This window comes from Numenius arquata, chromosome W (assembly GCF_964106895.1).
Source record: "Numenius arquata chromosome W, bNumArq3.hap1.1, whole genome shotgun sequence".
Taxonomy (NCBI): domain Eukaryota; kingdom Metazoa; phylum Chordata; class Aves; order Charadriiformes; family Scolopacidae; genus Numenius; species Numenius arquata.
In genome coordinates, this window is record NC_133615.1 from 8,182,747 (window position 1) to 8,326,925 (window position 144,179).

General features: G+C 42.3%; 1 protein-coding gene and 2 non-coding genes across 3 annotated transcripts; 2 read left to right on the forward strand and 1 right to left on the reverse strand.

The window, feature by feature from the left end:
• Positions 1-11,401: 11,401 nt before the first annotated feature.
• Positions 11,402-84,531, forward strand: LOC141476549 (zinc finger RNA-binding protein-like). The gene is made up of 20 exons (XM_074165230.1): positions 11,402-11,585; positions 11,863-11,947; positions 31,694-31,976; positions 34,377-34,515; positions 47,933-48,151; positions 49,443-49,690; positions 50,666-50,857; positions 58,554-58,842; positions 59,800-59,993; positions 65,633-65,752; positions 66,732-66,877; positions 67,276-67,438; positions 69,099-69,304; positions 69,550-69,700; positions 71,153-71,294; positions 76,271-76,368; positions 77,187-77,282; positions 81,055-81,166; positions 81,277-81,374; positions 82,080-84,531. Exons 1-20 carry the CDS (start codon positions 11,549-11,551, stop codon positions 82,257-82,259), a joined length of 3,198 nt encoding a protein of 1,065 aa, XP_074021331.1. The 5' UTR covers positions 11,402-11,548; the 3' UTR covers positions 82,260-84,531.
• On the forward strand, positions 29,002-29,138 carry LOC141476823 (small nucleolar RNA SNORA66). The gene has a single exon (XR_012463682.1). It is a non-coding gene; the product is annotated as a small nucleolar RNA SNORA66 (small nucleolar RNA).
• On the reverse strand, positions 52,084-52,220 carry LOC141476824 (small nucleolar RNA SNORA66). Its single transcript, XR_012463683.1, has one exon. It is a non-coding gene; the product is annotated as a small nucleolar RNA SNORA66 (small nucleolar RNA).
• Positions 84,532-144,179: the final 59,648 nt, after the last annotated feature.

A 144,179-nucleotide genomic window follows, 5' to 3' on the forward strand; every position in this document is an offset into this window, starting at 1 on the left:
ATTACTGTAGATACAAGTAATCACTCAAAAATTTGTTTTTGTAACTTTACTGAAGTTATGGGATATTTCAGTTATTCAGCTTCTGTTACGTGTTATCAGTTTGTCGTGGTTTCGGCTGAATTTACCAAAACCGGATCGGCAGATGGCCCTTCCCCCCCCTTCTCCCCCCTAAAAGAGGAGAGAGGAGGAGAAAGAGATAAGGAGATTCAGAAGTTTAGAATGAACTAAACTACTTTAATGAAGAATTAATATTAAAATAAAAATAAAGAAGAAAATAATGAAATAGATACAATATATACAAAACCGTATCAAGCTCCCAGGATGACAGTCACATCACCGGCAGGCACTGGGGAAGTCCCAGACTGGACTCAGTGACGAATGGGAACTGGATTCCAGCTCTGGAGTCAGGAATACACGGATCGGGATCAAAGGCAGATGAACAGACAGAGTCCTCTCTGGACGTCGGCCATCGCAGGAAGGGGCTGACCCTTTGATCCCTCAGCCTTTATACTGAGCATGGGGCAGATGGGATGGAATACCCCAGTTGGTCAGGTTTGGGTCACCTGTCCTGTCCACTCCTCCCCACTGATGTGACCCCTCTATGTTTTTTCCGTTTCCGACCCTCTAAGGGGCAAATAACGAAATTGGCTGCCCTTGGTTGTTATAGCAATAAGTATAAGCAAGGGCCTCCCTGCACACCATTCCTTGGCATGGAGCACAAACATTGGGCTGATCATTCTGAGAACGAGCAGTTTTCTCCACAATATGCCGTTAATTTCAGAGAGTTAGAGGAGGCCTAGCTAGGATGTAAAGTTACAGAACAGAAAATTGGTTCGGTTCTACCTCAAACCGGGACATTCCACCCCTTATTCCATACCATTTGCATCACGCTTAGATTACAACTACTATCATCTATAAAATCTATACATACATACATATATAGATAGATATATGTAAATCACTCAGTTATAATTTATCTCTATATACAAAAGCTTAAGTCCATTTCACAGCAGATCAGGTTCTCAGGGTAGGAAAGACAGTGTGAAATTCATTGTGGTTCGTGTCCATGAGTAACATGTCCATCTCGGAGAAGTTTTACTAGACACCACTTGATCAATCCGGCTAGGTTTCATCCTGAAAAACACTTATAGAACACTGTTAGTATTATAAACAACTAACATCATACTCGGAATTAAGTATTCTCACCCAGGGTCAAATTCCCTTGAGGTACACATTGAACTTCTCCATTCTTCAGCATCACCCACCAAGTACATCCAGGTCCTTGAGCAAAAACAGTCCCACGAATGGGTTTGCCTTTGCCCGAGGCAGGAAAAACCCATACAATTTTCCCTAGCATATTCCTTTCATGCACCACAGGGACTTTATCCCCTTCTACAATATGTAAAAGGTCTGATTGAGCAGGACCACCTCGATTGATGGATCCCCTGGTATTAACTAACCAAGTAGCTTGCGCTAAGTGCTTGTCCCAATTTTTAAAGGATCCACCACCCATCGCTTTTAGGGTAGTTTTTAACAATCCATTGTATCGTTCAATTTTTCCAGAAGCTGGTGCATGATAGGGAATATGATATATCCACTCAATACCATGTTCTTTTGCCCAGCTACTTATAAGATTGTTTTTGAAATGAGTTCCATTGTCAGACTCAATTCTTTCTGGAGTGCCATGTCGCCACAAGACTTGCTTTTCAAGGCCCAGGATGGTATTCCGGGCAGTGGCATGGGGCATGGCATAGGTTTCCAACCATCCGGTGCTTCCTTCCACCATTGTAAGCACGTAACGCTTACCCTGGCGGGTTTGAGGGAGTGTGATATAGTCGATTTGCCAAGCCTCCCCATACTTGTATTTCAACCACCGACCTCCATGCCACAAAGGTTTTAACCTTTTAGCTTGCTTGATTTCGGCGCATGTTTCACAGTCGTGGATAACCTGCGCAATAGCGTCCATGGTTAAATCCACCCCTCGGTCACGAGCCCATTTGTACGTTGCATCCCTTCCTTGATGACCTGAAGTGTCATGGGCCCATCGAGCTAAGAACAATTCACCTTTATGTTCCCAGTCTAAATCTGTCTGGAAAATCTTAGCTGCTCGGTCTACTTGCTGATTGTTTCGATGTTCCTCAGTGGCTCAACTCATAGGTACGTGGGCATCTACATGGCGTACTTTCACGACTAGTTTCTCTAGCCGGTCAGCAATATCTTGCCATAATTCAGCAGCCCAAACGGGTTTACCCTTGCGCTGCCAGTTGCTCTGCTTCCATTGTTTTAACCATCCCCACAGAGCATTTGCCACCATCCATGAGTCAGTATAAAGATAGAGTATTGGCCACTTTTCTCGCTCAGCAATGTCTAGGGCCAGCTGGATAGCTTTTACCTCTGCAAATTGACTTGATTCACCTTCTCCTTCAGTAGCTTCTGCAACTCGTCGTGTAGGACTCCATACAGCAGCTTTCCATCTTCGATGCTTTCCTACAATACGACAAGATCCATCAGTGAACAAAACATACTGTTTCTCATTATCTGAGAGTTCATTATATGGCGGGGCTTCCTCAGCACGTGTTACCACCTCCTCTGGTGGCATTGTGAAATCTCCGCCTTCGGGCCAGTTTGTGATCACTTCTACAATTCCTGGACGATTTGGATTTCCTATTCGAGCTCGCTGTGTGATTAAGGCAACCCACTTACTCCAGGTAGCATCGGTGGCATGATGAGTAGAAGGAACTTTACCTTTGAACATCCAACCCAACACTGGCAATCGGGGCGCCAGGAGGAGCTGTACTTCAGTACCAATTACTTCTGAAGCAGCTCTAACTCCTTCATACGCTGCCAAGATTTCTTTCTCAGTTGGAGTATAGTTGGCCTCGGAGCCTTTATAGCCTCGACTCCAAAATCCCAGGGGTCGACCTCGAGTCTCCCCTGGTCCTTTCTGCCATAGGCTCCAGGTAGGGCCATTATCTCCAGCTGCAGTGTACAGCACATTTTTAATGTCCTGTCCTCTTCGGACTGGTCCAAGTGCTACTGCACGCACAATCTCCTGTTTAATTTGTTCAAAGGCTTGTCGTTGCTCAGGACCCCACACAAACTCATTTTTCTTTCGAGTCAGTTCATAGAGAGGTGTCACAATCTGACTATAACCTGGAATATGCATTCTCCAGAATCCCACAACGCCTAAGAAGGCTTGTGTTTCCTTTTTGTTAGTAGGTGGGGACATAGATGTTATTTTGTTAATCACCTCCATTGGGATCTGGCAACGACCATCTTGCCATTTAATTCCCAAGAATTGGATGTCTCGTGCAGGTCCCTTGACCTTACCTCTTTTCACAGCAAAACCTGCTTTCAGAAGAATCTCAATTACTTTCTTACCTTTCTTGAAAACTTCTTTTGCTGTATTACCCCACACAATGATGTCATCAATGTATTGCAGGTGTTCTGGAGCTCCACCCTTCTCCAGTGCAGTCTGGATCAGTCCATGGCAAATAGTAGGGCTGCGTTTCCACCCCTAGGGCAGTCGATTCCAGGTGTACTGGACACCCCTCCAGGTGAAAGCAAACTGTGGCCTGCACTCTGCTGCTAAAGGAATAGAGAAAAAGGCATTAGCAATGTCCATTGTAGCATCCCACTTGGCTGCCTTCGACTCCAGTTCATATTGCAGTTCTAGCATGTCTGGCACAGCAGCACTCAGTGGGGGTGTGACTTCATTCAGGCCACGATAGTCTGCTGTTAGCCGCCAGTCACCATCAGACTTGCGCACTGGCCATATCGGGCTGTTAAAGGGTGAGCGAGTCTTGCTGATCACTCCTTGGGTCTCCAGCCGACGAATCAGGTTCTGAATGGGAATCAAAGAATCACGGTTAGTGCGATACTGTCGTCGATGCACCGTGGAAGTAGCAAGTGGTACCTGCTGTTCTTCAACCTTCAGCAATCCTACCACAGAAGGGTCATCTGAAAGGCCAGGTAAGGTAGACAGCTGTGTAACACCCTCAGTCTCTACAGCTGCTATACCAAAAGCCCACCCATACCCTTTCGGGTCTTTGAAATACCCTCTCTTGAGGTAGTCTATGCCAAGGATGCACGGAGCATCTGGGCCAGTCACAATAGGATGCTTTTCCCAATTATTCTTATTCAAGCTCACTTCAGCCTCCAGTACAGTCAGTTCTTGAGATCCTCCTGTCACTCCTGCAATAGTGACTGATTCTGTCCCTCTATGATTCGATGGCATTAGGGTACACTGTGCACCAGTGTCCACCAGGGCTCTATACTTTCGTGGCTCTAATGTGCCAGGCCATCGAATCCACACAGTCCAATAAACTCGGTTATCCCTCTCCTCCTCCTGGCTGGAGGCAGGGCAACCCTAATGCTGAGGACAGCATCTCCAATTGCAAGGTGAGTTCCTGTCTGGACAGGGGCAGTGCATATTCTGAACTGGAGCAGCCATATTCATGTAACCATCCTTTCTTCTGTTTGCTTTACCTTGCAACTCAAGCACTCGTGACTGTAGGGCTGAAGTAGGCTTTTTATCCCATCTCCTCATGTCCTCTCCATTATTGCAGAGGCAAAGCCACAGGAAACCTCGGAACGAGTCCTGTTTCCCTTTGGTTGGTCTCATAGGAGGGCGTTTTTTCTTAATGGCTGCAACTCTGGTCTTAACTGCAGCTTGGGTCTGAGCAGGCACCTCAGTCTGAGCTGCAACTTGGGTCTGAGCAGGAGCTTGAGCCTGAGCTGCAACTTGAGCCTGAGCTGGAGAAGAGTAAGATTCTCTCCCAATCTCAGCAAGTTTTTCAAGCAGTTTGTGAAAAATTGTCTCGTTTTGCTCAACTATTGCCTTGGTCATTTTCTCTATTGTCTCATTCTGTGTCTTAGCTATATTCTCCATTGTTTCAGTTTGTGTCTTATTCATATTCTCTATGGCCTCATTCTGTGTCTTATTCTGTTCAGCCATCTTCTCAGTTTGTTCAGCCACTTTCTTAGTCAGGTTTTCTATTGCTGCAACACCGATGGGACGAGAGAGACTATCTTCATACTGTCGCACCCTATCAGCGACCTCATTTACAGTTGGGGTATCAGTATCAGATGCTCCCCAGACCATTGTTGACAAAGCGTGGGAATACACTGATGGTGCACTCTGCACAAACTTTTTCAACAAAGGTCGTTGACACGGCATCTCATCAGGATTTATAGTCACTTGCCAATCACCATAAATCACTTCTCGAACAGCCAGTTCTCTCAGGTATTTAATACCTTTCTCCATGCTGGTCCGTTGCCTTGGACGGCTTTGGATATCATCCTTAAAGGGATATCTGCTCTTTACAGCTGATAACAGTCGCCTCCAGAGACTGAGAACCTCTGCCTTATTCCCAATCGCTTTATCAATACCTCCCTCTTTGGCCAGATTTCCCAGCTGGCTGGCTTCTCTACCATCTAAGTCTATGGAATTAGCTCCACTGTCCCAGCATCGGAGCAACCAAGAGAGAAGTGGCTCCCCATCATGACGAGTAAAATCCTTCCTCAGATTTCGCAAATCCTTTAAGGACAAAGAGTTAATAATTACATCTACATCTGAGGCATCATCCTGTATCGAGGCTGGCTGAGAAGGACCCTCTCCCCTATCTACCTGAGAAGGGGCTGTTGACTGTGTTGTAAGAGGGTGCTTTCCTTTATCTACACCAGACGGACCCTGTCCTGCATCTTCATCAGAGGAACCCTCTCCCTTGCTCTCTGGCTTGGGCATGTCCTTGTCGTAAGGGGCAGGGGACCGAGCCGACCTCTTTTTCTGCTTCCTGGTCACCGGAGCAACTTGTGCCGGTTCTGCTGGCGCTGGGGGAGCGGCAGGGCTCGGGTTGGGAGCTGGAGCAGTGACAGCGCTGGCTGTCGGGGCCGGAGCGGCCGGTGCAGCTGCGGGCGGGGGAGGGGCTGGCGACGGAGATGCGGGGGGTGCGGGCGGCGGAGCCACTTTTACCGCCGGCTGCGGAGTGACCGGGGCCGGGCCGGGCCGGGGCGCGGCTTGTGCCGAAGCCGGTGCCGGAGCCGGTGGGGGGGCGACCGCTGCCGCTGGGGCCGGTGTCGGCGGGGCCAGGGGCGTGGCTTTCGCCGGGGCCGGAGCCTTGGCTTGTGCCGGTGGCTGTGGGGGAGCAGCCGATGCCGTTGGCACCGGTGTCGGCGTGGCCTTGGCCGGTGCCGCTGGCTTGGGCCGGGGCCGGGGCCGGGGCTGGTTCTGTTTGTGTCTGAGTAGCAATAGTGCATGTCACACAATGCTCACTTCTGCACTGACATTTCATAGCAAATACTGCCTGCATTACATTCAGTGAAATCGACAGCACTATTACAATTAAGTGACCGTAACAATAATCACAATCGTTCTCCAAAGAGCCCACAGGTTTCTCATCCCCTAATTCCGTTGGTATCACTTTGGGATAATCACTAAGAGGCAAGGTAAACTTTCCCCAGCGAAAATCCAAAGTGTGATTAGCAACAGAATCCATCACATGATGCCCAAGATATGCAGGTACCATAGCAATCCAACTGACCACATTATACATCTGGAGGCACATCCACACGAATACAGCACGCTTGACCCACCGCATCCAAACACAAAAAACAAATAAACCTTTCGATATATTCGGCCAGTTTAACACCACTGTGTCAATGAACTTCATACAAAGCTCTCTAAAAATACCATATACAATATTCTGTAGGTACGACATGATGTAAGCTGTCGGTTCTCCCTGAGCAAGCTGGAATTCAAACTATTCAGGCAATCTTATTAAATCACAGTCGTCGTGCCCCACGTTGGGCACCAATAAATCTGTCGTGGTTTCGGCTGAATTTACCAAAACCGGACCGACAGATGGCCCTTCCCCCCCCCCCTTCCCCCCCCTAAAAGAGGAGAGAGGAGGAGAAAGAGATAAGGAGATTCAGAAGTTTAGAATGAACTAAACTACTTTAATGAAGAATTAATATTAAAATAAAAATAAAGAAGAAAATAATGAAATAGATACAATATATACAAAACCCTATCAAGCTCCCAGGATGACAGTCACGTCACCGGCAGGCACTGGGGAAGTCCCAGACTGGACTCAGTGACGAATGGGAACTGGATTCCAGCTCTGGAGTCAGGAACACACGGATCGGGATCAAAGGCAGATGAACAGACAGAGTCCTCTCTGGACGTCGGCCATCGCAGGAAGGGCTGACCCTTTGATCCCTCAGCCTTTATACTGAGCATGGGGCAGATGGGATGGAATACCCCAGTTGGTCAGGTTTGGGTCACCTGTCCTGTCCACTCCTCCCCACCGATGTGACCCCTTTACGTTTTTTCCGTTTCCGACCCTCTAAAGGGGCAAATAACGAAATTGGCTGCCCTTGGTTGTTATAGCAATAAGGATAAGCAAGGGCCTCCCTGCACACCATCCCTTGGCATGGAGCACAAACATTGGGCTGATCACTCTGAGAACGAGCAGTTTTCTCCACAATATGCCGTTAATTTCAGAGAGTTAGAGGAGGCCTAGCTAGGATGTAAAGTTACAGAACAGAAAATTGGTTCGGTTCTACCTCAAACCGGGACACAGTTGTTACAATCTAATTATACATTGATTCAAGATTTATTGCCTACCCCCATCGGAATTAATCTTACATTGCTGAAGTAACTACTATGACAGGATGACCTGTGTCGACTGCTGGAATGCATCTGAAACAATGGACACAAAATTCTAATCACCATTCATCATGAAACAGAAGAGATACACAGTGTCTTGGAAAGAGTGAAGAAGGATGGAGAACACCACTGGTCGGAAACTCTTCTTGGATGGTCACCGACAGCAACTGGAGTGTTTAGTTATATGCTTCACTCAGTTGTGATTTTACTAACTAACATTAATATGTCTATTGCTTATAATCATATTGTATATAAAGGTTTGGTACATGATAAAACAAATAACCCAACTCTAACCACCCAAAACATACAAGCTAATACATAGCCAATAGCAATACTTCACTATCTACTTACCGTGGACCTGTAAGCACATAAATTATCAATATACTGTTTATGGCACAGAGGCAAGAGGTGACCATACCACCACTCTGTGAGAAAAAGATCAATTGACTGTAGTCACTGGGTGGATTGTGATGGTGTGCTTCCTCCCTGCCCCCGAACCTGACCTTGATCTCCCATAACCCTGCCCAAGTGATAACCATCTGTGGTGATCATAATGGGTGCATCTATTCATGATGGCTGCATCTGGCTCAACATGGTTTCAGGGAGACAGATAACAACACAATAGCCAAGGGCTAACTTGAGCAATGCGCCCACCTAACCGCCTACTGTGGTCAATAGGCAAATATGACTATAAGTCAATCATCTTACTCCCATAAATAATGAACACCTCAAAAGCCTTTGGAGCTCTCCTGAACGGCAGTGGGTTGCACACCAGGACCTCCCCTTGGGTAGGGACACCTCTCAAGGTTACTTCTCAAGATGCAAAGATTCCTTGCTGCAACAGATTCTTGGTAAGTGATTAAAAGCATGCTAAACTGAAATCTTAGCTAAGTGATATAAAGGATTGATTGCACATATATAATCCTTTAGACATAAACCACTGACCAAGTCTGGGACTAGGATTGGATCCAGCTGCACCCAGACTCCTCTCTGAGAAGGAGTTTAGAAAGCAAGGGGGTCCTTTCTGAGCCTCGTGAATCAAAGACAGGGTCTCCCTGAACAGTTTTGTCTGACCCTGTCCTCCATGCAGTAAATAACCAAGTGTACTTTGCCATTGAATCTTGTTAAATCACTGTTGCATTTACTGACAAACTTTGTTAAATCATTGTTTTATATCAAAAAATGTATCACTGCTTCTCTCTTACAAGTGAAGTGCATTACTCCTTCCACGACAGGATAAGAAGGAATAAGAGGTACAGTACCATTTAGTTCCTATGCAAAGCTAATAATAATGACCAATAAATTATGTTTAGTGAATTGGCAAGGATGTTTAGCATCTTAAGTTGCTATACTTCATATGCAGCTGTGTGTTAGGTTTGACCTTGGCTGGCCACCAGATGCCCACCAAGCTGCTCTACCACTCCCCCTCCTCAGCTGGACACAGGAGAGAAAATATGACAAAAGGCTTGTGGGTTGAAATGAGGACAGGGAAATCACTAAGCAATTACTGTCATGGGCAAAACAGACTCAACTTGGGGAAATTAATTTAGTTTATTACCAAATAACAATAGAGTTGGGTAATAAGAAATAAGAACAAATCTAAAAATGCCTTCCCCCCAACCCTCCCTTCTTCCTGGGCTCAACTTCACTCCCGATTTCTCTACATTCCCCCCCAAGTGGTGCAGGGGGATGGGGAATGGGGGATGCGGTCAGTTCATTTTCTCTCCTGCTCCTTCCTCCTCATGCTCTTCCCCTGCTCCAGCGTGGGGTCCCACCTACAGGAGGCGTTCCTCCACGAACTGCTCCAACGTGAGTCCTTCCCAAGGGCTGCAGTTCTTCACGAACTGCTTCAGCATAGGCTCTCCACAGGATCACAGGTCCTTCAGGCACATTCTCCTGCTCCAGCATGGGGTCCTCCATGGGCTACAGGTGGATATCTGCTCTACCGTGGATCTCCATGGGCTGCAGGGGGACAACCTGCTTCACTTGTCTTCACCACGGACTGCATGGGAATCTCTGCTTGGGCTCCTGGAGCTCCTCCTCCCCCTCCTTCACTGACCTTGGTGTCCGCAGAGCTGTTTCTCTCACATAGTCTCACTCCTCTCTCCCCCAGCTGTTGTTGTGCAGCAGTTTTTTCCCCTTCTTAACTATGTTATCACAGAGGCTCTACAACCGTCACTGATTGGCTCAGCCTTGGCTAGGGGTGGGTCTGTCTTGGAGCCAGCTGCACTGGCTCTGTTGGACATGGGGGAAGCTTCTGGCTTCTGCCCCCCCCCCCCCCCCCCCCCCAAACCTTGCCACATAAACCCAATATAAGCTGCAATAATGTAAGCTTTAGATGATAAATGACTTTCCAATCTCATTTATTCTATGAAAAAAAATATCTTTGTTGAAGTCTTACTGCCTAAGATGATTGCTGGTACTGTGGGATAAGGGAAACCCATGCTTTTGTGAGGACTGTGGGAGATCCTAAGCAGGGATGTTTTGAACAGGTATGGCTTATGGAAAACAAATACTTTTAAAATGATCACTTTTTAATTAATCCAGAAGTGAGTGTTTTATGAGTCTTGATTAGTTTAGACAATTAGAAAAGTGCACATCATAGTGAAGACAAAGTACACATGCAAGATGTTTAAGTATGTGCAAGTATTTAAGGATTTAAGTTTTTCTTTGTTCAGAGCTTTGAGAAGCATCTGCTGCTCAGAGGGAAAGTGGAACAGGGTTACAGGGAACAGATGCAAATTCAGTCACTTTGAACGGGAGCACTTACTGCACTGACTGTAATATACTGCCCAACAGTTTTTAGGAGCAATCTGATGGACTACTGGTTCTTAAAAACTTCAGATAAATGGGCCCTGTATGGGTGAGGCTTTACCTCACATGTACAATAAGAACATGGGAACTATTGCACAATTTATTTGTGTATGTGTCAGCTGTGGCGCCTTGGGGGCAGGTCAGACAATGTGTACATGGCTTTAGCTGGATGACAGCTATGTTGCTCTTCTCATATGTGGTTGTGGTGGTGCACCCCGGAACCCAGGTGATTCTAAAACTTGTTGCAAGGTTAGACAAGTCCTAGGTCTTGCTGTGAACTCTGCACATGTGTGCTAGCTGCAGGTCTGCCTTCTAGCTCCGTGACTTTGCAAGAGTGCTAACTAGGTACCTGTTGCATATAGAATCATATGTCAGTCTTCAGCTGAAAATGTGCTTGCATGGGAAAACTGGTAAATACTGACACCTGCAGTACATGCGTGGGGACAAACACCAGTATGTGGCAAGGGCAGTGGTGACCTGTTTCACCTAGCTTTCTGTTACTTGAGCTACCTACTGCATTGTGTTGTGCCTTTGCAGGCAAGAATGAGAAACCGACCCCATCTTTGCAATATGAGACCACAGGTACAGGTGCAGTGCGACTGTAGGTGCAGAACACGGTATAATGAAGAGAGGAAGGAGGCAAGCGGGCGGTACGTGCAGCGCTCCTCTAAAAGCAGCTCTCCCTCGCGCCTGGGCCTCATGGAGGGAGACTACAGCTCCCAAAAGCCTTTGCACATCCCGCGCATGCGTACATGAGGATTCGCGCCTCAAGCGTGGCGGCGGTTCCTGCAGCATTAAGCGCGCTCTTTTGCGGGTGGGGGGGGAGGGAACGTAGTCATGGGTCGGACTACAACTCCCAGCGGCCCCTCATAAATCTCGTGTGTGCGCACGGCTCTGGCCTGACTGCACTCTGCCGTTGTCGTCGTAGGGGTGTGTGTGTGTGTGTGTGTGTGTGTGTGGGGGGGGGGGGGGGGGGGGAGAGGAAGGGAGCGAGCGCGGTAGCGAGGAGGGGGTTAGAGTTGAGAGTTTAGCCGCCGCTGCCGTTGTTGTTGCCTGTTTGGACTCATGATTCCTATATGCCCGGTAGTTTCGTTCACCTATGGTAAGTAATGGCGCTCGGTGTTTATGTGTGTCCGTGTGCGTGGGTGGGCGTCGGTGAGGGGAAGGGGGAGGCGGCCCGCGCGTAGGGTGGGGGAACGGGGAGGGGGATCCTGAGGCGCTGTGTCTGACCTGGCGCTCGCGCGCTTTTTCTGTCTCTTTTCTGTCTGTCCCCTTCTCTTCCTTCCCCTCCCCCCACTTCGCCTCCTCCTCCTGCCGGGCCTCCTGTCATGGCCCCGACTGCCGCCGCCGCCTCTGCCTCATGGTTATCGTCGCCGCAGTACCCAGCCGGCTGGGAGAAGATGCCAAAATGGCCACCGGCAACTACTTTGGTTTCACCCATAGCGGGGCTGCTGCCCAGTATAGGTAACCGCCGCGACCCCTCCCTGCCCCTCTCGCTATTCGGTCCCGGAGCCACCTCTCTCCTTTTTGCCTCTGGTCCCGTGTCCCTGACCGGGATCTCTCCGCCCCCTCGGGGGTGAGTTCTCGGGACTGGCTCCCATCCCCCGCCCCGCGTGGGGAATCTCTTCTGCACCCTGCTCCTCCGGCATGGTTGTGCTTGGGATCCTTCCGTTTGTCTGCCCCGCCCGCGGGTGTGTTTTCTTACCCTCCTGGTAAAGGCCTCCCTTTATTCCCAGTCGTGTGAGGGTGGGGAGGTGGAGCCGGGCACCACGGAGGAGGAGGAGAATCAGCGGCAGCATCAGGTCCTTAAATTAAAATGGCCACTTGCGTTCAACAACATCAGCGAGTTACTGTCTGCCGCCCCCGGGCCCTTCTTCAACTTCAGGGAAGATGGGCTTTGTTTCCCAAGTTTTTGCCTCCCCCCTATGTCAGTGTGGGAGGATGGAATCCTTTTTAACATAGGTTAAAATTACACTGACCCAACCTATGGGAGACTGCATAGTAAGGGAAGAGCTGAAGCACCAGAAAACACAGGGGACTGTCTCGTTCCCCTGAAGCAATGCTATAATTACTGTCACTCAGAAAGTAGATAAGGTATTTTTGGGGTCAGGCACCTTTTGAAAAGGTTTCCTACTTAAATATCTAAGACCAAGAGCAGGTCTTAAAGTGGAACTCAGGGGTCTGTAACTGTACATCTTGTATAGACATACTGCCTTAAATCTTTGTATCTTTGTACTCGTGCATTCAAATTCTGTATCAGTGTTAGTAATTGGTAGCACCTATTATCTCACTCTTTCTGAAATCAAATTACTTGATTTGGCAAAAAACACATCCAGTCAGGAACATCTTAACATTTTTTTGCTTTTATTGAAGTAGTACCTTGAAGTCCACGTTTAAATCTACATTCTTCACTTCATAAATCTGTAATAAAGAACTTCTTGACTCTGAAGTTTTGGTTAATGGGAAAAACAGAATAATAAAGCAAATATATGAGGGGTTATTAACAAATGAATGCAGATGTGTGCTACTGTTAACTAGCTAATCAAAATGGCATACCTGAGAGTTTTATGAATATACAGTTTTATGGGGGTCTTGGAATGACTCCCAATCTATTCTTTACTGAAAATGGACATAAAGTACATTAATTTTCATTTTCTCCAATGTATAATAGTTAAAGGAGAGGATTAAACTTAGTTTAGAATTGGCCGAGTATAATCCTTGTATATTTTATATTGGTATCGGGATTAATATTGGTTCTTTAGTGTTATTGTTAATTCTTTAGTCTTATCCTATTAAATCTATTTATATTTCAACCCTTGTGTTTCTTCGTGTTCCCCAATTCCCCTTTCTGGTGGGGAGGTATCATTGGGTGATAGAATAATTGTCTAAACGACAATAAATTGTTATGGGTTTTCTCAAACCATAATGATGGGGTATGAAGGAGTTTCGAAATAGCATAGAGGAATTTTTTTGTGTGAGTAAATAAACATATTTTTTTAAGTGAATAATAAACTGAGATTCATATAACTGCACTTTTGAAGTGGAGGTTAATTTTTTTTAAATTATTATTCCTTTTATTGTGTAGCTGAGGTCGTCTATAGGCTGAAGAACCTGAAATACTCATTTGAAATTTCCTTTTGAATTGCAATATACAAACGTATAATTGGAATAAAGTTAAAGTTCAAAACTGTTTTCATAGTTAATCCAAAATGCGTTCTTGAGAAAATGGAAAAAATGATTGAAAGAAGCTTTTTCCTTTGCTATCACAAGCACAAGATATTATACCATTTGTGTATCAGTAAAAGACTCTGTATCTTATAAATGATTTGTATATTTGCCACATCTGAAAGCATGCTGACACAGCAATCGGTGTTAAAGCAGTCCTTTCATAAGAATGAATTTAATATTTTGAGCAGAACGCGGGAGTCACTTAAATGTCTAAAAGGGAGCTTACCTTCATGAAGCAGGTTTGGCAGGTCCTTAGTAGCTTGTTTACGGAGTTCTACAAAATGTATGTTCCACTCCAATATATTTGAGAAAGAGATGATGGTGGCAGGGGAAGATAATAAAAGATTTAATATTGCAACAAATCCTCTAAGATTGTTAACAGTATTCAAAGTAACAGTTTATAGAATAACAAAATTCCTGTGTCATTAGAAACTAGGATAATAGAGAATACAAACAGATGTTTATCTGTGCAGTTAATATATAGATGAGTCTCATAAATCTGCCAAAAAAAAAAAAAAAATTCTGACCACAGAACTAATCCACAGATTTTAAAGAAGTTGCTCAAAATAGCAAGTTGCTTTAGGAGGGCAAATCAGACACTTGAAACCGAAGACATTAGTTTTTTGATATGCCATTTAGAAGTCGTAGTGCTGTAGTTTTTATAGTAAGAGAAACTTTCATAATAATCACGTTACTAGATAAGTTTTTTGGAGGTTATATCTTGACAAAATGGCTGTCAGAAATTCTGGTGCACTGGGAGAACTTCAGGCTGCAACTTTAAAGGAATCTCAGTCAGTGCTCCCTAATGATGATATATGTAGGATCCTGTTGATTTCAGCACTTAATTCAGCAAAGTGCAAAAAAGCTGTGCAATTCTCTTTAGGATAAAAGCCTTTCTTGGAATGTCTCAAAGTATGAAACTTAAATCTTCATCTGGAGACAGGCAGAAGAAAAACTTTGTATCAGAAAGAAGAGTCTAGATAGTTTCTGATAATAAATGATTTCAAAGCAGAAAAATCTGCTATATTAAATATTTGAAGCATGCTTGTAGTAAAGGTTTTCTGTATTTAATTCTAGACTTGTTGTAGACCAGTATAAACCTTGTTGGAATTCCAGTTTCTCAAAATGACAATATTCTAATTAGCATTAATCGTAGTGAAGGGAAAATGTATTAGAACTATTGGGTTCAGGGAAATAGCTTCTTAAAATTTTTTCTCTTCTTTCATCCCTTTCATGATTATGCAGGCCCACTGTATCTCCTGTGACCACAGTAGATTTTTCCTATATAATCTTATAATAATCAAAACACACACCATATGTTAATATAGGTGTGTCTCCATTCATGACTAAAAAGTCTGCACCACTTGTTTCTCAAATGTCTCCACAAAGGGTTTATGTGGTTTATCCTGCCAAAAACATTGAGCGCTACTTTTTTACACTATTTGAAATTCATGGTAAACAACATAAAGCACCTACTGTTGCTTGCACATGTTGTACAATATTTTAACGTTATAAAGGTTGCCTGAAAGCAATGTTAAAAATGTTTAAAAAAACAAAACGCAAACCAAAATGCAGTTTCACAGTCTGCATTACTACTTTAAAGACTATACTCCCTAAGAAATATATTTCTCTAGCTTTTTTTATATGCTGTTTACTCAGAGTACCTACTTTTGATTAGTCTTTAAATGTAAGAACACGCAATCAGTCAGCTGACATCTGGTGGATTTTCAGATAGAAGCATTAGCATTTCTACTAACCTTATACTGGAGTCTGTGCCGCCTCCCTTTTAAGTGCATCTCCTTGGCATTAGGATCATTAAAACTGCATTCACAAAGTTTACAGTGAAAGCGGATCACCTTTCCTTCATCATTTCTTACCTGGAAAATAAAGTTTAACACGTTTGGCTTTTTTTTTTTTTAAAAAAAACCCAACCAAAGCAAGCTGATGTAAAAATTAATCTAATTCAGTGACACTGGATAACGTCTACCCATCTCAAAACACGCTAAAAAGTTCACACGGTAACTGAAAGCAAAATAGAACTTTCAATTATGACAAACACACCATTGTGTTTGGTAATGAACAAAGAACAAAGTTCTTCCATTACAAAGAGTACACAGCTTTAAACTCTAGCGTGGACATATTGATTGAATAATTACAAACCTGCAAATGATGAAAAATTTACATCAGACTTCATCCACACATCTCATGCCACCCACATGAAGAATGACCCATTGAGCTCAAAAGAAACATGCACAATACAAAAATGTAAACATATGCACAAGCCTTTGCAGGTTCAATGCCTGGTCACTCTTATCTTCAAGGAGGACCCAGGGAATTACAGGCCAGTCAGCCTCACCTTGACCCCTGGGAAGGTGACGGAGCAGCTAATCCTGGAAATCATTTCCAGGCACATTAAGGACAAGAAAATCATCATCAATAGGCAGCATGGCTTCACCAAGGGGAAGTCCTGCTTGATCAACTTGATAAACTTCTGCGGTGAAATGACCAGTCTGGTAGATGAGGGGAGAGCAGTTGATATTGTCTACCTGAACTTCAGTAAGGCCTCTGACACAGTCTCACTGTAATATCCTCATAGAAAAGCTGTTGATGTGTGGGCTGGATAAGCATACAGTGAGGTGGATTGAAAGCTCATTCCTCATCCTTCACATGAAGGATAAATTAAAATTTGTCCAAGGAATATAGTCTTAACATTAAATACTGATATTTGAAGCAGTTATAAAGGCCAGATGTTAGATCTTGGATTTGGGAAATTCATGAGTAGTGTGTGCAGGAGTTGATAACGTATTTACTGTTGTAACCGTGTAAGCAGTATAGTTCCCTGAATTGACTAGATAAGAAAGGGAATAGATGTCTGGTTTTATTAGTTCATAAATACTAGTTTTCATAAAGCACACTTGAAATCTTAACTTGTTTCATATTTAATCAAAGGCAGCAAAAGAGCTAAGTGCCCTTTATAAACCTGTAAATAATGGATTAGAAGCATTCTTGTTCCTTTCAGTGTTGTCACTGAACAAAATTTCCTGCTGCCCTGCTCAAAATTCTTTGTGTGCACTACCCAGTAATAACATAATCACCTAATGAGAGAAGCATCAGATTATGGAAATTTCTCTGAATATTGCAATACCTTTGTACTTTCTGCTAGTGGTGGTATTGGGGCCTAAGCTTATAAACCTGCATGCAATGCAAAACTCATCTGTTACTTATTTAAGTAATTGTATTAATCCATCTATTTAGGAACCTGAAATAAATGTGGAATTTGGTGATACTAGTCCTTTTTACTTTGTGTGTGTGCGCGTGTGTGTGCGCGCGTGTGTGTGCGTGCTCTGTAGGCCACCTGAACCACTGTGTGTATATTCAGTTTGAAATGAACAACTGAATATCGGCTTGTCTTTCATATGTTAAAAAAAAAGTTAAAAAATAAAAATTAGCATTCTTGATTCAGTGCTGGAGAAGAGACGTAGTTATGTTTTTATTTTAAAGTTGGCTGACTGAAATGTGGGGATGGTGATAGAGAGATAGGGACATTAAGAAATGTTTGGACAGAGAAGTGTGCAAATGTGGTGGTCTCATTTAATTAACCTTGTGTTAAGATTTTGGTTTCTGTTAAGATAAACACTCTTTGAGTGTCTGAGTTTTCATCTTAGTGATGTTCATACTGTGTCCCTTCTCTAATGAGACAGGTCACAGATGGGGAGATTCTTGGGTAGTTAGGAGTGATTTGTTAACTTTGAATTGCTATCCAGTAGCATGAATATTACTGTTGTGGTTTGGGCCTTCACAGATAAAGGCAATTGTAGCAGTTAGGGTCCAGAACCAATCACAGTGTCTGTGCGTTTAGGTTAAGGATGCAGTCATATGGAAGTGAACTACTGCAATTATACCTAGGTTGGAATTCAAGTGCAGTCCATGATGTTACAGGATATTCGAGACTAGTGTGAAACAGCAAAGGAAGGTGAAATGCTGTGGATGGATAAGTTGGTTATTGAGAATTGTTTGGGGGTGGAGTGTTTTTTCACATTTGCTAGTACTTCTAATTAGCTTTACTTTTGTCTTCAGTGCCTGCCCCAGTTATCTCTTCAACTAGATACTGTTTTCAAAAGTATTCAGTCTTTCAGAGATGTTAGGGCTGTAATCCACACAGACCTACTAGCCCAAGCTTAAAGTATCACTAAACATAATACAGACTTGTACTGGTGTACTCCCGCCATACAGCGAGACCTGGACAGGCTGGAGAGTTGGGCAGAGAGGAACCTGATGAAATTCAACAAGGGCAAGTGTAGGGTGCTGCACCTGGGGAGGAATAACCCCGTGCACCAGTACAGGTTGGGGGCTGACCTGCTGGAGAGCAGCTCTGAGAAGAAAGACCTGGGAGTCCTGGTGGACAACAGGATGACCATGAGCCAGCAATGTGCCCTTGTGGCCAGGAAGGCCAATGGCATCCTGGGGTGCATCAGGAAGAGTGTGGCCAGCAGGTGGAGGGAGGTTATCCTTCCCCTCTACCCTGCCCTGGTGAGGCCCCATCTGGAGTACTGTGTCTGATTCTGGGCTCCCCAGTGCAAGAAGGACAGGCAACTGCTGGAGAGGGTACAGCAGAGGGCTACAAAGATGATTAGGGGCCTGAAGCATCTCTCTTGCGAGGAAAGGCTGAGGGACTTGGGTCTTTTTAGTCTGGAGAAGAGAAGACTGAGGGGGGATCTGATCAACGCCTATGCAACAAAGCTGGTGAGGGGTCTGGAGAGCAAGTCTTATGAGGAGAGGCTGAGGGAGCTGGGGTTATTCAGCCTAGAGAAGAGGAGGCTGAGGGCAGACCTTATCGCTCTCTACAACTACCTGAAAGGAGGTTGTAGAGAGGTGGGGGTCGGTCTCTTCTCCCAAGACACAGGCGATAGGACAAGAGGAAATGGCCTCAAGTTGCGCCAGGGGAGGTTCAGATTGGACATCAGGAAAAATTTTTACACTGAAAGGGTTATTAAGCATTGGAATGGGCTGCCCAGGGAAGCGGTTGAGGCACCATCCCTGGAGGTATTCAAAAGACCGGTTGACATAGTGCTTAGTGACATGGTTTAGTGATGTGCTTTTTTGGTTTTTTTCAGTTAGGTTGATGGTTGGACTAGATGATCTTAAAGGTCCCTTCCAACCTAGACAATTCTATGATTCTATGATTCTATGAAATACTTAAAGGGTGGGTGTCAAGAGGATGGGGCCAGTCTTTTTTCAGTGGTGCCCAGTGACAGGAGAAGAGGTAACGGGCACAAACTTGTACATAAGAAGTTCCATCTAAACATGAGGAGGAACTTCTTTACTTTGAGGGTGGCAGAGCCCTGGAACAGGCTGCCCAGAGAGGTGGTGGAGTCTCCGTCTCTGGAGACATTCAAAACCCACCTGGACACGTTCCTGTGCAACCTGCTCTAGGTGGACCTGCTTTGGCAGGGGGGTTGGACTAGATGATCTCCAGAGGTCCCTTCCAACCCCATATCATTCTGTGATTCTGTGGTGGACAACAGGAAGATAGGGACAGTACTGAGTAGGACTTAAGGCTTATTCTGAAGTGAAAATGCGCTACTAGACTTAAACTTATGTTATGAAAAACATTTATTCATCTTAAAGTATCGTGTTATACGCACCCCATTCTAAAATGCATGGGGAATGGAAGTAATCATAGTTGTTTTATAGGATGGATGTACATATATCATAGTGTAAAAACTCCAAATGCTTTCTTTCTGTGAATTTTATGCCCATGCTATCTTGAGTTGTGTCACATCTTAAAGGATACGCGTTTTTAGCAAAAGGGACTTCACTGAATATGACTGAGCTGCATGGTGCTGTTTCTCCTTTGTTCGATCTATGTTAGTGTTAAGTGCTATCTTAAACATGCTGTTCTAGCTTATTTAATGTACACAAGAAGCCTCCAGTAAGTTACTACTGTATATAAAAAAGATTTCAATAGGCTTATTTTAAATCAATGAGGTCTCACTCTCAGAGGAGATATGACAACATTCAAAAGGCAATAAGGGGCTCTGGGTATTTAACATGGGCTGTATGCCAGTATTGCAGTTGACTAATGATGGGGAAACAGAGGAGGTGGTGAGAATTGGGGAGAAAAGGTCCTAATCAGAGGAGCCTTTGTCATTTTTAGGAGGGAAGTCTGCCAACTAGTTTAAATTTGCAACAGGCTCATGTCTTTAGGAACCGAGCACTTGGGGAAACTTTTCTGTTAATGGTATAGTTACGTTCTTTGTAGTTGTAACTTCAAAATGGATTGATGGCTGTAGGCTTAACTCTGGGGTGTTAAATTATGTGTAAAATTTTGTCTGCTACTTAAATGCAACAATGGTAGATTACAGTGTAGTTACATTATTGGTACCTAGAAAAGCAAAATAGTAGCTTAAGGCAGGAAATACAGAATGTTTTAAGAACTGAATACAATTTTCCATACTAGTGAAGTTTCTCTCCTTTTATAGAGAACTTGCCAATTTTAGCATATTTTCTGATTAAGGTCTTCATTAATGATCTGGATGATGGAGCAGAGTGTACCCTCAGCAAGTTTGCTGATGACACAAAACTGGGAGCAGTGGCTGATGTGCCAGAGGGTTGCGCTGCCATCCAGAGAGAGATCTCAACAGGCTGGAGAAATGGGCTGACGGGAACCTCGTCAAGTCCAACAGGGGGAAGTGCAAAATCCTGCACCTGGGGAGGAACAACTACATGCACCAATATATGCTGGGGGCCACCCAGCTGGAAAGCAGCTTGGCAGAAAAGGACCTGGGGGGTCCTGGTGAACACCAAGTTGAACTTGAGCCAACAATGTGCCCTTGCAGCAAAGAAGGCAAATGGCATCCTGGGCTGCATTAGACAAAGTATTGCCAGCAGGTTGAGGGAGCTGATCCTTCCTCTCTAATTCAGCACCGGCGAGGCCACACCTGGAGTCCTGTGTCCAGTTCTGGGCTCCCCAGTGCAAGAGAGACATGGACATACTGGAGAGAGTCCGATGAAAGGCCACAAAGATGATGAAAAGACTGGAGCCTCTCTCCTATGAGGAAAGGCTGAGAGAGCTTGGGACTGTTTAGCCGAGAGATGAGAAGGCTCAGGGGGGATCTTATTAATGTATACAAATACCCAGAGGGAGGGTGCAAAGAGGACAGAGCCAGGCTCTTTTCAGTGGTGCCCAGTGACAGGATCCTTCTGAACATCAGGAAACACTTTTTTTTGGGGGTGGTTTTTTTTTTTTGGTTGATTTTTTTTTTTTACCGTGAGGGTAACTGAGCACTGGCACAGGTTGCCCAGGGAACTTGTGGAGTCTCCCTCCTTGGAGATATTCAAAAGCTGCCTGGACATGATCCTGGGCAACTGGCTCTAGGTGGCCCTGCTTGAGCAGGGGGGTTGGACCAGATGACTTCCAGAGGCCCCTTCCAACCTCAGCCATTCTGTGATTGTTTCATGTTGAATAAATTTTCAGTAAAATAGTTAAAAAATAATCCAAGTTTTCATATCAATACCTCTTCCACATAGTCATGGCCCACTGGCTGGACATCGCTTTGCAAGACAGCAAGAGTCGTAGGAGTCACTGGTTCAGCTGCTGTGTCTGGTTTTACTTCCTGTGTTTGTACTGTAGAAGCAGTTGTTGTTTTAACACTTTCAGCTGATTTCATTTCTTCCAGTTTACTTCCTGTCGTCTGAAGCTTATTACCACCTAGAAATCAAAAAAGTTAAATCGTTAACTTTCATAAAATGAGAATATAATTACACATGATATGCAAACTGAAGGCTTTATTTGCAAGTATCAATGTTCTGGTCAAAGCATTATCAGTCTTTTAAAATTAGTTAAACCTTAAACATATTTTAAATACAATGAAAGGTTTTTTTAAAAAAAAGTTTAACAAAAAAGTTATTTAAACAGTTTTTTAGTTTAGTTTAGCTTAGTTTAGGAAGAAAAACTTTTGCTTTATATAGTTGCAATTTTCATCATTCATTTTCATGCTTTTTCAAAAGAGAGAGGACTAAATGGGAACAACTCAGCAAATATATTTCAATCATCTTTTTTTTTTTGTCAGATTTTTTTTTTGTAAATGGATCCAAAAAAGTACTTCAAAACCTTATAATGTTTTTACTAACAAAGGTAGTATTCTCTCAGTGTTGCAACTGCATAGGTCTTTCCTTCAAGAGCAGGGTAGCTTATTGTTGAACAACTGCTTCCTGTCTCTAAATGTCTGTCATGCTTATTTCAAAAGTTTCCACTGTTAGATTTCCAGTGTTACAAGGATGTTTCAATTGCCCAGTTGTCAACTGCCAACCTACTCCAGGTTGTCTTAACAGCCCAGGCTGTAAACTGAAATTAGGACCAACGGGAATTATAAACTGCAATACTCCAACAGCTACTACATAAGAAACCAAAGGTGGGAGGCTTCTTATGAAGGTGGGAGAAGCCTCCAAGAGAGGTCAGGTGGAGACAACAGGGCAGAAAACACCATAAATTGTGAAGCAAAACTTTTATATACACGCTTATTTTCACCTATCAGTAATCCTCTTAAACACAACAGAGTTACTCATGCATAAAGTTAACTAAATAAATTTGTATTTGTTGCACTAAGATCTTTAAAAAAAATAGAATAGGTTAGGTTTCAAAATAAAGACTGACTTCTGTACTTGCCAACAAAGTTTATTTTCGGTGTAGATATTTTCTTTACAGCTATATTAGCAGTGGTTGAAGATGTTTTGTTGTTGGATGCCATGTTAAGTGGTGCGTTTACTGTGGGAGTAAGAATTTTCACCACAGAGGATGCAACAGAGGAGTTCACAGTGCTGCTGCTAGTTGCTATATTTGAAGCAGAGGCGGTTGGTTTGGAAGCAAATGTGGATGTTGAGGAAGTAGCTTGGGTAACCACATTAGGTTCAGTTGAAGGAATGGGTTTGCCAAGTTTTGTGTGCAGCTTTACTACCTATAAGAATAAAGAGAAATTCATAATATGATCTCACTGGGATAACTATAAAAAATGAACTTGTTATAGGTTATGGAAGCTTTATCAGAAACATCAATATCACTAAAAAAACAAGCCCTAAAAAGTTATTGCTTCTTCACAAAAAGTGATCGGGGGGGGGGAAGGACACGTAAAAGTTCTTGTCATCTGTAACAAGGAAGTAGTTAATAGTTATCTCAGATTGCTTATTTCCATTAGAGATTCAGACATTTACTCCAAAAGCTGTGTAGACTAGAACAGAAAGCCAATAAACTCACAAGCCGGTAAAACTCAAGGAAACATTTTACTCAAACTGTTTCAATGTGACTGTTTTGTTGCCTACCCCTTAGACAAAGGGGGTTTTTGTTTGTTTGGTTTTTTGGGGGTTTTTTTTAAGCACTTAAGGAGGACGCAAGAGGCATATTTCAGAGCTCTTTAGTGTCTCATAGAAAGTCAAGAAGTAATAAGCAGAGGCCTTTTCACAACATGCTTGAGAGAGAATAATACTTCTTTTTGGTACAGCTGACCATCACCTGAAAAAGCAATGCATGTAGTCCGTAAGAGCAAAACATGCAAAATGAAAAGTAAAGACTGGGTTTGAAAGTAGCAGTAAAACCAAAAAACATCAAAACAAATCTGCTAGACATGCTTTTAATGCAAACACATGTACATAATCATGATATGCACACAACTGTATACATACACTTTAGGTTTTTGTTCTTATTTTTTAAGCATGTTCCCCATCAGAATACAGACATATTAATGTCACATAATACTATAAATTTAAGTTCAAGCAACTCTTCAAAATTACTTTTTTTTTTTCAGTAGAATGCACAAGATCCTTCAGTGTACCAAAGAAATGGGGTCCTTTTAGGTTGTCATCAATGTAAAGATGAAATATCAATTAGCGTTAGTTCGCGACTATCTACGAGGAAGAGAAAGCGACGTCCAAATATAAAAGGTAATATATACCATACTCCATATACCTATGGAGTTACTGGGCACAACCCAAAAGTTTAATGGCTCAACTTAATGAAAGAAGAACACTAGGCAAATCTATCTAAATTATATTTTTTGTTCTTGTACTAACAAAAAATATTGGGAAATTGTTTTAAATTTGCTACGAGTTTTATTTATTTTAATAGGAATGATGTTACTGATGCCACTTGTACAGTGTTCTGAGATACAAAAAGAGCTATAAAAGCTGAATATTGATAACGTATCTGTTGCTGACATTAATCTTGGCAGAGTTATGGGCGCAGGTTGCCCAGGGAACTTGTGGAGTCTCCCTCCTTGGAGATATTCAAAAGCTGTCTGGACATGATCCTGGGTAACTGGCTCCAGATGTCCCTGCTTGAGCAGCGAGATTGGACCCCCAAATGACCTCCAGAGGTCCCTTCCAACCTCAGCCATTCTTTGATTCTGTGATTTTGACAGGGAAAATGTTAGTAGCTGGTACTTTTTCAGGCAGACATAACATCTCAAGCTCAGTTCTTTGTCTTGCGTTATCACTGTGAACATGTCTGTTAACTAGACTTGAATAAAATCAATGTTTTGATAATGCAGGAGGCAGTACTGGCATTGAACTGTCCATTGTGTGCAACTGAGTGAAGAGAGGTAGATACGGAGCATATATTTGCATGACTGTTACAGACACTTGCAGTTATGTTGTGATGTACAGTGAGGAAAACATTGCAGAATGTGATTGGATTTCAATCAGGTAGTGAGACTAAATGTGAAGATGAACAAAGCAGTAAGGGTGCTGTTATGGTTTGAGAAAACCCATAACAATTTATTGTTGTTTAGACAATTATTCTATCACCCAATGACCCCTCCCCACCCAGGAAGGGGAATCGGGGAACACAAAGAAACACGAGGGTTGAAATATAAATAGATTTAATAGGATAAGACTAAAGAATTAACAATAACACTAAAGAACCAGTATTGACCCCGATACCAATATAAAATATACAAGGATTATACTCAGCCAATTCTATCAGTAGGAAGCTGTGCACTCCCAGCAGTGGACAACAAATGTCGGACACTGTGAGCGCAACGGCTTTGGGAGGAAGGGAAGGCCTCAGGGGTCCGGCACCGGGGCAAGGGGTTCTCTGGACCGCTGCCATCAAGGGAGAGAGACCTACGCAGCAAACGTTCTAATTTATATTGAATGTGACGTTCATGGTATGAAATACTCCTGTTGGCAGGCCTGGGTCAAGTGCCCAGGCCTCGCTCCTCCTCATCCCTGCACCTGGCAAGGCTCGAAAACACCGAGACCTTGAATCCCACAGAGCCTGGCTGGCTATAAGGTAAATATTTTCACAAATTTAGACACTAGAGTCTTCGAAAAGCGCAGTTTTCCCCAGCATTAGAAGAAAAGTTAGTCCTGTGTCGCTTAACCCAGGACAGGTGTATTGAAAACAAAACATGAGGATATTCACATGAGGATATTCATCTTTGAGTTATTGATAGTATATGGCTAGCTATCTATTAGCAGTCGGTATTTTTTGTTTTTAATGGAATGACACGAGGATGCTTTTAGAAACAAGAGGAATGGAAACTCGAAAATTACTACAGAGAACTTTTTTTTCTTCTTTTCTTTTTTTTTTTTTTTTAGTCCGTGTGTAGTTAAACCACAGAATATGTTACCAGGAAGAGAGGATTGCACATGTGCATGCCTTCAGGTCTAGTGAATTGCATTACAAATGTTCTGTTCACAAAGTTATAATAATAGGAAATAATTGTCATTAAAGTTCTAAAAAGATAAATTCAGTCTTTGAAATTTTATGCCTATAGTGAGTGACAGACTCTAGAAAAACAGAAGTCTCTTCTAAAACACAGCTTACTGTAGCGCAATATTTCATTTCACCATTTTATGCTGTTTATTGTCAAGTGTGTTTAAGAGAAAAAAGCTAATTTGATTATTTTTTTTTTAATTATTATTATTTTGTTTTTACTTTACTCTGCCCAGGTTCCTTTAAAACACCTGAAACTTCATCTGAGCAGTTACTCGGTAGTGCCTCTTCCTAGGTTTAGAAACTGAAGCAGCAGATTATAGTGCTTCTTTCAGTTTTTGGAGAGTTAGGTCATACTTGTTTCAGTCTTCATATCCCTGAAAGAAAAATAGCAAAATTTTATTTTTTTGCTCTTCTGATACTAATAGAGTATTCTATGAAACTTTGAGAAATCTGGCAGTTAGGTCTCAACAAGTATGGTTTCCTTAATGCTAAAATGTCCAAATATTCCTAACAGTTAGAATTCGAGAAATAAGCGCTTAATTAGCATGTGGGGGCTTTTTTGGTTTGTTTTGGGTTTTGTTTTAGTTCAAGTTATTTCACTGAATTTCACTGAATTTTTTTTAGAGTTGGAAGGGACCATATAGATCATCTAGTCCAACTCCCCTGCTGAAGCAGGATTGCTTAGAGAATGCTACTCAGGACTGCATCCAGGCGGGTCTTGAAAATCTCCGGAGAAGGGGACTCCACAACCTCCCTGGGCAGCCTGTTCCAGGGCTCTGGCACCCTCACCGTGAAGAAATTCTTTCTCATATTCGAGTGGAACCTCCTATGTTCCTATGTTGTATTTTAAAAAGTATTTTTAAGGGTAGCTTAAGTGTTGTGCTAAGCTAGCCTGAAAATCACTTCTACATTTGCATGCAAAAAAACCTGCAAGAAATATGTTTTAGAAGTTGTCATTTTTGAGGAAGCTGGTAGTTTGGGTAGAGACGAAATTGGTTTTAGTCCTGATCGCAACTCTACATCAAAATAGCACTCTTCAGAAAATTAAAAAAAAAATTAGCCTCTAGGAAGAGAGTTTTCAGTGTTCATTGCCCTAAACGGAGCTGGAATAGCAGAAGTGTTAATGCGTGTTGGTTGTTAGTACAGAGATGCACTGGAGATAAGCATTTTTATATTCCTTCGTCTTATGTGCACATGATTTACAATTCTTTTTTGTTTTTAAATTAAATCAGTCAGTGTGATCCCTGAAAAGCAAGGCTTATAGGGAATCTTTTATGTGCTTTCCTCTATATACCTTTTACATGCTATATATCTTATATGGAAATAGACTGTGTTTTTCTGAAAGTGTATTCCTCTGACAATAATTGCTACAGATACCTTATTAAGTTTCTTAATGCATGACTTATTACACAAATATCCTAATGTGGAAAATAAAAAAATCTTACAATCTTAAGTCACCTGAAGTTATTACCTGGCAAAATAGATAGCGTTATATCAGTGTTGCATTTTCTTGATATTGTTAATATGCAATAAATAAATAAAGCCTTCTACCTTCAATATTTTTTTTTTGAAAAAAAAAAAAGCCCTCAACGCTTTTTTTTACTAGAAAAGGCTAATAGCTGGAAATGAAAAAGGACAAGAGCAAAGTGTTCTCCAGAAGATAATTTAGTATTTGTTTCTTAAATTCAAATGCTCTTAATTCTCTGTCATTCTTGGGCTGCTAAATCACAGGAAATCCAGACCTTCCATCAGTGTCGCTATATAAAAGTAACTAGCAAGTGAGGATTCTGCTATTTTAGATCTAATTATAATACAAGTTCTCATTTATGTTGGTTGGGGTTTTTTTTTGTGGAAGAATGTTGCTCATTTGCAAATCTATATTAAATAGCTATTTAAATTAGACAAACCTGTGTGGTTTTGGAACTCTGGAGAACAATGTTTTGCTAAGTGGACACCGATATTTCATTAATTGCTATTGATCAGCACTTTCTTCCTCCTAGCCAGCTTCTGACTTTAAATCATTTTAGGTGTGCTGCCACCTTTTTTCACTTTGGAAGCCCATAAAAACCACTGCTACAGTTTCCGTGTTGAAGATCTTTGTGCAGTTCAGAAAAGATTTTTAATTGCTTGTTGAATATTTGGATTTTTGTAAGGGGGAATAAAAATTACTAACAGCAATGTGAAATAATTAATCTAGTTATTTTAATAACTAATGTGGAGTAGTGATGGCTAACACCTTCTTTTTGAAAGCTCGCTGTCAGGGTGTGGACTTTTTGTTGCTGGTGTTTTAATACAACTTAGCCAAATGTAAGTGTTCAGGCTGGGCTGGAAGAGGTCATCTAGAGCAGTTTTGCAATCTTCATTCTTGGAGATGATTGGAACCTGACTGGACACGAAGCCCCGAGAAACCTAATGTAACTTTAAAATTAGCTGTGCTTTGAGCACAGGCTTTGAACAGATGACCTCCAAATCTTTGTTTCAGCCTAAATTATTCTGTGATTTTTAGGCTTCACCTAGTTAGTAAAGCCACTTGGACTGCATATCATTTCATATGAAGAGCGCTAGAATTCCTTGAACTCAAAGATGCTAATAAGGATATTAGAATTTATTTTGGGGGAGAGAAGAATTGTCCTACAAAGAAAACTCGCTAAGTTACCAGGTCAATCAGTTAGCTTCTCTGTTCACTTGTAATTTGGTTCAACTTTTTCCCACTGTGTTGGGGGATCAATCTAAACTGAATTACTTTGTTGTGGTAAAGAACACACGTGGTTTCTTACCATAGCTCAGCTGACATACTGTATTTCATTGGTGCTCTAATAACTTCATCAGGTGCCTAAGTCTTTTGGAATCTTATTTTTTGGGACTAAGTTGAAATACTTGATGTGGTGCAGTATGGAAAATTATTGCTTAAGGTAGAGATTAGTAAAAGAATTGTAGAGAAGGAGCTGGTAGAGGGGGTTAGTAGAATTAGAAGAGTGATTATCAAATAGGAATAATTGCAGTGGAGTACCCTAGGGATTGGTCTTGAGTCTTACTTAGTATTTATATTAGTATGGTGTGTTGTGATATTTGATGCAAGGGAAATAGTGTCAATACACAGGTAACTACAAGAAGCTGTTCTGAGGAAGCTAGACTGGAAAGAAAGTCTGGAGCAGAGTGGGTAGCACAGCTGAAACGTCATCTGAAATGATACATACAGTTCTTGCCATCTGTAGTCAAGAAAGAAGAGTAGATAATACTAGGATAGGTGCAAAGAACAACTGCAAGACAGATCAGTGGAATAGGGAGTCTGGCAAAATAGTCTGGGAGGAGTTAAGTTCATCTCAGCAAATGTGATGAGACACTAATCACCAAACAAGGATTAAAAACTCTTGTAAGTCAAATGAAATTGGCACAAAAATCTTTTGATATAAATTAATTACATGAAAGTGTCTGGTCATCTTAATGTTAAAAGGTTCTCAGTAAGACCATGGGGCGAAAAAGAAACATCATAAATTTAGAAAATTTCTGTAACATAGTATAACATAACTTTTAAAAAGGAAGAAGCAGTCAATTCTAGAATATTTTTCTTGTAGTCTTGCAAACTTGATCACTAGCTCTGCGTGATGTTGCAGAAGCAAGGGGAACAGGTTTGCTAAAGTAAACATGGTCATAGAACTATATTAGCCTTAGAAATCAAATGATTGGGGCTGTTCATTCTATACCATGATAAGGAAGTTTGATAAAAAAGTAGCACAGAAGAAATGAAACTGTCTGTAGCAGAATCTTGTTAATAGTCCTGCTCATAATGATCAGTCTTTTCACAGTAATAAATACTGAAAATTGTCAGGAAGCTTTAATCATATATTCTGAGAACAAAAGCATTTTCTTTGATAAACTGATACTGTTACCTCATAGTGTGTTGTGAACACTGTATTGTATTTTGTAATAGTAACTTAGGCATGGTTTCATGAAACTTGAAGAGCCAAATTAATGCTTCCTGGACAGGTAGGTCCCTGTTCATTCTCTCCCTCCCATTTCCACCCCCACCCCCGCCGCTTCCATATGTATAACTTCTGTGGGTTCTGGCACTCAGCAGACTGTTTTGTGAGCGCCAATGTTTCTAACATTTCTCTCATGTTAGAAAATGAGCCCAGAAAAAAAAAAAGTTCTCATAGTTTTCTGCTAGATTAAGGAATTAAATCAGTGCACTGAATAGCTTGACAAGTAGTAGAACTAGCACTAGGGATAGAATAGGATGGCATAGCCAGGTTTGGTATATGGGGAGAGGGGACAGGATGGAGCAAGACTTTTCCTTGTTGGCACTATTAGACTGTTGATGTGTTCAAGTGCAGTCTGAGTTAAATAGTCTGCTGCCTGTTTTCTCAATTTCATATATTTTTAGTAGATACATATGATAATGTGAATTACCTCAGAAATTTTGAATATTTTACACTTCTGTACTGTTAGATATGTAGATAATGCAGCGTAATTTTATAGGTTGTCATTCACTTTTACCATCATAAAATAGTCATCTTGAATTTTCTGGTGGTGTCTGATTTCTCACCTTAAACTGACAAAACAGAAACTGCCTATATACATCAAGTAGGAGGAATTGTTTCAAGCTGTGGTGGGAGCTACACCAGGGTGGTTCAGGTCTTTTTCCTTCCACTGTTATGCTAAGAAGCTGAAAATAAAATGAAGAATAATTGTGAGTACAGCTCACAACTGAATTAAATTTGGATGGAATGTAAGTGTTCTTTTAAGCAATCAGGAGCCTAAGATGGGAAGAAGGTGGACTCCAAGCATATAAGTCCAATAATAACATTTTCTCTGTGTGTTTCTGCTATAAGAATGTGTTGGGTTTTTTTTAATATATTGAAGTTAATGGGTTCTGCTGTAATTAAAATGACAAAATCAGTTTATCTTAAAAAAATAATAACATTTTTATAAAATAAAGACAAGGGAGTTATGGAAATGTCTTTTGCAAAAATAATAGTATTTATAGTTAAAAGGTGCTTTGTTTCTGGTAGTTATGTCAGAGAGAATATTGCAGTCTTTAGGGAAAAAATGCTGTAACTTCTTTTTCCTTTTGGTTTTGAGCATAACCGTGCTGCAATTCCACTTTGCTACTGAGTATGTTTGCTTTGAGTGAGATATCATTTTTCTGTTTTCTTCTAAAAAATAGGGGATACTACCTCCTTGATAGGCATGGAATTGGTTTTGAATTATCTTTTAATAGTGCTATGGAGATGTGAAACCCTATAGATATTTTTAAATATTATTGAAAAGCAGTGCAGGAAGTGTACTAAAAATTTCAGAATAATCACTCAATCCCCGTTTCATATAATTGTTCTAGATAGTGATATTTTGCCCTGTTCACTTTATTTGTTTAAAAATAAAAATAACTGTTGTAGGCTTTTAATCATAATGCACAGTTATAGTTCAATATAGGACAATAATATTAGTTTCGGTTCACATAATTAAGCCTTTGAAGCCATAATTTTTTATTTCCACTGTTAATATTTACTCATTCTTAGTAAATAGCCACATATTAATGTCCTACCTGCAAATTTAAGAGAAGCAGGTTAGTCTCAGCATGTGCCTGGAAGATTGCCAGAGCTCTGGTAGCAGTCTTCTTGCTTGATCTGACTGTTCTTTTGATGCTTCATGTTGTGAGGCAGTGGACTTCTGTATGAGTGAGTGGAGCTAGCTTTTATAGTTCTAAATTTTTATGGGAAAAGTCCCTTATCAGAGATGTGTATTTAAAGTGTCTGCCTTCTGAGCTAATTTTCTCAGCTGAGTTCTGAGCTAATTTTCACAGAAGTCTTTAAAAACCCATTACTTTAATATGATTTACTGAAAAACATCATGCAAGTGCAGGTCAGTAATGAGCTTTCACAGAAAAGTAGTATTTTTCTTAATTTGACAGGTATGTCAGTTTTATTGAAGAACTACTAAAACACATAAACTTATCGGTCATGAAAAGCTAACAGTGTAAGACTTCTATATTATTTTGAATGAAAGACCTGGGTTCTTTTCAAGCAGTGGAACACCCCCACCCTTGCAAAGAAGAAAGTCATCACCTGCATGATATGTCTATATCCACAGCCTTTTTAATGGGGGTGGAAGAGAGGTAATAAAAGCCATTAAAGTGTATGATAGCTGCTTCAGATCTGTTTGTAGAACAGACAAGTATTAATAAAATCTGGTATTTTTTAAATGTTTAGACATTAGCTTACTATGTTGAATTAATCTAATTATTTACTTACTGTCTTTTTCCAATATAGCCAGCAGCCAGCTTCAGGTGTAGCCTATTCCCATCCAACTACAGTTGCTAGCTACACTGTCCACCAGGCACCAGTCGCTGCGCACACCGTTACTGCAGCCTATGCTCCAGCAGCAGCTACAGTTGCAGTAGCCAGGCCTGCTCCAGTAGCTGTTGCAGCTGCTGCAACAGCTGCTGCTTATGGAGGCTATCCCACAGCGCACACAGCTACAGATTATGGTTATACACAGAGGCAACAAGAAGCACCACCACCACCACCGCCTGTCACTACGCAGAATTACCAGGTGCGTTTTTAAAAAAAAAAAATCACTTATGTGATTTTTAAATGATATGTTAAAAGGAGGAGGCCTGTTTGGATAAGAGAATGGGATGATATTTGTATTTTTTTTTCTTCCATGAATCACAGTTTGAATGCAACTCAAATTACTTAGTAGCTAAAACTGATAGAATGTGAAGTGGCTGCAGTCTCATATGGCGCATATAGAGGATTATCAGCAGTAGTACTGCAGGAGCTAAGATTTAAACATTCGCACAATAAGCAATGAATTGACATTTATGTTCAAATGATTTTGGGAACTACTGCTGAAATACTTGTTTCAGCTAGCCTAAATGTTCAAGTGGCATGCGGTAAACTATGTCATGGAACTGATTTAGATGAAAAAACTGTTCCAATAAAACTTTTCAGCAAGAGATAGAAATAGTTCCCTTGATGGATTCCTGGGTGCCACAGGAGCTCTAGTACCAGATGTAAGAGGATAGAAAATTACCCTAGGAGAGGAACTACCCTTTGGGTAGGTTTTGGGTACCCTTTGTGAGACCACTGCCTAAGCTTGTGCGGCTACAGGCTTCTGCAAAAGGGAGCTGTTGTCTGTTTTCATCTTGCTCTGACCTTTGCTGACACTTCCTTGCATTGAATCTAGCAGTTGTCAACATTTGGGTGGGTCAGTTCAGGATAAGGATTCCACAGAAAACTATCCAACCAAAAAAGAAGCAGCAGGTTTCCACGGGTTTGACAGGCTTCTGCAGGATTTCTTTGGTTCTGCACAGTTGTGATGCCAATGCAAGAGATGGAGGTAGGATCGTGTAGGGCTGTGAGGAGAGATGTGATGGGACTTCAGACTTCTCATTCTTATGCTGGCTTAAACATAATATGAAACAACATCCTGTCAGTGACTTGTATTCCTCTTCAGTTCAGGAATAAAGAAACTTAGCAGTACAAATCAGAGTTTTGCAGTTGGAAGATTTCAGTCTGTAGAGGGACTTATCTAAAATAAGTGTTTATTCCTGTTCAGTTTTTAAGAAAGAGTGAGAAGTTGCAGTTTTTCCTGTCTGTCTAGATTCACACAATGCAAGTGTATATGCATGTCAGTAACCCTAGTCCACTGCTTTCAATCAGACAGCTTAGATGCAGAAAGATGAAGGGTTTTATGTGGCCAGGTAGTTTCCCATTGGAAATGTGAGCTTTATTTGTATTTTTATCTGCTTTTTTGCTACATTAGCATTTGTTAGTCTTCAGTGGATATTTCTAGGCTGGTGTGTTTATGCACAAGAGTTATCAAACTCTTATGACGTGGCTCATAGTTAAAATGTGCATTTACTATGAGACAGCGGACATTGAAATAGTATGTCCCTTGTAACAATTATTTAACTTTTTAGTCCTAAACTTATCAAGACATTATCTAGATTCTAATTAGTATTTTTGTTTGTTGAAAAGGACTCCACTGTTGCTGTATGTTATAAAGTCCTTTGTACGGCTTTTGTAATTTGTAACAAATCGAAATGTAGGAGTCTTTTCAGTAGCATGTTTACTCATAATTACGAGGTCATTAAACTAGTCAGTTACTAGATGCATTCAGACAGAAGAGTCCCCTAAACTAAAGAAAAATAATTCTACTTTACATAGATTGGATGGAAAAGAGATTTTATTGTTATATTTCTTTGAAATAAAAATAAATTGTATACATTAGTACATTTCAGCTAATGTATTTTGTGCCTTGCTGTTGATCAACTCTTCATGCTTTACCATAAATATGATGAGGATGGGAGAAAATACGTATGTGCATATAGTGTCTTCCAAGCCCTCCCCTTCTAAGCTTACTAACCATCTCCTGAGTTCTGGAGGCTTCAAATGGGCTACTTGCCTTGCCCTTATAAGCTAAATATGGTTCTCCAGTGGAATAATCAATACACCAAAAAGTAAAGAAGGCTTTAAAAGTATCACTTTCATACTCCAAAAATATAACCAGGAAAAGTATTGATGATGGGATTTTTAAAGACAGTAAAGGGTCATGTTTGTAAACTTGTGAATTTATTGTGGTTTGTAGAGATATGTGGTGGTTTTTTCCTTCATATTTTACAGGAATGTAATCTGATACAGTCATTATGAAAAACTAGTGAGAATAGTTGCTTTTTGGTAACAAAAATAATTTGTAAGGGAAAGTGATTTAATAGCATGAGGTTAATTCTTATATTAAGTCTGGAAAAGACCATCAGGGTTGTCTTCAGGCCTGAAGTGTCTGTAAACTTAATTTCTTTAATGCATATATTAGTATATAGCATATCTGTAATTTTTTTTTTAATTCTGCTTTAGTAGAAGAAAATTCTTTGACTCTGCAAATGATTTCTATTACTCCAGATATATACTTAAGGAGAAATTTGCTGGTTTTTCTTTTTTGAATTTTTAGGATTCCTATTCTTATGTTCGATCCACTGCCCCAGCTGTAGCTTATGACAGCAAACAATACTATCAACAACCAACAGCGACTGCTGTGGCTGCTGCTGCCCAGCCTCAACCTTCAGCAGCTGAATCATACTACCAGACAGGTGGGTGGCACAATTCAAACTCCTGTCATTATACATAGTCTGTGTACTACTTTAACACCTTAAAAATACGTCTTTGAATATTTCACATTATCTAGATTTTTTTTTTTTTAGTTTTGACTGTCAATGTGTAGAAAAACTTGCTGCACCTAGAACTTGAATATTATTGTGACATTGCCATAAGTAATTATCTTTGAGGTTTGGATTGTTATTAAATATACTCAAAACATACTTCTAGGCAAACTTTTTTGCTGAAGTAGGTTCAAAAAATCAATAGTGGGTTCAGATGATAACTTGGTTAGACTTTTTTTTTAATTCTTTAGTTAATGTATGTAGTTTTTTAATTATTGGTATCATGAATGCTGCAAAGCATAAATCCTATTTACTTTTTTTACTATAATTAGGAATAATAGGAAAGTTTAGATGCACTTTCATAGAATTATAGAATGGTTAGAGTTGGAAGGGACCTTAATGATCATCGAGTTCCAACCCCCCCACCATGGGCAGGGACACCTCCCACTAGACCAGGTTGCTCAAAGCCCCATCCAGCCTGGTCTTGAACACCTCCAGGGATGGGGCAGCCACAACTTCCCTGGGCAACCTGTTCCAGTGCCTCACCACCCTCACAGTAAAGAATTTCTTTCTGGTATCTAATCTAAATCTCCCCTCTTTCAGTTTAAAACCATTACCCCTCGTTCTATTGCTACACTCCCTGACAAAGAGTCCCTCTCCGGCTCTCCTGTAGGCTCCCTTCAGATATTGGAAGGCTGCTATAAGGTCTCCCTGGAGCCTTCTCTTCTCCAGGCTGAACAACCCCAGCTCTCTCAGCCTGTCTTCATAGGAGAGGTGCTCCATCCCTCTGATCATCTTCTTGGCCCTCCGCTGGACCCATTCCAACAGGTCTATGTCCTTCCTGTGCTGAGGACTCCAAAGCTGGACACAGTATTCCAGGTGGGGTCTCACCAGAGCAGAGTAGAGGGGTAGAATCACCTCCCTCGACCTTCTGGCCACACTTCTCTTGATGCAGCCCAGGATATGGTTGGCCTTCTGGGCTGTAAGCGCACACTGCTGGCTCATGTTGAGCTTCTCATCCACCAACACCCCAAAGTCCTTCTCCTCAGGGCTGCCCTCCAGCCATTCTCCGCCCAACCTGTATTTGTGCCTGGGATTGCTGTGACCCAGGTGCAGGACCTTGCACTTGGCTTGGTTGAACTTCATGAGGTTCACACAGGCCCACTTCTCAAGCCTGTCCAGGTCCCTCTGGATGGCATCCCTTCCCTCCAGCGTGTCGACCACACCGCACAGCTTGGTGTCGTCAGCAAACTTGCTGAGGGTGCACTCTATCCCACTGTCCATGTCTCCCACAAAGATGTTGAACAGCACTGGTCCCAGTACTGATCCCTGAGGGATGCCACTCATCACTGGCTTCCACTTGGACATTAAGCCGTTGACCGCAACCCTTTGAGTGCAGCCATCCAGCCAGTTCCTGATCCAACGAGTGGTCCATACATCAAATCCATGTCTCTCCAGTTTAGAGACCAGGATGCCATGCTGGACAGTGTCAAATGCTTTGCCTAAGTCAAGGTAGATGACATCTGTTGCTCTCCCCTTGTCTACTAATGATTTAACCCCATCATAGAAGGCCACCAAATTTGTCAGGCTTGACTTGCCCTTGGTGCAGCCATGTTGGCTGTCACCAATCGCCTCCTTATTTTCCATGTACCTTACCAGAGATTCCAGGAGGATCTGCTCCATGATCTTGCTGGGCACAGAGGTGAGACTGACCGGCCTGTAGTTCCCTGGGTCTTCCTTTTTTCCCTTTTTGAGAATGGGACTATCCCCTTTTCCAGTTCGTGGGAACTTCACCGGACTGCCACGACTTCGAATATAATGAAAAGCGGCTTGGCAACTTCATCCGCTATTGGATTAAGAAGAAGACCAGACAGATCAATGCCTGGCTCCAAAACTGGTGCTACCAGCAGGGCTTTGGGTTCTCTGATCACAGTTTGATTTACAGGACACCAGGCCTGCTCGCAAAGGATGGGAAAATCCTATCTCGAAAGGGGAAAAGGGTACTAGGCCAAGAGTTAGCAAGGCTCATGGACAGGGCTTTAAACTAGAATCGAAGGGGGAAGGGGATAAAACCAGGCCCACTATTAATGAGCCTAGGGGTAAAGGGCCAAGGATGGCAACTACACAAGGGTCTGAGCACGGTCAGGTGGGAATTAGGGCTCATCCCCCCCCAAAAGTGGCAGGACAATTAGCCCAGCTAAAGTGCATCTACACGAATGCACGCAGCATGGGCAACAAACAGGAGGAGCTGGAGGCCATTGTACAGCAAGAAAACTATGATCTAGTTGCCATCACAGAAATGTGGTGGGAAGACTCACACAACTGGAGTGCTGCGATCGATGGCTACCAACTTTTCAGAAGGAATAGGCAAGGAAGGAGAGGTGGTGGGGTGGCCCTCTATGTTAGGGACAGATTTGAATGCCTAGACCTTAACAATGTGAATGACAGTGTTGAGTGTTCATGGGTAAGAATCAAGGGGAAGGCCAAGAAGGCAGACATCATGGTGGGAGTTTGTTATAGACCCCCCCAACCAGGATGTAGAGGCTGATGAAATATTCTATAAGCAGCTGTCAGAGCTCTCACTATCACTCGCCCTTGTTCTCGTGGGGGACTTCAACTTCCCAGATGTCTGCTGGAAATATAACACAGCAGAGAGGGAACAGTCCCGGAGGTTCCTAGAGTGTGTGGAAGACAACTTCTTAACACAGCTGGTGAGGGAGCCAACCAGGGAAAGCGCCCTACTTGACCTGCTGCTTGTTAACAGAGAAGGTCTGTTGGCGGATGTAAAGACTGGAGGTAGTCTTGGGCAGAGTGATCACGAAATGATAGAGTTTTCAATTCTTGGAGACGCAAGGAAGGGAGCCAGCAGAACTGCCACCTTGGACTTCCAAAGGGCAGACTTAGGCCTGTTTACAGAATCACAGAATCTTCACGGTTGGAAGGGACCTTTGAGATCATTGAGTCCAACCATACACAAAAAAAAAACAAACAAAAAAACCACACCAAAACCAAAAAAACAAACAAACAAACAAAACCAAACCACACACCAACACAACACCAAACACAAAACAAAACACCCAACCCAACAATCTTGGGCACTAGAGCATGCCCTGAAGTGCCATGTCTACACGTTTCTTAAATACCTCCAGGGATGGCGACTCCACCACCTCTCTGGGCAGGCTGTTCCAGTGCCTGACCACTCTCTCAGTAAAGTAATTCTTCCTAATACCTAATCTAAACCTCCCCTGCCCCAACTTCAGACCATTTCCTCTGGTCCTGCCATTATTCCCTTGGGAGAAGAGGCCAACACCCACCTCTCTACACCCTCCTTTCAGGTAGTTGTAGAGGGCAATGAGGTCTCCCCTCAGCCTCCTCTTCTCCAAACTAAACATGCCCAGTTCCCTCAGCCTCTCCTCGTATGACTTGTTCTCTAGCCCCCTCACCAGCTTGGTGGCTCTCCTCGGACACGCTCCAGCAGCTCAATGTCCTTCCTGTAGTGAGGGGCCCAGAACTGAACACAGCACTCGAGGTGAGGCCTCACCAGGGCCGAGTACAGAGGCACCATCACTTCCCTCCTCCTGCTGGCCCCGCTATTCCTGATACAGGCCAGGATGCCGTTGGCCTTCTTGGCCACCTGGGCACACTGCTGGCTCATGTTCAGCCGGCTGTCCACCAACACCCCCAGGTCCTTTTCTGCTGGGCAGCTTTCCAGCCACTCTTCCCCGAGCCTGTAGCGTTGCCTGGGGTTGTTGTGACCGAAATGCAGGACCCGGCACTTGGCCTTATTAAACCTCATCCCATTGGCCTTGACCCATTGATCCAACCTGTCCAGGTCCCTCTGTAGAGCCTGCCGACCCTCAAACAGATCAACACTCCCACCTAGCTTGGTGTCATCTGCAAACTTACTGAGGGTGCATGTCGCGACGGAGGGAAGACAGGGCCACTCAATATGAGTGATCAGCAAGCTTCGTTTATTGATTCACACAGTGGCCTTTTATGTTCTAACATAATTAGCTCATACATATTACAAAAGTTAAGCTCATGATTGGTTAGTTGTTAGAAAGATCAACTCCGCCCTTGGTTCCTTCTTTACAGTTACTTTCATCCTCTTTTCCCATGCCTGAGCAGCTGCAACCTCCCTGTTATCATACAACAATTATAGTCAAGGACAAGGTGTCCTTGCCAGCCCAGCAGTTACGGGGGCTGAATCCGATGTTTCTCAAGCTTTTGCTCGGCCAGCTGGATCATGTCTACGTGACCCTTCTCAGCTAGCCATTCTCCCACAATTCCCCCGTTTTTATTTTGAATGGCACAGGCTTGGTTAAACATCCGTAACACAAGGGTTTTCATACAAGACAACACGCAACTCACACAAAGCAATGCTATTAGTACAATGATTAAGATTAGCAATCCTGTCTGTAAAAGGTTTCTCAGCCATCCGGACAGACCCAACCAGTCTCCAAGAGCACCCCTATAAGGCACGTAGTAAATGGGGAGCGGGGTGTTGCTAGGCTTGCACAAAAGCTGGTCGTGTTGAGTGATCGAGCTAAAGTTATCCACACATTTTCTCGTGGGTCAAACATCTCGCTATATGGGATGGCTCTTATGCTTACAACTAAGGCAACTACTATAAAGCTTTCTATACCTAAATTAACCATTTTCTCTGTTTCAACTTCTAAGCAAATAGCATGCACATAATACCTAGGGGTTACAGACCCCACAGACTGTACAATTAATTTCTGTCTTTGCGACCTCGTGGTTCACACTCAGGCGCAGCGGTCTCAGTCCGTTGGTTTACGGTGATTAGTCGGGTCACCTTCAGCGGCGACTTCAGGGTGGTCGATGGCGGGCCTTACCCAACGGCTGGGAACCCAGATGGTACCTTGTCCCCTATGGTCCATCGTAGAAGGGGTGATTTGCGAGCAAGGGTCAATCCTCCTACTCCCGCGACCGTGGCGCTGCTCGCGTAGGTCGGCCATTGAGCCGGCCACTTATGCGTGCTGATTATGGAGATGTCAGCGCCAGTGTCTAGAAGAGCAACAAGTGATATAGTTAGGTTGGCGTATTGCACAGCAACCGGGCGTTGTGGCCTTTGGCGCAAGCCGACAGTTAGTAGGGCCATTTGTCCTGTAGATCCAAAGGCTCCTTGCCCTCGTGGCTGCTCTTGCAGCGGTGGAAGGGCTCCCGCAAGATGTGGTAGGGGAATTAATTGCGCCACCTTGGTGCCTTTAGCGATGAAGAGCGGTGGGAATAACGTGTGGGCCATGATCTGGATCTCACCGTGGTAATCTTTATCAATCAGTCCCACCAACACATTAAGTCCCAGCATGGTGGCCGATGAACGGCCTATAAGTAGTGCTCCGACAGCTTGTCCATTGATACAGATTGGTCCTTGAGTGCTAGTGGTAATCCGGACAGGCTTTGAGTCCAACAGGGTACAATCTACTGCTGTTGCCAGGTCCAAGCCGAGGCTTCCGCTTGTGGCTGGTCTGAGCTGAAGGGATTGAGTGCTGCCGGATATGCAGCCGCTTTTTGTGTCGGCGCGGGGCGGCTTTTCCCGCTGAATCGTCCGTTTCCCGGTTTAGAAGCGCGACATGCAGTCTCATTGTGGTTGTCCGACCGGCAGTTTCTGCACCATACTGAGCCGGCGTTGCAGTTCCGTCTGATGTGTCCAGCAGCGCCGCAACGGTAGCATCGTGGGCGAGATGATTCACTAGCATTTAATCGTTGAACGGAGGCTTGCAAAGGAGCAAGGGCTGCAAGAACTTGACTCTGCGTAGCCTGCGCGTGTTCCTTTAAACTATTCCCTAGTTCCTTTACTGCCTCAACTAACATTGCCTGTGGCCCTACCGGTACCTGAGCCATCCTTTCTAGTCCTTCCTCGATAGTCCATGTCCCTGGCAATGTAGCCAAGATGTTGCGTGTGGCCGGATTACTATTTTGTATGGCACACTGCTTTAGTATAGTGCCTCTGAGATAGTCGGGCACCCCGGCCGCCTGTATGGCGTCTGCTACTCGATCTATAAATAGGCCAAATGGTTCCTCTCTTCCTTGCTTAATACCCATATATGAAGGCACACCTCCAGGTTCCTTAAGACGATCAAAAGCCTGTCTTGCCAATGTCATTGATTCTTTTACTTTATCCGGTCCCATAAGTGCCTGTGCTTCTGGCCGCAGATACGGTCCCACCCCCAATAGCTCATCAAGGGTGACTCCGTGTAACGGATCTCCCGGTTGCCTTACTGTGGCAACTGATTGCTGACAAGCAGCCTGCCAATGCGCATTAAACAACAGCTGCTGGTGTTGTGTCAAAATCAGCTTCATAATACTACGTACATCCCCCGGGAGTAATATATTGGTGCCCCAGATAAAGTCTAGCATTTGCCTTGTGGGCTCTCCTTTGATCCCTGAGTCACTCACCGTGGATCGCAACTGAGTTAATAACTTCCAATCTAGGTTCTGAATTGTGGCAGTTATTCGCCCTTGGTCATTTGGCTGGTAAGTTACCGGGAATGCCTCATGTACAATGCTCGAGGCAAATTCTCTATCTCCGGAGGCCATCGCCTCCTCTGCAATTTGCTGCCACATCCTCTGTCTTTCTGTGGTAATGCTCTGCCCCTCCGTGGAGGGATTATGACTCATTCTTTTCCCTGCATAACTTTCTTCTGACTTCTCTCCCTTTTCTGTTTCCATTGGGGGGGCCGATGGGTCCTCACTATCTCCAGGTGGCTCAGGAGGAGATGGAACAAAGACCGAGTGCTCCCACGCTCCCGCTACCCCTTGAGGGACGACTATAGTGCGAACCGAGGGAGGCAACGGGCAACCCGAGGGAGGGGTAGCTGGCTTTTGTTGCGAGGCAGTTGCACCCGTCCCAGTTGATCCCCCTAACCTTTCAGACGCAGCAGCAGCAGCTCTCTGCTCTGCTTTATGCATCACCAGAGCGTTCGTAACTGCACGCCAAGGCTTCATCAGTTTCTTGGCTAACTTCTCATCACTTATTACTTCATCAAATAATTTATCCCCATATCTCCGCCACTCCTCTTCCTCAAAAACTGTATCGGGATTGGCAAAGAATCCTCTAGCTACCCCATAAGCTAATAACTCTGGTAATTCCTTTTTACAATGTAAACCTTCTATGCTCCGCTTTTCTAAAAAGCATTTGAGCAAATCATACGCCGCTTGTCTATTCATACCTTCGTCAGCGCGCTGTTGCAGCCTTTCAGACTTCGGCGGCGCGTAGCCGGCAGGACACTCTCTATAGGTGCTCCTGGGCGCGGGGACCTTTTCCTTTAATCCCTTTCGCTCTTGGGCGCGGGGACCTTTTCCTTTAATCCCTTTCGCCTCCTGCGCTGCTTACAGGACCAGCACTGAGACTCCGTTGACCGTGGCTCGCAGGTTCAGCCCTCTGTAGGGTCCCTGTTTCGGGCGCCATTTGTCGCGACGGAGGGAAGACAGGGCCACTCAATATGAGTGATCAGCAAGCTTCGTTTATTGATTCACACAGTTGCCTTTTATGTCCTAACATAATTAGCTCATACATATTACAAAAGTTAAGCTCATGATTGGTTAGTTCTTAGAAAGATCAACTCCACCCTTGGTTCCTTCTTTACAGTTACTTTCATCCTCTTTTCCCATGCCTGAGCAGCTGCAACCTCTCTGTTATCATACAACAATTATAGTCAAGGACAAGGTGTCCTTGCCAGCCCAGTAGTTACGGGGGCTGAATCCGATGTTTCTCAAGCTTTTGCTCGGCCAGCTGGATCATGTCTACGTGACCCTTCTCAGCTAGCCATTCTCCCACAGGTGCGCTCAATCCCCTTATACAGATCATCAATAAAGATATTAAACAAGACTGGCCCCAAAACTGAGCCCTGAGGGACACCACTGGTGACCGGCCACCAACTGGATTTCACCCCATTAATCACAACTCTCTGGGCACGGCCATCCAGCCAGTTTTTTACCCAGTGAAGAGTACACTTGTCTATGCCATGATTCGCCAGCTTCTCCAGGAGAACGCTGTGGGGGACGGTGTCAAAGGCCTTACCAAAGTCCAGGTAGACAACATCTACAGCCTTCCCTGCATCGAGAAGGCGGGTCACATGGTCATAGAAAGAGATCAGGTTGGTTAAGCAGGACCTCCCTTTCATAAACACATGCTGGCTGGCCCTGATCCCTCGGCTGCCCTGCACTTGCCGTGAGAGCTCATGCTTAGGAGCATGGTTGAGAGTGTCCCTTGGGAGACAGTCCTGAAGGGCATAGGTGCCCAGGAAGGCTGGTCATACTTCAAGGAGGAACTCTCAAAAGCACAGGAGAAGGCCATCCCCAGGTCCCAAAAAAAAGCCAACAGGGAAGAAGACCAGCCTGGCTAAATAGAGAGATTTGGCTGGACCTCAGGAACAAAAGGAAAGTTTACTATCTCTGGAAAAGGGGGTTGGAACTTATGAGCAATACCAAGACAAAGTGAAGCTATGCAGGGGGAAAATTAGAAGGGCCAAAGCTCAAGCAGAACTGAACTTGGCCACTACGGTTAAAGGTAACAAGAAGAGGTTCTTTCAGTATATCGATAGAAAAAGGAAGGCTAGGGAAAATGTAGGCCCACTGAAGAATGAGGTGGGTGCCTTAGTGGTGGAAGACACAGAGAAGGCAGAGTTACTGAATGCCTTCTTTGCTTTGGTCTTCCCTGCTAAAACTGTCCCTCATGAATCCCAGACCCTGGAGACAAGGGGGAGGGTCTGGAGAGAGGAAGATTTTCCCTCTGTAGAGGAGGACTGGGTTAGAGACCGCTTGGCCAAACTAGACAACCATAAGTCCATGGGCCCTGAAGGGATGCACCTGCAAGTGCTGAGAGAACTGGCAGATGTTATTGCTGGGCCACTCTCCATTATCTTTGAAAGGTCATGGAGAACAGGAGAGGTGCCTGAGGACTGGAGAAAGGCAAACATCACTCGAGTCTTCAAAAAGGGCAAGAAGGAGGACCCAGGGAACTACAGGCCAATTAGTCTCACCGCTGTCCCTGGGAATGTAATGGAGCGACTCGTTCTGGATGTCATCTCAAAACATCTTAAAGAACAGGAAGTTATTGGAAGTGGTCAACACGGATTTACCAAGGGTAAATCATGCTTGACCAATCTGATAGCCTTCTATGATGTTATAACTGGTTGGCTGGATGAGGGGAGAGCAGCAGATGTCATCTACCTTGACTTCAGCAAGGCTTTTGACACAGTCTCCCATAACATCCTCATTAGGAAATTAAGGAAGTGTGGGCTAGACGAGGGGGCAGTGAGGTGGACTGAGAGCTGGCTGTGTGACAGGACTCAGATGGTTGTGATTAATGGAGCAGGGTCAAGTTGGAGGCCTGTAACCTGTGGTGTCCCCCAGGGGTCAATACTCAGCCCAGTCCTGTTCAACATATTCATCAATGACCTGGAGGAGGGGACAGAGTGTATCCTCAGCAAGTTTGCTGATGATACCAAACTGGGAGGGCTGGCCGACACTCCAGAGGGCTGTGCCACCATCCAGCGTGACCTGGACAGGCTGGAGAGCTGGGCAGAGAAGAACCTAATGAGGTTCAACAAGGGCAAGTGTAGGGTCCTGCACCTGGGGAGGAAGAATGCCAGGCACCAATATAGGTTAGGGGTGGATCTTCTGGAAAGCACTTCTGAGGAGAAGGATCTGGGGGTCCTGGTGGATAGCAAACTATCCATGAGCCAGCAATGTGCCCTTGTTGCCAAGAGGGCCAATGGAATACTGGGCTGCATAGGGAAGAGTGTGGCCAGTAGGTCGAGGGAGGTCATTCTCCCTCTCTAATTCAGCACTGGTGAGGCCACAACTGGAATACTGCATCCAGTTCTGGGCTCCCCAGTTCAAGAGAGACAGGGAACTACTGGAGAGAGTCTGGCGTAGGGCGACAAAGATGATTAAGGGATTGGAGCATCTCTCTTATGAGGAATGTCTGAGAGAGCTGGGACTCTTTAGCCTGGAGAACAGAAGGCTGAGGGGAGACCTTATTAATGCTTGTAAGTATCTAAAGGATGGGTTGAAGGAGGATGGAGCCGGACTCTTGTCTTGATTTCGGCCTAATTTACCAAAACCAGACCGACAGATGGCCCTTCCCCCCCCTTCTCCCCCCCCCAAAAGAGGAGAGAGGAGGAGAAAGAGATAAGGAGATTCAGAAGTTTAGAATGAACTAAACTACTTTAATGAAGAATTAATATTAAAATAAAAATAAAGAAGAAAATAATGAAATAGATACAATATATACAAAATGGTATCAAGCTCCCAGGATGAGAGTCATGTCACCGGCAGGCACTGGGGAAGTCCCAGACTGGACTCAGCGACAGATGGGAGCTGGATTCCAGCTCTGGAGTCAGGAACACACGGATTGGGATCAAAGGCAGATGAACAGACAGAGTCTCTGGATGTCAGCCATTGAAGAAAGAGGGGTTGACCCTTTGATCCCTCAGCCTTTATACTGAGCATGGGGCAGATGGGATGGAATACCCCAGTTGGTCAGGTTTGGGTCACCTGTCCTGTCCACTCCTCTCCACTGATGTGACCCCTCTACGTTTTTTCCATTTCTGACCCTCTAAGGGGGCAAATAACAAAATTGGCTGCCCTTGGTTGTTATGGCAATAAGTATAAGCAAGGGCCTCTCTGCACACCGTTGTGCATGGAGCACAAACATTGGGCTGATCATTCTGAGAACGAGCAGTTTTCTCCACAATATGCCGTTAACTTCAGAGAGTTAGAGGAGGCCGAGCTAGGATGTAAAGTTACAGAACAGAAAATTGGTTTGGTTTTACTTCAAACCGGGACAACTCTCTTCAGTGGTTCCCAGTGACAGGACGAGGGGCAACAGGCACAAGCTGGAACATAGGAGGTTCCACTCAAATATGAGGAAGAACTTCTTTCCGGTGAGGGTGACAGAGCCCTGGAACAGGCTGCCCTGGGAGGTTGTGGGGTCCCCTTCTCTGGAGATCTCCAGCAGACCCGCCTGGATGCAGTCCTGAGTAATGTGCTCTAGGCCATCCTGCTTTAGCAGGGGAGTTGGACTAGATGATCTCTAGAGGTCCCTTCCAACTCTGACAATTCCATGATTCCCTCAGGACCCGTGGATGGATTTCATCAGGTCCCATGGACTTATGTACCTTCAGGTTCCTTAGAAGGTCTCGAACCTGGTCTTCTCCTACAGTGGGCGGTTCTTCATTCTCATAGCCCCTGGTTTTGCATGGTCTTTCAACTCTGGAGGTGTGAGGAGAGGGGTTGGCAGTGATGACCAAGGCAAAAAGGTTGTTGAGAACCTCATCCTTCTCCTTGTCTGTTGTTACCAGTTTGCCATTCTTGCTCGTCATGGGGGGCACGCTTTCTTTAACCTTCCTTTTCTGGTTGACATACCTGTAGAAGCCCTTCTTGTTATTCTTAGCATCCCTTGCCAGGTTCATCACCAGCTGTGCCTTGGCCTTCCTGACCTCGTCCCTACATAACCAGGCAGCATCCCTATATTCTTCCCAGGATATCTGATCCTGCCTGAACTGCCTGTGCAGTTCCTTCTTGGCTTTTAGTTTGACCAGCAGGTCATGACTCAGCCATGCTGGTCTCTTCCCTTTCTTGCTTGATTTCTTACACCTGGGGATCAAGAGCTCTTGTGCTCTATGGAAACCTTCCTTAAAGATCTGCTAGCTTTGTTCTGCCCCCTTGTCCCTGAGGACCGTTTCACAGAATCACAGAAGGATAGGGGGTTGGAAGGGACCTCTGGAGATCATCTAGTCCAACCCCCCCTGCCAGAGCAGGTCCACCTAGAGCAGGTTGCACAGGAATGTGTCCAGGTGGGTTTTGAATGTCTCCAGAGACGGAGACTCCACCACCTCTCTGGGCAGCCTGTTCCAGTGCTCTGCCACCCTCAAAGTGGAGAAGTTCCTCCTCATGTTTAGATGGAGCTTCCTATGTTCAAGTTTGTGCACGTTCCCTCTTGTCCTGTCACTGGGAACCACTGAAAAAAGACTGGCCCCTTCCTCTTGACACCCACCCTTTAAGTATTTATAGGCGTTGATCAGATCCCCCCTCAGTCTTCTCTTCTCCAGACTAAAAAGACCCAAGTCCCTCAGCCTTTCCTCGCAAGAGAGATGCTCCAGGCCCCTAATCATCTTTGTAGCCCTCTGCTGTACCCTCTCCAGCAGTTGCCTGTCCTTCTTGAACTGGGGAGCCCAGAATCAGACACAGTACTCCAGATGGGGCCTCACCAGGGCAGAGTAGAGGGGCAGGATAACCTCCCTCCACCTGCTGGCCACACTCTCTTCCTGATGCACCCCAGGATGCCATTGGCCTTCCTGGCCACAAGGGCACATTGCTGACTCATGGTCATCCTGTTGTCCACCAGGACTCCCAGGTCTTTTTCCTCAGAGCTGCTCTCCAGCAGGTCAGCCCCCACCCTGTACTGGTGCACGGGGTTATTCCTCCCCAGGTGCAGCACCCTACACTTGCCCTTGTTGAATTTCATCAGGTTCCTCTCTGCCCAACTCTCCAGCCTGTCCAGGTCTCGCTGTATGGCGGCACAGCCTTCTGGTGTGTCAGCCACCCCTCCCAGTTTGGTATCATCAGCAAACTTGCTGGGGGTACATTCCATCCCTTCATCCAGGTCATTGATGAATATATTGAAGAGGACTGGACCCATTACTGACCCCTGGGGAACACCACTTGTTATGGACCTCCAACTAGATTCTGTGCCCCTAATCATGATCCTCCGAGCTCTGTCTTTCAGCCAGTTTTCAATCCACCTCACTGTCCATTCTTCTAACCCACACTTCCTAAGCTTACCTATGAGGATGCTGTGGGAGACTGTGTCAAAAGCCTTGCTGAAGTCAAGGTAGACAACATCCACCACCCTCCCCTCATCTATGCATCCAGTCATGCCATCGTAGAAGGCTATCAGGTTAGTCAGACATGACTTCCCCTTGGTGAATCCGTGTTGACTACTTCTGATAGGTGCCTTTTCCTCCATATGTTTCCCAGGGAGCGTTTCCCATTTCACTTTGGTTTAGTGTACTCTAGTAAAAAAACATTGAAATAGAAAGTTGTTTAAAATTATGGCAGCACAGTTAAAAGTACAAAAATAAATCTGAGGCTTACTGGTGTGAGCTGTGACACGATTAAACAGTTGCGTTATATATAATAGGTGATGCATAACCATTACAGTCAAAACAAAAAAGGAAAAAAGCCAACCCAACTAAAACAAAAAACTTGTTATGTGTTTATTCCCCAGTATATCATTAAGTATCACTTAATATGGTTTACATTTCATTCAACTAAAACATATCAATGTTTGTACACTTCTGTTTTCTATCCTCATTAGCTCCAAAAGCAGGATATAGCCAAGGGGCAACTCAGTATACCCAAGCCCAGCAAACACGACAAGTGACAGCTATAAAACCTGCAACCCCAAGTCCAGCAACGACTACATTTTCTATATATCCAGTATCCTCTACTGTGCAGCCAGTAGCAGCTGCAGCTACTGTTGTTCCATCCTATACTCAAAGTGCAACGTACAGTACAACAGTGGTTACTTACTCTGGTAAGAATTTTGTATATTATGTTGCTTGTATCTTTGCAATTGTTACAGGAGAGGATTTAAATACTCAGAATTTTAGCAGTTTGTGTTCAATTACACCATAATCTATTGAGAAGTATCAACCAGTTAAATCATAATAATGGCAAAATATTTTGTTGTGTCTTTAAAAGAGATTTGATGTTTGTATGTGCCTATTTTGTTACATGTTAGAATATACAAAGCGTTGGCTTTGCTACGTGCACGGTGTTTTGTGACTTAATGTAAGGTTTAGAGAGAAAAGATGGGGGATAGAAAAAATAAGGAAGTGCATCCACACAAATATAAGCCAGGGAAATTGGGAGCATGCTGCCATCAAACAGCAGGTACAGAGACAGGGAGAGGCAGTCCAATATAAATCTTGTAAGTTTGGATTGTCTTGACCCAAAATGGAAGGAGAATGGATGCAAAAAAAAGAATTTCCTTCAAACATGAGAAATTCAAAAAGTAGTTAAAGATGAAAAGACGGTAATTTATGGCCAGATGGTAATCAACTCTGATATTATAGCTGCCTTGAACTTTTTTTTTGTTTTCTATTTAAAAAGGGATTTTAAGACTTCTTTGAAACAGAGCCTGATCAGAGAATTAAAATAGTTGAACCAGTAGATGTAGGAAGTTTATGGGAAAACTGGCTCAAAGGTATGAAAGCCCAGTTTCCTTGATTTATTCAACTTTGATACTAGAAATCAAGGAACGTGTAGACAGGGTGTGCTGCAGAGGTTTTAGAGGGTGAGCACCTTCTCTGCCCTAAAACAATTTAAATCAGTGAAATAGAATGTAATAGCATTACCCATTCTGTCTTTTATCTTTTTTTTTTTTCCTCTACATAATGTCTTTCCTCCTTTTCATTTTGGAACTTGAACAATAAATCTGGTTCTGGAAGACTGCTTACTTCAAGTGGCCTTTGATAAATCTTTTATTAAAATTCTTGTTACATCATAGTTGGTCTTACCAGATGTACCAGGAAATTTCACATATTCTTTAGGGATGCTTTGATATATCTAACATAACGGTGTGTCTGTAAAGATTTATCTAAAATCAGATATCTTCGTGATACAAGTGGTATGCTATGTATTTGTGTACTGTGAAACATCAAGAAATATTCAGACCGCCTAACAGGATCTCAATAAATCATTTATAATCCTGCCCCCCCAACTGTATTATGCAACATGCTTGGAATTAGTGTATTAATTAGTGTATTATGCAATTGATACATGATGTACAGTGATGTAACATTTATTTTATTTTGGTCTTTGAGGTACCTCTTATTCTGGCTATGAAGCCGCAGTGTATTCAGCTGCATCATCCTATTACCAGCAGCAGCAGCAGCAGCAACAGAAACAGGCGGCGGCAGCAGCTGCTGCTGCTGCAACAGCTGCTTGGACGGGGACCACCTTTACTAAAAAGGCACCATTCCAAAATAAGCAACTGAAACCAAAGCAACCTCCCAAACCACCCCAGATCCACTACTGTGATGTTTGTAAGATCAGCTGTGCTGGACCACAGGTACCTGTATTATGTAATATTCTGCTATACGCTTTAGTCATAATTTTTTCAGCTAAAAAAATGACCTCTTTAAGATTATTTGTTAATTTTTAAATGCCTGATTCTATACTTTTACTAAAGGAATAATTAAATGAAAATGTGTGCTATTATAGAAAAAGGTCCCATGAGAAGACAAAAAGATGCATCCCTTTAGCTTGTACAGAGAAACTTCAGCTGTGCTTTGGACTCTGGAAGTATTCTAAACTTTGAATTTGATCTGCTTTTTTAGCAAAATACTTTTTTCAGAACTTTGTAAGCAAGCCTGAAAATTTGTTCTTCATTGTATTCCAGCATACCAGTTTAGTTTCACAGTGGGTACAAGTGCATAAAAAGTAGATATCAATTCATGTAGAATGTTTGTGTGTGTGTTTGGCAAAACAGTTCTTACTCTTTAGGTAAATTTGTCACTATTTCCCACCATGTCTGCTCTATAGATTGCCAGTGTTGGTATAGGAACAAATAACTTCTGCATTTCATTTTCAGCACAGCTTTATTTATGTGCTACCTTCTTTTGAATTTATTTTTTCACTTCTCTAGATACACTTAATAACTGTGGTCTTGCAGTTTGGGGAAAATTCAAAATCAAGAATAACTCTAATGCAATGCAGGAAACTGCAACTGAGACACAGTTTTCTGATCTTATCAATATTTCCGTGCTAATATCTGTTGACCAGTATTTGACTGAGGAAGTGAGAAGGTAGAGGAGAAAAGACCATATTGTACTACCTAAAAGTGGAATCCTGGTGGTGAAGAAAATTTCTTGGTCTTAGAAGTGGCCTGCTTATGTCTTAGAGCATGTCATATGGAAGAAATGTTCAGTGTAGGAAGTATTTCTCATACAAAGCATCTGTTTTATGCTATGATCTTTATTACATGTATTCACATGAATGATGAATGAGCAGTACAAAGCTTATTGTGTGTGTATTCTTTATTTAGACTTATAAAGAACACTTAGAAGGCCAGAAACACAAAAAGAAAGAAGCAGCATTAAAAGCTTCCCAGAACACCAATAACAGCAGCACTTCTGCTCGTGGAACTCAGAATCAGTTGCGCTGTGAGCTTTGTGATGTGTCTTGTACAGGAGCAGATGCTTATGCTGCCCATATCCGTGGAGCCAAGCATCAGAAAGTAAGAAGTTTCTCTTGTCCTTACTATACAAGTCAGTTGTGTATTTCTTCCCATCATTTTTTCTCATCTTAGAGGGGAGAAAATACACAGAAACAATATAACTGGAATTATTTTGTTTAAAGATGTTTAATTCTGTTTTTTGTTTCAAACTTATCTTTAAGCTCACTATTAGAAGGGCCTTGTTGGGAGAAAGGGACAAAAAATATTGCCACAGAATCAATTAGAGGAGGATGTATTGGGGAAAGTATGTAAATCATAGGAAGAAGGTGTAGAGTAAGATGGCGAAAAGCATCAATGAGGACATACAGTAGCATGTTTGTGCCCCCTAACTCTTTTCAAGATTTTTCTTGACATTATTTGTCTGATGCTGTGAAGCTCTCAGTGCACTTTGAAACAATGTAAGCTGAGTCAGTGCCAAGGGACGGGACTATGTGCATCACTTTTTGGTATTTCTTGCAAAGAAAATTGGCACAGGGGAGCAAGGAACAATGTCCTGTAGTAGACTTTATAATGAGTATGTTTGGAAGAGTTTTGGTAAGCATGCTTTCCCTGCTGTCTGGGTGCACAGGTGGACGTTGTAGAATAAAAACTGTGGGCTGCACTGTGACCCCTGTGACCTGTGTTTTAAATTTGGCCATACGCATAAGTGAAATGGCAGTGTAGAGTGTGTGTTTATATATTACAGATTTTACAGATATTATAGATTTGCAAATGACTAGTGCTAGTTCTACTACTTGTCAAGCTATTCAGTGCACTGATTTAATTCCTTAATCTAGCAGAAAACTATGAGAACTTTTTTTTTTTCTGGGCTCATTTTCTAACATGAGAGAAATGTTAGAAACATTGGCGCTCACAAAACAGTCTGCTGAGTGCCAGAACCCACAGAAGTTATACATATGGAAGCGGCGGGGGTGGGGGTGGAAATGGGAGGGAGAGAATGAACAGGGACCTACCTGTCCAGGAAGCATTAATTTGGCTCTTCAAGTTTCATGAAACCATGCCTAAGTTACTATTACAAAATACAATACAGTGTTCACAACACACTATGAGGTAACAGTATCAGTTTATCAAAGAAAATGCTTTTGTTCTCAGAATATATGATTAAAGCTTCCTGACAATTTTCAGTATTTATTACTGTGAAAAGACTGATCATTATGAGCAGGACTATTAACAAGATTCTGCTACAGACAGTTTCATTTCTTCTGTGCTACTTTTTTATCAAACTTCCTTATCATGGTATAGAATGAACAGCCCCAATCATTTGATTTCTAAGGCTAATATAGTTCTATGACCATGTTTACTTTAGCAAACCTGTTCCCCTTGCTTCTGCAACATCACGCAGAGCTAGTGATCAAGTTTGCAAGACTACAAGAAAAATATTCTAGAATTGACTGCTTCTTCCTTTTTAAAAGTTATGTTATACTATGTTACAGAAATTTTCTAAATTTATGATGTTTCTTTTTCGCCCCATGGTCTTACTGAGAACCTTTTAACATTAAGATGACCAGACACTTTCATGTAATTAATTTATATCAAAAGATTTTTGTGCCAATTTCATTTGACTTACAAGAGTTTTTAATCCTTGTTTGGTGATTAGTGTCTCATCACATTTGCTGAGATGAACTTAACTCCTCCCAGACTATTTTGCCAGACTCCCTATTCCACTGATCTGTCTTGCAGTTGTTCTTTGCACCTATCCTAGTATTATCTACTCTTCTTTCTTGACTACAGATGGCAAGAACTGTATGTATCATTTCAGATGACGTTTCAGCTGTGCTACCCACTCTGCTCCAGACTTTCTTTCCAGTCTAGCTTCCTCAGAACAGCTTCTTGTAGTTACCTGTGTATTGACACTATTTCCCTTGCATCAAATATCACAACACACCATACTAATATAAATACTAAGTAAGACTCAAGACCAATCCCTAGGGTACTCCACTGCAATTATTCCTATTTGATAATCACTCTTCTAATTCTACTAACCCCCTCTACCAGCTCCTTCTCTACAATTCTTTTACTAATCTCTACCTTAAGCAATAATTTTCCATACTGCACCACATCAAGTATTTCAACTTAGTCCCAAAAAATAAGATTCCAAAAGACTTAGGCACCTGATGAAGTTATTAGAGCACCAATGAAATACAGTATGTCAGCTGAGCTATGGTAAGAAACCACGTGTGTTCTTTACCACAACAAAGTAATTCAGTTTAGATTGATCCCCCAACACAGTGGGAAAAAGTTGAACCAAATTACAAGTGAACAGAGAAGCTAACTGATTGACCTGGTAACTTAGCGAGTTTTCTTTGTAGGACAATTCTTCTCTCCCCCAAAATAAATTCTAATATCCTTATTAGCATCTTTGAGTTCAAGGAATTCTAGCGCTCTTCATATGAAATGATATGCAGTCCAAGTGGCTTTACTAACTAGGTGAAGCCTAAAAATCACAGAATAATTTAGGCTGAAACAAAGATTTGGAGGTCATCTGTTCAAAGCCTGTGCTCAAAGCACAGCTAATTTTAAAGTTACATTAGGTTTCTCGGGGCTTCGTGTCCAGTCAGGTTCCAATCATCTCCAAGAATGAAGATTGCAAAACTGCTCTAGATGACCTCTTCCAGCCCAGCCTGAACACTTACATTTGGCTAAGTTGTATTAAAACACCAGCAACAAAAAGTCCACACCCTGACAGCGAGCTTTCAAAAAGAAGGTGTTAGCCATCACTACTCCACATTAGTTATTAAAATAACTAGATTAATTATTTCACATTGCTGTTAGTAATTTTTATTCCCCCTTACAAAAATCCAAATATTCAACAAGCAATTAAAAATCTTTTCTGAACTGCACAAAGATCTTCAACACGGAAACTGTAGCAGTGGTTTTTATGGGCTTCCAAAGTGAAAAAAGGTGGCAGCACACCTAAAATGATTTAAAGTCAGAAGCTGGCTAGGAGGAAGAAAGTGCTGATCAATAGCAATTAATGAAATATCGGTGTCCACTTAGCAAAACATTGTTCTCCAGAGTTCCAAAACCACACAGGTTTGTCTAATTTAAATAGCTATTTAATATAGATTTGCAAATGAGCAACATTCTTCCACAAAAAAAAACCCCAACCAACATAAATGAGAACTTGTATTATAATTAGATCTAAAATAGCAGAATCCTCACTTGCTAGTTACTTTTATATAGCGACACTGATGGAAGGTCTGGATTTCCTGTGATTTAGCAGCCCAAGAATGACAGAGAATTAAGAGCATTTGAATTTAAGAAACAAATACTAAATTATCTTCTGGAGAACACTTTGCTCTTGTCCTTTTTCATTTCCAGCTATTAGCCTTTTCTAGTAAAAAAAAGCGTTGAGGGCTTTTTTTTTTTTCAAAAAAAAAATATTGAAGGTAGAAGGCTTTATTTATTTATTGCATATTAACAATATCAAGAAAATGCAACACTGATATAACGCTATCTATTTTGCCAGGTAATAACTTCAGGTGACTTAAGATTGTAAGATTTTTTTATTTTCCACATTAGGATATTTGTGTAATAAGTCATGCATTAAGAAACTTAATAAGGTATCTGTAGCAATTATTGTCAGAGGAATACACTTTCAGAAAAACACAGTCTATTTCCATATAAGATATATAGCATGTAAAAGGTATATAGAGGAAAGCACATAAAAGATTCCCTATAAGCCTTGCTTTTCAGGGATCACACTGACTGATTTAATTTAAAAACAAAAAAGAATTGTAAATCATGTGCACATAAGACGAAGGAATATAAAAATGCTTATCTCCAGTGCATCTCTGTACTAACAACCAACACGCATTAACACTTCTGCTATTCCAGCTCCGTTTAGGGCAATGAACACTGAAAACTCTCTTCCTAGAGGCTAATTTTTTTTTTAATTTTCTGAAGAGTGCTATTTTGATGTAGAGTTGCGATCAGGACTAAAACCAATTTCGTCTCTACCCAAACTACCAGCTTCCTCAAAAATGACAACTTCTAAAACATATTTCTTGCAGGTTTTTTTGCATGCAAATGTAGAAGTGATTTTCAGGCTAGCTTAGCACAACACTTAAGCTACCCTTAAAAATACTTTTTAAAATACAACATAGGAACATAGGAGGTTCCACTCGAATATGAGAAAGAATTTCTTCACGGTGAGGGTGCCAGAGCCCTGGAACAGGCTGCCCAGGGAGGTTGTGGAGTCCCCTTCTCCGGAGATTTTCAAGACCCGCCTGGATGCAGTCCTGAGTAGCATTCTCTAAGCAATCCTGCTTCAGCAGGGGAGTTGGACTAGATGATCTATATGGTCCCTTCCAACTCTAAAAAAAATTCAGTGAAATTCAGTGAAATAACTTGAACTAAAACAAAACCCAAAACAAACCAAAAAAGCCCCCACATGCTAATTAAGCGCTTATTTCTCGAATTCTAACTGTTAGGAATATTTGGACATTTTAGCATTAAGGAAACCATACTTGTTGAGACCTAACTGCCAGATTTCTCAAAGTTTCATAGAATACTCTATTAGTATCAGAAGAGCAAAAAAATAAAATTTTGCCATTTTTCTTTCAGGGATATGAAGACTGAAACAAGTATGACCTAACTCTCCAAAAACTGAAAGAAGCACTATAATCTGCTGCTTCAGTTTCTAAACCTAGGAAGAGGCACTACCGAGTAACTGCTCAGATGAAGTTTCAGGTGTTTTAAAGGAACCTGGGCAGAGTAAAGTAAAAACAAAATAATAATAATTAAAAAAAAAATAATCAAATTAGCTTTTTTCTCTTAAACACACTTGACAATAAACAGCATAAAATGGTGAAATGAAATATTGCGCTACAGTAAGCTGTGTTTTAGAAGAGACTTCTGTTTTTCTAGAGTCTGTCACTCACTATAGGCATAAAATTTCAAAGACTGAATTTATCTTTTTAGAACTTTAATGACAATTATTTCCTATTATTATAACTTTGTGAACAGAACATTTGTAATGCAATTCACTAGACCTGAAGGCATGCACATGTGCAATCCTCTCTTCCTGGTAACATATTCTGTGGTTTAACTACACACGGACTAAAAAAAAAAAAAAAAGAAAAGAAGAAAAAAAAGTTCTCTGTAGTAATTTTCGAGTTTCCATTCCTCTTGTTTCTAAAAGCATCCTCGTGTCATTCCATTAAAAACAAAAAATACCGACTGCTAATAGATAGCTAGCCATATACTATCAATAACTCAAAGATGAATATCCTCATGTGAATATCCTCATGTTTTGTTTTCAATACACCTGTCCTGGGTTAAGCGACACAGGACTAACTTTTCTTCTAATGCTGGGGAAAACTGCGCTTTTCGAAGACTCTAGTGTCTAAATTTGTGAAAATATTTACCTTATAGCCAGCCAGGCTCTGTGGGATTCAAGGTCTCGGTGTTTTCGAGCCTTGCCAGGTGCAGGGATGAGGAGGAGCGAGGCCTGGGCACTTGACCCAGGCCTGCCAACAGGAGTATTTCATACCATGAACGTCACATTCAATATAAATTAGAACGTTTGCTGCGTAGGTCTCTCTCCCTTGATGGCAGCGGTCCAGAGAACCCCTTGCCCCGGTGCCGGACCCCTGAGGCCTTCCCTTCCTCCCAAAGCCGTTGCGCTCACAGTGTCCGACATTTGTTGTCCACTGCTGGGAGTGCACAGCTTCCTACTGATAGAATTGGCTGAGTATAATCCTTGTATATTTTATATTGGTATCGGGGTCAATACTGGTTCTTTAGTGTTATTGTTAATTCTTTAGTCTTATCCTATTAAATCTATTTATATTTCAACCCTCGTGTTTCTTTGTGTTCCCCGATTCCCCTTCCTGGGTGGGGAGGGGTCATTGGGTGATAGAATAATTGTCTAAACAACAATAAATTGTTATGGGTTTTCTCAAACCATAACAGCACCCTTACTGCTTTGTTCATCTTCACATTTAGTCTCACTACCTGATTGAAATCCAATCACATTCTGCAATGTTTTCCTCACTGTACATCACAACATAACTGCAAGTGTCTGTAACAGTCATGCAAATATATGCTCCGTATCTACCTCTCTTCACTCAGTTGCACACAATGGACAGTTCAATGCCAGTACTGCCTCCTGCATTATCAAAACATTGATTTTATTCAAGTCTAGTTAACAGACATGTTCACAGTGATAACGCAAGACAAAGAACTGAGCTTGAGATGTTATGTCTGCCTGAAAAAGTACCAGCTACTAACATTTTCCCTGTCAAAATCACAGAATCAAAGAATGGCTGAGGTTGGAAGGGACCTCTGGAGGTCATTTGGGGGTCCAATCTCGCTGCTCAAGCAGGGACATCTGGAGCCAGTTACCCAGGATCATGTCCAGACAGCTTTTGAATATCTCCAAGGAGGGAGACTCCACAAGTTCCCTGGGCAACCTGCGCCCATAACTCTGCCAAGATTAATGTCAGCAACAGATACGTTATCAATATTCAGCTTTTATAGCTCTTTTTGTATCTCAGAACACTGTACAAGTGGCATCAGTAACATCATTCCTATTAAAATAAATAAAACTCGTAGCAAATTTAAAACAATTTCCCAATATTTTTTGTTAGTACAAGAACAAAAAATATAATTTAGATAGATTTGCCTAGTGTTCTTCTTTCATTAAGTTGAGCCATTAAACTTTTGGGTTGTGCCCAGTAACTCCATAGGTATATGGAGTATGGTATATATTACCTTTTATATTTGGACGTCGCTTTCTCTTCCTCGTAGATAGTCGCGAACTAACGCTAATTGATATTTCATCTTTACATTGATGACAACCTAAAAGGACCCCATTTCTTTGGTACACTGAAGGATCTTGTGCATTCTACTGAAAAAAAAAAAGTAATTTTGAAGAGTTGCTTGAACTTAAATTTATAGTATTATGTGACATTAATATGTCTGTATTCTGATGGGGAACATGCTTAAAAAATAAGAACAAAAACCTAAAGTGTATGTATACAGTTGTGTGCATATCATGATTATGTACATGTGTTTGCATTAAAAGCATGTCTAGCAGATTTGTTTTGATGTTTTTTGGTTTTACTGCTACTTTCAAACCCAGTCTTTACTTTTCATTTTGCATGTTTTGCTCTTACGGACTACATGCATTGCTTTTTCAGGTGATGGTCAGCTGTACCAAAAAGAAGTATTATTCTCTCTCAAGCATGTTGTGAAAAGGCCTCTGCTTATTACTTCTTGACTTTCTATGAGACACTAAAGAGCTCTGAAATATGCCTCTTGCGTCCTCCTTAAGTGCTTAAAAAAAACCCCCAAAAAACCAAACAAACAAAAACCCCCTTTGTCTAAGGGGTAGGCAACAAAACAGTCACATTGAAACAGTTTGAGTAAAATGTTTCCTTGAGTTTTACCGGCTTGTGAGTTTATTGGCTTTCTGTTCTAGTCTACACAGCTTTTGGAGTAAATGTCTGAATCTCTAATGGAAATAAGCAATCTGAGATAACTATTAACTACTTCCTTGTTACAGATGACAAGAACTTTTACGTGTCCTTCCCCCCCCCCGATCACTTTTTGTGAAGAAGCAATAACTTTTTAGGGCTTGTTTTTTTAGTGATATTGATGTTTCTGATAAAGCTTCCATAACCTATAACAAGTTCATTTTTTATAGTTATCCCAGTGAGATCATATTATGAATTTCTCTTTATTCTTATAGGTAGTAAAGCTGCACACAAAACTTGGCAAACCCATTCCTTCAACTGAACCTAATGTGGTTACCCAAGCTACTTCCTCAACATCCACATTTGCTTCCAAACCAACCGCCTCTGCTTCAAATATAGCAACTAGCAGCAGCACTGTGAACTCCTCTGTTGCATCCTCTGTGGTGAAAATTCTTACTCCCACAGTAAACGCACCACTTAACATGGCATCCAACAACAAAACATCTTCAACCACTGCTAATATAGCTGTAAAGAAAATATCTACACCGAAAATAAACTTTGTTGGCAAGTACAGAAGTCAGTCTTTATTTTGAAACCTAACCTATTCTATTTTTTTTAAAGATCTTAGTGCAACAAATACAAATTTATTTAGTTAACTTTATGCATGAGTAACTCTGTTGTGTTTAAGAGGATTACTGATAGGTGAAAATAAGCGTGTATATAAAAGTTTTGCTTCACAATTTATGGTGTTTTCTGCCCTGTTGTCTCCACCTGACCTCTCTTGGAGGCTTCTCCCACCTTCATAAGAAGCCTCCCACCTTTGGTTTCTTATGTAGTAGCTGTTGGAGTATTGCAGTTTATAATTCCCGTTGGTCCTAATTTCAGTTTACAGCCTGGGCTGTTAAGACAACCTGGAGTAGGTTGGCAGTTGACAACTGGGCAATTGAAACATCCTTGTAACACTGGAAATCTAACAGTGGAAACTTTTGAAATAAGCATGACAGACATTTAGAGACAGGAAGCAGTTGTTCAACAATAAGCTACCCTGCTCTTGAAGGAAAGACCTATGCAGTTGCAACACTGAGAGAATACTACCTTTGTTAGTAAAAACATTATAAGGTTTTGAAGTACTTTTTTGGATCCATTTACAAAAAAAAAATCTGACAAAAAAAAAAAGATGATTGAAATATATTTGCTGAGTTGTTCCCATTTAGTCCTCTCTCTTTTGAAAAAGCATGAAAATGAATGATGAAAATTGCAACTATATAAAGCAAAAGTTTTTCTTCCTAAACTAAGCTAAACTAAACTAAAAAACTGTTTAAATAACTTTTTTGTTAAACTTTTTTTTAAAAAAACCTTTCATTGTATTTAAAATATGTTTAAGGTTTAACTAATTTTAAAAGACTGATAATGCTTTGACCAGAACATTGATACTTGCAAATAAAGCCTTCAGTTTGCATATCATGTGTAATTATATTCTCATTTTATGAAAGTTAACGATTTAACTTTTTTGATTTCTAGGTGGTAATAAGCTTCAGACGACAGGAAGTAAACTGGAAGAAATGAAATCAGCTGAAAGTGTTAAAACAACAACTGCTTCTACAGTACAAACACAGGAAGTAAAACCAGACACAGCAGCTGAACCAGTGACTCCTACGACTCTTGCTGTCTTGCAAAGCGATGTCCAGCCAGTGGGCCATGACTATGTGGAAGAGGTATTGATATGAAAACTTGGATTATTTTTTAACTATTTTACTGAAAATTTATTCAACATGAAACAATCACAGAATGGCTGAGGTTGGAAGGGGCCTCTGGAAGTCATCTGGTCCAACCCCCCTGCTCAAGCAGGGCCACCTAGAGCCAGTTGCCCAGGATCATGTCCAGGCAGCTTTTGAATATCTCCAAGGAGGGAGACTCCACAAGTTCCCTGGGCAACCTGTGCCAGTGCTCAGTTACCCTCACGGTAAAAAAAAAAAATCAACCAAAAAAAAAAAACCACCCCCAAAAAAAAGTGTTTCCTGATGTTCAGAAGGATCCTGTCACTGGGCACCACTGAAAAGAGCCTGGCTCTGTCCTCTTTGCACCCTCCCTCTGGGTATTTGTATACATTAATAAGATCCCCCCTGAGCCTTCTCATCTCTCGGCTAAACAGTCCCAAGCTCTCTCAGCCTTTCCTCATAGGAGAGAGGCTCCAGTCTTTTCATCATCTTTGTGGCCTTTCATCGGACTCTCTCCAGTATGTCCATGTCTCTCTTGCACTGGGGAGCCCAGAACTGGACACAGGACTCCAGGTGTGGCCTCGCCGGTGCTGAATTAGAGAGGAAGGATCAGCTCCCTCAACCTGCTGGCAATACTTTGTCTAATGCAGCCCAGGATGCCATTTGCCTTCTTTGCTGCAAGGGCACATTGTTGGCTCAAGTTCAACTTGGTGTTCACCAGGACCCCCCAGGTCCTTTTCTGCCAAGCTGCTTTCCAGCTGGGTGGCCCCCAGCATATATTGGTGCATGTAGTTGTTCCTCCCCAGGTGCAGGATTTTGCACTTCCCCCTGTTGGACTTGACGAGGTTCCCGTCAGCCCATTTCTCCAGCCTGTTGAGATCTCTCTCTGGATGGCAGCGCAACCCTCTGGCACATCAGCCACTGCTCCCAGTTTTGTGTCATCAGCAAACTTGCTGAGGGTACACTCTGCTCCATCATCCAGATCATTAATGAAGACCTTAATCAGAAAATATGCTAAAATTGGCAAGTTCTCTATAAAAGGAGAGAAACTTCACTAGTATGGAAAATTGTATTCAGTTCTTAAAACATTCTGTATTTCCTGCCTTAAGCTACTATTTTGCTTTTCTAGGTACCAATAATGTAACTACACTGTAATCTACCATTGTTGCATTTAAGTAGCAGACAAAATTTTACACATAATTTAACACCCCAGAGTTAAGCCTACAGCCATCAATCCATTTTGAAGTTACAACTACAAAGAACGTAACTATACCATTAACAGAAAAGTTTCCCCAAGTGCTCGGTTCCTAAAGACATGAGCCTGTTGCAAATTTAAACTAGTTGGCAGACTTCCCTCCTAAAAATGACAAAGGCTCCTCTGATTAGGACCTTTTCTCCCCAATTCTCACCACCTCCTCTGTTTCCCCATCATTAGTCAACTGCAATACTGGCATACAGCCCATGTTAAATACCCAGAGCCCCTTATTGCCTTTTGAATGTTGTCATATCTCCTCTGAGAGTGAGACCTCATTGATTTAAAATAAGCCTATTGAAATCTTTTTTATATACAGTAGTAACTTACTGGAGGCTTCTTGTGTACATTAAATAAGCTAGAACAGCATGTTTAAGATAGCACTTAACACTAACATAGATCGAACAAAGGAGAAACAGCACCATGCAGCTCAGTCATATTCAGTGAAGTCCCTTTTGCTAAAAACGCGTATCCTTTAAGATGTGACACAACTCAAGATAGCATGGGCATAAAATTCACAGAAAGAAAGCATTTGGAGTTTTTACACTATGATATATGTACATCCATCCTATAAAACAACTATGATTACTTCCATTCCCCATGCATTTTAGAATGGGGTGCGTATAACACGATACTTTAAGATGAATAAATGTTTTTCATAACATAAGTTTAAGTCTAGTAGCGCATTTTCACTTCAGAATAAGCCTTAAGTCCTACTCAGTACTGTCCCTATCTTCCTGTTGTCCACCACAGAATCACAGAATGATATGGGGTTGGAAGGGACCTCTGGAGATCATCTAGTCCAACCCCCCTGCCAAAGCAGGTCCACCTAGAGCAGGTTGCACAGGAACGTGTCCAGGTGGGTTTTGAATGTCTCCAGAGACGGAGACTCCACCACCTCTCTGGGCAGCCTGTTCCAGGGCTCTGCCACCCTCAAAATAAAGAAGTTCCTCCTCATGTTTAGATGGAACTTCTTATGTACAAGTTTGTGCCCGTTACCTCTTCTCCTGTCACTGGGCACCACTGAAAAAAGACTGGCCCCATCCTCTTGACACCCACCCTTTAAGTATTTCATAGAATCATAGAATCATAGAATTGTCTAGGTTGGAAGGGACCTTTAAGATCATCTAGTCCAACCATCAACCTAACTGAAAAAAACCAAAAAAGCACATCACTAAACCATGTCACTAAGCACTATGTCAACCGGTCTTTTGAATACCTCCAGGGATGGTGCCTCAACCGCTTCCCTGGGCAGCCCATTCCAATGCTTAATAACCCTTTCAGTGTAAAAATTTTTCCTGATGTCCAATCTGAACCTCCCCTGGCGCAACTTGAGGCCATTTCCTCTTGTCCTATCGCCTGTGTCTTGGGAGAAGAGACCGACCCCCACCTCTCTACAACCTCCTTTCAGGTAGTTGTAGAGAGCGATAAGGTCTGCCCTCAGCCTCCTCTTCTCTAGGCTGAATAACCCCAGCTCCCTCAGCCTCTCCTCATAAGACTTGCTCTCCAGACCCCTCACCAGCTTTGTTGCATAGGCGTTGATCAGATCCCCCCTCAGTCTTCTCTTCTCCAGACTAAAAAGACCCAAGTCCCTCAGCCTTTCCTCGCAAGAGAGATGCTTCAGGCCCCTAATCATCTTTGTAGCCCTCTGCTGTACCCTCTCCAGCAGTTGCCTGTCCTTCTTGCACTGGGGAGCCCAGAATCAGACACAGTACTCCAGATGGGGCCTCACCAGGGCAGGGTAGAGGGGAAGGATAACCTCCCTCCACCTGCTGGCCACACTCTTCCTGATGCACCCAGGATGCCATTGGCCTTCCTGGCCACAAGGGCACATTGCTGGCTCATGGTCATCCTGTTGTCCACCAGGACTCCCAGGTCTTTCTTCTCAGAGCTGCTCTCCAGCAGGTCAGCCCCCAACCTGTACTGGTGCACGGGGTTATTCCTCCCCAGGTGCAGCACCCTACACTTGCCCTTGTTGAATTTCATCAGGTTCCTCTCTGCCCAACTCTCCAGCCTGTCCAGGTCTCGCTGTATGGCGGGAGTACACCAGTACAAGTCTGTATTATGTTTAGTGATACTTTAAGCTTGGGCTAGTAGGTCTGTGTGGATTACAGCCCTAACATCTCTGAAAGACTGAATACTTTTGAAAACAGTATCTAGTTGAAGAGATAACTGGGGCAGGCACTGAAGACAAAAGTAAAGCTAATTAGAAGTACTAGCAAATGTGAAAAAACACTCCACCCCCAAACAATTCTCAATAACCAACTTATCCATCCACAGCATTTCACCTTCCTTTGCTGTTTCACACTAGTCTCGAATATCCTGTAACATCATGGACTGCACTTGAATTCCAACCTAGGTATAATTGCAGTAGTTCACTTCCATATGACTGCATCCTTAACCTAAACGCACAGACACTGTGATTGGTTCTGGACCCTAACTGCTACAATTGCCTTTATCTGTGAAGGCCCAAACCACAACAGTAATATTCATGCTACTGGATAGCAATTCAAAGTTAACAAATCACTCCTAACTACCCAAGAATCTCCCCATCTGTGACCTGTCTCATTAGAGAAGGGACACAGTATGAACATCACTAAGATGAAAACTCAGACACTCAAAGAGTGTTTATCTTAACAGAAACCAAAATCTTAACACAAGGTTAATTAAATGAGACCACCACATTTGCACACTTCTCTGTCCAAACATTTCTTAATGTCCCTATCTCTCTATCACCATCCCCACATTTCAGTCAGCCAACTTTAAAATAAAAACATAACTACGTCTCTTCTCCAGCACTGAATCAAGAATGCTAATTTTTATTTTTTAACTTTTTTTTTAACATATGAAAGACAAGCCGATATTCAGTTGTTCATTTCAAACTGAATATACACACAGTGGTTCAGGTGGCCTACAGAGCACGCACACACACGCGCGCACACACACGCGCACACACACAAAGTAAAAAGGACTAGTATCACCAAATTCCACATTTATTTCAGGTTCCTAAATAGATGGATTAATACAATTACTTAAATAAGTAACAGATGAGTTTTGCATTGCATGCAGGTTTATAAGCTTAGGCCCCAATACCACCACTAGCAGAAAGTACAAAGGTATTGCAATATTCAGAGAAATTTCCATAATCTGATGCTTCTCTCATTAGGTGATTATGTTATTACTGGGTAGTGCACACAAAGAATTTTGAGCAGGGCAGCAGGAAATTTTGTTCAGTGACAACACTGAAAGGAACAAGAATGCTTCTAATCCATTATTTACAGGTTTATAAAGGGCACTTAGCTCTTTTGCTGCCTTTGATTAAATATGAAACAAGTTAAGATTTCAAGTGTGCTTTATGAAAACTAGTATTTATGAACTAATAAAACCAGACATCTATTCCCTTTCTTATCTAGTCAATTCAGGGAACTATACTGCTTACACGGTTACAACAGTAAATACGTTATCAACTCCTGCACACACTACTCATGAATTTCCCAAATCCAAGATCTAACATCTGGCCTTTATAACTGCTTCAAATATCAGTATTTAATGTTAAGACTATATTCCTTGGACAAATTTTAATTTATCCTTCATGTGAAGGATGAGGAATGAGCTTTCAATCCACCTCACTGTATGCTTATCCAGCCCACACATCAACAGCTTTTCTATGAGGATATTACAGTGAGACTGTGTCAGAGGCCTTACTGAAGTTCAGGTAGACAATATCAACTGCTCTCCCCTCATCTACCAGACTGGTCATTTCACCGCAGAAGTTTATCAAGTTGATCAAGCAGGACTTCCCCTTGGTGAAGCCATGCTGCCTATTGATGATGATTTTCTTGTCCTTAATGTGCCTGGAAATGATTTCCAGGATTAGCTGCTCCGTCACCTTCCCAGGGGTCAAGGTGAGGCTGACTGGCCTGTAATTCCCTGGGTCCTCCTTGAAGATAAGAGTGACCAGGCATTGAACCTGCAAAGGCTTGTGCATATGTTTACATTTTTGTATTGTGCATGTTTCTTTTGAGCTCAATGGGTCATTCTTCATGTGGGTGGCATGAGATGTGTGGATGAAGTCTGATGTAAATTTTTCATCATTTGCAGGTTTGTAATTATTCAATCAATATGTCCACGCTAGAGTTTAAAGCTGTGTACTCTTTGTAATGGAAGAACTTTGTTCTTTGTTCATTACCAAACACAATGGTGTGTTTGTCATAATTGAAAGTTCTATTTTGCTTTCAGTTACCGTGTGAACTTTTTAGCGTGTTTTGAGATGGGTAGACGTTATCCAGTGTCACTGAATTAGATTAATTTTTACATCAGCTTGCTTTGGTTGGGTTTTTTTTAAAAAAAAAAAAAGCCAAACGTGTTAAACTTTATTTTCCAGGTAAGAAATGATGAAGGAAAGGTGATCCGCTTTCACTGTAAACTTTGTGAATGCAGTTTTAATGATCCTAATGCCAAGGAGATGCACTTAAAAGGGAGGCGGCACAGACTTCAGTATAAGGTTAGTAGAAATGCTAATGCTTCTATCTGAAAATCCACCAGATGTCAGCTGACTGATTGCGTGTTCTTACATTTAAAGACTAATCAAAAGTAGGTACTCTGAGTAAACAGCATATAAAAAAAGCTAGAGAAATATATTTCTTAGGGAGTATAGTCTTTAAAGTAGTAATGCAGACTGTGAAACTGCATTTTGGTTTGCGTTTTGTTTTTTTAAACATTTTTAACATTGCTTTCAGGCAACCTTTATAACGTTAAAATATTGTACAACATGTGCAAGCAACAGTAGGTGCTTTATGTTGTTTACCATGAATTTCAAATAGTGTAAAAAAGTAGCGCTCAATGTTTTTGGCAGGATAAACCACATAAACCCTTTGTGGAGACATTTGAGAAACAAGTGGTGCAGACTTTTTAGTCATGAATGGAGACACACCTATATTAACATATGGTGTGTGTTTTGATTATTATAAGATTATATAGGAAAAATCTACTGTGGTCACAGGAGATACAGTGGGCCTGCATAATCATGAAAGGGATGAAAGAAGAGAAAAAATTGCCAGAAAAAATGTATTCAGTAACTCATGATTATGGTCCTGTATGAGGGACCCTTCAGGATCAGGGCATCAAGAAGCACACTGTAGTTAATATGAAATGGTTTTTTTCAGGTTATAGAGTAGTCATCCTGCTGCAGAATGAACAGCAAATTACTTAGTATTTCCTTTAACTTTATAATCTTAAATTGCTTTGTTCTCATATAGTTGAAGAGGGAAATCATGCTGTTTGTAATAAGTTGCTATTTCTTTCTTTTAAAATACTGGACAGATTTTTCTTCTTCAGCTATTCGTTCAGTGGAGTTCTATAACTGCATTTTACTCCCCTTGATTTTATCATAGACCAGTAGTGTGTGTTAAACATGTCAGAAGAACTCCGTAACTTTGAGATGACAAGAGGCAAACCAACATTTCATTTTTTTTCTGAACTAGAAAAAAGTTAACCCAGACTTGCAAGTAGAAGTAAAGCCCAGTATTCGAGCAAGAAAAATTCAAGAAGAGAAGATGAGGAAACAGATGCAGAAAGAAGAATATTGGAGAAGACGAGAAGAGGAAGAGCGCTGGAGGATGGAAATGAGGTAATGCTTTCTGTTTTATCAGTGAATGAGACAAAGCTGCAGTCAGATTACCTAAAACTAACTCTGCTTCTGTAGTTACTTATTTTGAATACTTGTTTTGGGAACTCTGTACTGTCTTGTTTTATATTAAGTTGTCGTTATCCCTCTGGGTTTTTTATTTGTTTTTGTTTGTTACTGTTCAATCCCTCTGAGGAATGTAGACTTGCTAGAATTATTTGCTATAAATTCAGGCCCACTTTCAAAATAACCATTCATTTTATTTACCCTCTGGAGTTCACTGGTGTTTGCTCGTGACTACTAGAAATGGGTTAGTGAGTGAGGACATCCAAGAATTTATTTAGAATGGTTGGAAGTATTAACTGCTATATAAAGAGAACACTTTTATTGATGCACTTCAGGCGATATGAAGAGGACATGTACTGGAGGAGAATGGAAGAAGAGCAGCATCACTGGGATGACCGTCGCAGAATACCAGATGGAGGATATCCTCATGGTCCTCCAGGGCCTCTAGGCCTGTTGGGAGTTAGACCAGGAATGCCTCCCCAGCCCCAAGGACCAGCTGTGAGTTTCTTAACTGGAGAGGGAAGGGGGGGAAAACAAATCATGCTTGCCAGGAGGCACAGTTAAAAACTAAATTATTCAGTGCTACTTCAGTTGTCTCCAGTGTTTCTTAATAAGGATTTGGAAAAGTGAAGAAAAAATCATATGCTAATGAAACTGTGTAGATGGACCTGTCTTCCAAAATAAGTCCACTTATATGACAAAAAGATGCCTTGAAGACAACTATTGATTCTTCTCAAATACAAGTCACTCTGGATTTGTGTACTACTTTTATTTTATTTAATTGCATTATACTTTATTTATCTAATTGTGGACAAATGTATGGATAAAAAGTGGTTGGATCATCAGATCCAGATAGTTAGTCATGGGTCGTACTCTACCTGGAGGTCAGTAGCAAGTGCAGTACCACATGGGTTTATCCTGGGATTTTTCTCATTAGCACCTTATCAGTGATCTGAAAGGTGATGGAATGAGTGCACACTCATCAGGTTTGCAGCTGACATGAAGCTATTGGTTTGGGGTGGGGAGAACAGTTGATACCTTTGAGGGCAGAGCTGCCATCCAGAGCAACCTAGGCAGACTGGAGGAATGGACCAACAGGAACATTATAGAATTCTGCAAGGACAACTGCTTAGTGCTGCATTTGGGAAGGTATAACCCCTTGCACTGAGGGGCTGGGGAGTGACAGGCTGAGTAGTGGCCCTGCTGAAAGGGACCTGGGGTTCTTAGCAGATAGCAAGTTGAACATGAGCCAACTGTGTGCCCTGGCAGTAAGGCAGGCCAACAGCATCCTGGGTGATATTAACAGGAGCATAATCAGTAGATAAAGGGAAGTGATCAGCTTTCATTAGACCCAAACTCCAATACTGCATTCAGTTTGGGGCTTTCCAGTAAAAGAAAGATACTGATAAACCATAGCGGGTTCAGTATGGGGCTACTGGGATGCTCAGGGGTCTGGAGTGCGTGCCCTGTGAGGAAAGACTTGAGGGATCTGGGCTTGTTCAGCCTGGAGAAGAGATAGCTTCAGTGGGATCTAATAGCCTTCTAATACTTGTGCATTATAAAGACAATGGAGCCAGGCTCTTTACAGTCGTGAGGGGCCAAGATACAACCAACTTAAGCTGAGACAGAAGAGGTTCAGACTAAATACAGGAATTTTATTTTTTTTTCACACAGACGTTGTGCAGCTTCCATCATTGGCGGTTTTCAAGAACCGACTGGATAAAGCCCTTAGCAACATGATATGGTCTTATAGCTGACCATGGTTTGCACAGGAGGTTGGACTAGAGGACCTCCTGAGGTCCCTTCCTATTTGAATTCTTCTGTGATTCTATGAAAAGCAGTCATGGATACTTTATTTTGCATCAGTATGCAAGTATTTTCCAGTTAACAGAAAGACAATAGATATTTATGTTGGGGAGGTACTTTTGATCCTGGGATTTCATGATTTGTTTATTTTTGATACATTTCATGTTTTTTCAGACATGATTGTGACCAGTGTAAGTTGTTAAGGACACTTCAGTTCATGTTTTGTTACATTTCAATGATTTGAGGTTTGAATATTCTGTTGTTTAGCCACATGTTTGGTTTTTGGTCACATATCTTCTATGAACTTGGAAGCATACCCAAATTTCAGAAATGTGCTTTATCATCTGTTTAGCCTCTACGCCGCCCTGACTCCTCTGATGACCGTTATGTGATGACCAAACATGCAGCTATATATCCAACAGAGGAGGAACTTCAAGCAGTCCAAAAAATTGTTTCTATTACTGAGCGTGCTTTGAAACTTGTTTCTGACAATATGACTGACCATGAAAAAAGCAAGAGCAAAGAGGGAGATGACAAAAAAGATGGCAGTAAAGATAGGTATTTTTTTTCTTATTGTTTTTTAAGAATTTCATCACTTGTTTTTGAAGTCATTTTATGTTTTTCCCTTGCACTGTTATCAGTGCTTCCAGGGTTTCTGTTTTCTTTGGGTTTTGATACAGCATATGTCTCTATGGCCTCAAGAGTATATGGAATACTCCTATTTTATTTCACTTTTATATCTTCAGGATTAGTTTAATGTTTTTTATATTATTCTAAATGCAACTTTTAACTATAATTCACAGAGCTTTGAAAGGAGTTTTACGGGTAGGCGTTTTGGCTAAAGGTTTGCTACTCCGTGGAGACCGAAATGTCAGTCTTGTTTTATTATGTGCTGAGAAGCCTTCAAAGATGTTACTCAGTCGTATTGCTGAAAGTCTTCCCAAACAACTTGCAGTAAGTAGAATTTAGATTTTTGGATCTGAATTTTTGTAAAGATACTGTAAAAATCTATTCTTAAGTCAAATGTCTGCAGGGCTGACTGCTGCATTTCATAGTTCAGGTTCACTTTCTTTTCATTTTCTGAGTGTTTCTGCCTGAATGCAGGGACTATGCTGCATGTTTTGCTTTCTGTATATTGTGTCCATACAAGTATCTAGGTGTTTATGCTAGCGATGTAGTATCAATGATCATTTAATAGATTTCATTTAACTGGGAAATAGAAACAAGCAAAACAAAGACTGTTATCCAGTTACCAGCAGCGATAGAGGTAATTTGTGCAGTGTTACAGGAAGCTTGCGCTGCCTGAAGGTCAAAGTTCTCCATTAATGCCAGTCTTTTTGTACTTATGTCTTGTTTCCAATTTGTATGTGTCAGTGATTTGTAGTCCCACAATTAGTTAACAGTCTTGTGTTTGATTTTGTTTTTTCTTTTTTTGTCACTTTAAAAAAAAAACTACATCCAATCTTAGAGCATTCAGCAGATTTCATATAAACCATTTGCTATATTTCTACAAAAAATGAAAGTACAGAATAAAGTCTTTAGCTCCAGTGCTCTCCACTGGACAAAGCCTGTCTACCATTATTATAGAATGCTTGTCACAGCGTTAGTATTTCAATGCAGTCTGGTATAATGCTCAACAGAATCAGTGGCATGGTAGAAGCATTATCAGGATCAGATTAATTAGAAAATAATCTTGGGTTTGCTCTTGTTTAAAATAACAGAACAAGAAAAAAAATTAAAAACTGCATATCTTGGTCTGGCTTTGTGGAGAAGTCACTTGTCCCTCTAGTATGTGGAAGAAGGTGATAGAGGTACCTACAGCTTCCTTTGGGGGTACTTAGAATTATTAAATCTAGTTGCAAGAAGCAACCTTGTTACTCTTACATTTTTTTCCCTGGTGTTTATCTTGCCCTTTGCTCTCTCATCAGAGAATGTTGTGACAGCCAAGTATAGAATGTGCCTAGCAGTACCCATCCTGTAACTGCGAGCTCAAAGAAGAACCACTGCATCTTTGTGCTTTTTAAAGGCTCCTATGTTCCAATGAGAAACATATCCAGCTGGCATTTTCAGTGGCACTGAGGCTTTTCTTTATCTCAAACACTATCAAGATTCTTGTTATGTAATTTACTTTGTATATTAATTTCCTTTATGGGTAGTTTTTTTCTTTTGCATGCTTGGTGACTGCTGTATATTTTCATTAATGATTTGGAAACAGTATGCAAGTCCATATATATAGATATATATCTTAATTGTGTATACTGCTGTTTCTTTGAATACAGAGATATCTGCTTCATATAATTATATTGTTTATGTCTTTCTATTAAAAAGACTATGTTGAAATCCATTTTCTTCCCCATACTTTTCTTGGCCACATGCTAATAGAAATTTCTCTTTCTTGATATTTAGGTAATAAGTCCTGAGAAATACGATATCAAGTGTGCAGTCTCAGAAGCAGCAATAATTTTAAATTCATGTGTGGAACCCAAAATGCAAGTTACTATCACACTGACATCTCCAGTCATTCGGGAGGAGAACATGAGGGATGGAGGTTGGGAAGTCGTTAAAGATGTTACTTCTTTCTCCTCTGTTATTATATGTTTGTTTATTCTGCTTAGGATGGTGTTAAGGTCCTAGAAGGCAACATGCTGGCACAACTAATGTATTTGATCAAAACCTTGTTTTTCAACAACCAGTCTCGGTAGAGAACAGTTGGTTAAAATAAATGCTTATATGATGAGTTTATTTAATTTTTAAAAATTTGAACTTTATGTCCAACCTCAGCTTTCTGGAAAAGGTACAAACTTGACTCTTTCTTTCCCTCTTATAAAATTATGTGGAAAATGCAGTATTTTATAGTAAGTGGCTATAAACTGGCTTTCTAGAGCAGTCTTGCCCTAAGAGAAAGATTGTATGGTTTTAGAAAAATCACAGGTTTTTGGGTTTAAACTGGATTAGTATTACTGTCACTTACACATTCTAAATAGCAGTGCCACTTAAAAAATGCACTTTTATAATACTTTTGATGGTAACGGTGCTTCTAACTTTAAAAGACGATGCAATTTTTTTCCAGCTCTCTGAGGTTGCTTTTTCGTCTGGAGTGCTTTTTGAGTATATTTAGGCTCCTGGTGTTACAATCAGTCTTCTATCCAACTGGAAAACCCAGACTAGTACAATAAGAAATGGCTTTGTCGTTGAGCTGAAGCAGAAGGTGGACCTTGTAAATCAAATTACATTTCTGAAGTTCACAGTTTCTCTGGTGCCAGCAGTGTTGCTTCAGGGTCTGTTCTGTAACACTTTCAGAGCTCCAAAAGCTTTTAAGCCAACAAGCATGATTAGTGTCTGCATGACATTGGTTCTCTTTGTTTACGGGTCAGATAAAATGAACTTTTGTTTCCTTTTAATCCTGTATTTTCATAGTTGAAAGAGAACATGGCAAGCAGGGTTCTGGTGTTTGACAGTGAACTTATAGATAGGAAATCTGAGGCTATCATAACACTTCTCATGCAGGTTGAAAAAAATTGTATGTGTATATGTATACATGTACTTGTGTATATACGTATTTATATAAGACACAGAGGCTTTTTTTTAATTTCATCTCATCATTATATGTCCTCTAAAATGCTTGAGGTTTTTATATTGCATTAGTAAATGTTCTGTAGCTATGACAAGTGCATTGTAAGCAAGCTGTGTTAACAAAGTCATCCTACATAATCAGAAAGAAAAAATTCAAGATATATTCTCTAGTTTGGATGACTTCTGAAGAGTCTTTAAGAGTGCTTTGTACATGATTTTTAAGCTGTGCATATTATTCCTAGCTATAAAGGCTTTGTACGTGTACTGTCACACCCAACCAATTCTACTTGTTTTTTGACAATCTAAGTGTAACATGACTCTTGGTTTGTCTGTGCTGAATCAGACTTCACATATTATTTAAGTTCATAAAGAATACTTTAACTTAAAAATGTGATTATTAAATTACATTAAATGAAGTTAACCTTAAACACCATGTTTATTTCTTAATGTGCTGTGCAAAAGTGCAATATTGATTACTGCCACAATACTCAATTTCAGTTTTCTGGCCTAAAATTCTATGATGTGGACTAAAAAGAAAATACATTTCAAATTACTATGATCAATCCCTTAATTTATGCCACCTAAAGGAAACAAATCTATTTTTGTCTGACCCACACTTGAGTTAAAATGATCATTGTGAATTTCTTCACTGCTGAATGCAGTGCTGCTTCTAGGCAAGCAAAATCAAGTTAGATTTCTCTTCAAGACACTGAGCAGTATAAAATGGATGTGCAGAAAAGTTCACTTTTGAAACTAGAGCAAATAGAAGACTGAATTGCATCAAAGAAGACCTTATTATGAAGACTGCTGCTTATTTGCTGCAGAGTATGTGTTTGTATTTTTTCTTACTGCAGCTTCTCATGCTCTGTGTCTTACAATGGCTTAAAGTTTTCATTATTTTTTTTTTTTTTTTAGCCTGCTTGGGGAGCTAGTTCAGGTGATAAGGAAGGCTTTACCGGAAGAACCAGTTTGAGTAAAGACAAGACTGAGACTTGCACGTGGAATAGAATCATGTTTGATGTGTAATAATCCCATTACATGATAAAAGGCTAAAAAAAAATATGGTGTGAAATAAAATTGTTAACCGCATAGCTACTGTTCCTTACAGTATTGTGCGTTTGACAGTTTACCAAATCTGATATATTCAAAGTGCCCTGCTGTGGAATCTTTCCTTCAGCAAACAAAGTGTACATACTTGTGAACGCAGATACGTGTGCACGTGTCTTTTTTTATCCTTAGCTAACAGCCCCGGTCCAAAGCCTTCTAGCAGAGGGACTTGATTCCTGTCAGGGGTTGCTGCCAAGATATCGGAAGGATTTTTGACCAAGGTTTTCTAAAGCTCAGTGTCACACCTGCCATGTCACAAAGGAGGGGGTTTGGATGCATAGTCCTAGCATCTACTATTACTTTGTATGGGTTTTTTCTTTTTCTTTTTGTCTTTGTGTCTCTCCCAGAATTAAGCAGTGTTCACACTCGTCTTGAAATAGTTGACTGGATAAAATGTATTTCACATAATAAAGCTTACCAAAATTGATATACCTGTTAACTTTTAATGAAGAGATAGTGTGGTTACAGCATGTCTAACTGAAGATTAACCCCTTATATTTAGGCTAGTAACAAATTAAGTTATATAGGGTAAGAATTTGTGCTTGTGTTTTGTAAATTATTTTCAGGTTTTTGTCTTAGCTTAACAGAGTGGTAGGTTAGGCATCTGAATTTAGTTAAATAGTCTTAAAGGGGTTAATCCTGAAATGTGAAACAGATGCAAAAATCCACAGATTAAGTATTACAAGAGTTTCCTTGATACATTTTTTCAGTCAATATATTCTCAGTGCAATATGTGCCTTGCAACTTTTGACTTAGTCTTTTTAAGTTTCAAGGGTATTCATATGTCTTAGTTGCACATTTTATATTGACATTTCCAGCACTGAGTAAGATTCTCTTCTGTGCACTTAAACTGTAATTCTTTTTGGTAAAATTATTTTCCAAATTGAAGCTTTTCAGAGCTAGAAGTAATTGGAGTTTCAAATTATGTAGTGAATTATTGTGATAAAAGTTTTCACAGTGTCTCCTAATTGCATATTAGTTTTGGAAGAATGTAAAAAATTGACTGATTAGGCTACTAGACCAAAAAGACCCATATTTTTATTTTTTATTTCTCAACTTTACTTCGCCTCTTTTTTTCTGCTGTGGATTTTCTCTAAATGTACTCCTTGTCTTTTATATCCAAGTTGTACTTGTTTCATCAGTTATCTTACCTGGCACCTCTCTTGTATATATTTGGGTGGGGGGGGGTTGTTTTAAAGAAAATACTGCTTTAAATGTCTTCATTTGCTCTGTAAATCCCTTGTTAGTGCAGTTTTTCTTCTTTCCACTTTAACATATAGTCCATAAGTTTGAATATCTGTGTGAGAAGATACCTACGTTCTTCTCAGCTTTGTTCTTATTTTGAAATCCTCTCCCTTTTAGCCCTGTACAGAGCAATGGGGTTGTCCTATTAAAAAAATGCCCAAATCTGGATGTAGTACTTCAGATTAAATTTAATTATTATATTGCGAAGTTGTAGCACCATGTTAATTCATGCCTTTTTAGTCCTCTGTATAGTAAAGTATACTACTATTTATTTTACATTTGTGTATAAATAGGTGGTTTCAGAGCTGTTTCTCTGCAGCATCCCTAGAAGCTTCTCCTTGCTGTTCTCCTTGCTGGCATGTTTTATGGGACTAAATTTTTTTTTTTTATATATATATATATAATTTTATTCTCAGACTTACCTTACCTTACTTATATCTTGCTGGATTAAACTATATTGTTCCATACAGCCAGCTCCTGTGAAATGAGTGCCATTGAGTGAGGGCTTTTTCTTTCCTCTTATCTGGTGTATCACCAGTTATGCTACCAATATACTTCATCACTAGTCACAATAGCCATTTTCATAATTAGTAAAACAAAGAACTTTTAAAGCTGATCATTGCATTATATCCCTACAATTTTTAAGTAACCCAAAGATACCATTTCATATTGTTCAGTGGTTCCAGTTTCATTGGTTGAACCACTTCCAAAAGGGCCTTGTGGTCTTTTCCTTTTTGGTAACAAAGCAATCAAATTGATAATTTACTGAATCCTTTTCTGAACATTTAAATATACAAGATCTACTATATTTTCTTTATCTTTCAGACATTCTGCTTTGTTTTTTAAGCTATTGCTTGCTTTTCTTTTTTTCGCTGAATCTTAAGTAAAGCAGTCCCTTTTCAGGTCCTTCCTTGCATCCTAAATGATATTGGAGCACGTATATCATGGGCTGAGGAATTTATTTACATGAATAAGAGAGAGGATACTAGAAAGTAATGGAACTCTAATACTGAACAGCATTTCACATTCCTTTATTCAGGTTTTTTTAAAGCAAAATTATTTCAATTTTGAATTTAAGGTATGATAAAAATAACATCATTACTAAACACCTAGTGCTTTTTAGACTTTTTTTATTTTTATACTTAGTTTTTCTTTTAAAGAGTAGGTCCCAAATAACACGTGGCTGTTAAAATTTACAAGAAACTAAGTTTGAATGTTTCTACTTGGTTAAAGTGGATTTTTGTGTTCCTTCTGTCTCGTGTTCTCTGTGCCGGTGCCCTGTGTCCAACCATCCTTCCTTCAGTATTTAATTTTGGGGATATGTGTTTTTCCAGTGTTAGCTTAAAGAAGTACTATGCATTGCACAGTCTGCAATGCATTCGAAAATAACTTGAGAGCTAAAGTATATGCTCTTGATCTTCATACTGGGTTGATGCACTAATCCTAATTGAATGGCTTTTATTGAACATTTACATTTGTTGTTCAAGTGTTTAAACTTTAAATGGCATGTGTGACATTGAAGCTACTTTAAGGAAGTGTCTTGCTCACCTGGTCAAACACCCATTCCTCACTGCATTTTGCCAATTCAATCCATTTTAGATGTAACCTCGGGTATGGTGAAAGACCCACCGGACGTCTTGGACAGGCAAAAATGCCTTGACGCTCTGGCTGCTCTACGCCACGCTAAGTGGTTCCAGGTTCGGAACATCATTTTACTTTCTTCTTGTAGCCTTATGAGAGATTAGTTCAGTTGCAATATAATTGTTTAACTGTGTGAAAACACTCAGCATTGTTCATGCTAATAATAATTAATATTTTTCTGGTCCCTAAATTTACATGTAGAAGGTTGAGTATGGAGGAATTGCTTCATGCAGTTATTGCTGATTTGACATGATTTTATTTTTTACTGGTCATTGAGAAGATGATATTGAAAGCTTGACTTGCTTGGGGTGATCATATGTTGTATATCTGTTATATATTCCATAAGGCTGCAGATTAATTTTGCTTTAGATAATGGAATATGTGTTTAAATCTTTGTGCTTAGATTTAAGACTTTTTTTCCTATTTCTTTAAGTGTATCAAGTGTAGGGAATGAAAGGCAAGGAGCAACTGTTTGGTTTAGTGACTTTGCATTCTGGCAAAGGCACAGTAAAGAAACCAAACAGATTCCCTTGACCTTTCAGTCTCTATACCTATTTCTTAGACCTTTATTATATTTATTTCTAATATAGAAAGATTCTGTATTTATTGTTACAAGTGAACATAGGTCAAAGTGTACAGGGGATCAAGAAATATTATTCTTGTATAACCTGTCCACTTTGACTTCTACCACCTTAAATTACTAACTCTCTATAAAATACTGCTGTAAATGGCAGCTCATGAAATAAAGTTGTAGAATGATTTGTTTCAGTCTTGTATCTGAGCTTCCATTGAACAGTGGTGTTTTAGTCTTTCAACAAGTCCTATTTGCTGTAGGTGGTGGGATTAATTAATTTGATTTTGTATTGCTCTCAAGGCTAGAGCTAATGGTCTGCAGTCCTGTGTGGTTATCATACGTATTCTTCGTGACCTCTGTCAACGGGTTCCAACTTGGTCTGATTTTCCAAGCTGGGTGAGTAATGTTCTTTTGAAAGAGTCTTTTTAACGCACATGTTACTGCAAATAAAGCATAGGAAAGCGTTACTACAGTTTTAAAATGTAGACTTTGAAGGAGTAATGTAGGGGTTTGTTTGGATTTTTTTTTGTTTTGGGGTTCCCCCCCCCCAAATGATCCAGATTCCGTCTAAAACTTTAATTTTCTGAGGTTTTGTCATTTGGAGATGGATTTTTTTTTTCAAAATGAATTTTCTTCTTTTTAATGCTTTGTGGGTAGTGTTCTTATTCTAGATTTCAGCATTTTTTCCTTTACTCTGTATAAAAGAATCTTTTTTTTTTTTTTCTAACCACCTACTCTGAATTGCTTGGACTTTACTGAAACTGATTGAAAACAATGTCAGCTGTGCCCAGATAGCTCTGTGATAACAGAAAGGCTACCTGAAAGAATAAATCACAGTAATTCCTGCAAGATGAAACACCACAGTACTAGTCTGTGGATGTTTTACCATTAGCATTTTAATCAGTGTCACTTAGAAACAGATATCTAGGTTGTACCCAGTTATCTCTCTCAATTCTTGCATCCAAGTGTTCTTGGAGCATTCCTTTTACGTTGACTATCTTAAATGATGCTCTCTTCAGGAGTGCAACTTGTGCTCCAAATATTAACAGATGTTCAATCTGTGGACTGGACAAAGTTAGTCTGAAACAAAATCTCTGAAACATATATATGTGGAGGTAAACTCAGCTCTGACTGTTTTGTTTCATAGACCAAATCCTGTTGCAGTATGCTGCTTCCTAATGTAGACTTTCCGGTTTTGGCAGGAAGAGTGCTACCATTGTCAAGACAGTTACAATGGTTGGCAGTATTTCAATGAGAAATGTTTTACAACTGTACTAAGCTTGCAGACAATTTTATTAAATTACTTCTGATAATATTTGTTGTTTCTGGAAAAAATGTGGAGCAATTATTTCTGTTTTTTAAAAATTTAAAGTAAAAAAAAAAAAAAGAGTTCCAGTTTCCATGCTACACTTCATAAAAGATACACTGTACAAATATAGCTTAAAAGAAGCTAAGTAGTAGGCCTTTGATACAGTGTCCCACAGTATCCTCCTGGAGAAACTGGCTGCCCATGGCTTGGATGGGAGTACTCTCTGCTGGGTTAAAAACTGGCTGGAGGGCCGGGCCCAGAGTGTGGTGGTGAATGGAGTTAAATCCAGTTGGCAGCTGGTCACGAGTGGTGTCCCCCAGGGCTTGGTACTGGGGCTGGTTCTTTTTAACATCTTTATCAATGATCTGGATGAGGGGATTGAGTGCACCCTCAGTAAGTTTGCAGATGACACCAAGTTGGGTGGGAGTGTTGACCTACTTGAGGGTAGAAAGGTTTTGCAGAGGGACCTGGACAGGCTGGATCGATGGGCCGAGGCCAATGGGATGAGGTTCAACAAGGCCAAGTGCCGGGTCCTGCACTTGGGTCACACCAACCCCATGCAGCGCTACAGGCTTGGGGCAGAGTGGCTGGAGAGCTGCCTGATGGAAAAGGACCTGGGGGTGTTGGTGGACAGCCGGCTGAACATGAGCCAGCAGTGTGCCCAGGTGGCCAAGAAGGCCAACAGCATCCTGGCCTGTATCAGGAACAGCGTGGTGAGTAGGACTCGGGAGGTGATCATCCCCCTGTGCTCAGCACTGGTGAGGCCCCACCTCGAGTACTATGTCCAGTTTTGGGCCCCTTACCACAAAAAAGGCATTGAGGTGCTGGAGCGGGTCCAGAGAAGGGCAACGAAGCTGGTGAGGGGTCTGGAGAGTAAGCCTTATGAGGAGAGGCTGAGGGAGCTGGGGTTTTTCAGCCTGGAGAAAAGGAGGCTGAGGGGAGACCTTATTGCTCTCTACAACTCCCTGAAAGGAGGTTGTAGAGAGGTGTGTGTTGGTCTCTTCTCCCAAGACACAGGCGATAGGACAAGAGGAAATGGCCTCAAGTTGCGCCAGGGGAGGTTCAGATTGGACATCAGGAAAAATTTTTACACTGAAAGGGTTATTAAGCATTGGAATGGGCTGCCCAGGGAAGCGGTTGAGGCACCATCCCTGGAGGTATTCAAAAGACGGGTTGACATAGTGCTTAGTGACATGGTTTAGTGATGGGTTGTTGTGGGGTTTTTTTGTTAGGTTTTTTTTTATCAGAGTTAGGTTGATGGTTGGACTAGATGATCTTAAAGGTCCCTTCCAACCTAGACAATTCTATGATTCTATGATTCTATACTATGTAAGAGCCCTTGATATCACTATGATACTGAGTTTTCAAAGAATAAACCCTGGAATGCTTTTAGAAAAGCATCCTTAGAACTATTGCAACACACAGCAGGCACACAGATGAAGAACAAGGAATGTTGTTTCTTATTTCTCATAATATCTGTTCTAAGGCACAGCCAGAAGGGAAGAGAGGTATGAAGCAATGTATCAGGCCTAGCTGTGTCTTAGTTCTCTCCAAAAGGACTTCCTGGCTTGCTCCTGGTACCTGATGCATTGCAAGTGACATGAATCAACATTGAAGTCTGTGTAGTCAGTTGTTCTTTTGGCCTGTTGGAAAAGTCTTACTGACAAAAACAATGATGGAATGAAAATGGTGATTTTAAATATATGTGATTTCTGACAGTCACAGATGAAATTTCATAGATCAAAGAAATGTATTTTTCTGGATACAGAAATTCTCCTGACCTGTATGCTAGAAGCCTGTTACAAGCCAAAGAGATGCCAGAGCTTTTCAAAGAGCCTAAATAGTTGTAATAATAGAAAATATTAGGAAGTCTAAACACAGACATTAGTATCAGTCTCTTTATATACCTAAGAATAAAAACTAAATTAGAAGAATTTTGTCAAGTTCCTACAAGTTAGAAGGAACTAATATTCAAGGTTGATTTCTTTTTCCCCCAAACTTGAAATCCAGCCTTTCATGCATATAAACACCAAGGCATCATAATTCCCATTTGCCTTTGATATTGGAGGAGGTATTGAAACATCCATTTAATGCTGAAAAAGCTAAGGAAAGCTATTCTTTACTTTTGCAAATATCTTTTATAGGCTTTTCTGAAAAAAATAGTCTAATAAAAGTAAACAATGGAAATACAGAAAAAAACAATATTTAAAATACAGCTAATCATTTAAACCATTTTAACTAATATCAAATAATGTGTAAATTTTAGAAAACCTGTTTATCATCAAGGTTTTTTTACTCATTTAACATCTGAGTTAGTGTTAGCCTATATCCAGGAAAAAACTTGCTGTGAACTTCAGTTTTGCTAAACTGAAGAACTAGTAACCACTTAAACGTTAAAAGGTCATCAAATTTTGGATGCTTCAAGTTTGTGTATTCTTGTAGAAAAAATAATTTCTCTGTAGCATCCTGTTAATTTCATTAGATGAATCAAATTCATCATTTCATACTGTGGGGCTGACAGATTCTGGTGACCCACCATGTTTCATGCTCTCTCAAAAAATGGCTGGACAAGTTGCCTACATGCATACATTGGCTACTACTGTATAAATTTCTACAAAACTTTTGGATAACTTGTGATGAGATGCAGCATATCAGTACTCAATGTTAATCTTGCAGCAGCTTTTTTTTATTCATTGTTATATCTGATTTTTTTCCATTTTAACTGAAAGTGTTCTGTGATGTGTAAAGTTCTTCAAAATTCCAGTATCAAAAGTTCTGTATTGAACAACAGTAGTAGCTTTTTTGTTTTTGTTTTAATCAATCTTCTAAATTGGCTGTGTTTTCTTATTGTTGGTCTAGGCTATGGAGTTGCTTGTGGAAAAAGCAATTAGCAGCGCTACTGGACCACAGAGTCCTGGGGATGCACTGAGAAGAGTTTTTGAGTGTATATCTTCAGGAATTATCCTTAAAGGTAAGTTGCATTTGATCACTGTCTGTATACTTATGCTTAACTAACGTAAAATCTGTATTCTTGGTTGAAATAAGGTAGAGATTTGCTACTAATTAGCCTAACTGTTGTAGGTGGTCCTGGCCTTCTGGACCCTTGTGAGAAAGATCCTTTTGATACACTTGCTGTAATGACAGATCAGCAGCGAGAGGATATTACTTCAAGTGCACAGGTAAGGAAAAGTATATGTGAAGTGGTAGGTTGTTTTGTTTTGTTTTGTTTTTTAAATGGAGGTATGTGGTGGATATGAATTTTCCTTTCTTAGAATATAGTCTGGTCTTTCAGATGATCAATCTTAAGCTAGGCTATGAAAATGTCACAACAAAGGATGTACAACAGTGTTCATTTTTGCACTAAAATTAACGTATTTTCCTGAAAAGTTTGAAGCACTCCCATCTATATATATCTGTAAAGATGCTCACTCTACAGGAGCATGTTATTAGATTTAAAATTACATTGGCATTTAATATTTTAGAAATAAATCTGTGTAAGTTTAATTTTTGATATTTATTGTATCCACTTACAGTACTGACCATTCATGCTTGTAGCTTAAGAGGTTACTGCCCCTACTTTCTTAATTTGATCCTTTTGCTAAAGATTACTAATGCGTAATTGGACATGTGACAAGCTTTGCCTGCTTCAGTGCAAGTCCAGCAGCTAAAACATATGCATATTATTTTTAAGCTAAGATGATGTACTTTGTACAGAAATAGCACGTGACATATGTTTTATTGTGTTGACTTTGTTGAGGGAAGGAAGAGGGGATAATAAGAGCTAAGGATATACACCACTGATGTTCTTCATTAATTGTTTGACAAAGTACTCAAAATTTACATTTGTTTCTAACAGAAATATCTTCTTTCTACCCTTTTTCTAGTTTGCACTGAGACTCCTTGCATTCCGTCAAATACACAAAGTTTTAGGAATGGATCCATTACCACAGATGAATCAACGCTTCAACATCCATAATAATCGTAAAAGGAGAAGGGACAGTGATGGGGTTGATGGATTTGAAGCAGAGGGAAAAAAAGACAAAAAAGATTATGATAACTTTTAAAAATGTTTGTCATCAGTGCTAAGATCAAAGGTGATAAAAAGTCCATTTGTTGCCTTGCTTTTAAATGGACCTAATGTCTGTTTAAAATATCCAAAACCAACTCAGTAATTAGATTTGGAAGAGAACAACCTAGCTCTTCTGTGAGATTCTGAATATTTTAATGGATGTACTGTGTCAGACAAATTATGGATGGAAAGACTGCAAATGGAAACTGTTGTCATTGGAAAAAACAGTTTGAGGGTTTTTCCTCACTGCATTTTCTTTAAATGTGTTGCTAACTTTAAATTCTTTTTTTTTGGTCTTTTTTTTTATTAATAAGTGCATTGTCTTATCTTGATTGTATTTAATGCAGCATTTGTGCTTCTGTTGCAATGTGTATTTTGACTTCTAATTTAGAAGTTTTTTTGTTTGACATGAGTTGTATAAGTTACTTTGTGTTAGATAGTATAAAACGTTCCCCTCCCAATTAATATTTTACAAAACTTTATTTTATAAAGCAAGACTGCAGGATTATGTTGGGTTTTTTTTCCTAAATTGTGTTACAACACAATTATCCTGCCATTTGAGTGCTCAGAACTAAATGGTTTTGCCAGTCTTGTGGCATTTGTCTCCTTAGTGTGATATAACAGTGTAATTAAGACAAATTTGTGTTAATCTAATCAAGTTTGCTGTTAATTGTGCATTAGCAGTATAAAAGCTAATATATACTGTCTTGCAACAGTTTTAAAGCAGCTGCATAATTGATCAAAGCTTTGCATGATGTTTTTGTTTTTAATAGAAGGGCTTTTAAAACTATCATTTTAGGTTAAAATGCATAGGTCTTTGTATGATTGACTTTGTGACATAGCAAGGCCAAAAAATAACTTTCTGAATTACTTTTCTCAACGCTGCAAGCTGGCATTTCCCATTTAGACAGTTAGTCATTCTTTTCAGTCAACTTTGTTGATATGAGATTAATGCCTCTCAGCCCTTAAAAAAAACATTTGTCATATCAGTGCCTGTGAGGTTATTCCTTACAGCTATTCCAGTATAAACTTTCTGTGATTTTTTTCAATAATTCAAATTTTAAAAATTGGAATATTACTGAAAAAGTGAAGGTTATTGAAGAAGAAGGGGGGGGGGGAACAACCACAACAGAAAATTATTTGATGTGGCCATAGTGTATGCTCATGTCTCTTTCAAAAAGCTAAATATAGCAGTGGTGTAATAAAGTTACATCATACTGTTGGTGTATGCTCTGGTTCATAGGTGTGATTTGTTGTCACAGCACTACAGTGGAATACGCAAATAAAAACTAAAATGTATAAAATGACTAAAATTCATTATACACTGGAAACTGAAGTTTCACTCATTCTGTTCAATGTGTATTATGTTTTGTTGCAAATCCACAAAACGCACATTAACATAGACTAACATTCTGGTAACTACTTTATTGATGGCTGTAGGAGAGTATCACACATTGAAAAGATCATTTGTTATTTCCGGTACAATTTATTTAAAAAAACCTTTTGTTCTATTTTGAGGCCGAATTTATCTTTGACCATTTTGATAAATAGCTCTTGGAGTAGGGTGATGTTTTTGTTTGCAACACCTACTGCTAACAGCCTGGGCCTGTGGAATAAAAATACAATATTTTGTATTGTAGGGGGGTTGGACTAGATGATCTCCAGAGGTCCCTTCCAACCCCATATCATTCTGTGATTCTGTGATTTTAGAAAAATAGAGGGAGTCTTAAAGAAAAAAATTAAGTGTTCTTCAAGTATTAGAGTGCAATTTTAAAAGGAGTGGTTATTAGTGGTTAGAAAATAAAAGGAAAGCTTTTCTCATTGTAAGAAAGATTTCTTATCAATTTCAGCATCAGAAATACAATAATTAACATATGCTTTAAAATTACTTTTAAAAAAGATTAGACTAGTTTCTGTTGTCCAGCCTTGATGCATAGCTCCAAGCATGTGCTTGTTCTTAGTCTTTTTTTTTTTTAAGAGGATATCTTACTGCCATGGTGTCTAGTTAGTAATTACTATTTATTTTGAAAGCTACAGGTGCTATTCATGTGGCTAGTTCAACTCCATGCCAAAGTTTCTTTCCTCATAAAGCAAACTTGTCTATTCAGGCATGTGATCCTAAAATTTAGGATTAAAAAGGTCAAAGATGTATTTTGGATGTCCTGTATTTTTGTTCTACTGGCTTTTAACTCTTAGCCAGTTTCTGGATCTTTTGAACTACTGTATACTTAAAGTGATTCCACATTAAATATGAAGCTGTGACCATGATTTTTGCACTGTGTGGTGAAGAGTGAATTTGCAGTTTGTTTCTGTTTTTCCTGCCCATTTTAATGGGCTATTTTAACTACATAACTTCTGACTCTTGTTAAGCAAAGAAGAATGGAAAAACAAGGTTTTAAAAAGTACAGAGCTAGCTTTGATTTTAAATATTACATTGTGTACTTAGGAAGACAAAACTACGACCAAGTAATTAATTTACAAACAAGTAATCATTTTAATATCTTATGTTTTGATAATGCTAGTGATTTACTAATAAGCAATGTTTGCCTTTTTTATTCAGCAATGCTGTGTGTTAAATCTCAAAGTGCCAGACGCTATAGTCATGATACGCAAAAGAGAAATGTACACAGCAAGAATTTTCCCCTCAGTGCTCACTTTAGAGGGACAATTTGGTAAAATGAGAGCTGTTCTGTTTTGAAACTTTTTCTAACTTTAACTTCTCTGCCTAGTTTTTAAGTATGTCCTGTCTGTGAGTAGTGTGGTTTCACGTGGGTTCCTGTATAGAGGCATTGGTAGAAAAGCAAGTCTGTTGGACACAGTCCATCAACTTCTTGCCCTATTATAAAATTCTGTATGAACTGTTAATCTTATAGAGCTATTGAATGTAATGGGTTCATTTGCTGCTTCTATTTTTAGACCTATTTTAGTACTCAGAAGTGATTTAATACTACTTAAAATTATTGTACCTAGCAACTTTCTGAGAGTTTGAATCAACTTTAAATATTCCTACAACAATTTGTATGCATATTTAACATTCTTGTTGCTTGTTGAATATCTGCTGATGATTAGTCTGTTCAGTATTCATACAATGCCAAATTAATTTCTTTATTAAACAATTAAGACTTGTTTGGACTACCCAAATAGATTTTTATCAGCATAGCACTAGTAATAGAAAAAAAAAAAAGAAATTGAGAGGCATGTTTTGCAATCTGTTTTTTTTCCCCTAACATCATAGGTTTGCAAAGTACAGTGATAGATTCAACCAAAACATCTGTTTTCCTTCTGGTTTTGGGGTTTTGTTTTTTTTTTTCCTCTGAAAGCTGTAAGCCAAAGAGCTTTCCTAGCCAAAAAGGCTAACAAATTAAATTTCTTCTGAGAGATTCTATTACAAATCTTCTCAAGAGTTCTCTTTTTTTTCTGCAGTATGATATTCAGGCTTTTTAAAATGAAACAGACACCTAGTCTTTTGAGGAGGAAAAAAATCCAAGGAGTGTCATCTAAAGTGTTATCACAATGGTTTTGATTTACATCCAAATAAAAATCAGGCTTAATTCTGTTAATATCTGTTAATTTGTATTCTCCCATTATGTTCCATTTTCTCATTTGGATTTATGAAAATGTGCAAATGTGTACATATATTTCTAGTACTGAGAAAAATTATAGTTATTGGACTGCTTTCTGATGTTTTAGAGTTTGCATTTTAAGAAATGCTGCCCTAATAATATGTGGCAAGTGTAAAGTTCCTAACAGGGTAAAGTTCATTGTTTTTCATGGATACCTGGTTGGCAGTTATTGCTGGGGATTTTTATCCTGCACAGTGCACACTTTCCCACTTAATGTAGCCTTAACATATCTGGATTAGCAAGGGTCCTCATTAAGGCTTATCATCTTTAATATTTGTGTTTTCTTAAACTATTTAGCAAAGCCAGGGCCATTAATATCCAGTTCTGGGCTCCCCAGTTCAAGAGGGACAGGGAACTACTGGAAAGAGTCCAGCGAAGGGCAACGAGGATGATTCAAGGATTGGAGCATCTCCCTTATGAGGAAAGGCTGAGAGAGCTGGGACTCTTTAGCCTGGAGAAGAGAAGGCTGAGGGGAGACCTTATCAATGCTTATAAGTATCTAAAGGGTGGGTTGAAGGAGGATGGAGCTGGACTCTTTTCAGTGGTTCCCAGTGAGAGGACGAGGGGCAACGGGCACAAGCTGGAACATAGGAGGTTCCACTCAAATATGAGAAGAAACTTCTTTACGGTGAGGGTGCCAGAGCCCTGGAACAGGCTGCCCAGGGAGGGTGTGGAGTCCCCGTCTCTGGAGATCTTCAAGACCCGCCTGGATGCAGTCCTGAGTAACATGCTCTGACATGCTCTGGGCAATCCTGCTTCAGCAGGGGAGTTGGACTAGATGATCTCTATGGTCCCTTCCAACTCTAAAAAATTCAGTGAAATTCAGTGAAATATTTATTCTGAAGCCAGTGATTCGTTTATTGCAGGATAGATTAAAGCCTATCAGCTTTTAAAGCTTAAATACTTTCACATGTATTTTACATCAATCCTATTTCAGGATGATATCCTAAATTCAAAGAAACATAGAATGGTATCAAGAAACCTCTATGGATTTTTGAAGTTTCCTTTATTTAAAAACCTAAGATTTCAAAATGGAATAGCTGACCAAGAGAAAATAAATCACACTTTCTACAGTAAAAGGTTACTTTATCATTAAAAGGGAGACAAAAAGCCTCTTGTTTCTGCATGAGAATCACAAAGCTTGTTCTTTATGTAAGCTTTTTTCTTTTCTGCATGCTGTATCATGTTTGTATTAATTGTATGCATAGTATTAGGAAGAGTTCTGTCCAGAATATGTAAGACACCCTTATCACAGACTTAACTTCTGGCATACATATAGATTTGTCATTAATTTGCTGGTGAATGTTTTCTTGCTAAGACAGTAAGCTGAGCTGCACTGCTCTCAATGCAAGTGAGAACAATATGGGAGAGATGAAGGTGCCTGTCTGATAGAGCCAGTGCCAGCTGGCTCCAAGACGGACCCACCACTGGCCAAGGCTGAGCCAATCAGTGACGGTGGTAGCGCCTCTGTGATAATATATTTCAGAAGGGGTAAAAACTGCTGTGCAAGAACAGCCAGAAGAGAGAGGAGTGAGACTATGTGAGAGAAACAGCTCTGCAGACACCAAGGTCAGTGAAGAAGGAGGGGGAGGAGGTGCTCCAGGAGCCCAAGCAGAGATTCTCATGCAGTCTGGCAGGAGCCATGACCCTATGGAGAGAGGATCCCACATAGGAGCAGGTGTGCTGGCAGGAGTTGTGACCCCATGGGGGACCCATGCTGGAGCAGTCTGTTCCTGAAGGACTGCACCCTGTGGAAAGGACCCCTGCTGGAGCAGTTCGTGAAGAACTGCAGCCCATGGAAAGGACCCATGTTGGAGAAGTTCATGAAGGACTGCCTCCCATGGGTGAGACCCCACGCTGGAGCAGGGGAAGAGAGTGAGGAGGAAGGAGTGGCAGAAACAATGTGTAATGAACTGTCCGCAACCCCCATTCCCTGTCCCCCTGTGCCACTCAGGGGGAGGAAGTAGAGAAATCAGGAGTGAAGTTGAGCCTGGGAAGAAGGTAGGGGGTAGGGGGGAGGTGTTTTAAGATTTGTTTTTATTTTTCATTAATCTTACTCTGATTTGATTGGTAATGAATTAAATTAATTTCCCTGAGTCAAGTCTGTTTTGCCTGTGACAGTAATTGGTAAGTGCTCCCTGTCCTTTTCTTGATCCACAAGCCTTTTGTCATATTTTCTCTCCCCTGTCCAGCTGAGGAGGGGGAGTGATACAGCAGCTTGGTGGGTATCTGGCAGCCAGCCAAGGTCAACACACCACAGTCCTTTTTGGTGCCTCACTTTGTGCATTTAAGATGGATGTGAAGGTCCTTGAATGCATCCAGAAGAGGGCAACAAAGCTGGAAGGCATATCCTGTGAGGAGCAGGTAAGAACTTTGGGCTTGTCTAGTTTGGAGAAAAGGAGGCTGAGGGGTGACCTCATTGCTCTCTACAGCTTCCTGAGGAGGGGAAGTGGAGAGGGAGGTGCTGAGCTCTTCTCCCTGGGATCCAGTGACAGGATGCATGGGAACGGTTCAAAGCTGCATCAGAGGAAGTTTGGGTTGGACATTAGGAAGCATTTCTTTACTGAGAGGATGTCGGAGTGGGAGATGGACCCGGAGTAACGATGAGTCTCAATATGAGTATGGTCGTTCTCCCTTTATTCAAGTTCTCACAGAGTATATAAAGACAGACAAGCAGAGCACGCGCTAGCGACAGCTATACGATTGGCTTACAGTCTCTGTTCACGCACCTAGAGCGCTCACACAATTAGTGCAGACCTCTTGTCCACGCGCAGCAGATGTTTCTCTATCTCCCGGAGGCAGTACCGCTTATCACTTACTTATCATGTAGCTACTTCTTCATACTTCAGTTTCTCAAGGAGAGTTCACAGCCTCCTCCGGGCTTTCATCCCTATCAAAGACTGGGTTGCTCACTGTAATCAAGTCGTGCCCCTTTTCACTCAGCCATTCCTCCACAATTCCCCCTTCTTGTTTTTGAGCAATCCAGGCTTGGTTTACTACTTTTAACATAGCTCTCTTAATACAACTGAGCACTAAACATAAGCACAGACCTATAATCACAAGGGTTATTATAATGCGCAAGCCTTCAACAAGCAAGCCTACTAACCATTGTGGCATATTCCCAAACAAGTTAGTCAGCCACCCATCTAAAAACCCATGGTTTTGACGAATTTTGTTTGCATGCTCTTTTAACCACTGCAACTGTTTATGAGTTGATTCGCTGTGATCGGACAAATTCATACAGCACATGCCTTCAAAATCCTCACAACCATGACCTTGAGCTAATAGCAAAAAGTCAATTGCCGCTCTATTCTGCAAAATTGCGTGGCGTAAGCTATTTTGATCTCCTAACAGAGTTTCTATTACCTCAGTGGTGACTTTAGCTTGTTTTTCAGCCCAACAAGCTAACCGTCCTATCTCCTTCAAAGCTCTGCCTGCTGCTGCCCCAGGTACAAACAGGGATAAAAACACTCTCTCAGTGGGATTGAGTAAGGTAACGTCATCATTGCAATTTGGTGGGAGACCCGTGACCGCCCGTTTTGTACGTGCGGCGTTTTCTCCCTTGGTCACATTTTTCCACCAGTTTTGATTTGGGGCCAACAACGTTAATTTGCCAAGATAACATGGACCACCTATCGCATTTTTCGGAATTCCCTGCTATGCCCTGTCACCACATATCAAAAACACGTCTGGCGGCAAGGCTTTTGGGGTGCCATTGTTCCAAATTTGCTGTTCCCCTTTCGTTCCAACCCCAAGGGCTCCCAGTCCTTGTTTTGATGTGTCATTTGTGCCACAAAATGCGCCTTTATATCTATAGTCATAGTAGTTTGCTTTCGGAGTGACGTTTGTCCACCCCATCCAATTAAATGATCGATAATAATTTACGCCAGTAAAGGCAGGTCCTCCAAAAAATATGCAGGTTTGAGTCCAGTTCTGGGAGACATTTCCAATTCTCATTGATCCTAACAGTTCTAACTCTTGAGGGTCCCAAGGCAGCGTAACATTCAAGCTATTAAGGAGCGTGGCACTACAATTACTAACGCTCTGGGAATTAGTACAGTTCTGCTTACTATACTTGCTAAAGTCTTCTACCTTAAAACCAGGTACTCCTCAATGTCCTCAAATATGTCCGAAAAGGCTCTGTAGCAGAGGCAAGCGATAGAGAAAAAGCTTGTTGTCCTGTCTTATTCGCCCAGGTAACCCACATGTTTTCCCTAGGTTCAATCTTGTGGAGGGTCATTACCGCCGGGATCAATATCCCCAGGGTCAGGATCTTGAACATCTTGGTTGTCAGGCGGATCATGTCGAGTCAGAGCAGGTTTTACAGCTCGACTGGGCACCCACACTGGACCGCAATCTGTGGAAACACACATATAACCTCGACCATTAAATATAACAGGAACAGGCCCCATCCAAATTCCAGAGACTGGATCTTTATACATCACTTTGAGTTGCGGGAGTATTGTTGTACTATTGAACTTAAGGTTTTGATGGGGAATCATCACTGGCGGTTCCTCTCGATCACCCATGAGACAGAGAAAGTTCAACGTAAAGAGCACACGATGTAGCCTTTGCTGGGCATCTGTCTCTACTCTCTTTTGTTTACCTAGATGGTCCTTCAATACTTGATGAGTGCGTTCCACTAATCCTTGTCCCGTAGGCGAATGTGGGATCCCTGTCGTGTGATCGACCCCCCATCTTAGCAAAAACTTTCTAACCTTTTGACTAACATAAGCAGGCCCATTATCAGTTTTAATGCACTCAGGCACTCCTAATACAGCAAAGCAAGCAAGCGTTTACATACATGATGTGCCTTTTCTCCGGGCAATGCGGTTGCCCAGATCATTTTTGAAAAGGTGTCAATGGTCACATGTACATACTTCAAGCGACCAAACTCTGGGATATGTGTGACATCCATCTGCCATAACTCTAACGCCTTTAATCCTTCTGGGTTCACTCCTAACCCTATTCCTGGGCCATGGCTCCCACATTTCGGGCAGGCTTGGATAATGCCTCGAGCCTCATTTTCTGTTAAATTAAATTGTCTTTTTAGCCCTTTTGCATTTTGGTGAAAATTCTCATGACTCTGCCTAGCTTGTTGAAATTTATCCATAGGGGGCACATGACACGCTGGACTAACCAGGCTGTCAGCAAGTCGATTGCCCTGGCCTAATCCAAGGTCTAGCTGATGACTATGAATATGGATAACACAACAGGCGGCTGTTCTTTGGTCAAGTACAGATCGCAACCGAATAAATAAACTCCCCAGCCTAGGATTAGCTGTCTCTCTAAGGAGAGCATCTTCCAGGCGTGGCACTATTCCAGCCACATATAATGAGTCTGTTACTACATTCAAGGGAGTGCTTAGCCAATTGTTCAAGGCCCATACTACTGCAGTTAGTTCCAATGTTTGAAGGGAATCTCGAGGTTGTCCCTCTATGATATGCTGACACCATTGACCTTTTTCCTGCCAAACACAGGCTGCACGCCGCAAGCGTTTGCCTGCATCTGTATACACAGTGATACCATCTGACAATGGGTCTTTCTGTACCTTGGGTCTTTCTAGCCACTGATTTCTTTTTAGAACTTGCCACAATTTCCCTTGTGGCTGTTGTGAATGCACTCTCCCACTGTAGCCTAACAAGGCTTCTTGCATGGCAGCGTCATTGCGCAGCCACCATTCTAAATCTACAGCGTTAACAGGTATGCTAATATCCTCTGGTTCTTTACCACTGATTTCTATGATTCGTGATCTTCCTTTTCGTATCAATTCACCTACTGCTTCAGTTCGCGTTTGAATGCTCGTTTTTGGTTGTACACTTAAGAACACCCATTCTAAGCCATTGAACACATTCTCTTTTGTTACCTTCCCTTCGCATTTGTCAGTGGCATCACCAAAGAAGGAGAAGGGAGTAGCAAGTTCCCCCTTTTTGTTTTGCCACTGACAAATGACTGCATATGGTGAATCTTTCCCATTACATATTATCAGAGACACTGACAACATTAAAATGCGTCGAGATGACCACGTCGATTGCAGTTTTTGTGCAATTTGTTGTAGTGCTGCTTGCTGCGTCGCCGTCAGAGTAACGCCGTCGGCTGGATGATTGCTTCTCAATAATTCTGTTAAGGGTGCAATGTCGGTATTGGAGATGCCAACACAGTTCCGCACCCATTGAATGTCTCCAAGCAGGGTTTGGACATCAGTCAGTGTGCGCAATTGAGTCGCGAGCTTGGTTTTTTGTGGTCGAATTTTGGAGTCTATGATGGACCATCCGAGATATTTCCAGGGAGCTGTGCGCTGCACCTTTTCGGGTGCGATAACAAGCTCTTTTCTTGATAATACGTCGGTTAATTGCCGCAAAGACTCTTCAGTGAAAGGCTCCTTTTGACAACAGAGAATATCATCCATATAAGGATAGATTATTGTGTTCGGCCATTGGTTCCGAAGTGGTTGTAGTGCCCATGCTACGTAAAGTTGGCATAGCGTGGGTGAATTTTTCATCCCTTGTGGTAAAACAACCCATTCATAGCGGTCTGCAGGTGAAGCTTTATTTACTGCTGGTATAGAAAAGGCAAATCGCTGTGTATCTTGAGGGTGTAAGGGAATGGTAAAGAAACAGTCTTTCAAGTCCACTATCAATATATGCCATCCATCTGGTAACATATTAGGGGAAGGCATTCCAGGTTGTAATGCACCCATAGATTGCATTTGTGCATTAACCTTTCGTAGGTCGTGTAGAAGTCGCCATTTTCCACTCTTTTTTGGGATTACAAAGATGGGCATATTCCATGGGCTAACAGAAGGTTTTATATGGCCAGTTGCAAGTTGCTCGGCAACTAGCTGTCTAGCGATCTGCAGTCGCTCTTCGGTCATGGGCCACTGGTCAACCCACACGGGTTCATTGGAGGTCCAAGTTAACGGCGGGTTGGGCGACTGCTCTCCAGTGCCCATGACTAAAAATGGCTTGTAGTTAAAACTGCTCCAATTTGGCTTAGAACATCACGGCCGATTAAGGCTTCTAATGTCCCAGGTAAGGGTAGCACGTATACCTTGAGACTTACTTGCTGGCCTTCTGGAAATTGCAAATGTATTGGCTGTTTACTGATATAAGGTGTAGACTGTCCTCCAACGCCTACAATGGATGACGTTGGTAGCTCTACTGACCAACTTACAGGCCATATAGCTCGGCTTATAATTGTAACATCGGCTCCGGTATCTAGCATTGCCATAATTCGCTTAGACATGCCATGCTGTGAAATGGTTACACTCATCGTGGGGCGCTGGTCCATTTTTGTGGTAAAACACACCGCAGGCCCAGTGGACCCAAAGCCACGATCACCACGATAGACATCTGATTCTGGTGGATAATCCAATGGATTGTCAATAGCGACTATTTGTGCAATTCTGCTACCTTTTGGAATAAATAAAGGCGGACAAACGGTGTAGGCCATAATGTGGACGCGACCAGTATAATCTGCGTCAATCACTCCAGGCAGTACAATCAGTCCCTTGATTCCTGCTGACGACCGGCCTAGTAACAGTCCTCCAATAGCACTGTTTTGATGAAATAAAGGCCCTACAGCGTTGCTAGGAATTTTCTGGACGTTGGAGTCAATGAGGGTAACATCTATTGTAGTTTCCACGTCGATTCCCATGCTCCCTCGGGTTGCTGGTTGGTGCTGTTGTAGAAAACCTTTGTCTTGTTTTGAGGGTTTATTTGTTTCTGCACGCGGCCTCTCCCCGCGCTCGGCTTCCAGTTTCCCGTACAGACTTTCGTAGCATGAGTATTCTTTTGACACTTGTCGCACCATACAGCACTGCGACAGTTGGTTTTAACATGGCCAGACTCACCACAGCGGAAACAACTTCCACGGAAGGGTTGTCCAGGCGGCCGTACTTGCTTCTGTTGGACAATTGCGGCCAAGGGCTGCACGACTTCTCGGACAGCTCCTTGAACTGCTGCAGCAACTGTGGTGCTTTGTTTTTGAGCTTCAGCCCTTTCTACTCTCAATAACATTTCTTCAACGCCTGCTCCTTTTGGTAGACTGGCTAGAATTTGCTTGGTGGTCTTATTGGCATTGTCAAAAGCCAATACTTTGAACATCTGTTGTTTGCCGCTGTCATCTAAATCGGGGTGATTCATGATTGCTTCCCACAGTCGGTCAACAAAGCTACTATATTTTTCTGTAGTTCCTTGCATCATGGTACCAAATGACGGAATAGTAGATCCTGGGAGGCCGAGAAACGCCTCTAGGGCAAGTTGCGCCGATCGCTGTAATAGGTTTGCTGGAAACGTCAACTGTACTTGCAAGTCACTAAATTTTCCGTGCCCTGCGAACATCTCTGCCGTGACTCCACGGAGGGGGTCTCCCTCCCCTTGTCTTCGAGCTGCTTCATTCATGGCTTGTTGTTGCCAGGAGGACTCCCACAACAAATATTGTGTTGGAGTAAGCAACAGTCTCATCAGGTTACGACAATCATATGGACACATCAGATCAGCAGAAAAAATCCAGCTGACAATTTGTCGGGTAGCCTCAGATTTTACTCCATAAGTTGAGATGGTGGTGCGAGCTTGTTGTAAAATTTTCCAATCATGTGGTTCCCATTTGCCAGTATTGTTTACATGTACGACGGGACACACGAGAGGTGGAGTTCCGCCCAGACTAGCGGCTGCTCCCCACTGTCCTTCTAGTATAGCGTCTCTAATAATGCCATTCCAGCGTGCAGTTCTCGGAGGTGTTGAGGGATTCACTAGCCATGGAGGCATGTTATCATCCTTCCTCGCCACACGTAAATCTAACTCGTCGAGCCGCCTTAACACTGTCTGTAGCAGTTTGTCTGTGGACAGTTTACGACTCTTGTCCGGAGGTGGAGTTGGCGGACCAGACGAGTCACTGGAGGGGGGTAGCGGTGGATACAAGGCAGGCGGAGTTGCTGGAGGCGGTGCTGTGGGCGGAGGGCAACACGCTGCTCCTCCCAAATCGATGAGATCAGTAGACGTTTCAGGCCCCTCCCCTGCTGGAGTTTTCTGAGGAGGCGCTTCCGCATTTGCATTACTTTTCTGTTCTGGTTTCGCATCACTCACTTCCATTTTTCCCGAATTTTGCAAGGGGTTCAGCGGCAAGTCTTTACTTTTCTCAGGAGGGTCAGAGTCCTCATTAGCTCGAATTTCAGCAACAGTTTTACACACAGTCCCGGTCATTCCCTTTACCGCGGGCAGCCCAAAGAACCGCGCAATAGGTCCAGGCTTACTTTCAGGTTTTAAGGCGGCCGCTCCTGGACCTAACATTTGAGCAGCTGCACAGGCTACTTCCCGCTCCGCTTTCATCGCTTCTAAAGTCTCTAGCACAGTATGCCACAACCCACGGACGGCTTTTATCTCCTTCTCCTCTTTTTCATCCCCCTCGATTGTTTTTTGCCACATCGTCCCTCCAAAATCTCGCCATTCCGAAACAGAAAACAGCATAGGTGTGTCAGAAAAATGACCCCATCGCTGTCCTAATTTAATTAACTTTATCAACAGTTTCGCCGGTACTTCATTCCCTCTCTTAGAGAGGATTCCAGCGAGTAGCATGGAACTTATCAACAGTTTCGCTGGTACTTCATTCCCTCTCTTAGAGAGGATTCCAGCGAGTAGCGTGGCCGCAGCTTCTACTTGCATCACTGCGCCTGGGAGGCGAGAGGCCACCTCGCACCGTTGTCTGCTCCCGCCTTTGCGCCCGAGCAGCACTTCTCCCAGCCGTGGTTTCCCACTCCCCTCCTCTAGCTGCTTACCGCAGACTCGGAGAACTCAGTCCCGCTGAGCTATGGATCTCTGGGCATCCTCTGCTACCAGATGTCGGAGTGGGAGACGGACCCGGAGTAACGATGAGTCTCAATATGAGTATGGTCGTTCTCACTTTATTCAAGTTCTCACAGAGTATATAAAGACAGACAAGCAGAGCACGCGCTAGCGACAGCTATACGATTGGCTTACAGTCTCTGTTCACGCGCCTAGAGCGCTCACACAATTAGTGCAGACCTCTTGTCCACGCGCAGCAGATGTTTCTCTATCTCCCGGAGGCAGTACCGCTTATCACTTACTTATCATGTAGCTACTTCTTCATACTTCAGTTTCTCAAGGAGAGTTCACAGCCTCCTCCGGGCTTTCATCCCTATCAAAGACTGGGTTGCTCACTGTAATCAAGTCGTGCCCCTTTTCACTCAGCCATTCCTCCACAAGAGGATGGTCGAACACTTGAACAGGATTCCTAGAGAGGTGGTCGATGCCCCATGCCTGTCTGTGTTAAAGAGGCATTTGGACAATGCCCTAAATAACATGCTTTAACTCTTGGTCAGCCCTGTAGTGGTCAGGCAGTTGGACTAGATGATCATTGTAGGGCCCTTCCAAATGAAATAGTCTAGTTCTGTTCTCTTCTATTCTATTCTATTCTATTCTAGACTCCATCCCAGCCAGACCCAATACACCCTTATGGATACCTCAGTATGCCTCAGGAGATCTAAACCAGCATTGTTTAGGTAACTACCATGTATTTACATGTGTGAAAGAAAAGTGTGGGTATTTTTAACTTTTAAGAATTGCAGCCAGTGTGGTCAAGAGTGTCGCCAATATAAACATGTGAAACTACAGCTACAGGAAGGTGGGATAATCATGAAGGAAGCATTCTGGTGCCAATAAAGGAGTGTGCTTGTCGCAATAGGAGAAGCTCTGCCTATGATAATTAAATGTCATCCCAGTTTCTCCCAGTAACTTCAATAATTTTTTTAGTGTCTCTTTCGTAAGTGATTTGTACCTGTCCAAGGTTTTGAGAATAAGAAGTAGGAGGAATTTGTTTAATGTCTTTCTCTTCCAGTTTTAGTAACTTTTTTTTTTTAAATATACAATGGCTGCCTTGATCAGATTATGTCCTTACCGCTGAAATGGTATAAGAAATCTGCTCAGCCAGCACATGAGGGCTAAGTGTTTCTAATCATTTTCAAAACACATTTATCACTGCTATAAATATTTAACCCATTCAAATGTGTACATGAGTTTCCACTTGTTTCTTATATGGAGTAACCAGCTTTTTGTGGCCATAAGTGTCAACAACAATGCATTTTCATTCCCAAATGTATTGTTTCTGATAATGTATCCTGGTTCAAGTTCATTATAATTTTGGTGCTCTTTTGCAGAACTAAGGGCATGCACATTTTAGCAGGAAAATGGCTCTTCTTCCCAGCCTTTTTTCCTCTGATGGTTGATCACCTCAGTAGCTGAATTTTTCCAGTGAAAAGAAGTAGTCTTTGAGTGAATTATAACTTTATAAAAGAAGAAGGGGAGGGAGGGGGGTGAACCTAAGAAAAATGGTATCAGAAAGAAGAACAGAACTGATTAAATGGGTCAAAATGAAGAAATAAAATGAGGAAGGCTCTTTCTTAAAGAACTACAAATCAAAGCTAAACTAACATGGAAGAAAAGTAGAAAACTTATGTCAAGTAGGAAAACAGTCAACTACAAATTACAAAAATAAATGGCATGGGGAAAATGAAGAGAAAGGCTCTATTTCATGCAAAGACCCAGTGCAGCAACTGCAGTGCTCCACAAAAACATAGAAGAAAAAAGAAGTGCCAGGTGATTTAGGAGGTTGAGACTGAAATGGTTTAGGCCAGCAGAGCTGTGGTGTTCATAAATGTTACATGAAATGTCACTGCAAATAAGCTGGGAGGAAAGGTGAAGCAAAAGATGAAGAGAAGGGACTGACCTTTAAAGTATCTATCCTACTTAACAGACAAAACTGTACATCAAGAGTTCATGCCTTGCTCCATTACATTTGAATGACGAGGGGAATGTTGGAGAGTCTGTGAGCACACATCTCCAAACACTTGGAAATCAAAATGCTGCACATCCAAAAAAAGAGCGTAGTTTTATGCAGAAAATCAACAGGCTCAGCTAGGCTGATATTTGAAATGAATCTGTCTGCTTACAACAGCAGAGTGCTGTGTTGTTAGCAGCAGCTTCCATTTGGAAAGGCACAGTTAATTTTCACATTGCTGTGACAAGCATGAGGTAAAAACAGTGATATTTCAGCTACTCCAGCGTTCCTCTCTATTGCCAAAGGATGCACTTAAAAAACAAAAAAACCCCCAAAATAAATGAACACCACCAAAAAAAAAGCGCCCCTGATGCAGTAAAGTTGCCATGGCAGCAAAATCCAATATAAAATCTCTGCTACTGCATAAAAAGAGGGCAGTGGTTAGAAACACAATTATAATTATTTCATTAATAAATTAGAAGTAAATACTTTTTGGGGTAAAGAAATAAAACATAGGTATAGGAGAAAGGAGAAGAGAAATTAAATTTGTCCGGAGTCACTGCAGGGCTGCAAAGAAGAAATGAGCTATAGAAGTTCTCCCAGATAACCATTCCTGATGAAGGCAACCTGAGAAAGATGTTATAAAGGAAGACTTGAGAAAATGTGTCAGAAGAGTATAGCTGGCAAATCATTGGGAACAGGAAAAGAAAGACATTTCAGATATAATTCTTGTGTGAGGAGAGAGTGTGTATTTTTGCTTTCTTGCATCCATTTCTTACAAAACTTCTTGCAGCTGTGTTGTCTGACTCTCCTGCTGCCAGGGACGATTTCAGTGTAATAGATTCAGGATAAGCATTCCTCATATGGCAGTGGTAGATCATAAACCAGGATTCTGGATGCTTTAACTAATGTCCCCAGCATGTTCTCCAGCATATTCAAAGGCCTAAGATGTGCTAATTTACAAGCTGTGTGACTAATTCAGAGCTTGCATTACAGGAGTAGCCAGGGCTACAGTGTTTCCCAAGGAGCAATGAAGCAGAGTGAGAGAAAACAGACCTGAAAGCCAAGGGCTTGGAACAAAGTTCACACAAGAAACTTCCACCAACCCTCTGCTGTTTTATATATTCTCCCTGAGGAACAGTCCCTCTACAAATGTCACCCATGCATCAGACAATAACAGAAGATTTAAAATAACTTATTTCCCTGGAAAAAGTTCTGGAAGCGCGGGTAGGTTCTGGAGTCCCCAAGACAAACGTTTCCAAATACCCATCCGACATTCAGGTGTGCCAAACTCCCATGCAGGCATCAGCATGAACATGTTTTAATTCTATAAAGTTTGGTCAAGAAACTTTCCAAAGGCCCAGAACTGAAAACCACAACAATTCTGGAGAAAAATGTTCTAGCAAATCAAAGACAGTTGCTAACAGGGGAGAATACATAGTTTTATGAAATTTCTTTAACAAGATTTGCTGCTTCTGGAAAGTTTGCTGCTTCAAAGATTCATTTGTCTTAGCCAAATAAAGCTTTACCTTGCTTAGACAAAGGTCTTTTTTGGAGTCAGGGACAAAAATGGGAAGCTAGAGCCAGCCTCTAGACTCACATTTGTGTTTTACCATTAGTTTCTACTAAAGAGCATGTAGCTTTCCTTAATGGGTGGGTTTGTGCCTGTTTCTTAAATTATCTGAGCTGGAATTTTTAGTTACAGCGACTGTATGGGAACTGGGGATGATAGCATGAGCATTTAGCTGGATGGCTTCTGTCAATACCCCAGATACATGACTGGTGAGTCACACATGCGTTTTTCATTAGGAAATCAAAGCCAAGAATATGTCAAGGGCCTGGTAGGCAAAGTAAAACAAACACGTTTTACTTCAGTCATGTGCTAGATACAATTTTCACTGCTAAAGGAAAGAACAGAAGAGACAAGACATCACTAGCAAAAGCTTCGAGTCTCTATATGTACTTCAAGTCTCTATATGTACAGAGGCTACTTTCTAGGCCTAATACAAATTATTTCTCCCTACAGATACACTGAAACCTGCCTGTCCTGTAATATGTGACTTGGATGCTGGATGGTTCTCACTGGCTTCTCTCCTCCCAGAGCAGGAGTCCTCATGGCCAATAGGAAGAGTCCTACAAGGAACAGCTATTTAGCTAGATGGACCAGATTCCCAGCTAGTGAGGGATAGCTGGAAATCTTCCCCAAGGACTTTCCATCCACATTATGTTTGGAGAAGTTACTTGGGCAGAAAGAATTGGGGCCACCCAGTAACTCCAGCAAGGACCCCTTGGCAGCTTTTCCCACTTTTTTCCAGTTCAGGGACTGGCATCCAAATTGGGAGCTGAATGTTGCTCTTTTCTTTCCTGGGTTCATTCCAAGACAGAAGAGTCAATTCAAGCTTTTTTATGTTGGTAGAAGCATATATCCATTTATCTTTCTTGTTTTGTAGAATCATAGAATAGTTTGAGTTGGAAGGGACCTCTAAAGGTCATCTAGTCCAACCCCCTGCAATGAGCAGGGATATCTTCAACTAGATCAGGTTGCTCAGAGCCCTGTCCAGCCTGACCTTGAATGTTTCCAGGGATGGGTGTTATGGTTTGAGAAAACCCATAACAATTTATTGTCGTTTAGACAATTATTCTATCACCTGATGACCCCTCCCCACCCGGGAAGGGGAATCGGGGAACACAAAGAAACACGAGGGTTGAAATATAAATAGATTTAATAGGATAAGACTAAAGAATTAACAATAACACTAAAGAACCAGTATTGACCCCGATACCAATATAAAATATACAAGGATTATACTCAGCCAATTCTATCAGTAGGAAGCTGTGCACTCCCAGCAGTGTTGGACAAATGTCGGACACTGTGAGCGCAACGGCTTTGGGAGGAAGGGAAGGCCTCAGGGGTCTGGCACCGGGGCAAGGGGTTCTCTGGACCGCTGCCATCAAGGGAGAGAGACCTACGCAGCAAACGTTCTAATTTATCATAGAATCATAGAATCATAGAATGGCTAGAGTTGGAAAGGACCTTAAAGATCATCTAGTTCCAACCCCCCTGCCATGGGCAGGGACACCTCTCACTAGAGCAGGTTGCTCAAAGCCCCATCCAGCCTGGCCTTGAACACTTCCAGGGATGGGGCATCCACAACTTCCCTGGGCAACCTGTTCCAGTGCTTCACCACCCTCACTGTAAAGAATTTCTTCCTTATATCTAATCTAAATCTCTTCTCTTCCAATTTAAAACCATTGCCCCTTGTCCTGTCACCACTCTTCCTGACAAAGAGTCCCTCTTCAGCTCTTCTGTAGGCTCCCTTCAGGTATTGATAGGCTGTTATAAGGTCTCCCCGGAGCCTTCTCTTCTCCAGGAAGAATATATTGAATGTGACGTTCATGGTATGAAATAATCCTGTTGGCAGGCCTGGGTCAAGTGCCCAGGCCTCGCTCCTCCTCGTCCCTGCACCTGGCAAGGCTCGAAAACACCGAGACCTTGAATCCCACAGAGCCTGGCTGGCTATAAGGTAAATATTTTCATGAATTCAGACACTAGTCTTCTAAAAGTGTAGTTTTCCCCAGCATTAGAAGAAAAGTTAGTCCTGTGTCGCTTAACCCAGGACAAGTGGGAGGGACTTTTCTTCCCCAGTCCCTTTCCTGCGGTCCATCCACTTGAGAGGTGTGGGAAGAGAGGTTGCCATTGAAGACTGAAGCAAATAAATTGGTGAGTACCTCAGCCTTCTCTTCGCCCATTGTTACCAGATTGCCAATCTTGCTCATCAGGGAGGGTATGCTTTCTTTGACCTTCCTTTTCTGGCTGACATACCTGTAGAAGCCCTTCTTATTAATCTTTGCATTCCTTGCCAAGTTCAGCTCTAGCTGTGCCTTGGCCTTCCCGACCCCATCCCTACACAACTGGGCAGTGTCCCTATACTCTTTCCAGGATACCTGTCCCTGCTTCCATTGCCTGTGCAGTACTAAAAGCATCATCTTAGAGTAGAACCCTTCTTTTATCTTCTTGTTTTTATAGAATTGTCTTAATTTGCATAAAGCTAGCATATGGCCATGTTGGGGCCATGCAGAACATCTGGAAGATCGATCAAGACTGATTTTGGAGACCTTCTGAGCATGTTGCAGATCAAGCAAAACTTGATCAGAAATAAGACTATATCGCTTTAAGAATAAGATTGTTTCAAGCTGGCCGGACAGAAGAAAAAAAAATCATTGTGTGTGTCTGTGAAGGTCAGGCTGGAAAACCACCTGGAGGAGTGTGTGTAGAGAGATGTGGCTGAAAACAGTCGCATACCGTGAGAATGGGAGTGCTCATCCTGTTTGGCAAAACAGCTCAGAAACTAGCTCTATATATATATATAGCTTTGCGTATGTGAATAAAGTGTGCTTCTGCTTTTGCTGCTGCTTCTGCTTCTGCTTATAGCATACAACTGCATCCTGATCAATCATCGCCGCATGGCCGCACTCAAAGGGTTGTGGTCAATGGCTCAATGTCCAAGTGGCAGCAAGTGATGAGTGGTGTTCCTCAGGGGTCGGTACTGGGACCAGTACTGTTTAATATCTTTGTCGGAGACATGGATGCTCGGATTGAGTGCACCCTCAGCAAGTTTGCCGATGACACCAAGCTGTGTGGCGTGGTTGACACCCTGGAGGGAAGGGATGCCATCCAGAGGGACCTGGACAGGCTTGAGAAGTGGGCCTGTGCAAACCTCATGAAGTTCAACCAAGTCAAGTGCAGGGTCCTGCACCTGGCACATGGCAATCCCAAGCACAAATACAGGCTGGGCAGAGAATGGATTGAGAACAGCCCTGAGGAGAAGGACTTTGGGGTGTTGGTGGATGAGAAGCTCGACATGAGCCATCAGTGCGCACTGGCAGCCCAGAAAGCCAACCGCATCCTGGGCTGCATCAAAAGAAGTGTGGCCAGCAGGTTGAGGGAGGTGATTCTGCCCCTCTACTCTGCTCTGGTGAGACCCCACCTGGAGTACTGTGTCCAGCTCTGGAGTCCTCAGCACAGGAAGGACATGGACCTGTTGGAACGGGTCCAGTGGAGGGCCACAAAAACGATCAGAGGGCTGGAGCACCTCCCCTATGAAGACAGGCTGAGAGAGCTGGGGTTGTTCAGCCTGGAGAAGAGAAGGCTCCAGGGAGACCTTATAGCAGCCTTCCAATATCTGAAGGGAGCCTACAGGAGAGCTGGGGAGGGACTCTTTGTCAGGAAGTGTAGCGATAGAATGAGGGGTAATGGTTTTAAATTGGAAGAGGGGAGATTTAGATTAGGTATTAGGAAGAAATTCTTTACTGTGAGGGTGGTGAGGCACTGGAACAGGTTGCCCAGGGAAGTTGTGGCTGCCCCATCCCTGGAAGTGTTTAAGGCCAGGCTGGATGGGGCTTTGAGCAACCTGGTCTGGTGGGAGGTGTCCCTGCCCATGGCAGGGGGGTTGGAACTCGATGATCTTTAAGGTCCCTTCCAACTCTAATCATTCTGTGTCTGTGATTGTATGATACATGACTTTTAGTAGGAAATTATCTTAACCTGTGTGTGGGAAAGTAACGGAAGATCGGCGAGGAGGACTGTAAACACACTCACGTGACTCGCATGTGGGGTGCTGGAAAACACATCTATCACACTAATTGTTGCTTAGTTCTGTGTGCTCAACAAGTAGGACATCTGCACTTCAATGCACTTAGTAGGCCAGGGATGGACTCAGGGGCACCTTATCAAACATGCTTGAGATTCCTGCCCTGCTGTTGAAGAAGATCAAAGCACAGTAAAAAACTCTGCCTGCCTGAATCCTTGAAATACAGGCGAGAACAGCAAGCGTGAGCTCTCGCTCTCTCACTCCCTTGCTAACAAGGACTCTCTCGCTAATAAGGACTCTCGCTCCATGGTGCCTGTGTCCTCTGCTGGCATGCCTCTGGGTGTTGCTTCAGCGATTCCCTGTTCCACAAGGTACCGAGATTATATTTCTCTTTGCCTTTAATCCATGGTTTTGTGGTTGTTCCTGCATCCTGCCTGTGTTAGCTCGCACACTGTGTAAAGCAGAGATAGCTGCTGTCTGTTAATAGGCAGACCAACTTGCTGACATTTCCCCATGTACACAGTACATTCCTCATTTCCAATTTTTTCTTTGATAGTTAACAGTAATCTGACTTCCAACTTAGTCTTAAGTCATCTACCTTTTTTGCATACTGATTTCAGTTACTTTAATGTGGTCTCATACTGTTTAATATACTAAGGCCTAAACTGAGTTATTTAATTGAACAATACAAATAGGGAGTATTAGACTCAGCATGCATGGCCAATCTCTGTATAATCAGAGTAAATCCAACACTTTTGTGACATCTCCTGCCTCCTGAGCATGTACGGTCATCTGTGATGATCTGGGAAGTGTTAGACTAATTATGCATATACTATAGAAATATCCAGATTTCTACACCTAAGGGCAATTGTTCTGGTAATGCCCAGGCAAGTGTTAAAAAAAGAAAAATCTTCAAATTCTACCCAGGTAGCTTTTCTGGATAGAAAAAGGATCGAGGAACCTTCACAAATGGTAACTTTGTGGGATTTTCTTTCCAGCTGCTACTTCAAAGCCTTTACCTGTGTCACCACTGGAAGTATATTTACTAAAAGCAATCTCCAGACCTGGATCCAGCCATGATGAAAGGTCAAAAGGGGAGCACAGCTGCAGAATCCTGCTGGTGATTTACCACCCTGGAACAGCAGCTCTGTATGCATCTGTGCCTTTGCAGGTCTATGGCAAGGCAAAGCCTCCCTTTATTTTCTTTAAAATGAAGAAACAGGGAGTAGAAATTCAGATGTAGTCACTCAAGTTTGCTCAACACTCAGGAATGGTTTTTAACACTTACTTTGTTACACCTGCTCAACCTACACCAAAGTGCCCATAACACACAGTGACCTGCACCTGTGCCCATCTGAGCACCCTCGGGACTCTCAAAGGCACTGAAGTTTACAAAGTCTAAGGGAAGCGTACGGAAGCAAAGAGGAAATTTGTGTCTCTGTGAATGTGGCCTGTGAATGTGGCTGGGCTCAGCAGTAGACTATCAGATCAGGCTCCTCTCTGAATCTCCTTCCTTGGAGTCCTGAAGAGTTAGGGGAAGGTATTTCTGCCATCACAAGCAATTGAATTAATAGATCTTCGACTTCATATCTTATTTGGCAGGAGAAAAACATTGAGATCCTTTCCAAGAGAGTCTGTGTCTCCTCAGCAGAAGTGTTGTACAACACCAGTTTTAACAACCCAGAGGCAACTAACTCAGGCTGCAGATTGGCTCAGTTCATGAATGGTCCCAGGCTCAGAAAAGCTGAAATGTGGTAAAAGCCTTATTCGGTCATCTTTGCCAACTGCACTCCAGATAGGATAAAGCCTAGGATATCCAGCCTAGGGTAATGTCTTATCCAGGCTACTCATTTCCCAGAGCCAAGGCAACCCTGATGAGGAGTACTGCCACAAAGGGAAATATGAAATACAACTTGTAGTTAAGAGGATCCCTGAAAGAAAACTGATAGGAAACCTGCAAACAGCTCCTTTGTGGCTCCCTGCCATCAGCTGTTCCCAATGAGCCTGGGCACAGCTGAGAATTCAGCCCAAAGAATTACTCAATGGTATGTAAGTTTTTAAACAAACCAATCTTTGTTCACGGGAAGAGCAGTGTTGGTCTGTGAGTTTCCCTCCTGCAGACAGCTTTAGAGGTAAATATTGTGATTATATTTTTAGAAAGAATGCAAAATATCAGGATAAAATGGGAGCAGTAAAATACCATATGTTCTTCACCCAACCACAGACAAAATAGAATTTGACTTTTAAAAGTTTTACTCTTCTGCATTTGCATGACTGTCATTGACACACATCTAAAATTGAACAAAATTAAATTACAGGATTTTATAAGCTCATCTTTATTTTTTTTTATTAAATGGACAGAAAGTCATTGAAAGCATGGAACAAGATTTCCCATTTAGAAGTAACTTAAGAAGACAATTCATGATAATATACCATTCCAAGAAGTTTAATCTGCTGCAGAAATTATTTTTTTAAAAGTCTTCCGTAGTGATGAGAACAATCCCAAATGATACAACACTGAACTGTCTTATTTCCTCACAGGGAGGGGGCAATTCAGAAAAACACTACAGAGTAAAAATGCTGGAGGGAGGGGACACATGAAAATAACAGAAAAGTTTGTATATAAATACATAAATGAGAGGCAGCAGATGTTTATGGGGGAGCATAAAGACAAGGTGGGGAAGGAGGACACTCGGAAAGGCCAACTTCAGCCTGGCCAAGCTGATTTCCCGAGGTGCCCTGAGCACCGGGCAGTCTCTTGAGGCTGTTTCTGAACAAGGACTTTATTTGATTACCCCAATTACCTTCAGAAGGAGCCTATTTACCTCCACTGTCTGTAGAGAGATTAGGAGATTAGGTTGCTGGTCTGAAGTTGGCTTTTGTAAATACGCCTCACAGACACTCAAGATTTTTAGAGAGGGAGAAGACTGCATAGAGGTCTTTCTGGGGAAATGGAAAATGATCAAAGCCCTTGGTGCTGTGTAATCTGTTGGGGCACAGTGTCTTTGGGTTGCAGCTAGCATTTTCAGATGCAAGTGTGCTTTTCTGAGGTAAATTAACTTGCATGTGTGATAGTTTTATTTTTTCCATTCTAGAAAAGATGAAAGCACTGACTGATGAGGTGAGGAACCAAATCCAGCCCTCAAATTCCTGGAAAGGGGCTTCAAATATCTTCTGCGATGGGTTCAGCCCAGCACATTTGGCAACCTGGGGAGTAAACCAGGAGCACTCATTGCTCCCTGCCCTTGTCCTCTTTACCTAAGCATCAGCTATTGTTCCTTACTAGGAACAGACCGTGTGGCCACGTGGATATTTTGCTGATGCAGAATAGCAGCTAAGTTCTGATTTTTTGGAGGTAGGGCTTTTTTGGTGAGATGTTGAAGAATGAATTCCCATGTGCTATGTGGGAATTAAAGCTCCTTTTGTATTTTCCATCAGAGTTAAGACTCTGGCCTGGTGTCAAAACATCGCTTCCTCTTTGATACACATGTCGTGGCTTGGGCCAGACTGACCACTGAAACAAACGACAGATGCTCTCTTTTATTCTCTCCCCTTCAGAGAAGGAAGAGCATCTCCCTCCAGGGAGGGAAGGATGAGAGAGAAAAGAGACTCATGAGTTTAAAAAAGAAACTAAATTATGTTAATGAAATATTAATAAAAAGGAAATAATGAAATTATACAATACATACATCCTGGTTTGGGGTGGAGCAGAGCCAACTTTCTGTTCAGTGAGAGAGGCTCTTGCTTATACTTGTTGCTGTAGCAACCAGGGTCAGCTGACTTGGTTGTTTACCCCATAGAGGGGTCGCACCTGTGGGGAGGAGTGGACAGGACAGGTGACCCAAACTGACCAACAGGGTATTCCATCCCATCTGCCATGCTCAGTGTAAAAGCTGAGGGATCAAAGGGTCAGCTCTTTTTCTTCAATGACTGGTGTTTGAAGTGGATTCTGTTAGAGTGTCTGCCTTTGATCCTGATCTGTGGGTTCCTGAAGGTAGATCTGGAATCTAGTTCCAGACTAGAACTTCCCTAGTGCCTGCTAGTGACACCTCCCTGGGAGCTTGATACAGCTTTGTATATATATACATACTGTATCTATTTCATTATTTCCTTTTTATTTTTGTTATTATTTTATTTAGTTTAGTTTCTTCTTAACTCTTTATCTCTCTCCATCTCCTTGGAGCAATAGGTGGGGGAGAACATCTACTGTCTTGTCATTGGCCAATCCAGCCCAAACCATGGCAATATACAAAACCATATTAAGCTCCTAGGATGATGATCAGGTCACCAGCAGATGCTGGGAAAAGTCCCAGACTGGACTCAGTGAAGGATGGGAACTGGATTCAGGAATGCACAGATTGGGACCAAAGGCAGGAAAATGGGCAGAATCCTCCTTGGATGCTGGCCATTGAAGAAAGAGGGGTGACCTCTTTGATCCCTCAGCTTTTATACTGAGCATGGGGCAGATGGGATGGAATACCCTGTTGGTCAGTTTTGGGTCACCTGTCCTGTCCGCTCCTCCCGGCAGGTGTGACCCTGTGGGAAAGTAACGGAAGATTGGCAAGGAGGATTGTAAATACGCTCAAGTGACTCGCACCTGGGGTGCTGGAAAACATATATATCACACTAATTGTTGTTTAGTCTCATAAGCTTGTGAGCAGAACATCCGCACTTAGATAACGTAAGTCTGTGATGGACTCAGGGACACCTTATCTTGCCGCTTGAGATTCCTGCCCTGTTGTGGAAGAAGATCAAAGCACAAGGGGAAGAACTATGCCTGCTCGAACCCTTGAAATACCAGCTGAAGGAGGGAGTTGGCCCCCCTTCGCTTCTGCACACTCTGGCTAACAGGGACTCTTGCTGGCTCCGCGGTACCTGCATCCCCTGCTTGCATGCTTCCACCCGGGTGTCACTTCGTCGACTCTCCGATTTGTGAGGTATCGAGATTAAACTCGTTCTGTTCCTTTATCTGTGGTTTCTTGGTTGTTCCTGCGTCCTGCCTGCATCGGCTCACACAGACCCCTCTATGCTTTTCCACTTCCGACACTCCAATGGGGCAAATAACGAAATTGGCTGACCTTGGTTGTTATAGCAATAAGTATAAGCAAGAGCCCCTCTGCATACCATTCCTTGGCGTAAATTAGAAATAATTAGGTCTTATTGCTCTGGGAGTGAACAGTGTCTGAAGAATATGCTGTTCATTTCAGAGTTCAGTTAGATGAGGCTTAACTGAAAAGTAAAATTACTGAATAGAAAATTGGTTCTGTTTTGCCTCAAACCAGGACATGCTATGCCACTAAGTAGCTGCTTTTTGCTTTAGTCTGCTGTAAACCTCAGGGCATGCTTGTAAGTAATCCTGCTATTCCCGCTGTAAATTCAGATACTTCAAAAGTTTGATTTTTTTTTTTATAGTGTTATTCTCTTTGTGTATTTTAATACACTAGAGAGCATTGAAGTGCTGTCTCAATTTTCCCCTCACCCTAGATTTACACCAATGTAATCTTGTGGGCTGTGCTTTTGATCTATGCAGCTGAGATCAGATGCAATGTGGAATGATGTGGAAGCAGATATGGAGTGAAACATGAGAGCTCTTCTGCGTGGGATCCCACACCAGAATAGCCTTTATCATGAAACTACTAATGAAACCTAATCTTTGAGTTTTCTATTTTTCAGGCAGAAGGTGATTAAATCCAAAAGTCAGCTCATTCCTTGAGTTTGAGACTGAAGCTAGGGTAATTAATTTATTTCTGAATTAAAACAGTCACTTCATTTTATTTTTATACATGCTGTCTTATGACTCCATGTACCTTTTTTTTCTTTAGTTTTCCTAGGTCTGGGTTTGGAGCAAGGTAAATAAAGTGAAGTATAAAAAAAGAGGGAGGGGTGATATGAAAAGTACTTATTAATATTTGAAGGAGCTATTGATTTTCATGTCCTCTGGTCTATTGAAGTTTGTAAAGTATGTTTTATTTTTGGCAAACTATTTCCATAAAGTCTAAGCTGTATGCAAATTGTCACCTGGGTTACCATTCACAGAATCACAGAATGATATGGGGTTGGAAGGGACCTCTGGAGATCATCTAGTCCAACCCCCCTGCCAAAGCAGGTCCACCTAGAGCAGGTTGCACAGGAACGTGTCCAGGTGGGTTTTGAATGTCTCCAGAGAAGGAGACTCCACCACCTCTCTGGGCAGCCTGTTCCAGGGCTCTGCCACCCTCAAAGTAAAGAAGTTCCTCCTCATGTTTAGATGGAGCTTCCTATGTTCAAGTTTGTGCCTGTTCCCTCTTGTCCTGTCACTGGGCACCACTGAAAAAAGACAAAAAGACTGCCTCCAGTCCTCATTTAAAATTCCTCATTTAAATTGCTGGGTAGTTCTGCTGCATTGCCACAGGCAGTTCACAATATTTGCATTGTTCTGTATCCGCATAAAAGTTAAGCCTTTAAAAGTAATCTAGATACCTGGTAAACCTGGTGTTTATTTACAGCCCTGATTGTACGGTGTCCAAAGATGACATTCCAGGGAGACCGCAGCTGTAATACTTTAATTGACATGTGGCAGAGGACTTCTTGAGGTGTATCAGCAATCAGGTTTTAGACGATTGCTAAAAATCCTCTAAATTAAAAAATCCATTATTTTCATGGGGAGCCCATTTTATGTCATTTTCCTTGCATGTCTCTGGCCATAAGTAAAACAGCATCTCAGTGCTTTGTTTAGATTTTACTTAACACTGAGTTTTCTTATGAGCATGCAGAGATACAACACAGGCATTTTGCAGCTGAGTAAGAAACAGTGCAATGGACAATTTAAATAAAGCGACAACTCGACCAAAGAACAAGCAAGAGCGGATAGTCTTTGCAGTGATGCAAAAAAGATGCCGTTACCCTGAAATGAAAAAAATCAGTAGGAACCCAGTTAGCGGCTCTCAGCTCAAGCCACTCATCACATGCCAAAGGAAGAGCTGTGCAGGAAATACTCTGGTCACACACAGGCAGCCAGTAGTATGCAAAGCTCTTTCCTTGGGAAAGACCTAAGGATGTAGCTACGGCCACCAGTGGACGCATCCCCACTGCCACTCATGTGTTGCTGCCACCCTGTGTGGGTATGAAGAGCTGAAAAATGGGCTCTCATCACCTGCACAGACACAAGTGCTTCAATAGCAGCTGATGCTCTGGGGCATTGCTCCCAGTGCCACGGCCTTGCAGCAGCCACCCTTGGGCCAGCGCCGGCTCCAGACCCTGGTTGTCCCGGCTGGGAGGGACCCGCTGCTCGCCCGCCTGCAGGGGCAAAAGGAAACAGCGCCCCCCGACGGCCGGGGCCGCGCCCCGATTGGCTGCCCCCTCTTCCGGTCACCGCCCCGCCTCCTCCAGGCACGCCCCTCGCGGCCAATAGGAGGAGGGCACACTTGTGACTGATAGTGGTTATCCCCAGTGAGGACAGGCGCGGCGGGGAGGTGGTGCCCCAGAAATGGCCGGCGGCGGGTATGGGTGGGGTTAATTAAGTGCACCGGATACCGTCGTCTGTGCTCCTGCCGTTGTTATGGGCTTTCTTTCGCTGTGGCTCTTCTCCGAGGAGGAGCCCTTGCGGAAGCGGACTCCTGGGGCAGATGGAAGGCGGTTGGAGCCATGTTGGGCAGTGGAGCCAAGGCGGTTAAGCCCTCCTTCGCGTCCTACATCAGTCTGGAGGTGCGCGGTGGGCGGGGCCACCAGGTGAGAGGGGGTTGCGGCAGATTGCCGCTGCGAGACGCTGCGAGACGCTGCGAGGGAAGGGGCCGCGGGATGGGGGAGTCGTCAGGCTGCCGCAGCCCTGGCCCACCGGGCGGTAGGGAGCCCTCTGTGCCCCGGCGCGAGCCCGAATCGGGGTCTCGTCAGGGCTGCGGGTAGCTGTCGCGCGTGGCTGAGCCGAGCAGGAGCGGCGGGCGGGGAGGCAGCGCTGGCCTAGGCCGCCTGCCGGACTAGCGCTGTGCGGGCTCCTCCTGTGCTGCCGTTCCCTTAGATTCCGTGCTCGCTCCTTTTTCGGGTTTTGCCATGGGAGTTTTCTACGGGGAGTTTTGAAGAGCTGTCTTTGGGGCAGGGATGGGAATTTGGTTGGAGAAGGGCTAATACGAGTGTTGATAGGTGTGCTGTTTCAAGGATTGCATGTCTGGTGCCTTGAGGATGCTTCCCTGAGAACGAGGGGGAAGCATCTGGTTGCATCTCGAGAAAACTTTAAAAAATATAGTCGGGTAGTTAATTCTAAGATGATTGTTTTTCTGGAATTTAACTTGAATTGCTTTTTGTAAGCAGTGAACAGATACCAGGCTGTCATCGTGACTGTTCAGCTTGTAAGATGAGACTTTCTGAACTTACTTTTCTTCTTAATGTGTCTTAACATCACTCTCAATGTGTACTCTGTCATTGCAAACTCCTGATTTTCAGTTCTGTTGCTGTAAAGCCATGGGTCTCTTTTTTCCTTAACAGCTCGGTATTGAACTTGTGAGTGTGTGTATCTCATATTGTTCTTCCTGTTGTCCTTTTGCTTATTTATTGAAACTTCTGTTGGTAGTTTGACTGAAGTGGCTTTAGACTCAATTTACTGAAGTCACATTGTTAGTGGATGGTATTGGTTCAGTACTGTTATTCAGTATTCCTTCATTCTTACTCATGGTAAACAACTCTTTTCTAGGAAGATCAATCTTGATGAAAGCTAGCAATTTGTGCTTTGTTTTTTTCCCTTCTGTAGTTCTGTGTAATCTGTGTCAAACTGGTTCTCCTTAACTGTTCATTTCTCCTGATAGATTCTTGTCGTGGTTTGGGCCAGATTGGCCGATGAGAATAACAGATGCTCTCCCCACCTCTCTCTAAGGAGAGGAGGGAGAGAGAAAAAGAGACTTATGAGTCTAGAAGAAACTAAACTAATGAAAATATTAATAAATTGATAAAATAATAAAAATGAAATAGATACAACATATACAAAACTGTATCCAGCTCCCAGGATTACAATCACGTCACTGGCAGGTGCTGGGGAAGTCCCAGACTGGACTCGGCAATGGACGAGAGCTGAACTTAGATTTTGGATTCAGGAATGCACGGAGTGGGATTAAAAGCAGATGAACAGAAGGAGTCCTCCTCAGATGCCAGCCATTGAAGAAAGAGGGCTGACCCTTTGATCCCTCAGCTTTTATACTGAGCATGAGGCAGATGGGATGGAATACCCTGTTGGTCAGTTTTGGGTCACCTGTCATGTCTACTCCTCCTGGCAGGTGTGACCCCTCTATGCCTTTCTGCTTCTGACCCTCTGATGGGGCAAATAACAAAATTGACTGACCTTGGTTGTTATAGCAATAAGTATAAGCAAGGGCCTCTCTGCATACCATTCCTTGGCATAATCACATCTTATCTCTCTGTGAGTCAACAATGTTTCTACAATATGCTGTTGATTTTCAGAGAGTTCAGTTAGTTAAAGAGGCTTAGCTAAAACGTAAAATTACAGAACAAAAAATTGGTTCTGTTCTACCTCAAACCAGGACAATTCTTAAGGAAGAGATTTTTCTCTGCCTTGTTAATTAGCTTGTCACTGATAGGACCTTGGAGAATCTGCTGCTTTTATTTTTTGCTGAATCTGAAATACTGATGCAGCGTCATTATGGCTTAAGTCAGCTGTCCTATTTAAAACTTATGTTCTGATTTTGTGGTAGCAACTCTGTTTTTATATGTTGTTCAGCCTTGGTGACTTGTAGTTTCATCAGTATACTTTAAAAGCTTTCTATCTTCATTGTATTTCCCAGTGTAAATGGATGTAAGTGATAGGTATGAAGATTTTCCTGAGTCACCAAATAAATCTCTGTGTGAAGTCAGTCTTTCACCTTAGGAGAGTGTTGTATAAATACACAAAAACGTGTATGCTGAAGGAACTGAACTTTGTGAAGAACTTCACTGGTTGGACTTAACAAAAGATATTTTGTCATTTAAACATTTAATGCTTAATGGAAAAAATGACCAGTGGGAAAAGGTATGTCAAATATATGTAGTGCAGGAAGATACCAAATAATACAGAGTATTTTAACTTGATTATATTTACAGTAATGTAACTCTTCAAATATGATCCTGATGGCTGTAGGAAGAATAATGAAGGTATTTAATGTTACAAGATTGTAGAATCTTAGAATGGCTTGGGTTGGAAGGGACCTTAAAGATCATCGAGTTCCAACCCCCCTGCCATGGGCAGGGACACCTCCCACTAGAGCAGGTTGCTCAAAGCCCCATCCAGCCTGGCCTTAAACACTTCCAGGGATGGGGCATCCACAACTTCCCTGGGCAACCTGTTCCAGTCTCTCACCACCCTCACAGTAAAGAATTTCTTTCTAGTATCTAATCTAAATCTCCCCTCTTTCAGTTTAAAACCATTACCCCTCGTTCTATTGCTACACTCCCTGACAAAGAGTCCCTCTCCGGCTCTCCTGTAGGCTCCCTTCAGATATTGGAAGGCTGCTATAAGGTCTCCCTGGAGCCTTCTCTTCTCCAGGCTGAACAACCCCAGCTCTCTCAGCCTGTCTTCATAGGGGAGGTGCTCCAGCCCTCTGAAAGATGAAGCTCTTGATGAAATATCCTGATGGACCAAAACTTGCATCACTCTATTTATTCATGCTACTTTTAACCATCTCCTTGATGTGCTTTGTTGTGGTTTAACCCCAGCCAGCAACTAGGACCATGCAGCTGCTCGCTTACTGTTCTTTCCCCAGGGAAGAGAGGAGGAGGGAGGGGAGGGAAACTCATGGGTTGAGATTAGTTTAATAGAACAGTAATGAAAGAGGAAATAGTATTTATATGACCTCTATGTATGGAATATTCCTTTGGCCAGCTTGTCCTGTCTGTGCTCCCTTTCAGCTTCTATAGGAAACTGAAAAAGTCCTTGACTTACTATAAATGTCACTTAGCAACAACTAAAACAACAGGTGTTATCAGTATTATTCTCATACTAAATCCAAAACACAGCAGCTACTAGAAAGTAAATTGACTCTATCCCAGTTGAAACCAGGACACATTTAAATTTAACGATTTCATGGGCTCTTGCAGCAGAAGCTTTGAAATATAGATCTGATTTCTGACATAGAATTGGTGTCTCTTTCACATCTTCAAAAGTTTAGTGAAACTGAGATCAGATGCCAGTAGCAAGTAAAGTAAATTCAACTTTTTGCTCTATTGGGTATTGCTGTTTTTTTGACAGTCTATGACTGTCTCAATGGGATGGTTATGCAGGAAGCTGAAGACTTTTGTGTTTTTTATGAGGATTAAAAATACAACTTTAGATATGATTTCTGAATACAAATTTCCTGTACGTGTTAACTCTTATGTAGTTGAGTTTTAAAATTGAGGCTGGACTGATAGAACAGTGGAAATACTTCAATCCCTCTTATGTGGAAAATAGTTTGGTCAACTGGGAACTTTCCTTTCATCAAGATAGTCTGCTCTAATATAGCAGTTACGCTAATATCCTGTCTCTTTCAGTAGCAGGTGCTTGGGGAAAAGTATAGGTGGCAGGTATGTTTAGTATCATGTTTCTTCTCGTAGACCCTGTCAAAAGGTGGAAAACAGCAGCTCAAAGGCTTCATGAACTTGAGGTTATATCTAAATAGCATTTGAGTTAATGATGGACTTGTCTGTGAACTTATGGAGCCTTGCCTTGAATATGTTTATACTTCTGACTTGCAACAAGGTTTTCTGGCAACCGCTATGCAATACAGAGCAATATAGTAGTGTTATGCTTTATTCCTTGCTTGCAACTTCCAGATTCATTTGTCTTGTCCTTGTTCACCTGGAAAGTAGTTTGAGACCTTAAGCTGCCCTTTCTAGGTTAGGGGAGCCCTACAACAAGAAAATGCAACAGGCAGAGCTGAATTTTGTTCTAGCCCCAGCTTGTTTAGTCCATCCTCAAATACCCAAGGGACATACTAGGTAATGTTAATAATAAAATGAAGTTAGCTTTAAACTGCTTTTGGGATTTGTTTGCTTGAATATGAAAAGAAACAGGAACTCTATTCATGTTAATATATTGCAAGATAGAAGTAAGGAATTAACAGAAAATGCTGTTTATTAAAGGAACAGAAGTGACTTCTACCACGTTCTTCAGAATGTCTGGAAAAGCAGAGTTCTTGACATCTGACTAAATATAACCTAGTTATGCTCTGCTATATGGAACCACAGATTAATCAGTGGTCTTTAAGAGCGAGACCATAGGATGTTGATATTAATGACACACAAGTCAGGACAGACTTGGCTACCCTGCGGGAAGTGGGGTGAATACTAGGGTATAAAAGTCAATGTTTTGACATGTGTGATCATAGACTAGGAATATTTGTCTATGGAGACACAGAAACAAGAACCAGTGAATTGCTTCATGACTTCTGACTAATATTTCAAAACTGAAAACACTTCAAGGCTAACAAGCTAGATCATATTTTCCTTAAAATCTCAATTTGAATAAAAATTAGGTGTTAAACTTGATTTGAAGCTTAATGTTACATTTTGTGTGTGCGTTCTTAAAAGTTAAATCCTCCATGTTAGTTCTTATAGGATATTAGTTCTTGTATTGGCTCTTAAACTTTAAAAGAGTTTCTTCTGCTTCATGCTGTTTGTTCTTGAAATTTGGAATGCACCTCAGGCCACTGAATTGTGAGGTTAACTTTTGTATCTCTTGTGCTTTGTGTCTCAAATCATGCATTGCTGTTAGCTCATAACTACTATGAATACTTGTTCCTTGTAAGTCTTGGCACAATATTGTACATTCTGTAGTGATGCTCATTCTAGATTGGAATTTAAGGGTGGCATGAGGAACAGAAGTTACAAAAGCAGACAGTTGGTCTCTGGGCTGATGTGGGGGGAACCAGGTGTTGAAGTTGAAGGAAATGAACAGAACAATGTAGGAAGGAAAACAAGCATTATTTCCAGCATTGTTATTTAATTAAAATGGCGTAAGTATCTCTTATGGATTGTATGGAATACAACATGGGATTAATCTTGTTTGACTAATAAATAGTCTTTCAGAAAATACCAAGTATGTATTCTGTTTTGCTTCTGAATGCTAAGCATGTGCACAGGTATTTCCTTTTCTCTGTGAAATTCTAGTGGAACTGTTAGACATAAGTTTGATTTATTTTACTCAGGAATACTGTATTCACTTGGAGCACAACTAATTTGCAAATATTTCAGTACACAGTTTGACTTCTACAACTGATTAAGATAAATGTATAGTTAAGAAAGTAATCTCAGTCCTCTGTTAGTGAAGTATAAGTAAATAAGAAAAAATGGAAATTCATAGCAAGCCTCACTGATGTAGAGCTCTCCTGTGGAGGGATTACTTGTGAAAACTATAGAACAATTTTAAAATATCCTGTGTCCTCACGTTCTTTCAAGGCTGACAGTAGATAGCGTATGCTTCAGACAGTGCTCTTGAAACATTGAAAGTGATAAATGGTTCCTTCATGACTTGAATTGAGTAAACATTGTTTTTCCAGAATGTTTACTAAAAATCTTGTTTTCCAATGTTAGAATTGCCTCTAGTACAAATGCCTGTCCATTATGAGCAAATGGAACCATTACTGTGGGATAAGGTAGATTCAGAGCTTACTCTGCTGAGAGTAATGAGCAACATCTAGTACCAGTAGGCCATACAGATTTTGCAACAATGATTCAAAAAAATCCTGTTTCTCTGACAAGATGAGAATAATCTGGATGTTAGCACACTGGGAATGTTTTCCACTTTTTACTTATTTTCTGTCCACAGTTGTTTATCTCCCTGTGGAGTGGGAGGTGAGGAATTGCTGTCAGTTGTGGCGAGGCTCTAGGACAAAGAGCAGTGTTATAGTTGAATCTCGATTTGTCTTAATATTTATTAAGGTAGGAAAGCAAAAGCAGCGCTGGGCGGCCGGGGAGTCGCAGCTCCACCAAAGACTCGCAAATTCAGGCAAGCTAAACGACTCCTTTTATCTTCACAGAGGTCGATTGCAACATCTTCGGTACGCCCCTCGGCTTCTTCCGAGGGGCTTCTTGCTTGGGGCAATTTCGATAAGATATCGTCACAGAATCAGCTTATACAATCTATTCTTTTCAGGGTTGATTGGTACAATGGCACACGTTAGCAAGACATTAACGGTTTAACATTCGCTCAAGGTAACACATTCTGATGACATTGTGGTTAAGCCTTTCTTGTCAAACAGGGTGTTCCCATGTTTGGTGTTGCTAGAGAACATTGTGGACGTGTATCTTCTGGTTAAATAGGAAGTTCTCAAGACTGCTACAATGGGTTCGTTCCTCTTGCTTAACCTGTTTGATCAGCAAATTACCCTTAGTTACTTATTACAATCCCCCCTTTTTTATTTATAAGTGATTTGCTGATCAAACCTAGACAATACCTCACAAGCGGCATCTAATTCAGGATTTTCGTTCGGTATAATTTTCATTTCCAGTTCTGATTGCTTCATCACCATTAGCTGCACTTTTTCTAACCTGCCTTTAAAAAAGATTACAAGTTTATTAATGACACAGGGTCCAAAAGTCAGAGCCAATAGTAACATTATTGGTGGATGAAGGAAAGGCTGTGGATGTTATCTACCTAGACTTTAGCAAGGCCTTTGATACAGTGTCCCACAGTATTCTGCTGGAGAAACTGGATGCTCATGGCTTAGATGGGTATACTCTCTGCTGGGTAAAAAACTGGCTGGAGGGCCGGGCCCAGAGAGTGGTGGTGAATGGAATGAAGTCCAGTTGGCGACCGGTCACGAGTGGTGTCCCACAGGGCTCGGTACTGGGGCCGGTTCTCTTCAACATCTTTATCAATGATCTGGACGAGGGGATTGAGTGCACCCTCAGTAAGTTTGCAGACGACACCAAGTTGGGTGGGAGTGTTGATCTGCTGGAGGGTAGAGAGGCTTTGCAGAGCGACCTAGACAGGCTGGCTGGATGGGCTGAGACCAACGGGATGAGGTTCAATAAGGCCAAGTGCCGGGTCCTGCACTTGGGTCACAACAACCCCAGGCAGCGCTACAGGCTTGGGGAAGAATGGCTGGAGAGCTGCCTGGCAGAAAAGGACCTGGGGGTGTTGGTCGACAGCAGGCTGAACATGAGCCAGCAGTGTGCCCAGGTGGCCAAAAAGGCCAACAGCATCCTGGCCTGTATCAAGAACAGTGTAGTGAGTAGGACCCGAGAGGTGATCGTCCCCCTGTACTCGGCACTGGTGAGACCCCACCTCGAGTACTGCGTCCAGCTTTGGGCCCCCTACCACAGGAAAGACATTGAGGTGCTGGAGCAGGTCCAGAGAAGGGCAACGAAGCTGGTGAGGGGTCTGGAGCACAAGTCTTACGAGGAGAGGCTGAGGGAGCTGGGGTTGTTCAGTCTGGGGAAGAGGAGACTGAGGGGAGACCTTATCGCTCTCTACAAGTACCTGAAAGGAGGCTGTAGAGAGGCGGGGGTCGGTCTCTTCTCCCAAGTTACAGATGATAGGACAAGAGGCAATGGCCTCAAGTTACGCCAGGGGAAGTTCAGGTTAGATATTAGGAAATATTTCTTTACTGAAAGGGTTGTCAGGCATTGGAATGGGCTGCCCAGGGAGGTGGTTGAGGCACCATCCCTGGAGGTATTCAAGAGAGGAGTTGACATGGTGCTTGGGAATATGGATTAGTGTTGGGTGGTGTGGTGGTGTGTGTGGTTTGTTTGTGGGTGTTGTGTGTTTTTTGTTTTTTTGTGGTGGTGGTTTTTTTTTTTTTTTTTTTTTTCTTCATCGGTTGGACTAGATGATCTTAAAAGGTCCCTTCCAACCTAGGTGATTCTGTGATTATGAGGGGTCCCGCCAAAGTAGAAATTAAGGTAGTCAGCCATGGTGACGGATTAAACCAAGATTCATACCAGGAGGACTGAGCCTCTCGTTCCCGTTTTCTTTTCTCTAATCCTTCTCTCAGCTTAGCTAACGAATCTCTTACTACCCCTGTATGGTCAGCATAAAAGCAACATTCTTCACCTAGGGCAGCGCATAATCCTCCGTTTTGCATGAACAAAAGGTCCAATCCTCTTCGATTCTGTAAAACTACTTCTGACAATGAGGTCAATGATTTCTCTAAATAGGAAACAGATTTTTCTGTTCGGGCCAAATCTTCGTCTACTGCAGCTCTTAGAGATGTTAGACTCTGTTGTTGTTGTACCAAGGAGGTTATGCCAGTGGCGGTCCCGGCGACCCCTAAACCAAGTAGAGTAGCTATAGTAATTGCAGATATTGGCTCTCTTTTGTTGATTTTATGTCCTGAATTGCTCCAATGTAAATACATAGTTTCTTCCCCATGTAAGAGGATTCTAGGTACCACAGTAACTTGTACACAAAATTCTGAGACGTTTTTCTTGAGAACAGCAGTGGACAAACAAGGTGTTAATCCGGTTATGGAACAAACCCACCATGCCCCAGGACTAGGCAGAATCCATTTAATATCAGATGTCAAGTTTTGAGTTTGGTTAGTACATAGAGCTCTTTCCCCATTCGTCACCTTTCGTATACACCAACCGCTCCCTCTGACCTGTTGGAGAGTAATCCCTGCTTTCCATTCTTTCCAATTGCATCTGGAGGGATTCTCCTCGGCAGAGGTATTAAAGGGAGATGGCACAGCTATCCCTTCATAAAAAGGGGGTTTTACATCATAACATAACCAACAGGAAGTGGTAAAATTTGGATTTGTTGCATTTAGAGCTTGATAGGCTGCCTTCATTACAGCCCATAAGGGTTCATCATCTTTGGGTATTTTCTCCACTTTATTTGTAGAGGTTAGGTATGTCCCTGGGGTGACTGAGGCTGTGGAGTTTCCTCCCTTTGGCTTTGTGATGACTCGATTGGGCCCTACTGCTTCTGGTATTTTAACTTCCCGTTTTTGAATGAATATTAGTCCTCCTCTATCAGTTCCAGATTCCAAATATCGCATTCCCCAGGTTCGTCCAAATAACCATCCATGGTCATTAGGCTGCAGGATTTCTAATATAACATGCTTACAGTTGCCAAGATGGGAGCCCTCTATGTGTCCATCCCAGCTAGGAGCTGGCGGGTTGCATCCTCTGGGCCCCCATATTATATTTTAAAATCTATCTTTACTGGCTACATCCCAGTTTGAAGCTATGGTTTCACATCCCCAATATGCACAGTAATAGTGATTAGGGAAATTGCAATAGCTTTTCCCTGGATTCGAACTGGGGCAGAGATAAAAAGGTTTTATTGCTCTTTCTTGTCGACCGGGTGGGTCTAGTTCATAAAAGACTAATTCTTCCAATTTAACTTGGAATTCTGGGGGTCCGGCTGTCACATTATACCGAACTTCTATTGAATCTTCCCATCGACCTAAGGTCCAATTGAAGGGTTGATGTTCATTTTCTAAAGTCGTGGTAATTAATACCATTAATAGGATACCAGCTTTCATTTCCCCCACTGTTCAGTACCTCTCTGCCTTCCTCGTCTACTCTTTTGCAGAGAGCAACGGGATATTAATATCTTCTCGGCAGCAGCAGGTAGTCTTCAGGGGGATTTTGCTGTTATCCTGTCAATAATTTCCAAGGTCTAAAGAGTTAGTTACCTCTCAAATATATTTTCACCTGTTTGGTTGTTGTGCCCGTTTCCAGGCAAATCTTATAACACACTGTCTTAAAACTCTATACCAGTCTGTTTCTCATATTTCCCAAAGCTCGGGTATTGACAATTCCCACCCACAAAATAATTTACAAATCTCTGCTTGAGCCTGTTGTTCCCTGGTATGTGTCAAATTATTGCGACATTTCATACAATAAGGTTGTCTCTTAAATGAAACACAGGACCATTCTTTATCGCAATTTAAACATCGGCAAACAACCCAACATAAATGTCCGGAAGTGGGGTGTTTCACGCAGGGTATTCTACGGAGGTCTCCTATACTGGGCGATTCAGGTATTTCTGTCTCCGTCTCACAGCAAAAAGGAAAAACCTGAGGAGTTCCTGTCAGTTTGTGTAATCCAGCCCCCCCCGTTTGGTCAGGTATTCTCTCCTCACTCCAAGGTGCAAAATATACTTTTCGTAGGGTATTTCCAGATGGTATTTGGAACCATTGATGTAAACTATTTCTTGCTTCCCTTCTGGAGTGGTTCATTTACCGGTCTTGTTTTTCCTTATCTTCATTCGGAGGTCTCCTGGTTCTGACGTTACGGTCCGCCTTTCTGGGAAGATAGGTCCCTTAATTCTGCTGGCATGAGTCCATCCTTTTTCTGCTGTCCGTACAGCCGTATCTGTGGTAAGTAAAACAACAAAGGGTCCTTCCCAACGGGGTGTTAGGGAGGTTTCTTTCCAGGTTTTGATTAATACCTGGTCTCCAGGCTGGATTTGGTGTATGGAAATGTCCAAGGGAGGTCTTTGTACTACCAAACCCTTCTTTCTTAGTTCCTGTCTCCTTCTTGTAAGTTCTAAAATATATTCTGTTAAAATTTTATCCTCGACCTTTGGGTGCTCTACTAATAATCCAAAGTCATAAGGCATCCCATACAACATTTCAAAGGGGGATATACCAGTATCTGTCCTAGGTTGAGTTCTAATGTAAAGCAAGGCCAGCGGTAGACATTTAGTCCAATTCATTTTTGTCTCCACCATAAGTTTGGTTAGGTGTTTCTTTATTTCCCCATTCATTCTTTCTACTTTCCCGGAACTTTGTGGGTGCCAGGGAGTATGGTATTCCCATTTTGTACCGAACAATTCAGTTGTTTCTTTAATTATTTTGGATGTAAAATGTGGGCCTCGGTCTGAGTCAATTACCGCAATAGTTCCATACCTCGGAATAATTTCTTCCAAGAGGATTTTAGTAACTGTCTTTGCAGTAGCCCTTATCACTGGGAAGGCTTCTACAAAGTGCGTAAGGTGATCAACCAAGACTAATAAATACTGATATCTCCCAACCTTCGGTAATTCAGTAAAATCCACTTGTATTTTCTCAAAGGGCCTTTTAGCCAGTTCACGACCCCCTCGAACCTTCTCCCTAAGTTGTCGTTTATTCACTTTGTGACAGGTTAAACATCCCTCTAAGATCCTTTTGGCTAATCCGTATATTCCGATGCAGGCATATTTTGTTTCAAACTGATCCACTAAAGCCTGAATTCCCCAATGGGTTTTATGGTGTAATTTATTTAGTATTCCTCTGGCTAATCCCTTTGGAAGAATTTCCCTACCATCTGGTAGCAGCCATTTATCACCATCTCTTTTTGCTCCAATTTGTTTTAGCTTATCCAATTCTTGGAGAGTGAAAGTCTTCTCTATTTTTAGCCTTTCATGTTCCTCTCCCAAGGTCTGAACCATTAACAAGGCAGCCCGTTTTGCCTCTGCGTCGGCTAGATTGTTTCCTCTTACTGTATGGGTTAGTCCCTTCTGATGTCCTTTTACATGGACTATGGCTATCTTTAGTGGACCTCTTAAGGCCTTTAAAACTTCTTGGATTAGTTTTTCATGGACTAATCCCTTTCCCTGGGTGTTAATTAAGCCCCTCTCTTCCCAAATTTTTCCAAAGGTATGCACCACCCCAAAGGCATACTTTGAATCTGTATAAATGGTTCCAATTTTATTTTCTAAAAGTTTTAATGCTCTCATCATAGCATATAACTCACATGCTTGTGCGGACCAAGCTTTATTTAATGGTCCTGACTCTTTTATCTGAAAGGTATACCCGTCCACAATAGCATATCCCGATTTCCGTTGTCCTTCAACCACTCGTGAGGAACCATCCACAAATAATTTCTCCCCTTCGCCTAATTCATCTTCCTCTAAATCCTCCCTTATCTTAGTTTGCAAATTTATTAGTTGGAGACAGTCATGTGTCAAATCTTCCCTAGGTTCCCCATATAAAAATTGGGCAGGATTCTGAACAGAGGTGGTTTCCATTTCTAACCTAGGGGAGTTAATCAAAATTCCCTCATATTTTAGTAATCGACTGTCTGTAAGCCACTTATCAGCTCGTTGTTGCAATACTCCTCGAATGTTATGGGGGGTGTATACCTTTAGTTCACCTCCTAAGGTGACCTTTCCAACTTCTTCTACCAATAATGCAGTGGCCACTATTGCTTGTAAACAAGTGGGCCACCCGCGGCTTACAGGATCTAGTATTTTAGAATAATATCCTACAGGCTTTCTCTGCCCTGCCCACCCTTGGGTCAGAACCCCATAAGCTGTCCCGTTATCCACATTGATAAAAAGTTGAAAGGGTTTACGGATATCGGGTAAACTGAGGACAGGTGCTTCCACCAGGTTTCTTTTCACGTTCTCCCAGCGCTTCTCATCTTCAGGGGTCCATTTTACTAACCCATTTTTAGTTAGTTTTTCGTACAAGAATTTTACTTTACTGCTGTAATTTTCTATCCACTGTCGACAATACCCTAACAATCCCAACAGCTGTCTTATCTGTCTTTTATTAGTGGGCGCTGTTAGGGATAAAATTCCTTTCACTCTTTCGGGATCTAATTTCTTGTGTCCCTTTGTGAGCCAATGTCCCAAATATTTTACCTCTTCTTCAGTGAACTGCAATTTGGACTTAGAAACCTTTAACCCCTTGAGGCCCAAAAAGTTTAATAATTTGATGCTCTCATTTCTGACTTCTTCTTGAGTTTTTCCTGCAATCAATAAATCGTCTACGTATTGTATCAGGATTAATCCCTGACTTAATTCGTAGGATTCCAATAATTGTTCCAGAGCTTGTCCAAACAAATTTGGGGATTCTGTGAATCCCTGGGGCAAAACAGTCCACCGTAATTGTTGTTTTCTATGGGTTCTGGGGTCCTCCCACTCGAAAGCAAAATAGTCTCTACATTCTTCTTCTAAGGGACAGGCCCAAAAAGCATCTTTTAAATCTATAACACTATACCATTTATATTCTGGACTTAACCGATTAAGTATAGTGTGTGGGTTAGCCACCACAGGGAACCGGGTAATGGTTCGTTCGTTTATGGCTCTCAGATCTTGTACTAAGCGATAGGACCCATCCGGCTTCTTTACGGGCAATATGGGAGTGTTGTGAGGAGACATACAAGGTTCTAAAAGTCCTTGGACCAAAAGTCTCTCAATTACTGGCTGCAACCCTTCTCTCCCTTCTCTGGAGATGGGATACTGTTTTATCCTAATTGGCTGGTCTGGGTCTTTTATAGAGACTGTGATCGGTTTGATATTTAATTTTCCCACCGATCCAGGGCTATACCAAGTTTCTGGATTAATCTTGGCTTCATCTTCAGCGGTCAATAAGCATAACTTTACTTTTAACATCTCTTGGTCTACTTCCAAATTAATTCCTAATTCCACCATCAGGTCTCGTCCCAAAAGGTTATATTCAGCTTCTGGGACCAATAAAAATGTTCCCACCCCATCTTTATTTGGGGCTTCTATTGCTGCATTCCTTATCAGGGGCACCTTGAAAGGTTCCCCTTTTGCACCAATTACTTGGAGTTTATCCTTTGATTCAACACATCCAGATGGTAACTTTTGGACGGTTGATCTTTCAGCACCCGAGTCCACGAGGAACTCGAACACTTCATGCTGAGGACCCAATTTCAATTTTATCAAGGGCTCGGTAACCTTAGGGGTCCCCAGCAAATAGAGCCCCTGACCCCCCTAATCTTCCTTAAAAATTTCCTCATCCTGCATTTTCCAACAATTTCTCTGCAGATGTCCCTTCCTGCGACAATAAAAATATTCTATGTCCTGCAAACCAAATCTCCTTCTTCTCGGTTCTACTGGGCCCTTCCAGGGACTTTCTCTTCTCTTTCCCTGATTTTGCCCTTCCCTTACAGCAGCCATCAGGATTCTGGCTTGTTTCTTCTGACTTTCTTCTTCCCTTCTCACATACACCTTCTGAGCTTCTCGTAGTAACTCATCTAACCCCCTCTCCTGCCAGTCTTCTACTTTCTCTAACTTTCTTCTTATATCTGTCCAAGATTTAGCTACAAATTGAGTTTTCAGCAGGGCTTGACCCACTTGGCTATCGGGGTCTAACCCAGAATATAGCTGTAAACTCTTTCTCAATCTTTCCAGCCATTCGGTGGGGGTTTCATCTTTCTTCTGTTGTTCATTAAAGGCCTTATTGATATTTTGCCCTCTAGGTACAGAATCCCTAATCCCCTGAATTATCATATCACGGAGATCAACCATGTTATTTCTATGTGCGGGGTCTTGATTGTCCCAATTGGGCCTCTGTAAGGGCCATTTTACATCCCCGGCGGGACCATGCTGATGCCTCTGATCCCAGTGTCTCATGCCTGCCATTCTGATCATTCCTTGTTCTTCGTTTGTGAACAAGATCTTTAAAACAGACTCCATCTTGTCCCAAGTATAAATGTTAGGCCCGAGGAATTGATCAAAACGTTCTGCTACCCCTAATGGGTCCTCTAACAAGTGTCCCATTTCTTTCTTAAATTCCCTCACATCCCCGGAGCTGAGGGGTACAGATACAAATCCAACTCCGGGTTGTGGTCCCCCCATAGCAGTCTCCCTTAAGGGATACAATAAATTTTCCTCCCTTCTTTCTCTGATTTGACTTCTAGTTATTCTTCGATTAGAAGGAGTCGTCCCTTCCTCAGGTTCTGTAGGTGCTGTTGGAGGGAGATCTTGCTCAGGACCTTGTGGTGGCGGAGGAGGGGGGACATAGGGTGGGGGGGACACTGGAGGTTTGTCTATGTCCCACCTTTTCTTTTTATCATTTTTCTTTTCCTTTAATGGAAACAAATTAGCGGCCTGAGCCGTGCTCAGGATCCATAAAAAGGCATATTCACTCTCCTCCTTACTAAATGGTCGTTTGTTGTTAATGTATATGTTTAATTGTTGGCATATCCAATCCTCTAAGGATCCATGAATTGGCCAATATAAATCTTTTCTTATCTGTTTTCCTCCCCATCTTTCCATACAATAATAGACCAATTTCTCCTTGGATTTCCCTTTTAGGGAAGGGGAACTATCCCAATATCGAATCATTAGGCCTAATGGGCTATCTTGGGGTATATCAGGGAGCCCACCCCCACCCCGTATCTTCTGTATGGAACCAGAAGCCTTACTTTTCTTCTGTCCCATCTTCCAGGAGTGCCTTCTCTCACTCAAGTTTCACTCGCTTCCCTCCGTTCGTGGCCCACGCCCTCGCGGACAATGGGAACCGCACTATTAGGAGGTCCACACTCACTTCGTCCGGTGGGCTACTAAGCCCAGTGGACGTCTCAGTCACTCGCACCCCGGGTACCCAATCCCCGACCGAACGGAACCGCAATATACTTACTCACTCCTGAGTCTTCGTCCGGCTCTTTGTGCACAAAAATTACGGGGAACTGCAGTTTCTCCTTTCTCTTTCTTTTTGCTTTCCTATCTCAGTTCGGAAAATCCAGGTGAGCTAAGTCGGAATCTCCTCCAGGACCATCCGAAGATGGGGGCGCCCTCCCAGAGTTGAATTCTGAGTTGGCTGTCTGGATCCGAGTCACGGCACCAAATTTGTTATAGTTGAATTTTAAGACAAATCGAGTCCGAAATAGATTTATTAAATATTTATTAAGGTAGGAAAGCAAAAGCAGCGCTGGGCGGCCGGGGAGTCACAGCTCCACCAAAGACTCGCAAATTCAGGCAAGCTAAACGACTCCTTTTATCTTCACAGAGGTCGATTGCAACATCTTCGGTACGCCCCTCGGCTTCTTCCGAGGGGCTTCTTGCTTGGGGCAATTTCGATAAGATATCGTCACAGAATCAGCTTATACAATCTATTCTTTTCAGGGTTGATTGGTACAATGGCACACGTTAGCAAGACATTAACGGTTTAACATTCGCTCAAGGTAACACATTCTGATGACATTGTGGTTAAGCCTTTCTTGTCAAACAGGGTGTTCCCATGTTTGGTGTTGCCAGAGAACATTGTGGACGTGTATCTTCTGGTTAAATAGGAAGTTCTCAAGACTGCTACAATGGGTTCGTTCCTCTTGCTTAACCTGTTTGATCAGCAAATTACCCTTAGTTACTTATTACAGTTATAATTTATAACTATGGGGTGTTGCTGTATTGCCTACCACTGTTTACTTTAATAACTTTGTGCTACATTCATTTTTTCAGGTAAGTGCACAGGTGGGAAGCATCTCTGAGTAAGAAGTTTCTAAAACCTTCAATGTGTAAGATGATGCAGGAACAACCACAAAACCACGGATTAAAGGCAAAGAACAAATTTAATCTCAGGACTTCTTGGATTGGGGAATCTCCAAAGCAACACCCAGACAGAGGCATGCAAGCAGGGAACGCAGGCACTATGGAGCAAGAGAGAGTCCTTATTAGCGAGAGAGTCCTTGTTAGCAAGGGAGTGAGAGAGCGAGAGCTCACGCTTGCTGTTCTCGCCTGTATTTCAAGGATTCAGGCAGGCAGAGTTTTTTTTACTGTGCTTTGATCTTCTTCAACAGCAGGGCAGGAATCTCAAGCGTGTTTGATAAGGTGCCCCTGAGTCCATCCCTGGCCTACTAAGTGCATTGAAGTGCAGATGTCCTACTTGTTGAGCACACAGAACTAAGCAACAATTAGTGTGATAGATGTGTTTTCCAGCACCCCACATGTGAGTCACGTGAGTGTGTTTACAGTCCTCCTCGCCGATCTTCTGTTACTTTCCCACATTCAGCAAAGTGGAGGTCTTTGTTTCGATTAATTCGAAGGCAATCCAGAATTCATTTTCCTCATTTGCATGGTGTCCTATGGGGCTTTTAGCTATTGCTGGTAGCAGGGTTTCCCATGAGTAACATGGTAGCTATTGCTGATAGTGATAAGGGAGATAACACTCAAGGGTTAATGGCAGGGCCATTGCTTGGTTTAAGCTGTGTATCCATCGCCTTAAGCCATTGATAAGGCATTTAGGCAAAAGAAAGGATGTGTTGAAACCATAAAGTGGTCACATCGGCCTCGCTGGGAGATAAGGGAACATTTGGTATTCTCAGTTGTCCTGACAGAGCGATCATCTGGTTTCCCAACCCCGTGGCCTGGAGCAACACATTAACATTAAAAGCGAGAGGTACACAGCGAGGAAGACCTGGCCTTCATCCCCGAGACCCCGGCCCACGACCACCAGGAGACACTGCGCATGTGCAACGGGGAGGAGTTAAAGGCGGAGACCATGGAAATGATTTCTCGGAACTCATTGTAATAAAGACCGCCTTTTCGGGGAAAGGTTATGGATATGTATAGGCGCCCCTTGAATATGTAAGATCTGATTGTATAAATCCTAAGCTAACTGCCGCGGTGGGTGCGCACGATTGTGGTGGGGTGACCCCCCGTGCTGCCCGGCGCTGAATAAACATACCTACTTTACAACCCCACGGGTTGTGGAGTCTGCTTTCCACACGTCAGTTTGGCGAGCCAGGCAGGAGGCACTCTGCTCGGCTGCGGGATCGACTGCGGAGCGGACGCCCCTCGGCGCGCCCCGAGCACTTTCCTCGGAGGAGCCTCCACTCCCAGCTGCTCACCGCGGGAGTAGACAACAACCTCCTGAAGCCACGGATAAACGGTATGTTTAAGGGGGGCCAGTAAGTCGTAGGGGACGCCCACGCTTGGCCGGGGCCGCCGGTAAATCGCACAGAGATGTCTGGCGTGCAGCATAGTCCCCGTATGGGAGGAGGGTACCCTGTATGGAAGTAGGGGATTTGCTGACCGATAGAGCGGCCGCTAGCGATCTTGGGGGTAGATCGAGCAAATCCGGGGTCACCGCTGCATCCCAGTATCGGGAGCTAGGAAGGACCTGCTAATGACTGTATAAGAAGCAGGAGAAGGGTAAGCGGGCTTCTCAAAATTGTGATACAAGTACTTGAATAATATCTGCAGCTGCTGGAGGGATACCAACTGGAGTGATGATTGTATGTTTTATTTGTAAATGCCCGGGTATTTTATGTTAAGAGCATTTGTGTGTGGATGCGTGTGTTTGAGACACAGCGCTGCTGTGAAGTGAGTGGGAGTCCCGATTTGTGGTTCCGTGACTCCGCGAGGAACACGGCCAGAGACGGACAAAGCGCCTGAAACGTCTGTAAAAATTTGTAAATGTCTTGATATATGTAAGTTGGGCTGCTGTGGTGTTTAGTCCATCTCCTAAGTATCGGGGGTCTGGCTGATCATCAAAGTGGCCGGACAGGGAGAGTCACTCCTTCGGTGGTTTGGGTTCGAACCTTGGGAATATTTAAACGGAGGGGACTGCATAAGGAGGGGAGAGGGACGAATTTATTTAGGAGGAGTGTATTTAACACCTGCCGGACAGACAGTGGCCCTAGACTGGGAACAACCTGTCCCAGATACCTTTCTAAACCCCCAAATTGACGGACACGTGGGGGTGATTGCTTGTTTTGTGTGTGGGCTTACTAACAAATTACCTGAAAATTGGCATTCGACTCGGGTCCTGTTGAAATGTAAATCTTGTGAGAAAATTTGGTATTGTTTATCTAGGAGGCGGAGAGCTGAGTGTCCCAAATGCTCTCCCCTAATCCCACAGTTTTATGATTGGGAAAGGGCCCATCAAGAGTCCAAAATAGTAAAGTTTATCTGTGGGAAGAAAACTTTAATCCCAGAAGATTGGGATGTTTGGGAAGAAGATTGAGAGAAGACTGTAAGGACCTGTGAGGAAAGGTTCACGTGGAAATTAAAACGAAGTACAATAGCTAACAAGAAACAATCTGGAGAGATGGGTAACACTCAGAATAAAGGTATTTTAAGGAAAAGCCCCCTTGGTTGTATATTGACACACTGGAGGAACATTGTTGGAACTGGGGGTACAGAGAATAAGAAGACTCTCATAAAATATTGCAATCAATGGTGGCCGATTTATAAGCTGGAAGATGGAGTTAAGTGGCCACTTTATGGGTCAATCAATTATAACACCATCCTGCAATTAATGTTGTTTTTAAGGAGGGAAGGAGCAAAAGGAGGTGGAATTTCTGGTTGATACAGGGACGACGTATTCGGTTTTAAACCAAGCTCTGATGCCCCTGGGAAATGACTATATCATGGTAAAAGGGGCAACTGGCCAAAGTGAAAAGGCATATTTTTGTGAACTTCTGAGATATAAATTGGGAAAACAATGGGGTGTCCACAGATTCCTGTACATGCCCAACTCCCCGAAAGCACTTTTGGGGAGAGATTTATTGGAACAATTGGGTGCAATAATTAAATTTAAAAAGGGAGTGATTACTCTGGAGGTAAATGACCAGCAGTATATCCAAATAATGAGTTTATCCCTAGCTAGTGTTCCCACAGAAGGAAAAATCAGCGAAGAAATCATGAACCAGGTATACCCCGGGGTATGGACCACCGATGTGCCCGGGAAAGCAAAAAATGCTCCACCTGTTGAGGTCAAACTCAAGGAAGGACGACAGCCGCCAGCCAGAAAATAGTTGCATTTGAATGGGAAAATCCCAGAAGCGGACGTAAAACTCAGACGGTGTTACCACAAGGGTTCAAAAACATCCCTACTATATTTGGTAACCAACTCGCAAAAGATCTTGAGTCCTGGGAAGCCCTGCCTGAGGAGGTGAAACTGTTACAATATGTGGACAATATCCTGATTGCCACCAAGACAAAGGACGCTTGTATGGCCTGGACGGTGAGTCTGCTAAACTTTTTGGGGCTCCAGGGATACCGGGTATCCAAGAAGAAGGCCCAAGTAATGCAGCGTAAGGTGATTTATCTGGGCTATGAAATCAGTGCTGCACAAAGGACTTTGGGACAGGCCTGAAAAGAGAGAGTGAAAGAGTTACGAACTTTCCTGGGGATGACTGGGTGGTGCCGACTAAAACCCTGTAACGCCTTGAATGGACAGGCCTTTGGGTTGCAAAAAAGGCCCTGATGTCGCCCCCAGCCTTAGGACTCCCAGATGTGAGTAAACTGTTTTTTCTTTTTTCTCACGAGAAGCAGGGGATTGCCCTGGGAATACTAGCACAAGATCTGGGCCCGTATTGACGAGCAGTTGCCTACTTTTGGACGCAACTGCAAAGGGTTGGCCTGCATGCTTGCAAGCGGTCGCAGCTGTAGTACTAAACATCCAGGCAGCCCAAAAACTCACCCTGGGCCAGAAAATGACTGTGTTGGTGTCCCATACAGTATTAGAAGTGAAAGGCGGACGCTGGCTCTCCCCACAAAGATCCTTGAGATGTCAGGCTCACTAACATTGTCAATCCAGCCTCTTTCCTCAGTGGAAACACAGGAGAACCAGTGCATCACGACTGTCTGGAGGCCATCGAAGCAACATATTTGAGCCGTTCGGACCTGAGAGACAGTCCTATGGAAAACTGGTTCACGGATGAAAGCAGCTATGTCCTAAGCGGTAAAAGGCATGCCGGATATGCCATTACCACCAGTCAGGAAGTAACAGAGTCAGGGCCTTTGCCCATTAATACCTTGGCAGAGAAGGCAGAAATAATTGACAGACTCGAAATACGCCTTTGGAGTCATACATGCTCATGGAGCAATCTGGAAGGAGAGAGGATTATTGAACTCACAGGGCAAAAACATCAAGCATGCAGAGGAGATCCTGAAGCTGCTGGAGGTAGTCGAACTCCCTGAGAAAGTGGCAGTCATGCACATTAAGGCACACTGGAGCAAACTCGGAGTTGGAGAGAGGAAATGAGCTGGTGGACAGAGAGGCAAAACAGGTAGCCAAAGCAAAGGTAAAAACAGAAGGGGCTTTGATCCCTGACAGGCAAATTTCCCTAGAAGGTAAGCCAGAATATACCAAGGAAGATCAGAAGCTTATCACAGATCTAGAAGGATCATATAATGAGGAGGGATGGGCTCTCACCCCACAAGGGAAACTAATCATTCCCTCTTATCTAGTATGGTCTCTGATAAGGGAAGAACATAGAAAGAGGCATTGGGGGGCAGAGGCACTATATAAACAACTAATTAGAGAAATTGTAGCTAGAAATTTATACACCACTGTGAGACAAGTGACTCAGCAGTACGATCTTTGCCTCCAGACTAATCCCAAAAATACCCCTGGACCAGAAATGGGCTAAATTGGGAAGGGCAACGGGCCTGGGCAACAATGGCAGCAGAACTCCCAAGAAAAGGGGGGTATCGATATTTATTAGTATTAACTGATACCTTTTCAGGTTGGCCAGAACGGACATTGCTCGAATTTGGCAACAGTCAAGGGTACTACACCAAGTATCTCAAGATGATACTTCACTTGGTTTTTTCTGATCTTTGGAAAAAATTGACCTCGTGGCTGCCTGACTTTGCTTGGTTGAAACAGCTGTTTGTATTATTAATTACAATGATAGTCTTAGGGATTATGATTTGCACTTTACTTAGATGCTATATGTGCTGTGCAAAAGGAACCACAAGTGATTATGAGCTTTGGAAGAAGCATCAGCTTCGACAAAAAGTCGAGTCAGGAAAATATTTTAAGAAACGCTTAGAGAAAGAAAATATGCTGTAGGAATAAATAAAAGAATTTACTAATCTCTTAGAAAAGGGGGGATTGATAAGGGAGATAACACTCAAGGGTTAATGGCAGGGCCATTGCTTGGTTTAAGCTGTGTATCCATCGCCTTAAGCCATTGATAAGGCATTTAGGCAAAAGAAAGGATGTGTTGAAACCATAAAGTGGTCACATCGGCCTCGCTGGGAGATAAGGGAACATTTGGTATTCTCAGTTGTCCTGACAGAGTGATCATCTGGTTTCCCAACCCCGTGGCCTCGAGCAACACATTAACATTAAAAGCGAGAGGTACACAGCGAGGAAGACCTGGCCTTCATCCCCGAGACCCCGGCCCACGACCACCAGGAGACACTGCGCATGTGCAACGGGGAGGAGTTAAAGGCGGAGACCATGGAAATGATTTCTCGGAACTCATTGTAATAAAGACCGCCTTTTCGGGGAAAGGTTATGGATATGTATAGGCGCCCCTTGAATATGTAAGATCTGATTGTATAAATCCTAAGCTAACTGCCGCGGTGGGTGCGCACGATTGTGGTGGGGTGACCCCCCGTGCTGCCCGGTGCTGAATAAACATACCTACTTTACAACCCCACGGGTTGTGGAGTCTGCTTTCCGCACGTCAATAGTAGGGTTTCTTGATTAAGAAGTGCAAAGATGCTGTTTGGGGCATTTGGAATGGGGAAGGTACAGATTACCTCACCATATACTCAGACAAACGTGGGGATAAAAGGGGGGAGCGAGTATGAACTTTATGACTGATTAAAGAGGTGTTGAGAAGCATGCATTTTAGTGTCAGCAGGCTCTTAAGTTAGTCCCAAGATCTGTGTTATCCTCGAACTGAAATCCATTAGAAAAATAAGGTTGAAACAGAATGGAGATATTAACTAAGCTTAGGGGTTCCTACATAACTTGCACTGACTCACAGTGTGTTAACAACTTTTCTTCATAAAAATCTTTGCCTTCGCTTTTAAGAGAGCAAATACAAAATGTGGCAATAGTAGAACTTAATGTATTTTAATATCCTTTCCTGGAAAATGAGTGTGGCAGTGTGGGTTCTTCAACAATGTTCATTGCTTGCATTCTAGCTATCCCTATGTGATGAAACGGGAAAAAGGACTTCACTGAGAGTTTCAAATTAACAATTTATTTGGACTTCACTCACAGGTCCAATACGTCACTATTGCGAGTTCTATGTGTATAATGGCGATTACACTATTGCAATTTAAAAGCAATTCGCAGAATACACTATTGCAACCTACAAGTGATCCCGAAGAGTAACAACACAAACCACGAGCGCGCTAGATATTAATACCTTAAAAGAGTGCACAAATCACGATCTTAATAGCATGCCATATACCATACGTATGTTTCTTTATCACTTACCCTTTCTCTCAGGTAAGGTCGCTCAGTCCCTGGGAAGTTACCCTGTACAGCGTCCTGGACAAGGGGGGGGACGGGACGAATCTCCTACAGGCCAGCTGTATCGTTGGAAGATTACCCCCATTTTCCTCCTCAAACCTTGCGGTTTATATTTCCTGATTCTGTGGGGGTGCAGGATTATGCCTGAGTGGATTACACTCTCTGGGATGTTTACCTCTGGTGGTGTGATGGCTGTCTCTGTTGCCAATTTTGTGATGTCTAGCACTCAAAGTCATGGGACTAGTGGTGGGATGGGACTCAGGGCATTTTATTTGTTAAGGGAGTTAAGGCTCCAGTCGGTTTCGGTTCTTATTGTGATGCAATCTTGAGACAACCCTGGGCTGAGCCGTTTTTGCAGCTCCCCCCAAGTTATCTCTGCATAGACAAGGCAAGGCGGAGATGAAGCTGAGTTGGATGACAACTCCCTGCATCTCACCTATTGTGCTCTGAAACCGGTTTGGCTGGGTGCTCCCATACACCCTAGTGCGTATGTAGGAAAACTGTCTTATAAATATTTATGATTTTATTATAGGAATATAAATGTTGACTTTCAAACAGAACTCTTACTTCTGGAGGCTCAGCTGTTGGAAGCTGTTGTATGTTATAGGAATTCTGCCTATATTAAGCACTTAAGTTTCTGTGAGCTTTTGTCAACAAAGAGTAAAATTGGATTTTACATGCTGATCTCAGTGTTTGACTGAGGGTCTCTATTCTGTTGTGATGCTATTTAATTAAAATTCTAACTCCTTTAAGAAGATAACTAATTTAACTTCTAACCAGAACCCAAATCACTCGTTCAAAATTATTTGTCTCTGATACCTGTTATAAAAGCTTCATTGTGTTTTAACAAATAGACGTAAGGTCAAAGAACTCCTTAGGGGTCAACTATTTTGCTCTAGTCTTATCTGCCAGCACTAGCATAAACTGGTACTCATATCTGTAAGTGTGAAAACTTAACTACTCTGTGTGTCTGTGTACGTGTGTGTGTGTATATATACACACACATTGCTTATGGGTTCTTTTTAACATCTTCATCAATGATCTGGATGAGGGGATTGAGTGCACCCTCAGTAAGTTTGCAGATGACACCAAGTTGGGTGGGAGTGTTGACCTACTTGAGGGTAGAAAGGCTTTGCAGAGGGATCTGGACAGGCTGGATCGATGAGCCGAGGCCAATGGGATGAGGTTCAACAAGGCCAAGTGCCGGGTCCTGCACTTGGGTCACACCAACCCCATGCAGCGCTACAGGCTTGGGGCTGAGTGGCTGGAGAGCTGCCTGGCAGAAAAGGACTTGGGGGTGTTGGTTGACTGTCGGCTAAATATGAGCCAACCAGAGAGGAGAGGAAGAGACAAGGAGATTTACGAGTTTAGAATGAACTAAACTACTTTAATGAAGAATTAATATTAAAATCAAAAGGAAATAATGAAATAGATACAATATATACAAAACTGTATCAAGCTCCCAGGATGACGTCACCGGCAGGCACTGGGGAAGTCCCAGACTGGACTCAGCAATGGATGGGAACTAGGTTCCAGCTCTGGAGTTGGGAACCCACGGATTGGGATCAAAGGCAGATGAACAGACAGAGTCCTCTTTGGACGTCAGCCATTGAAGAAACAGAGCTGACCCTTTGATCCCTCAGCTTTTATACTGAGCATGGGGCAGATGGGATGGAATACCCCAGTTGGTCAGGTTTGGGTCACCTGTCCTGTCCACTCCTCCCCACCGATGTGACCCCTCTACGTTTTTTCAGTTTTTGACCCTCTAAAGGGGCAAATAACGAAATTGGCTGCCCTTGGTTGTTATAGCAATAAGGATAAGCAAGGGCCTCCCTGCACACCATCCCTTGGCATGGAGCACAAACATTGGGCTGATCATTCTGAGAACGAGCAGTTTTCTCCACAATATGCTGTTAATTTCAGAGAGTTAGAGGAGGCCGAGCTAGGGTGTAAAGTTACAGAACAGAAAATTGGTTCTGTTTTACCTCAAACTAGGACTTTGGCTTTGGATGCTGGTTGCAAACTAAAATTAGTTTGCTTACTGCTGCGGCCTTGACGGGTGTGTGTCCAGTTAACTAATAGCTTTCCAGAAAGATTCCGATGCATGTGAAGTGATTCTGACTCGGGAGGAAGTTCTGAACTGGCTGAGCAGGAAGGGTGTAGCATGTCCTCTAGTTTAATAGTCTGTCAGCTGGAGAGTTTAGCCCAGCTATCAGTGCCTCAAGGCTAGAATGACTGTTACTGAGAGTTTAATAGATATGTTTTGTGCAATTTGGGTCCATACTAAGTGATGCGCGGAAACAAACCCTACAACTCGAATAGAGTTATAAAGCAGGTATGTTTATTGCGGTGCTGGGTGCAAGGGGGATTTCTCCTCCTAACTTGCACACCGGCTCGTAAAACAAGCATCTATTTATGATGAAAAGCATACATATTCATTAATGTGGGCTGGGTTATTATAATTAATTCTAAGAAAAGGCGTTGCTATTCTAATTATTTCTAGGAACTCATTATCATAAGTCTCCTCCCCTTGCCGCATGCGTACTGTCACCCGGTGGTCGTGGGCCGGGGTCTTCTGGAGGAAGGCTCATAGTCTTCTTCACCGTGTACTTTTACCTTTGGCTTAGAATGCTGGGCTGGCCGGACCCCAAACCGCGAAACTGGTCCCGACCAGATGGACACTTCACCCAGACAATTGGGTTCCTCCTTAGCATGCAGGCTGTTCCTGCTATCTTATACACAAGGCCAGCTCCTTATCTTGGAATGCTGGGCTCCTGGGCTCCGAGCTCTGTTCTTTGCCAGGCTGTACTAAATCCACACTAACGACCTTTAACCATTCATTCTCCGAATCATAAGGGATATCCTGTGACTTGTTTTGCCTCTTGGCTCTGAGATTCTGAAATCCCTTTCCTTATAGTCTTGGTAGTACTGGTAAGTAACTTGTGTACTTTTGAAACAAAGAAGCTGGACTCAATAGCCAATGTGACTATCAAGCGGTATTCTTTATTGCAGCGCTGGGATCACACCGGGATTTTTCCTCAAGGTGCTCCCGCTCAGCCACGATTTCAACAGGCTTATATTTACAAAATCTTTGCGCAATCATAATTTTTCTGCGACATGATTAACATAAGTCTGCCTTTCTTAGAACTAATTACATATTCAGGAGGTGAGGGTTTTTTCCACTGTCTTTGCTGCCATTTATTGACCGTTTTCAGGAACCACACTCTCTCTGGTGGTCGTTTACTTCATCTGGTGGTCGTATCTTCCTCTTCATCAGTTGTCCCCTACATGAACTTGGGTTGTTTTGCTCCTTTTTCTTGCTGACTTGGTAGCCGGCCTTGCTTCAAGCCGGTTTTCTCCAGTCTTGTTGTCTGAGCTCCCTCTATCTTGTTTTCTAGTTCTTCTTATGATAAGTGAGACTAGTTACTCCATTGTCTAACAATAACGTGGTAACCTTAGAATGTTGACAGTCACACAACAGCTTACAACAGATAAGCAAATTATTAACTACTTCAGCAAGATTCACTAATAATCACAAGGCCCTTTATTTCACTTTGCAATAATACATATAAGAAAATCAGAAATGGATAATGAAGGATACAGCTGGAAAAATTGTGAAGGGTCCATTAGAAACATTTGGCATAGAATCTAGTTGGAGGTCCGTAACAAGTGGGGTCCCCCAGGGGTCAGTACTGGGTCCAGTTCTCTTCAATATATTCATCAATGACCTGGATGAAGGGATGGAATGTACCCTCAGCAAGTTTGCTGACAATATGATACTCTGCCCTGGTGAGGCTCAATCTGGAGTACTTTGTCCAGTTCTGGGCTCCTGTGTCAGGGATAATAGAGGATAGTCCCAGTGAGACACGATGGAAACTTACTAGTTAAAATAAGTCCAGTATACGTGCCTGTGAGTTCGGTTAAAGTTCACTCACACAGCTAAGATTTACGTGCATCTGGAGCAACAGTGTGTGCCAGTAGCGACCTTGAGAGCAGGGGAGGATGAGAAACATAAGTTTCACATCCTGAAGCTCATCCTGACAAAAACAGAACACAGTCTGGGAACCGAAACTTGTCCTGGTAGCAGAGTACCTGTTATTGTGATAAGCTCAGTAGAAGGTAAAAAATATTTTTGTAAGTCCATGATTGGGTATTACGAGGGGAGTGGGTTTGTGTCTTAGCGTGTATAAGTTTCTCTGTGTAGGAATAAAGTGGATTCGCTTACTGCACGATCTGTGAGTCCGTGATTTCTTCATACGCCACAAATGGCGCCCGAACAGGGTTAAAGATTCAGAACGATGGTGATCAAGGACCGGTGGCGTACCCCCGTGAGCCGGACGGAAGACATTGATCACCAAGGAGCTCCTATATACTCATCGCTGCACGATATAAGGTTAGCACAGCGAGGGGCCGGGGAAGGTATTATTATAATGGGGCAGTTTGCGATGAAAGAGCAGCAGATACATAAAGCACTTTTAATGAAAATTGTTAAGGAACAAGGATTGAAGTTACAGCCTCTTAAGCTTGTACAGCTTTTAGTATGGATTCGGGATCATTGTCCGTGGTACCTTCCCAATGGGTCTTATGATCCTTCTGACTGGCAGAAAGTGGGAGAATGCTTGCAAGCGCGACTAATTATTGATCATGATGTTAACCCTGATAATATCGTAACGTGGCGTGTCATATATATGGCGTTAAGAACATTCCTCCCTACCGATAAAGTGGTTTCTAACTCAGATTTTCCGCCTCCACCGGCTGATTTATTAACTTTGGAGGATACAGCTCTGGCTAGTTCAGACCCTGACGCTGAGCCTGTCTGTGATTCAGCTCAGCAGCTGCAATTGCCATTAGCTGCTACAGTAGAAGCAGCCGATGACTTAGACTCACAGATACCTGAGGATCCTTTCGATCCAGGTCCTATTGACTCTGATCAAGAGCCTGATTTGTACCCGCCTTTAACTCCGGTTAAAGCTATGGTGGCTTCTGCACCAACCGCGGAACAGATCTTACAAAATGCTAAACGAATGACTGTTAGTCGTGCCTCCGTTACGCGTCCACCGCCTTATGCTCCTTCTCTAGACGTGCCTCCTAATGATTCTCACGATAAGGCAAGAAGGGAGTTCGTGGAAGCGTGTAGAAAAAGGGCTTTGCAAGAGGGTGATATTGAAATGCTTCAAGCTATGCCGGTCATCTATAGACCCCATCAGCTTCCTCACTATGAGACACTGACATATGAAGTTATCAAAGAGTTAAAAAAATCCATTAAGGAAAATGGTTTACAATCCTCCTTTACTATTAGTTTGCTGGAAGCGATATCGGAGTCGTATGTTATGGTTCCTGCAGATTGGAAAATGGTGTTAAAGTTGATGGAATATTGCCCTGCTGTTAACATCTGGTTAACAGAATATCGTGAGTTGGTCGCTGCCCAAGCATTAGAAAATTTGACAGCTGGGCATCCTATTGGGAATGATCACTTGATGGGAGAAGGGCAATATGCGACTTCAGCAGCGCAAGTTCAAATGAACAGATTAGCTTTCCAACAAGCATCTACGCTCGCCTTACGGGCTTTAAAACGAGTTCCCGATGGTAAACGTACAGAACTGTCATTTGTGAGTATCCGACAGGGAGCACAAGAGCCTTACATAGAATTCATAGACCGCTTGCAAACAGCTATTTCTCGAAAGATTGAACTTCCAGCAGCTGCTGAACTTTTATTAATGCAATTAGCAGTGGAAAATGCTAACACTGAATGCCGCAGGGCTTTAGACCATATACGTGGCAAGGCCACCACTTTGAATGAACTTATTAAAGCGTGTCAGCATGTAGGAACGGAAGAGCGCAGGTTTGAGATGTTAGTGACGGCATTGGCTCGACAACTAACCATGGCTCGTGCTGCTATTAAATGTTTTTCGTGTGGGCAGGACGGACACATGAGAAAGGATTGCCCAAAACGAAGGGGAGAAAGGGATAAGACTCCGAATGAATTATGTCCTCGGTGCCAGAAAGGATATCATTGGAGCAATCAATGTCACTCTAAATATGATAAAAATGGTAATCCCTTACCCTCTCCGTGGTTGGGAAACGCCAGGAGGGGCACGCGGTCCGGTGCCCCGTGCAATCCCAACAGGGCCCAAGGCCAGACGCTGCAATTAACACCACAGCAGGGGAATGGACAAGCAATGCAGGCATCATCCCCCGCCGTGCCACCCCCGGGAGTGCTGGGCTGGACGTGGCAACTGTTGCCACAACAAACGTAAATGATACTTCTGTGCACCTGATATCGACGGGACTGCAAGGGCCGCTGCCTTTTAACGGACATGCTTTGTTACTGGGCCGGTCTTCTACTACAAAGATGGGTTTGTTTGTTTTACCTGGGATTATTGATAGTGACTATCGGGGAGAAATTAAAATCATGGTATGGACTCCGAATCCTCCCTGTACCATACCAGCAGGTGAACGCATTGCTCAATTAATACCTCTCCCTAGTTTGTCTCCCTTAACAGATGACACTGCTGCATCGGCACCGATCCGTGGAGCTGGAGGTTTCAGGAGTACAGGATCCCCACAGATTTATTGGACTCGGCAGATCACGACTCAACAACCCTTTCTTACTTGTCGACTTAATGGTAAAGATTTTTCAGGGTTGGTAGATACTGGAGCGGACATTTCTATCATCCGTAAGTCTGACTGGCTGTCTGAATGGCCTGTTGTGGACACGGCTGCTTTAATTACTGGGGTGGGAGGAACTCAGCTTCCTCAACAATCGCTGCAATCCCTGCTGGTTGAAGGACCGGATGGGAAAATAGCTAAATTGAAACCATACATTCTACCAGTACCCTGTACATTATGGGGCCGTGACTTGATGTCACAATGGGGTTTGCTTTTAACAAAACATTTTTGACTGGGGTCGCTGATGTCCAACCACGGCTCAAACTTACGTGGTTAACCAATTCCCCTGTTTGGGTTGATCAGTGGCCCCTCAGAGGTGAGCGGTTGGAGTGAGCGCGAGAGCTGGTTGCAGAACAATTGCAGTTAGGACATATTGTCCCTTCTACAAGCCCATGGAATACTCCAATTTTTGTAATACCTAAGAAATCGGGCAAATGGCGATTATTGCAGGATCTATGGGCAGTTAATGCTGTTATAGCTCCAATGGGTGCACTGCAATCGGGACTGCCGAATCCTGCAATGATACCACAATCTTGGAATCTTCTTGTCATTGATTTAAAGGATTGTTTCTTTATAATTTTTCTGCATCCTGATGATTGTCCACATTTTGCCTTTTCTATACCTTCTATTAACAATGAAGGGCCTATGGAGAGATATCATTGGGTAGTGCTTCCTCAAGGCGTAAAAAATAGTCCAACTATTTGTCAATTTGTTGTTTATTCTGCTTTGAAACCAGTGAAAACACAATTTCCTACCCTGTTGTTTTATCATTACATGGATGATATTTTAATTGCTGCGCCTGATGAGTTTCAGTTACAATCTGCGTTTGCTGAGGTGAAATTGGCCATGGAACGCTACGGACTTCGGATTGCACCTGAGAAGGTACAGTCTATACCACCTTGGAAATATCTGGGTTGGCAAATCTTAGATAAAACCATTATTCCACAACCCATACGAATTGTCAATACAGTAACTACATTGAATGAGTTACAAAAATTATTGGGAACCCTTAATTGGCTACGACCTTTATTGGGGATTTCTACAGAATTATTATCTCCCCTGTTTGACCTTTTGAAAGGCGATTCTGATTTGTCATCCCCAAGATCGATTACCGGGGAAGCTTCAGAAGCATTGCAGATTGTGGCAGAAAGGGTTAATACAGCCTTTGCATCCAGGTATGATTTAAATTTACCTGTTCGTCTATTTTTAATCCCTAATTCTTTCCAGCCGTATGCGCTTATTGGCCAATGGGATGAAAAGGAACAACAGCTAGTTGTACTAGAAAGGATTTTCCTTCCTCATTCATTTTCAAAAACTGTAACTACTTTGCTTGAGATGTTTGTGAGATTAATTTCTACAGGTCGACTGCGATGCCAGCAACTTTGAGGAACTGATCCGGATTTCATTCATATGTACATCACGAAGGAAGATTTTACGGTAATGCTTCATGAGAGTTTATCTTTACAGGCAGCCTTTGCGGACTACCTTGGCAAAATACTTTATACTCTGCCGAAGCACCGTCTGCTTAACTCCCTAAAAGATGTTCCTCTGCAGCCTCTTTTTTTTACAGCAATCTTCGCCAATCCCTAATGCCGGAACGGCATTCATTGACGGCTCTGGAAGAACGGGCAAGGCTGCTGTTGTCTGGCAAGAGGCCACACGTGGGTGGCAACACTGTTGTTTTTCAGTCAGGTTCTACTCAATTGGTTGAGCTTGCAGCTGCTATCCATGCATTCAGTTTATTTGCTGCTGAACCCCTCAATGTTGTCACTGACTCTGCCTATGTATTTTTCTAATCTTCGTATAATACCAAATCCTTTTTAAAGGAAGTTGCAAATCAGGACTTGTTTGATCTCCTCTCCAGACTGTATATATTGATTTCACGGAGAGCTCACTTTTATTTTGTGTCTCATTTACGTTCTCACACTACATTGCCTGGGCCTATGGTTGAAGGTAATGCTGTTGCCAATTCCTTTACCATGACTGTTGTGGTACCTAAGAAACTTCAACAGGCTCAACTCTCCCATGAATTTTATCATCAGAACGCCAAGGCACTCTCCAAGGATTTCCATCTTACACTGCAGCAGGCACGAGAAATTGTCTCTGCCTGTCCAGATTGCCAGCGTCTCCTGCCGCTTCCTACACAGACTGGATCTAATCCTCGTGGATTGCAGCCCAATGAACTATGGCAAACTGATGTTACTCATATTTCTGCCTTTGGAGTTTTTCACTTTGTACATGTTACTGTTGACACCTTTTCTGGGTTTATTGTTGCTTCTGCACACAGGGGCGAAAAGGCTAAAGATGTCTGTCGCCATTGGCTTCGTGCAATTGCTGGTTTAGGTATTCCACAGAAAATTAAGACTGATAACGGGCCAGGCTATGTCGCCAGACAGACAAAAACCTTTTTAGCTGAGTGGGGTATCCTGCACGTTACAGGTATTCCCCATTCTCCAACTGGTCAAGCAATTATAGAGTGTTCCCACCTTACTCTGAAAAACATGCTTCATAAACAAAAAAGGGGGAATCCCCTGGGTATCACACCTCAGGAACAATTAGATAAAGCCACTTATGTTCTAAATTTTTTGAATCTTACACGTGCTGACAATTTGACTGCTAATCGATGGCGATATGGTTTGCCGGATCAGACAAATATGAAGCCTACTGTATTTTATAAAGACTTACAATCAGGACGATGGATGGGTCCAGTACCCCTGTTGTCATGGGGACGTGGTTATGGTTGTGTTTCTTTATCCACAGGACCATACTGGTTACCTGTGAAAAATATCAAGCCTGCCAACACTATACAGAAAGACGCAGAATCTGTTGAAGATGTCTCTCACGGTGAAGATAAAGAGGAAGATTCTAATCTTCCTCAGGTTTAATCATGTCACATGTGTCTCGCATTATCATATGTATGTTGTGTAGCTCAGTAACTAGAGCTTATGTCTATTGGGCGCATGTTTTAGACCTGCCTGTGTTTAGGCCTCTCACATGGTGGGACCCAGTGTCACCTTTAAGTAATAATGACACGAGATGGATGAGAGGAGTTTGACTACCACCATCTTGCGATGATGTTAACAATTCCTTTGAGACTAGCCAGATATTTTATAGTGACTTACCCCTGATGTGTGTCAGATGGGCCAATGTTACTAGGCCCGAGAATCAATCTACTACTCAGTTACATCTTATTGGATTAAAATTAAATGGCAAAACTAATTACACTATGGCCACTCTGCCAAGTCCAAGCAATACAGATGAGGAAGGTATTATCCCATATTCATCCTATTTTCCAGCATGCAACCTGCAAAAATTGCAAGATTTACAGTAATTGGCTCGGAGACCGTGTCTGAGGTTGTATCCTCAAAGACAAAATTTCTCATTTAGGTTTGTT

Bases quoted from the DNA above. Each gene is read 5' to 3' on its own strand.
- LOC141476549 (XM_074165230.1), top strand. From the start codon at position 11,549: ATGATTCCTATATGCCCGGTAGTTTCGTTCACCTATG. The intron at 11,948-31,693 runs GTAACCGCCGCG...TTTCCAATATAG, and splicing joins GGGGCTGCTGCCCAGTATAG to CCAGCAGCCAGCTTCAGGTG. The intron at 50,858-58,553 runs GTAAGAAGTTTC...TTATTCTTATAG, and splicing joins GTGGAGCCAAGCATCAGAAA to GTAGTAAAGCTGCACACAAA.